Here is a 144,179-nt window from a genome sequence, read left to right on the forward strand (position 1 = left end):
TTTTCAAGAGTTGAAAAATCGGTTAGTAACCGTACCGGTACTTGTATTGCCAGACGAGCTAGGAAATTTCATCATTTTCAGCGACGCTTCGTATCGTGGGCTAGGATGTGTATTGATGCAGCACGGTAACGTCATCGCATATGCCTCGAGACAACTCAAACCTCATGAACAAAAATATCCTACTCATGATCTGGAATTGGCAGCGATCATATTTGCGTTGAAGCTTTGGAGACATTATCTCTATGGTGAAAAATGTGAAATCTACACAGATCATAAAAGTCTGAAGTATATCTTTACGCAAAAGGAGCTGAACATGCGACAACGTCGATGGCTGGAATTGATAAAGGATTACGATGTCACGATCAGTTATCATCCAGGGAAAGCAAATGTTGTAGCAGATGCGCTGAGCAGGAAAGAAAGATTAAATCGATTAACTTCATGTGTAGAATTAACCAAGGAATTTGACAAATTGGAAATTGAGATTCGTATTTCCCATGAATCTGCAGAAGCTATCTACACTATGACTTTCCAACCAGAGTTACTCGAGAAGATTCGTCGCTGTCAGGAAAAAGTGATGAGTCAAGATGACGACCTGACGGGAGAAGAGATCACAACTCAGAGAGATAACGAAGGAATTTTACGTTTTGCGTCGAGAATCTGGATCCCTAATGTGGTAGAATTAAAAGAAGAAATAATGCGAGATGCGCACAGTTTAAAGTATTCCATTCATCCAGGAAGTACAAAAATGTATTGTGATCTGAAAGAAAACTTCTGGTGGCCGAACATGAAGAAGGAAATAGCTGAATGGGTGAGTAAATGCTACACATGCCGGCGAGTTAAAGCCGAACATCAACGTCCGAGCGGATTATTACAACCGTTAGACATTTCAGAATGGAAATGGGAACATCTAGCGATGGATTTTGTAGTAGGACTACCAAGGACAAAGGCAAATCATGATGCGATATGGGTAATCATTGACAGACTCACAAAGTCAGCATATTTTCTACCAATTAATGAAAGATTTTCACTTGACAAGCTAGTGCACTTGTATCTCAAGGAAATTGTAATGCGACATGGAGTTCCAATATTTATCGTGTCGGATCGAGATCCTCGTTTCAACTCAAGATTTTGGAGACAATTTCAAGAATGCCTTGGTACCAAATTGAACATGAGTACCGCTTATCATCCGCAAACTGATGGGCAAAGTGAAAGAACTATTTAAATGATTGAAGACATGCTACGAGTTTGTGTGATCGATTTTGAAGGCAGTTGGGATAAGCATTTACCTCTAGTGGAATTTTCTTATAATAACAGTTATCACGCCAGCATTGGAATGCCACCGTATGAAGCATTATACGGGAGAAAATGCAGATCACCAGTACATTGGGATGAAGTTGGAAAACGCAAAATTTTGGGTCCAGAATTAATTCAACAGACGAAAGAAAAGATTGAACTCATTCAGAAACGACTCCATGCAGCACAAGACAGGCAGCGCAAATATGCAGATCAAGCCAGGAAAGATATGGACTATCAAGAAGGAGAAAATGTACTACTCAAAATATCGCCATGGAAAGGATTGACCAGATTTGGCAATAAGGGTAAATTGAAACCACGATACGTTGGACCATTTGAAATTTTGAAGAAAGTGGGAAAAGTTGCATACGAATTAGCTCTACCGCCTAATATACAGCATATTCACAATGTGTTTCACGTGTCAATGCTTAAGCGATATAATCCTGATTCTAGGCATGTAATAGAGTATGAGCCGATAGAAATCCAACCTGGTTTGTCTTTTGTAGAACGACCGGTAAGAATTGTAGATCGGCGAGAGAAAGTGTTGAGAAATAAGTCTATATATTTAGTGCGAGTGTTGTGGAGAAATCCTATGGTTGAAGAATCAACCTGGGAACTCGAAAGTGAAATGTTAGAGAAATACCCTCATTTGTTTGCATAGAAGATTCTGAGGACAGAATCCTTTTAGGGGAGGAAGGATGTAACGACTGGGAAATTTACATTTATATTATATCATAATTATAATAAAATATGTGTATTACTATGTCATTTATGTGTGATTATCTGATAAACCCTAACTGTTATGTGTTACGTGTATTCCATGTCATTTTTGTATTTTTAAGGTGTTTTTCAGATATTTTATTATGCATTCATAGGTTTCATTTCAAATGTTTTACGACCCAAATAATGATTTTAAAGCCAGTATTTCAAATAAAATAATGGGCCTTATTATTCATCAAATGACTTTTACAATCGCAATATTCTGAACATCTAGATATTTTATAAATTTTCTCGTTTTACGAAAAATGATTTTTCCGGACCCCATTGGGTGTCAAAAACCCCACAAAAATCACATTTTTATTTTTATAAAATTATAGGACTTTCATTTATATTATTTCTTTACATTTTTGCATTATTCACAATTTTTAGGAAATTTTGGCATATATATTATATATAAAATATTTATAAACTAAATTTTAATACTCAAAAATTATAAAATTAGGGGCCTATTAATTTTAAAAAGTGTAGAATTAGGGCCTTAATTTTAATTAGGAGTATTAATTTTACTACTATAAATAGCCTAATTTTTATTTAATTAAATATAATTAATCATTAAAATCTGCAAAAATACACAAAATTCTCTGAAATCGGGTCGGGAAGAACAGGTTCGGGTCGAAGAATCAAGTCGTGATTTCTCACTGATTACAACATCAAATTGTGTGATTCAAGTACTCAAATCGAAGGTTTTGATCCGTTCTTTCCGTTTCTTGCATCAATTTCAGGTTTTATTGCATCGTTTTTTATTTTCGATTTCTAGGGTTTATGTTCGAATTAGGACTTTTTGATTTTAGGGTTATTTTGATGTTTTGATGATTGATAAAGCTTTATTGGATGATTTACAGTCGATTTATGGTATTTAATTAAACAAACGATGTTTGGATAGTGATTCACGATTTCTAGGGTTTATGTCAGATTTTCAAAACACAACTCGATGATTTCTGTGAATATTTCGTTCTTGTAATGTTAGGGCTTTGATTGTATATGTTCTTAACTTGAATTTGCACTATAGAACGTTGAGTTTGGTTTATAGAATCAAAAGATGATATTTTGGCCGGAGTTCATGTCGATTTTGACCGGAGATTGTGATTCTGAGATGTTTTTGGTATGTTTTGGTCGTGGTTAGATTGCTGTGTTGATTTGCAATGAAAAGCACTCAAAAACAGCACCAACCGGTGTTGATTTGAGGCTGATCGGAGTTGGCCGGACTCCGGGAACTCATCGGATTCTGGGAAAAATCCAGTGATGTTCTTGGCAACCCGGAATCCAACCCGGTTGACCCGTTTCCAGAACCCGGGTTTGATCTAATTTTGTCAGGAATTGGGTTCTGACATGTGATTCTGTATTTTTGATTTTTATTTTATTTTAATTAATTTTAAAAATCAGTTTTATTTATTTTATAAATTGATTAATTAATTGTTTAATTAATTGATTTATATTATAAATAATTCTGAATTATTTTCTAAAAATCAGATTGAATTATTTTCTTAATTATTTATTATTTAATTATTATTTATTAATTATTTAAAAGTGATTAATTATTTTGATAATTAATCAAATAATTTTCAATAAATCATAATAAATTCATTTTAATTTAAAAATTATAGAAAATTTATTTTTAATTCTGATTTTTCTTAAATAATGATTTAAAAATTAATTCTGAGTTTTAAAAATTAGTAATAATTATTTATAATGATTAATAAATGGAATTATCAGTATTTTATTGATAATAATTCAACCATTAGTCCGATTTGCGTGAAACGAAAGCCTGTTGACTCAGAAAAATGAATTCTTTTCATTAAAAATAATATCAAAGCTTAATTTCTTTTAAAAATTAGTTGATTCTGTTACTTGTTTGATTATCAGTCGAGTTACGTGTCGAGACGAGTCCGAAAAATTCCGGAAAAATGGGAAACGAGTCAGATAACGATCAGTTGAGCGATCAGCGAGTCGATTTTGGTTTTAAAAATTATTTTAACCATAAAAATGATTATGTGCTTATGTGTATTACGTGGTTAATCGAGTATTACTTGTTTATATGTAATACATGAGTCAGTCATAAGCGCATGGGTAGATGTTAGGAACGGTTTGAAGTAGATTCAAGATGCAAATGAAGTACGACGTGACTTAACCAGTCTGTTTTTCCAACAGAAGTTAAGCCAGCCAGGCAAGTTGAGTCGGTAATAGTCTAAGGTGATAGACAGAAGTGATTGAATTGCAGTGAGTCACGTAGAAGGCAAGTTTTTCCCCTATTCTACTTTCAGAATAGTGATATTGATTCAAATGCTTATCACATTTGCATTCTCTTGATTATTGTTCTTGATCACTGATATACACTTACTATTCCTTTGTTCATATTTCATTTCGATTCTTGATTTCTCCATTTCTTTGGATTCTTGATTCATATTCTATTGGTGACACATGGAGATTGATATATTCTAGTGTTTGGAATATATCAAAGCATACCGATTGTTCCGGTTGCTAAGTGATGGACTGGATAATGATATTTTTGGGATTGAGTGTGTCTTAATCCTGAGGGCCGGGATGACTGGTGCCTCGACGTGGGCCGTAGTGCCTGGGTACCGGACTGGATCTATATATTGAGATATGGATCTGCATTATATTATGATTGATCAGCAGAATATAGATGCGACCTTGTGTCCAGTTTAGATCATTTGTACTCCCTAGTAATGGCCTTCTTTCTATTCTCGTGAGGTTATATCTTGGCAGATATACCTGGGATGACGGATTCATTTAAAATTCTTTAACATTGTTTATATTTTGTGGACTTGTTGAGCAATTTTTGGCTCACCCCTTTTGTTGTTATTCACCTTATTATTTTCAGTTAAGAAGGAATATGAAACCAATCAGGACTCGAGTGGTAAAGAAGCGGGTCAAGCCTCGGGATCCTCTCATACCCAAGGTGTTGATCCCAATACAGGAAAAAGCTTTGAATTGCCCGAGCAGGTGGAGTGTTGATAGATAGTGTGTGTGTTTGAATAAAAAATTGAACTTAGTTTAAAATGAATTAGACAATGGTTTGTAATAAAGAGAGTTGTGAGATTTTGAATGTTGGGTTGTAATAAAAGCAGTTAGTGATTCTTGTTTTCATACTTCAACCTAAAAAGATCCTGGTTAGTGTTAAAGGGGTTTAATTTCATTTCTTTATTAATTGTTAATCAGATTTTACAGGTTTGGTGATTAGCTAGTAACCCCCAGACTTATACCCCGGGTCTGGAGGGCGTTACACCATCCCTCTATCCAGTCTCTGTTGTACCCATCTATCTTTCCCTCTTGATCTCCCTCATGTAAAAACTTTCCCTGAGAAACCCATATTCTTTAATCCACATTCCATTTTAAACTTTGAAAAATCATCTAGCAATACATTTAGATGTCGTTGATTCTCATGCTTTATCTCCATTGATATGAGATCATTAAAATCTTTAATTATATACCAAGGTAAGGACAATAATGCAGATAAATCCCGTATCACATTTCATGCCTCCACTCGTCTCCCCTTTCTAAAAAGTCATAATATCCTGTATATCGCCATATCCCAATGTTAAGAATATGTTGTGTACTTGATGATAAGCTAAACAAAACACCTTAGTAGATTTAACTTAGTGAATTTTGTAGCACCCGACGGATGATCAATTATAGTCCTGACGGAAGATTCATTATAGTCCCGACGGATGACTAATTGATATCCATCGGGTGAGTAGCTTATGTAACAATAAGTATTGTAGCACATTTCTGCAAACAACTTTGTATAGATTCTGTAGTAGTTTATGAATCATGTAGACTGCTAGTAGATGTGCAGAATAGGTTGATTAAATATAAATATAACATGTCTTGTAATTCTGCATAAATGAAATGGAGTCAAGTGATAAATGGCTACCCGACGGATGATCAACAAAGCTACCCGACGGATGATCAACAAGGCTACCCGACGGATAACAAGCATGTACCCGACGGATGATCAATTCAAATATCTGTTGACAGTGACAACACAGTCACATGCATCGAGTGTTTGCAAAAGGAATGTGGCAGCCTGTTTAGCAGGGTTTTGAGAACAAAGAAGCATTATCATTTCCATGTTATTATGAAGATATTCAGAGATGCTGGAATAGAGTAGTAAAGCAGCATGGAGTTAGACTTGATAGGTTCTGTTTTATTATCTTGTCTTATTATCATGTAAACTTGGTGATATATGAACCAAGTGTAGCTAGTAGAATAAACTAACTAAGCAAGCACATTTTTAGCATAAAAACATTTGTAAGTTGTATTCTGTAGAATTTCTCTATAGTTTGTTTGTTCACTTGTAAAGCAGCTGTGAGATATTCAAGCTTCACAGGGTTCTCTTGATATATATATATATATATATATATATATATATATATCTGGTGGATACATTCAAATCCACCAGAAAGTTTTAAAGACCTGAGTTTTTATTACTTTATGTTTGATTAACTTACCTCTGTATTCAGCACTTTGCAAATCAAACAGTTAGATATAAATTGAGTTAGAACCATTTTTCATAAATCTCAAAAAGAAGCCAGAATTACATTCAACCCCCCTTCTGTAATTCTTGTTGTATTGTTAGGGAATAACAATTGGTATCAGAGCAAGCTCTTGAAGCACAAAGAGTTTAAAGATCACAAAAAAACAGCAAGATGAACAAGAAGGATGTTGGAGTCAAAATTCCATTTCTGGATAAAGACAATTATCATCACTGGAAGGTGAAGATGCACCTACATCTTCTTTCTCAAGATGAGGCATATGTTGATTACATAGAGAGAGGTCCTCATGTTCCAATAAGAGCTGCTACTGGCAATGAGCCTTTAGTCCCCAAGCCTAGGCATGAATGGTCAGATCCTGATATTGAGCAAGTCAGGAAGGACAAAAAGACCATGAATATTTTATTAAATGGAGTTGATGGTGACATGTTTGACAACATCATCAATTGCAAGACATCCAAGGAGGTTTGGGACACCATCCAAATTATCTATGATGGTACTGAGCAAATTAGAGAAAATAAGATGCAGCTGCTAATTTAGCAATATGAGCACTTTCATTGTGAAGACAGTGAAACTCTCACTGACATATTTAGTAGGTTTCAAAAGCTACTAAATGCTCTGAAGTTGCATGGAAGAGTCTATCAGACAAAAGACTCCAATCTCAAGTTCCTTAGATCTCTTCCAAGAGAATGGAAACCAATGACAGTCTCACTGAGAAATTCTCAGGATTACAAGGAGTTTACCTTGGAGAGACTGTATGGCATCCTGAAAACTTATGAGCTTGAAATAGAGCAAGATGAGAGGATGGAGAAAGGAAAGAAGAAAGGAGGGTCCATAGCACTGGTTGCTGAGTTGAAAAAAGAGAAAGAGGTGAAGGTAGAAGATATTAAGTCTACTTCAAAGGTATGTGAGAATAAGAGCAAGGGGCTGGTAGCTGAAAATGAAGATTCTTTGAGCCAAGATGATATGGATGATATTGATGAACATATTGCATTCCTTTCCAGAAGATTTGCCAAGCTCAAGTTCAAGAAGAACTTTGGAGCAGCTAAGACAAATAGAAACATGGTGGATAAATCAAAATTTAAATGTTTCAAATGTGGCTTGGCAGGGCATTTTGTCGGTGAGTGTAGAAAGTCAGATTCCAGCAAGAAGAAGTTTAAGCCTGTGGATTATAAACAGAAGTATTTTGAGTTGCTCAAACAAAAGGAAAGGGCTTTTATTATACAAGAAAATGACTGGGCAGCAGATGGAATGGATGAAGATGAAGATGTCAGCTATGTCAATCTAGCCCTAATGGCCAAGTATGATGAAACATAAATAAGTTCTTCAAGTAATCAGGGAAACAGAAAGAATCTGTGGTACTTGGATAGTGGTTGTTCAAGACACATGACTGTAGATTCTACCCTGCTCACGGAGTTCAAGGAGAGAGCTGGCCCAAATATTACTTTTGGAGATGACAACAAGGGTTATACTGTGGGATATGGCTTGATTTCAAAAGATAATGTCATCATTGAGGAGGTTGCTCTAGTGGATGGTCTCAAGCATAATTTGTTGAGTATCAACCAGCTTTGTGATAAGGGCAATTTAGTAACCTTCAATTCAAAATCCTGTGTTGTGACAAACAAAAGGAGCAACAAAGTGGTTCTCACTGGAGTGAGAAAAGGAAATGTGTACCTAGCTGACTTTAACTCATCAAATGCAGAATCTGTCACTTGTCTTCTCAGTAAAGCAAGTCAAGATGAAAGTTGGTTGTGGCACAATAAGCTGTCCCATCTAAACTTCAAGACCATAAATGTGCTTGTCAAGAAAGAACTGGTTAGAGGCATTCACAAGAAGTTGTCCCATCTAAACTTCAAGACCATGAATGAGCTTGTCAAGAAAGAAATGGTTAGAGGCATTCCTCAAGTGGAGTTTTTTAAGGATGGACAGTGTGATGCCTTCCAGAAAGGAAAGCAGATTAAAGCATCATTCAGGAAGAAGCTTGATTCAACAATTGAAGAACCTCTACAATTGATACACATAGATTTATTTGGACCAATCAATGTGTTGTCCATCTCAAGGAAAAGATTTGCCTAGTAATTGTAGATGATTTCTCAAAGTTTTCTTGGACATATTTCCTAAAGTCTAAAGATGAGGCTAGTGAAATCATCATCAACCACATAAGGCAAGTCAACAATCATCTTGATTTCAAAGTTAGAAGAATCAGGAGTGACAATGGAACTGAGTTCAAGAATTCTGTTATGAGAGCATTTTGTGAAGAGAATGGGATTATGCATGAGTTTTCAGCAGCAAGAACTCCACAACAAAATAGAGTAGTGGAAAGAAAGAACAGATCACGTATTAAAGCTGCAAGGACAATGCTTGAAGAATCAAAGTTACCAACATACTTAGGGGCTGAAGCTGTAAACACTGCATGCTACACTCAGAATATTTCTTTGGTTAATCAAGCAAAGTGTATGACAACCTACCAATTGTTCAAGAACAAGAAGCAAACTCTAAATTTTCTTCATGTCTTTGGTTGCAAATGTTATATCTTGAGAAATCAAACTGATCAAAATGGAAAGTTTGATGCTAAAGCAGATGAAGGAATTTTTGTTAGATATGCTGTTGATAAAGCATATAGAGTCAACAATCTAAGAACCAACATTGTTATGGAATCAATACATGTTGTGTTTGATGATAAGAAGATTGAAGGACGACAAGATGGAGATTACCATGAGAGTCTCAAATTTTATAATATGGAGATGATTAGTGATGACAGTGATGATGAAAGTGATCAAGAAACAGTATCAAAGGATAATGAAGAAAAATCTACTACCAGTGAAGCACAAAATTCAACATATGTCGAGTTGCAAAATACTTCATCCGTCGGGAGATAATCTGCTTTATCCGTCGGGAGACAATCAGCTTCATCCGTCGGAACTCAAAATGCACCATCCATCGGGTCATCAAAAGAAACTGAAAGTTAGAATAGATCACTTACAGAAAGTTCCCCTTGCTCAAATCAAAGATCCATAAACTCAGGGGAGTTTCTAATAATCAAAACTCAGTTACATATCAAGACAACAATGAGGCCTCTTCATCTAGAGCTAATCTACCTCAACAAAGAAAATAGACAAAAGATCACCCCTTTGAGATCATCATTGGTGATGTATCTTCTAGAGTTCAAACAAGGAGAGCAACTCAAGAAGAATGTCTATATAGCATCTTCCTATCTAAGGAAGAACCAAAGAAGGTAGAAGAAGCTTTGTTGGATCCTGATTGGATTTTAGCTATGCAGGAGGAGCTAAACCAATTTGAAAGGAATAAAGTATGGAAGCTGGTACCCAAGCCTAAAGGAAAGAATCCAATTGACACTAAATGGGTATTCAGAAACAAGATGGATGAAAATGGCATAGTGGTCAGGAACAAAGCTAGATTGGTTGCTAAGGGCTACTGTCAACAAGAAGGAATAGATTTTGATGAAACTTTTGCTCCTGTTGCAAGACTTGAAGCCATCAGAATTTTCTTAGCCTATGCAGCCCATACCAATTTCAAGGTCTATCAAATGGATATCAAGAGTGCTTTTTTAAATGGAGATTTGGAGGAGGAAGTCTATGTTAGCCAGCCTCCTGGTTTTGAAGATCCAAATTTCCCAAATCATGTCTATTATCTTTTGAAAGCACTCTATGGACTGAAGCAAGCACCTAGAGCCTGGTATGACATTTTATCAAAGTTCCTATTAGAAAATCACTTCATAAGAGGTACTGTGGATAAAACTTTATTCTTTAGAAATGTTAATGGCTCTAGTATACTTGTTCAAATTTATGTAGATGATATTGTATTTGGCTCTACATATGAAAAACTTTGTAAAAAGTGTGCCAAATTGATGCAAAGTAAGTATGAGATGAGCATGATGGGAGAACTAACTTACTTTCTTGGTTTACAAGTTAAGCAAGTTAGTGATGGAATATTCATTAGTCAAACTAAATATATTCATGATCTTTTAAAGAAGTTTGATCTAATGGATTGCACATCTGCAAAAACTCTCATGGCCACTGCAACTAAGTTAGAATTAAACACTACTGAAAAGTCTGTGGATATTTCAAGTTATAGGGGCATGGTTGGCTCACTTCTGTACTTAACAGCTAGTAGGCCAGATATAATATTTGCTACTTTTCTTTGTGCTAGAATTCAGGCTGATCCTAGAGAATCGCACCTAGTGGCTATTAAGAGAATTTTCAGATATCTCAAGGGAACACCAAAACTTGGCATTTGGTACCCTAGAGATTCTGGTTTTGATCTAACTGGTTACTCAGATGCAGACTATGAAGGTTATAAAATAGACAGAAAAAGTACAACTAGAACATGTCAATTTCTAGGAAACAAGCTTGTGTCCTGGTTCAGTAAAAAGCAAAATTCAGTTTCTACTTCTACAGCTGAAGCTGAATACATTGCTGTTGGTAGTTGTTGTGCACAGATTTTATGGATGAAAAACCAATTGTTGGACTATGGTCTACAAGTGGATAGGATTCCTATTTTCTGTGATAACACAAGTGCAATTGCCATCACTGAAAATCCAATACAACATTCAAGAACAAAGCACATAGACATCAAGTACCACTTCATAAGGGAACATGTGATGAATGGTACTGTAGAACTGCATTTTGTTCCAAGTGAAAAGCAACTTGCAGACATATTTACCAAGCCACTGGATGAATCCACCTTCTCAAGGTTGGTAAGTGAGTTAGGTATGCTTAATTATTCCTGAATCATTTCAGATATTTTGCAAGTTGCAATGTAGCCAGAAATTTAATTGATTTTTCTGTTTTGGATGAAATTTTGGCTAAGTCAAAATTTACATCCCGACGGATGATCATTATCCATCGAGTTTGATCATCCGTCGAAATACAATTTGTCAATAAAATTAATTATTTTTCCAGAATATTTTATAACTCGACGGATAACTGATTTATCCTCATTCGTCGAATTGTCACAATCCTAGTCGTTAATTCCCTGAACATTATCCATAGAGTATACTTACAGCTTGTTAGCATGACACGACGGATAAGTGACGGAATTTTTACAGTTTATTTATTTTTAAACTACTATTTTGGGCAATTTTTATTGGTTACTTTATTTTACTTTATTATTTTTGACAATTATTTTCTGAGATAGTATAAAAGCAAATTCACTTTTATTCATTTCTTTTATCATTCTCAAGATTCAAGTGCTCTCATTTCCTTCTTCTCCAAAGCAAACTCTCTCTCTACAAATTCCAAATCTCTAACAATGACACCTGTAGTGAAAATCATGTCTCAAACCGGTTATATCTATGAGAAAAACAACTTCTCAGCTTTGGTGAACAAGGAGATTCAACAATCTAGTGACTATCACAAAATGATGGATTTTGTGAAGAACTGCAAACTCAACTATGCCATGTTGGAGTCACCCACCATTTACTGCGAGGTTTTTGAAGAGATATGGAAACTGCAGTATACAACTCGACAGACAAGACCATCACATTCACTCTGAAAGGTAAGCAGTTTTGCATAAATAGTGATATTGTTAAAGCATACTTCAAGATTCCTGATAATACTATAACTGCTCCACACACAGACACTGACATTGTTAATATGCTTAATTTCATGGGCTATGCACTTACAACTTCTAAATTAAGTGAAATTAGGAGGTTGAGTCTTAGGAAAGAATGGAGTTATCTGTGTGATGTAGTAACGAAGGTGTTTTCTGGTAAAATTAGCAACTTTAACTCTATAAACATTTTTATGCTTTACATGCTAGTTACTGATAAGTACTTTAATTTCAGTGACTTGGTTTTGTTTAAGTTAGGCTTTAAGTTAGGAGAGATCAATAAGAGAGGTAAAAGTGTCTATTATGCTAGATTCTTTATGATGCTTGCTAACCATCTTATTGAAGATATTGTGATTGAGAACCCAACCAACAAGTTAAATTGTTGGGTTCAAGAAAGAAGGATCATTGTAGATTAAAACAGAGCAAACCATCACAAGGAGGTTCCCTTATACTACTTTCCAGTAATCGAGGGACCTCAGGTAAGTGAGGTAATTTCTTCTGTCTCTACTCTTCCAACCTCACAAATTTCTTTGCTTTCTAGTGTAGCTATGGCAACTGTGTCATTGAACCAGCAGTTGCCTACCCAAGCTACCAAACCAACAAATGTTCCTAAATCTAAAGCTAAGAAAGCCCCCTCTGATTTCTTTCAAAAGAAATCAGTTGTAAAATCCACCAAACCTAAAGAGGGGAGTGTGAAGGTGGGCAAGAAAGGTGAGGGACAAGGTGAAAATCAAAGAAGCCCTAAGGATAAGGTTGGAGAGGTGAGTATTTCCCAGCCTAGCCACACTGCAGTTTCTCAACAAACTGCAGTGCTTAATAAGGATATTAGCTCATTACTGATTTCATCCTCCCAAAAGGATGTTACCATTGAAACAAGCTCCCAACCAGGAGCACAGGCCAAGAGGGTAAGGGACACAAGCTCACCCCAAACTTATACCAGAAAGAAGAAACCAAAAACTCTTGGGGATGCACAGGGATCACACAATGTACAAACTGGTGCTAAAGACCCAGTCACTGCACCTTCTCAAAGTCAGGTTGATGTGGCTCCTATATATGTGGAGTCACAGCCAAAATCTCTCATAATTGAAGCACTTGATACACCAAATTCTCCCACACACTCATTGGATGTTAACATGATAAACACATCACTTCCAAATTCTCCATCTTTAACTCTCTTGGAGAAGCCAAAAATCCATGCAAGTGAGCATCATCTTCTAGATGATTTATTGGCTCACTTGCCATTTCTTTCTGAGACTGTTGAGACATCTGTGCCAAAATTTTCATCAATCTACACAGAGTCTGCAATAGTCTCCACTCCAAACTCAATTATTTCTTCTATCCCGATGGATATTTATCATCCGTCGAGTAGTGATTGTATCTCGGCGGATAAGCTTAATAGCAGTCATCCATCGGATAGTCAAATTGCCAACCCGATGGATATTCCTCATCCGTCGGGTGTCTCTGCACAACTTTAAATTTCATCAATTCTTACAAGTGCAGAGGACTTAGTAGTAGTGCAATCACTCTTAGGACTGAGGGAAGGAAGTGATTTGAGTGAGAGTCTGGGTTGCTCCCAGAAAAAAGGAGAGGAAAAGAGTGATCTAATGTAATCCATTTCTTCAGGACTGGCAAAAGTGAGTGAGAGGAGTCCCACCTTAGATGATGAAGGTGAGGGTGTGAGGGTGGGAAGCCAAGGTGAGACCTTGATGCAAGAAAAGAGAGATAATGAGAGAAATGCAGGTACAGGAGAAATAAGGGTGGATGTCTTTGCAAGTGAGTTAATGAATGTCCAGGATGTAGACAGGGAGGGACTATCTCAGCAAAGTCAAGCTGTTATAGATTCTACCTCCTTGGATGCTGAGACATTTACTCACCCTGTTCCAGCATATCAACTTTTAGCTGGACAGGGCAATGACAATGTTGAAAGAATGCTAAATTTGGTGCACACCACACAGTCTATGCAAAGAGCAAAGGATGCAATCACAGCTCTGCCCTCTACAACTGGTGATATTGACTATGAGACTGGTGGTTCAAAAGATTTCTTTGGTGGTGAGGATGAAGAAAGTGAAGAAGAGACATTGGACATAGGGGGAGAAGTAGGCCCTAGTTCCAGATCAGGCATGCCATCATGGGCCTTCTCCAAGAAATGTAATGAACATCATTTTAAGACCACACTCATCCAACTTATCAGTCAAACACAGTCTTCCCTTCAGTCATCCAAAAATGCTAGCACCAAGAAGCTTCTGCAAGCACATCTTGCTTCTGCAAGCACATCTTGCTTCTCTCCAACTACAACAAATCCAAGGTTTCCAACACAATCAGAATATCACTTCTATCAAAATAGAGATCACTCAAGTGAAGAAGGATATAGCTGATAGATTAGATGCAAAACTTCCAGAAGCTATAATGCTTGATATAAAAAGACAATTAAGGAATAACACTGATCTTGCCACCAAGGTGGATTCCTTTGACAAAAGAATAACAATAATGTAAGCCTCTCTAACAGCTATACATCTACATCAGGCACAGCAAATAGACTTGCTTCAAAGGCTTGCCAGCACAAATCCCTTCTTCTACTCAACTTGCTGATAACAAAAAGGGGGAGAAAGAAACCTCTTCTAAGGGGGAGAAAGCAAGCTTAATTGTCTTATTCAGTCAAGGGGAATCAAGAAGTGAGGGGGAGCAAAAAGTGTTAAACATACAAGTCAGCAAAGTGATTGTGCCAACAATTGCTTTCACAAAGCCACCAGTGTTGGATAGCATTGATCTAATCCAAAGAGTAGCTGAAAAGCTTGAGTTGAAATCAAATCCCAAGATGCTTAATGTTACAGCTCTAGAGAAGGAAATAAAAGAAAAACAGAGAAAAATAGATGCAGATATTCAACAAAAGTATGGGCCAATTCAGAAGCCAGACAAAGTCTTCAATCATCATTCTAAAGTCATGAAAATCTCTATGAATGACATAAGTATGAACTATTTGGAAAGAGGTCAAACTTTCTGCATCAAATCTCCAAAGAAAGATCTCATTATGAAGGCCAAAAGGAACTACTCTAAGTTTTTAGAAAAGAATCCTATGGATATAGTGTTCGAAACACCTAGGCTAGATGAGAAGAAGCTGTTGGCTAGGTCTATTGCATTCTACAAGGATCCAACTGATTCAGCATTGAAAAGAAGAATTGCCAAAATTTACAGAAATGGTAAGGAGATTTGTGTGGTGGTTGGACACCCACTATTTGTGGAAGCTAAGAAGGAAGAGAAAGAAAGAATCAGGCTAGAAAAGAAGCAAACTGCTTTGGATGCTAAGAAGAAAAAGTAAAAGAAAGAACAAGCTGCTATCTTGGCCAAGCATCAAGCTGTAAAAACCACAACAAAACTTTCTGTACAAGCAACTGTATTTACTGAACCTAAGGATCTGAAAATGCAAGAAGAATCACAACAGAAAAGAAGATTTAGATACAAACTCCATTCCAAGAGGAAAGTGAACTTTAATGATGAGGAATTGGAAGACCAATTTCCCAAAAAGCCTACAACTTCAACTCAGACATCAAAACCCTCAGTGGTATTTGAAGAATTCAAAGTGGTTGATCCAACAAGAAATATTCATGGTGAACCAATTGTTTTTAAGGATGAGCCAGTAGACTGGGATAGTTTACCCATTCCTGAGCTAAATTTACCCATCTTCAAGACAAAGAAGACAAAGAAGACAAAGACTAGAGCTAGCAAGAAAGTGAAGCCTGTATCTCTCAAATCCAAAGCTCTAACCAAATCCCAACCTACAGTCAATAAGAGAGATATCATGTACATTTGTGATATCAAGAAATTTTCATACTTGAATCTCTATTTGGATGAACTGGAAGAAGTAAGAGGAATTGATGTTTACAGACATCTTCCTGAAAGACTGGTATTTAGATACAAGGGAGGGAAAGAGATGACATGGCCTCTTCACAGGATTCTCCAAGAAAGCCAATTTGTTCTGATTAAAGTCTATTCATCCTTCAAAAAGAACTTTGGATACAATGTGACTGCAAGAAGAATAGTTCTAAAGAGGATTGAGGAACTAAGGAGTATTAGAGCCAAAGATGCACTTTCAAAAATTCTATCTATTCCCTTTATAGGAAAAAAAGTGCATTTAAGGCCCTATTGGCTGATGGAATTCATGGATGACAAAGGTGTTAGAAGATTCTTCAGATTGGAGGACCAATTGAGTATCTCTAGCAATGAGACTCTTTTGGAAATGCAGGAAATGCTAAATCTTTCAGAAGCTGATGAACTTGAATTCCACAGACAATTTCAGAATCAAATTGAAGAAAACATTCAGAGGCTTGGGAAGAAATCCAGACAATCAAGGAAATAGATCTATCTGCTCAGACTAGAGGAGCATCTTGATAACAAGTGTGAGCAATTTCTTTGTGTACTTTGCATTGTTCAAATTTTAACAATAAGTATTGTAGCACTCATCAGTTTTATTTACTATTTTTCAATCTGTATCTTTAGGATGTTTTGTTATCATCAAGTTTCTCTTAATTTATGGCTACAATTCCAGTAGACATAAATTGGGGGAAATTATTAGGAATATGTTGTGTACTTGATGATAAGCTAAACAAAACACCTTAGTAGATTTAACTTAGTGAATTTTGTAGCACCCGACGGATGATCAATTATAGTCCTGACGGATGATTCATTATAGTCCTGAAGGATGATTCATTATAGTCTTGACGGATGACTAATTGATATCCATCGGGTGAGTAGCTTATGTAACAATAAGTACTGTAGCACATTTCTGCAAACAACTTTGTATAGATTCTGTAGTAGCTTATGAATCATGTAGACTGCTAGTAGATGTGCAGATGAGGTTGAATTAAATGTAAATATAAGATGTCTTGTAATTCTGCACAAATAAAATGGAGTCAAATGATAAATGGCTACCCGACAGATGATCAACAAAGCTACCCGACGGATGATCAACAAGGCTACCCGACAGATGATCAACAAGGCTACCCGACAGATAACAAGCATGTACCCGACGGATGATCAATTCAAATATCTGTTGACAGTGACAGCACAGTCACATGCGTCGAGTGTTTGCAAAAGGAATGTGGAAGCCTGTTTAGCAGGATTTTGAGAACGAAGAAGCATTATCATTTCCATGCTATTATGAAGATATTCAAATATGCTGGAGTAGAGTAGTGAAGCAGCATGGAGTTAGACTTGATAGGTTTTGTTTTATTATCTTGTCTTATTATCATATAAACTTGGTGATATATAAACCAAGTGTAGCTAGTAGAACAAACTAACTAAGCAAGCACATTTTTAGCATAGAAACATTTGTAAGCTGTATTCTGTAGAATTTCTCTGTAGTTTGTTTGTTCACTTGTAAAGTAGCTGTGAGATATTCAATCTTCACAGGGTTCTCTTGATATATATATATATATATAGTGGATACATTCAAATCCACCAGAAAGTTTTAAAGACCTGAGTTTTTATTACTTTATGTTTGATTAACTTAACTCTGTATTCACTGTATTCATCACTTTGCAATTCTGCAAACAACTTTGTATAGATTTTGTAGTAACTTATGAATCATGTAGACTGCTAGTAGATGTGCAGAATAGGTTGATTAAATATAAATATAAGATATCTTGTAATTCTGCACAAATGAAATGGAGTCAAGTGACAAATGGCTACCCGACGGATGATCAACAAAGCTACCCGACGGATGATCAACAAGGCTACCCGACGGATAACAAGCATGTACCCGACGGATGATCAATTCAAATATCTGTTGACAGTGACAACACAGTCACATGCGTCGAGTGTTTGCAAAAGGAATGTGGCAGCCTGTTCATAAGGGTGTTGAGAACAAAGAAGTATTACAATTTCCATGCTATTATGAAGATATTCAAAAATGTTGTAATAGAGTAGTGAAGCAGCATGGAGTTAGACTTGATAGGTTTTATTTTATTATCTTGTCTTATTATCATGTAAACTTGGTGATATATAAACCAAGTATAGCTAGTAAAACAAACTAACTAAGCATGCACATTTTTAGCAGAGAAACATTTATAAGCTATATTCTGTAGAATTTCTCTGTAGTTTGTTTGTTCACTTGTAAAGCAGCTGTGAGCTATTCAAGCTTCACAGGGTTCTCTTGATATATATATATATATATATATATATATATATATTCAAATCCACCAGAAAGTTTTAAAGACCTGAGTTTTTATTACTTTATATTTGATTAACTTAATTCTGTATTCAGCACTTTGCAAATCAAACAGTTAGATATAAATTAAGTTAGAACCATTTTTCATAAATCTCAAAAAGAAGCCAGAATTACATTCAACCCCCCTTATGTAATTCTTATTGTATTGTTAGGGAATAACACCCAACATGTTTTGTGTACATTGAAAATTAATAAAGTTACATGCTTGCTAAATGCAGTAAAATTTTGCTTCGTGTAATAATGCGAGATTACAACTTTAACCTCAGCTAGTTTTCTACGCAACCTTTAGCCTGACTTGTTTTTTGTGCAACTGAAGATATTTAATACAAATGTTACTCCTGATTATGATTCACTTTTTTCTATTGAATAATTTTATTTTTATGAACTTTCAATATGGAAACATAAACAGTTTATTAGTCCCTTTATTTTTTTAAATTTTTTAAAATCTTTTAAAAAATTTATCATTCAACTTTTCTAGCCCGTAATTCTAAATATTAGTGAAATTAATTATTTTAAAAAAAAATTATATAGATTTTAGTATAAATTATATACTTTTATTCAGAAAAATAAAATTTTAAAAAATATTACTTTTATTATATGGTAAAATCACTTCGGGATTTGTCCATAAAAATTAAATGTTAAACATAAAAACAGAGGGGTACAAATTTTATTTTAAAATTACATTCTATATATATATATATAAATAGATCGAATTTTAACTTTGAATTTATATATAAATAGAATTTTAATTTTGAAAAAAATTAATCTTTTTTTATATATATCATAGTTCACTCTGATAATTTAATATACTTACAGATTTCTCTTTCCCCTATTAAATTTTTGTTCATATTATTTTATTATATTTTTGTTCAAATTAGTTTAGGCAATGATTTTTATTCGTATTGATTGTATATTTTATTTACATGTTTGTCTACCGTAACTACCACCTAAACCCATCTCCAACCCAACTCTAAATATGGAATTTTACATTATTTTGGTATAAAACCCTCTTTTAGCCCATCTTTAAAAATTATACCATGACATCGTAGTTCATTCTGATAATTTAATATACTTACAAATTTCGCTTTCCTCTATTAAATTTTTGTTCATTTTGTTTTATTAAATTTTTATTCAAATTAGTTTAGGCAATGATTTTTATTAGTATTGATTGTATATTTTATTTACGTGTTTATCTACCTTATGCGGTAAGTACCACCTTATTCCATCCCCAACCTAACTCTAAATATGCAATTTTAAGTGTAAAACATTTCTCAACCCAACTTTAAAAATTACAACATGTCATCAAAATTTACATCAAATTTAGTGTCACACTAAATTTTTTTCAGAACTTTTGTATATTCTCATATTGCCATTAGACACCTTTACAAAAATAAATTTGTTTCATTCTTATCCAATCACTTTATTACTTTTAATTTTACTTTTGTAATTTAGTAATAAAATAATCTATATAGTACAATAATAGTGTAAAATATTATTTTGGTGAGTTGAAGTTGAATTTGAAAAGAGTATAACTTTTACACTGTCTTGATGTAAAAATTAAACCAAATTAGTGTAATGGGTTGGAAATGCTCACTCTTAAATAATATTACTAAATATATTTATCAAAAAAATCTATTTCTCTCATCACTATATTTTGTTTAATATGAATTCGACTAATATTTATAATAAAAAACTTAATTAAGTGTAAATATAAAGGACAACATATATTAAATTATTTTGAGACAATATTATGTATTGTATTTAAAGTTTTTGCTGGTATAAACTTGAACTTGAATATTTTAACATCTTAAATTTAAATTTAGATATATATTATCCACTTAGAAATATATAATTTTGATAAAACACGTTTGTTTTTTAAAGAGATATATTAGTATTGATTTCAAACTTTATAGCCTTAAATTCAAAACTATTTTATTTATATAAGAAAATATTAGTATAAAAGTAAATATAAAATTAAGTCGATAATATATGCCTAGCTTAATGAACATATAATTGCTAGTATTAATACTATAAATAACTAGCACCCACAATAATCAAAACATCATTTAATAAATTGGATAACATTTAATAGGCAGGTGGGTGTAGTTTCTTGTTAGTGCATGAAGTAAAAGTTTACTATATTTAATGTTATCCTAAAGTTATAACTGTTATTGACAATAATAGGGCTGCAAATGAGAGTTGTTCTATTCACAATAATACGGTTGCAAATGAGAGTTGTCTGTGAACAAAATTCGGGATCAGCTCGTTTAAGTGAACTCGGCTCGGTTCATTTTTTAAACGAGCCGGTCTTGAATATAAAAATAAACTCGGATAAATAAATGAGCCGAGCCGAATTTTTTATCTGTTCGGCTCGGACTCAGCTCGTTTAGTTCGGGTTCGGCTCAGACTCGGCTCGAATTCGGTAACACGACTCGGCTCGGATAAAGTTTATATATTATAAATAATAAATTATTACTAGTCACTTAAATATTTTTACTGGTTCATTTTTTCATCATTTATTAATAATAAAATTGGATATATTTTTAAAAATCGTCTTGAAAAATAAAATGATATAGCTAGATCATAAAATAAGTGTAAAGTGTGAGTGTGTATATATAATTTTAAGATAAAACTAGTAGTTGATCTCGATACAACTTGTAAAATTATAAATTATAATTTAAGGTTATTCGATTGAAAAATATATTCAAAATATTAGTGTACAACTCGACTCGGCTTGAGTTCGGCTCAGTTCGATTATTCGTAAACAAACTCGTATTCGGCTCGGTCTCGACTCGTTTATAAATGAGCCGAGCTTGAATATCATTTTCCGCTCGATTATTAAACTCGGCTCGGCTTATTTTAAAAATAAATTAAACTCGACTCGGCTCAGACAGAACTCGGCTCGACTCTGTTGGTTTGCGGATTACGCAACAATCCCTCCCTCGTGTTTTCAGAGTAACGCAACACCCCATGCCCATCCTGCAAATCCTAATTTTTTTCCTTATTTTTTCTACTTTATTTGTGTTGAGCATAGTCTCGCTTAAAAATACTAACATAAATCTCGTGCGATGCACGAGTTTTCATTAATATTTTAAATTTTTATTTATGAAGTTATATTATATTTTTAAAATATTTATATAAATATATAATGATTATAAATTTATAATAAAAATAATAGAATAACATGTGGTCGTAATTTAGTAGAATAAATAGACTATTTCTAATATTTTAACAATTTAGTAGTTTAGCAGATATGTAACACTATTATTTTTATCTTTTAATAATAGGATAAGTTGTATTCATAGTTTAGTAGAATAAGTATACTATATTTAGTAGTAGTTTAATAATTTAGTAGTTTATTAGATATATAACATTATTTATCTATATTTTTATAATAATCAAAATTAGAAAATTATCTTTGCACCAAACCGTTGAACCAAATTATCTTTATTCCGGTTATTATAATATAAAAATATAGATTTGAGTGGGCCTAAATTGGTTTTTGATTTCATTTAGAAATTCTTAACCTTGTAGTAGTAGACGTTAGTAGGAGACAATACAAGTTGAAAAGTCTCCCACGCGTGCCTAGTAAATTTCTCTATCCTATTCCTCTCTTCCACTCTCAACTCTCTCTATCTGACCCTCTCCAATCTCTCTCTCACAAGCAAAACATTACTAAACCATGTCGTGGTCAAATCTCCGACGAACTTCGCCGGTGATCGGCCGATTAACCGCAATACGACACCTTCAGGCTCGTCAATTCACATCCGCAACACAAACGCCTCATATTGCTGACTCTAATCTAGGTCAAAACCTAAGCTCCTCGCTTAGATGGTTCTCGGGACTCGCGATCACTTCTGGCATTACATACACTGCTTATACGTATTATAACACTGATGAAGCTTCAATTGATGATAGTATTGTTCAGTCTACAACTCCTCGCTTCATTTTCGGAGGTTTTTAACCTATTTTATACTCATTAATTCATTATATGTGTGTATGTTGTCATTGTGGAACCGATTAGGATTATAGGCCTTCCGTCCTCATGAAACTGGAGTATTTTGACTTTCCCTAGTTGAATCGAGCTATATCGACTAGCAATGAGGAAGCTATATTTGGTATTTTGTTATATTTGATTATTGAATTAGTAAAAATACTTATACATGATAGTTTTAGTCAAATGTTTAATTTTCAGAATTAGGAAATGTGCATTTGAAGTTGGGATTGTAGGTAGAAACAAGGGCCTGCTAAGCTTATGATTAGTATTGAGTCCTTTGTTTATAAAACGGAGTAATATATGTGCTGAGAGATCTAATTTTGGTTGATTTGCAAGATGGAAATGTACTTTTGGGTTCTTACGACTCTTTGTGAAAGCAACATAAGAATAGGAAGGAACATATCAGAATTTTTTGTGTGGGCTTGCATTATTGTAAAAGCACACCCCCACTTCAATGTATTATTGTTATCAGCTTTTTAGTATTTGATGAAATAGAATCTTAATCTGATTGACCCTTTTTCCATTTCAGATGCCTATCGGAAAAAAATCTTCTTCAACTATGAGAAACGTATAAGGATGCGCAGTCCTCCTGAGAAGGTATAGATGCCTTAATTCATTAGACAACAAAATTCAGTCTTTCACTCTTTATAATTGAGGGAAGGGAACTATATACTTATGATCTGGAAGTCGCTGGAGAAGACTAAGATGTCTTATTATGTGTAGATTTAAAGTGAGAAACAACTGTATTTTTGTTTTGCGACCGACAAAGAGAAATTAATCTTGTGTACCCATCTCAAAATCCTTCTCCTAGACAAAATGGAAGAGCTTAAAAAATGCTTTGTCTTGAAAATATAGCAGTATGTTAAATCTTTTTTGAGATGGAACCTTTTGGTGGTGTCAGTTAATGTCACAATCTAGGTCAACTAACCATTTTATTAATGAGAGATTGTTGAGATAGTCATACTTTTATCAAGCCCGATGAACATGACAATATTTTGTTTGTGATCTTATTGCTTATGCTTATACTTTATCTGGATAACACACCAGTTTCTTAAGAAACTACTTAATATTCCTAAGGAGATGAATCTGACTTGTGGAAGTTGATGGGTAATGGGACAGGGAAGGAGGAGTTCTATGTCATATAATTTTGTTTGTAACCCGTGATAATTGGGCGGACCTTGACATTGTTCATGTAAAGGATGGATCCTCGACCTCAATTAATATCCAATCTGCTAAACATATAACCTAATTAGTTTTTCTAAACTTTGAGTTTATAAAGTAGGAAGAGAAAATGAACTACTGTCTGGTATTGGGCGTGTCAAAGTAGGGGGCTTTGGTTTGTACCTGAGAAATGGAATAGAATTCAGAAAGCAAAAGAAGGAGAAAGGAAATGAATGGTCCTGAGTTGTTTTACCCGTTTGGTTTTGATGCGGAAACGGAATGAAAAAATATATTGTTATTATATCAAAATTATTTTTTATTTTAAAAATCTAAATTATAACTTATTTTAAATATTTAAAAATAATTTACATGTTATTTTTTTTAAAATAATTTAAGACATAAATTATAATTGAAAATGAAAAGAACTTAGAAAAGGGAAATGAAATACCTACTGGGAATTGGGGAATGAGTTTTGAGGAATATTAGGTAAACCAAAAACTATAAGGAGAATGAAATGATAATTTTTTGTGAAACAAACCAAAACAAAGGGAATGAACCCAGAAATTCCCTTTCCCTTTGTTTATTAGCCCCAGCCAAGGCCCCCTTAAGGTTTTCGGGTCCAGGCATAGGCAGTTTGCAATGTGGTGTTCGTAGTTATTGTTCGTAGTTAGATGACTCTGTGTGCTTGACTGAGTTGGAGAATTGTCCCCGAAGATTATTATATATACTTGGGTTAAATTAAATGATATAGAGTTAAAACACTACTGTAATATCAGAACTAGTTGTGCATCATTACCCAGAATTGGTTAGTTGGTAGTTGGTACCTTAGCCCAATCCATGATGCCTCATTCTCTCATTACCACAAGCATCCGCCAATTAGGTACTAATATGGTAAATGTAAATTGAGTGTAGTAATCAACATACAAATCAAATTAGTGTTAGAAATCCTTCATTTCTTGCTTGGTAGTGAAGTCATCTCCGTAAAATGCAGATATATTGGTTATAGAGATGACCAAGAAGCTTAGAACTTATTTCATGTTTCTAAAACATGTAATACCTTTTTACAAAGAGATCGTAAACTCGTGTATTTCGATTTAGTATGTACAGTTGAGCTGGACGTTTATTTAATGTAAGTCTAATATATTTATAGTTCAAATAATTTGTACCGGACTTTAAATTGAAGCGCTAGATCCTTGTGCTGGTCATGAAAGAGTCCTTTTGGTCCTGGGTGGACTTTTTTTTGTATTAAGGTACTACATTTAGGTGAGAAGGTGCATTTAAATTGATTTGGCCAGTACTATATCAATTTACTTGACAGTTTTCAGCATTTACACTCATGTACTCATTTATTTGTTAATTTTCTCTTCTTAAAAATTTCTTTATAGGTGTTCGAGTATTTTGCATCATTCAAAAGCCCCCATGGAGAAGTTCTTATGACACCTGCAGATTTAATGCGTGCAACTGTTCCTGTATTCCCACCTTCAGAATCGCACCTTGTTAGGGACGGATATCTTCGAGGGGAGAGAAGTCCTGGGGATTTACGTTGTGACCATTCAGATTTTTTCATGCTTTTTGATGTTAACAACGATGGGCTCATATCCTTTAAAGAGTGAGCCAAAAAATTTCATTATGTAGTTGGTTTCCTTTAAATACTGCATATTAGTTGTCATGATCTCCTGTTTCCTCATATGAATTATCTTTCTATGTGGAAGCTTACCTATATGCCATACTTTTTCTGTGGTAGGTACATATTCTTTGTCACACTGCTCAGCATACCAGAGTCGAGTTTTTCGGTAGCATTTAAAATGTTTGACATTGACGGGAGTGGGTAAGGATTAAATTCTCAACTTTAATTTTCTGTGATCTTTTGTGATATTTCTAACGTATACATCTACATCTTACGAAGATTAATAATCAAATGCTATACTTTTCCTGTACTGCCTCTCTTTCTTTTTGCTACTTTTAGCTTCGAAATTCTAATTGCACTTTGCTTGCAGTTTGGAAAGATCTTTTAGTACTTAATAATTTATAATATGCAATTTTTAATTCAGGTTATATTCGCTTTGCACTTTCAGGTGATCCTTGAATACTTGAATAAAATATAAACAGTAAAAAAATGTGATTAAAATAAATCGCTATCATGTCAAAAAGTGTTGAAAGTTATGTCTAATGTCTTACATCGCATCGTACTACCGTTAGTCTTTAATGTCTTACATCGCATCGTACTACCGTTAGTCTTTAATAGAGAGGCATCTTAACTGATGGAAGCTGAAGGTTGTTCTGTGTATTAGTTCTGAACAAATGTGTTTATCTGATTGATGATTATTTCCAATACTTAAAATAAGGTCAATAGCTTGTTAGCTTCTTTAATTCTCGCTCTAATCTGCAAAAAATATCCAACTTTGATGTTTGAACAAATTTGTCAACCTGACCCATTATAACCTCCAATTTCAAGAATTGCAATATGTAAGAGAGCAATTTGTAATTTACAATCAAAATTTGGTACATATGCCAGTAAATTGGAAACTCAATGAGTTTTTGTTAGAAAAGAGTGGTAATATTATAGAAATCTCAGCACCAGGTCTCACAAAATCTTATTTCATTTATAGTCATCCTCCAACATTCTCCACTATTTGAGACTGGTGTGCTTCATACCTGCCTCTTTTCAATAGATAATTATGTCTCAGTATCTAGTTTTTTCTCCGTTAGAGATCCTATTGGTCATAAAATGTAAGATGTTTATTTTTGTCAATGAGAATAACTATATCTATTCATGCTTGGGTCTAAACGGTAGACAAATTATATTGAGAAGCTTGGTGATGAATAATGTGGGAGTTCTCATTCAATCTTCATATGCTAACAAGTAGCTCTAAAGGGATCATTTTGTTTTAAGCTTATATGTATCAATCTCTCTCTTGAAATATGCTTTCTGATATTTCTCATGGTTTTGACTTTATTTGATGTTGAAAGAGAGATTGAGAAAGAAGAATTCAAAAAGGTGATGGCCATGATGCGAGCTCATAATAGACAAGGGGCAAACCATAGGGATGGACTTCGAGCTGGACTGAAAGTTGGGGGTTCTGTAGAGGATGGAGGCCTGGTAGAGTACTTTTTTGGAGAAGATGGAAACAAGCGCCTGCAACATGACAATTTTATCCAGTTTTTAGATGATCTTCATCATGAGGTATTTAAAATCTCCAACTTATGACTGCCATATTTGTTGAAAACAATTAGTCTATGTAAACCTTAGTTGTTATAATCATTGCAGCCCTTCTTATTTTGCTTATGTTTGTTAAATATATAGATGGCTTTTTAGATCAGTTGGGCTTTCAAAACTATACTCCAGTTTTAGTGGTTGAGGAGGGGGGGGGGTGCATGTCATCTGTGAAATTATATAGCAGGTTCCGAAAATTGATAATCATGGTCAAGGACTCAAGGGAATATGCTACAGTATAAGAAGAGGAAGTAGAAATAATTTGAGCATGTTGCAAATAAAGAGATGCCAAATAGTAGCATGTGGATAATGTGGTTGTTTAACATTGTCTGAGGTGTCTGGACCATGGGTTTAAGATTTACTTGAGTAGCTGGAAATCTCTTTACAGTTCATGGTTTCATATTGCAGTCATTCCAGGCTTCCAGTGAAGTCGATAGTTGATGATATTATCGAGGTTGGTCTTATTGAGTTCGTTATTACATAGAAATTCCCCTCATCGTCTAGCTTAATAATGGGGGTGTTAGAAATTCTCTTGCTGAAGTTTCTTGACTGTTATTTTGAGGAGTTTCTCATGATGGCAGTACCTCGATTTTGCATGGTTCTTTCTACAAAGGGCGAGAACCATGTTTATTATTATTTTTTTTTAAAAAATCTTTGTATCTAATGGGGAAATATTTGATGTTTTTCTTTCCGACGCTTGTGTGAATCCAGGATCCTTATTATTATTCGGAAATATTTTTCGAGGAAATTTAGTATCTTATTATCCTAGCCGAGTTAGGTTTTAGAGGCTGTTTGAATTGTTGACGGGACTGGGAATGAGGGGTATAGATAGTTATGAGACTCTGATTTGGAATTCTGAGAAGTATGTAGGGATTTAGAATTCTGAAAAGTATGTAGGGAATAATATGCTAAGTAAATGGTAAGGGGGTTCTCATTTCTGTCGATCAAATTGTTCAGCCAAACACAAGTACATGGAACAAGGTTCGAAATTCCAAGTCCCTTTAAGCCGGTTCATTTACCATGAAGCAACCGCCCCTTGCATTCTATATTGGTATTGTAATCCCAATAGCATATAAAATCGGTTACTAGATATATGAAACTTATCTCTTGTGTCGGGTTGTGATTTATTACAAATTCCATGGATTTCTATGGTTATTACTTATTATTATCTATTTCTATTTTAATATTTCTACAAGTCCATAAAATCCTTGTTAAATTCTGTCCTATAACATCAGAAGTCAATTAGGAGTAGCTTCCCTAATGATTTTATTTATGTCAGATGTCGCCTGCCCTGGTGTTAAATGTTATGCAGATGCTAATAAAGCAAGAATTTGTTCACCTCTTAATTTTGTTATCTTTTTTAAGAGAATTTGTTGCTTGGGCTCAACAAGAAGTATGCTGTTGTCAATTTTAGAGCCATCTTTCTGAGTGTTCGTAATCCCCAATTAGTCAGACCTTCATTTCATTAGTCGGGGCTTGATTTTCTTGATGTTTTAATGTGGAAATGAATATTCTAATATCTGGTCAGTTGTGATTGAAATTAATTGACATTTTAGAGGTCAACAGTTATATGTTAAGAGTTGCTTGGTAAAGTGAAATGATTATATGTAATGGTCATATTTATGCAAATGCAAGAATGCTCTAACAGTTTTCTTGATTGGCCGAGAGACATCTATGCACCAACTTGAGAATAGTGTACAACTGTGTACATAAATCGTAAAATATGGTAGATAAGCTACAAGTACATATTTTGTTCATAGTGGATACGAGATATTCACCATTGTTCCCTTCTAAGTTTTACATATTCTGTGATTATCCCGCTTCTTTTTCTAAATATACACAAAAAGTCTTCAGAAAATTTGAATCTAAGAAATTTGAATACTATTTAAGAAGTTGAGATAAATGTATTGGTAATCGACCTAATCTTTGTTTTTTTGTTAAATGGGCTAAGTTCAATATTGCACTTGTGATTCATAAATTAGTAATTTAAAATGTTGTTATAGACAATAATTAACTATGATATAGATGAGTGGATTGGTTGGCAAATTGTTTTTTGAGTCAAAACAGTGTTACTGCTATGTGAACTGATGCTTTTTAACATTGAAAAAGGTTTAATTAAGCTTTTGATGATTTTAGAGATTTTTCAGCTACCTGTATTACGAAAACATATCTCTTGTATGATATTACTTTGTTGCTATAACTTCACCTTTTCTTCTTTCCTATAAGATGACGAGGCTGGAGTTTGCTCATTATGACTACAAGAAAAGAGGAAGCATATCAGCTAAAGATTTTGCTTTGTCAATGGTTGCATCTGCCGATCTTAGCCATTTAAGCAAGTTGCTTGATCGGGTCGACGAAATAGACAATGTGCCATCTCTGAATGGTTTACACATAACTTTCGAGGAATTCAAGAACTTCTGTGAGCTACATAGGAAATTACAGCCTTTTTCACTTGCTCTCTTCAGTTATGGGCAAGTAAATGGGTTGTTGACAAAGAAGGATTTTCAACGAGCTGCTTCCCAAGTAAGGCATCTATTTTGATTGATACATTATACTGTTATTTCCGTTTATCCAAACAAAATAGTATTTTCCTTTTTTTTTGCTAAGTAGTATTTTCCTTCTTTTCTTCTGCTAGTTTGGTTGTGTTTTGTACTTTTGTTGAAATGATTGGTTATTTGTATTATCTTTGACCAATCTTCTCCTAAAAGTATCACTTGCTTCCTAGAGTGTCTGCTGCTGAGTTGAAATGATCATCCTAATCTTGAGAATCTCAAGGGTATTTTGACCTTTATAATTATATTTCGTGTCGTTTTCGTGTCGTGTTATCGTGTCGTGTACGAAATTGCCGGCTCTAAGTATAGTGTGCTCCATTTCAACGAAAGGGATGCAACCAAATTCCATAGTCAATATGCAACCAAATACATAGTGTATCCTACTGAGTTTCGACACATGAACAGTCTAAGTTTTCCTTGTACTTAATGCAGGTATGTGGAATCTCCCTAACTGACAATGCAGTTGCAGTCATATTTCATATATTTGATACAAATCGTGATGGTTCCTTAAGTTTTGATGAATTCATTAGAGTTCTACAGAAGCGGGAAATGGATATTCGTCATCCATCCGAAGCTGGAATGCTGAGCTTTTTGTCCCACTTGTGGAATGGTACAGATAAATTTAATGTTGCACGGTTTCTTTCTTAGGTAACTAGTCAGTTGCGTAGCTCGAAAAACTAACGTTACTCTCAAGATGTATAACCTGTTTTATGATGCTGCAAAAAGAATCTAACACTCATACAGTTGATTCAGCTGAAAAGATGTACATAGTTGAATGAATTAATGAAGATGTAAACATGTCTCATGTTATACATGTTTATTTACTATCAAGATTGCTGAATTTGTACAATATCTTTTCCTGACTATGTAACCTTGCAACACTAAATAACCGACCTTTTGGAGGCAGAGAAGTTATATAGTGGCTCGCGCAGATAGCTTACTGTTGAAACTCAATTATGGAGTCGCAAGCTTTTAACATTGTTTCTTTTTCTTGTCATGATTATTAATTAACTTTTTTGTTAGTTGCCAGTAATTTTCTTCGTAAATTTTCGTGGTGGTACTCTTTTTTCCACAGCCTTTTACAACTTCTTAAATGTACAGTTGTATAAGAGCGACATTGTCTAGTTTGCTAATGATGAAGTGTATAATGTCATGTAAACCACTCTTTTGTTTTTCTTTTGTGTTACACCAACTTCTTTGAGCAAGTTGCAATTTTTTTGCATTTGTGTTGCTATCAAATATATTGACACACCAATTGTTATTTGAGGAAAGGAATAAATAGCATAAAATTAGGGGACTAATGCAAGTAGCTTATTTTAGCATTGCTGAGGAATAGTTTAATCATGCCAATATTTGTCTCAGGTATATAAGGATGTCTCTTTTCAAGGGGATTTCAAGGTAGACTTGAGAATTTTTCATACGACACAAATATTGTTGTGACACAAATTTAGTGTTTATGTTTGAATCTTAAGTACACGATACGGAAATGCATACTACACAATTGAAATGTTGTGTCAATTTTGTATTTATCATTTGGGTATATGATATTTTATAATTAAATATAATATATTTATAATAAATCTGAATATTAATAAAAAAATGTAAATATAAATATGTATATTTACAATAAATACTTTAAAAATAATGCATAGTTTTATAATTTTGTAGAGATAAACAATTTAAATATATACATTTCACATAAATTTGTATATTTCTTACCTAAAATCCAATGTTTACATTTATTATATTAAATTATATTAATATTAATATTTAATTTTACACGACACGAAAATGAGGTGTTGGCCTTAAATGTCACTTCAATACAAATTATGGCCCAAAATGTTATTTTTGAAAATAATGACCCGAAATGTCACTTCGTAATAGCACTTCGTCTACCGTTTTGTATTTTTTTTAAAATGCAAAACGATATATTGTGTAGTGTTTTGACATTTTATTTTTTTTAATTTTTTTTATATAATGTGTAAAACGACACTTAAAGTAGCATTTTGCAGTTTTTTCATTATTTTTTTAGTTCTGTAAAAAACAAAACGCAAGATGATACAAGTGATTCTCATCTCTCTTTTTTTAAAAGCAAAACGTGACATGTGTTGTGTTTTGACACCCAAAATGTAGCGTTTTAATTCCAAAATATTATTTCATCTAACGTTTTACACATCTTTTTTTCAAAAAAAATATTTTTTAAACCTAAATAAAAAATTGTTAACTCCTAAAATATTAAAAAAATATTTAGATTATTTCTAAAACCCAAAAGAAGATTGGTGAACTCTAAAATGTTAAAAATTATTATATTAAGTTACACTTTTAAATTTAAAATTGTTTAATTTAAAATTTACATTTTCGGTTTTTAGGATTTAGGGCCTTTAGTTTAATTAGGGTTTAGGCCCTAAATCGGTATAACATTAATTAATTTCTTTTTTAATATTTCTAAAACCTAAAAGAGGATTGGTGAATCCTAAATGTTAAAAATTGTTAAATTATAGTATAATTTATAAATTCTAAAAATATTAAATAAAAACAAATATTGAAAAACTTAACATTAAATGATGTTTCCGGGTCCTTAAACAATACACCAAAACAAACATAAAATAAGAAATCAAAACAAAAAAACACAAAAAACAAAACTGACTTCAAGTCACGTTGCCACATTATAAATTAAAAAATAAAAATAAAAGATGCAAAACATGTAACGTTTTGCCCCTATTTTCTAAACGTTACACTATAACCAGTTTTGGGCCATAATTTTCAGAAGTGATATTTTAGGCATTTTTTTTATTGAAATTATGACATTTTGATCCATTTTCCCGATGAAGGCACGCTAATATTAAATAGATCAGTTTTGTATTTGATGTTTGAGTACACTACACATAAATATAAGATACGAACAAATTAACATGTCTACCAGAGGATCTGCCTGGAAAAATTCCTCAGCATCTATTCCTCTGGTGCGCCTATAAACAAGGGTGAAGCAAATCAAGCAATACATTTCTTGAAGCTGGGGAGAGCAAGGAAATTAAAATTATTGTCCAAAATAAATCTTAAAAATTTAGTAACTACATAGAGGTATTAATGGACTGAAACAATTTTAACATTCAAATATAAATGGCGTATAATGTCAAATGTGTATATATAGTCGAAAAATATAACAAAACAGATGTGTTATTTGTACTGTGCGAATATGATCCATGATGTGATGAAGTTATATAATTAGAGCAAGTGACACTTTGTCCTAAAAATTTATCAAGAAGTTAAGATTTGAGACATGTTGAATAAAAAAATATCTCAACGACATTTTAGCTGTAATCTTAGGACATATTCCTTATTTTTTAGGCATCATTAAACATGTTCTATTACATTTACTTTAATTAATTTTTTTTCACATCTCTCTTCTCTCATCATTTATTTTTTATTTTCATTCTAATTAAAATATATTATTACTTTTAATAAGGCACAAATATAAGACATATTATTAAAGTTAACGTACAACAAAATTATCTTAAATAGCGTGAACACAATATTTTATTATATTTATAAGTAATTTACTAAGATATTGTTGAATTTACTCTTATATGCAAAAAAAATCACAATTTAAAATGTGCAAATCATTGTAATATTTTGATGGCAGACTTTAATTTAATTATCACTTTTCTCCCTAAAAAATATCGATGAAAAACAAGAGTGCTCGTTCTTAATTTGTCTTTGGCATTTTTTTTAACAAGTGGGTACCCATTCTTGCACCGGGTTTTAAAAATAATAAATTATTTTTTTGTATAAATACATGATTTCAGAGTGGTTATTCGGATAGATATTGAGTACAAAATAACGCATCTCATATATAGAATTGAGAATCTGCATTAAAAAAACTAAAATTAGATCCGATATCCTAAAAAAATAAAAATTAGACTGAATACCCAATTCTCAACAACGTATTTCAAATATCTAGTTTAGAAAAACAACGTATTTCAAATATCTAGTTTAGAAAAATATATCTTACTGTTATTTTTTGTCATATATCTCAAATTTAATATTTAGATCACTAGTTTCAAAAAATGCGATAATTTTAGCCTTGAATAATGCTCAATTGTAAGTCTAATTTTTCTAGGACTTACTAATATTTAACGAAAAATGTGTAATAACCAAAAATACTATTTTTTAAAGTTTATTTGTGTTTAATTTATTTTGAAAATAATTGCAAAGATACAATTCAACAAAAAAGAATCATATATGATTTTTTTTATTTTCTAAAAAATAAATGATTTTTTTTGTTACATTTGAGCTGACATGTGTTGCATTCGAATTTGGTTTCAAAATCATATTTTTTACAAAAAAAATTTGAAATCTTAGTTTTGTAAATAAACTTAAAAAACATATTTTTGCAAAATAACTTAAAATGTTCATATTTATTGAGAAAAAGCCTCAAAGAAAAACTATGTTTAACAATGTTTTTAGTTTTTCCATATAGGCATGAAAATGAAAAAGAAAAAGAAAAATATTGTAGTTCTGAAAATAATATAAAAACTGTTTTTACAGCGCAATGGGAACAAGAACTGTAGGTGGCATTGACCCCACAATCAAGAATAGAAGGTCAACTCAACTCTTTTGCTCAGCCTGCTAAACCCTATTCTGTCTTCTGCACACACACATTTATTCTGCTGTCTTTCTTCAATTCTCTCTCTGCCAACATACTTTCTCTCTCTTCAATCTGAGGAGAGAGAGAGAGAGAGAACCCCATTTCATATAAACCTTCAATTCTTCCTTGTTCATCAATACCAATCAAGAAAGGTAATCTTTTTATATAAAGTTCATATCTTTATACATAAAGTTCATTTCTTTTTGTGTTTTTATATTTAAAGTTCACTTCTTTCTGTGTGTATATGATCCTTTGAGTATTGTTCATATCATATATGTTTGTGTAGTCATATATTTGGGATTTTTGGTTGACTTTGTAAGTGATTGATTGGTTTTTGTATATTGATTGAAGTAAATATTTTGGGTTTTGGGTTTTAAGTATATTGATTTGGGAACAAAATGGGGAAGCCAATTGGGAAGAAAAAGGTTTCAGAAGGGAATGTGAAGCATAACAAAGTTTCGGATCGAAACTCAAAATTATTTGATGAAGACACTGCTGTATTTATTAATTTGTCCCAAGAGTATAAGGAAGAAGGCAATATGTTGTTTCAAAAGCATGATTATGAAGGTGCTATTTTGAAGTATGAAAAGGCTCTTAATTTGCTTCCCAAGAATCATATTGATATTGCATATTTACGGAGTAATGTGGCTGGTTGTTTTATGCAAATGGGGTTGGCTGAGTATCCGAGGGCGATAAATGAATGTAATTTGGCACTTGAAGTTGCTCCGAAGTATAGTAAAGCTTTGTTGAGGAGAGCTAAATGTTACGAGGGCTTGGATAGGCTTGATTTGGCTTTGAGGGATGTTAACTATGTTTTGAGTATGGAACCGAATAATCTTCTGGCGTTGGAAATTATGGATAAGCTGAAAAAGACTCTTGAGCAGAAGGGCTTATCGACTGAAGACAAAGAAATGGTCTCACCCCCTGAATATGCGGAACCTAATGTAAACAGGGTTTGGAAAGACAATAGAAAGAAAAAGGGAAGGCAGCAGAACAGTAAACAGAAGAAGAACAGCATTAAGGAAAAAGAAGCGAAGATTAAGAATAAGGATGCTAAGATTGAGATGAAGAAGAATGAAGACATTGAGAGAAAAATGGCAGAGGTTAAGGTTGTTGTGGATGAAAAAATTAGCACCACGGAGGACAAAGTGGTGACAAAACCTGTGAAATTGGTTTATGGAGAGGATATAAGGTTTACACAGTTGCCGGTTGAATGTGGCATTCGACTGGTGAGGGACATAGTTCAGGATCGATTCCCTTACATGAAGGGTGTACTTATTAAGTATAAGGATACAGAAGGTGATTTGGTCACTATCACAACAACAGATGAATTGAGGTTAGCTGAAGCATCATCTGGTCCTCTTGGCTCGTTGAGGTTATATATTGTCGAAGTGAGTCCAGAGAAAGAACCTGGTTATGAAAGAATGGATGATAAAGCAGAGGTGGAAAATGTCAATAGTAAACCGAGGAATGTTGAAGGGAATGTTGGTGTAGGTAAAGCGAGAGAGATGGAGGATGGGCCAAGTTGTGTGGAAGACTGGATTGTCCAGTTTGCACGGCTCTTTAAGAATCATGTCGGCTTTGATTCGGATTCATATTTGGATCTTCATGAGCTAGGGATGAAACTTTACTCGGAAGCTATAGAGGAGACTGTTACAAATGAAGACGTCCAAGGACTTTTTGAAATGGCCGCAGACAAGTTTCAAGAAATGGCTGCTTTGTCCTTATTCAATTGCGGAAATGTTCACATGAACAAGGCAAGGAAGTGTGTGTTCTTTGGAGAAGATAGTTCCAGTGATACAATAACGACACAGGTAAAAATTGCATATGAATGGGCAAAAAAAGAATACAAGATGGCAGGAATGAAGTACGAAGAAGCTGTACAAATAAAATCTGATTTTTATGAAGGTCTTCTTGCACTTGGATTGCAACAGTTTGAACAGGCAAAACTCTCGTGGTATTTTGCAATAGGCAACAAAATTGATCTTAAAACTTGGCCTTCTATTGAGGTCCTGGACTTGTACAACAAGGCTGAAGACAGCTTGGACCGAGGCATGCAGATGTGGGAGGAGCTGGAGGAACAACGTTTAAATGGTCTTTACAAAGCAGATAAGTACAGAGTTGACTTGAACAAAATGGGGTTGGATGGTCTAGTTAAAGAGGTATCCGCAGATGAAGCAGCAGAGCAGGCCGCAAACATGGGATCCCAAACATACCTATTATGGGGCACTGTACTGTATGAGCGCTCCATTGTGGAATTCAAGTTGGACTTGCCTACTTGGGAGGAATGTCTGGAGGTGGCAGTTGAGAAGTTTGAACTTTCCGGAGCATCCCAAACAGATATAGCTGTAATGATAAAGAATCATATCTCCAATGGAGAGGCCCTGGAAGGTAACACATACATACAGACATATGATTGATATATCTTTAATTTGTCATGAAGTTAAAAGTTTAAGAATACTGGTTACATTGCAGGTTTCGGGTTCAAAATTGATGAGATTATCCAGGCATGGAATGAGATGTATGATGCAAAAAGATGGCAAACTGGAGTCCCTTCCTTTCGTCTGGAACCAATGTTTCGCCGCCGAGTTCCAAAGCTTCATTCTGTATTGGAGCATGTTTCGTTATTTTGCACAACTGATGATTCTACACAATAGTGGGGCAAGCATCAGTATTTTCCTTTGTTGCTGCAAAGTTTTGTTTCAGTTGAAACAGGTATAATCTGCTATTTGTTCTTCTTAAAGTATATTGTTTTGGTAGTTACGGTCCATTTGAATTGGTGTTAAATACTTGTCTTAAAAAGTTTCAGCAGTAGCATGCAGCACTGAACTTCTTTTACTAGCAGACAGTAATCTATAAACTGTTGAAGGATGTAGGGGATTATTAAAAGTCTTATATTTGACTTCCACTACCTTATCTCTAGCCTTTCAGTCAGATGTATATTGGTGGGATAACCAAAATGATTTGGACAAAGCTTGATTGTTTTGCAAAAATGTTTCATTCAACAAATTTCCTATTTCTGCTTGACTTTATCGTATAACAGAGGGACCAATATTTATAAGCATCGTGGTCAACTTACTAGACAGATGGTGCATCTATTTTTCTTTACTAAGCAAACTGCAACTGTACTATGATTTTCTTGTACCTTTCCCAACTTGTAAAACCTAAACAAGGACAATTAACATAATTATTATAATGCTATTCCAACTCAGGTATGAAGTGTTGTACACAACCATTGTTGTCACGGCACTCGACTAGTCGACTAGTCGGTTTGAGAAAATCGACTGGAGAGGTCGACTTGCAAATTGTCGACTAGTCGGTCGACTAATGCTCGACTTATCGACTAGTCGGTCGAAAAGTGCAAAATCCAATCAAAATTTGAAATGAAAATTTCAAAAAACCTACTCAACAAAAGCAATAATCAACATGCTAACCTCAGTCAGTTTATATATCTTTTTGTGTGTGTTTATGTATGTTTAAATTTATTAAAACTGAATATACATGTATTTAGTTTATATACCGATACAATTAGCATATTTATGCGTGGAAAAAAAGATATGTTTGTAATTAACATATTCTATTTTGTGATTGATAAAAATAAGAATATGGGAACGTTAGGATTTTGTTGTAGGAAACCACATATATAAGATATGTATTATTATATATTATTTAATTAATTAATATTAATTTGTCGACTAGTCGTATTTGTCGACTAGTCTATGACTAGTCGTAGACGACTAGTCGACAAGCTAGACCTCCATCAACTCGACTCGACTTGTCCACATGACAACCATGTACACAACACATATCCTAGTGTCAGACTCGGAAAATCTGAAAATTGGGGACTTGGGAATCCTGTCCTATATTTAGACACGGTCACACGGGTATGGAGACACGAAAAACACATGTTAATAAACAAGGATGGTATATAGATACCCCTACAAAAAATAATACTGAAACTAAGATCAAACATGATTTTGTAGTGGACTTTTCTAATCAGGCACCTTCTCTGCTTGTTTTCAATACTGCTTCCTTTTTTCCTTTTCATTTTTCTCTGTATTTCATTGTAAAGTAAACACCTATGTGGTTTTTAAGTTGGACGAAGTAGTTACATTTCAGTTTACACGAAATAAGTGTCGTGTCCAAGTGTACATGGATACGTCGACCTAAACAGAAGGGTCGGAGTAACATAATTCAGCAGAATTAAATTTCTTCTCAGAAACCTTTACTTTATATTTGAATCAAAGAATTTTTTTTACCGGTTATTCCTTTTAATTGGAAATATACAGTAGTTGTTAGGTTGATCAACTAACTACCTTCATGTTTTGCCTGTATATAATATGTTAAATTTTTAAATCTCAAGACGATTATAAATTACCCCCACCCCCTGCGAAATTTCTGGTTCGACCACTGTATACAATTAGAAAGGCAGTCAAAATGTCCAGGGTCTTGGTGGTTTAGTATAATAGTTTACATAGTCACATAGATGATACAGCCAACTGCTTATATATGTTGACTTATGTCAGGAATCAGGATTTTAGCTTAGATCCCTAGTTCATGGACTTCCATAGTGAATATTGAAGAGATTTAGTAGTTATCTTAGACAAGGAGCATAACACGTGTTCAGTGATAATAGGTTTAATGTAGCAGTTGAAATCCTGTAAAGAAGATACTAAAGCACTCGCAACTACATTGAAACTTACACCTTAAAACGAACACTTTTAACTTCTGAAACGTCCAGAAGCGTTCATGTTACTATTTCAGTCAAGTCTTGGCAAACTTAATTTTTCTTTTCAATGTTTTTTCTTGTTTATGTTGCGGTCTGAACTATGTGATTGTTAGATTGTCTAGTGTTTTCTTTTTCTAGTTTATGTGATGGATTGAGTTGTTTGTATTGGTTAAAATTTTAGTTAAATTTTCATAATTTGTGAAAAGGTTCAAGTGCTTATTTAAGCCGACTGTTTAATGTGAACTGGATAGAGGATAATGAATACATTCCCTTTACTAAACCTCAACTGTATCCTTGAGTCTTCATTTCACTATGATTAACTCAATCTTTATCGTGAGTGAACCATATGTTCAATGTTTATTGCAGGTATGTTGATTGTTGTACCTCTACAGCTGTTTGCTTTTGGAAGCAATATACAGGACATTGTTTGTTATGATGATTTTGGATGGAAAACAAGTTATATATCTACAGCCACGTTGTATCTCTTAATTTTAGTAAATTATTTGGGGTTTGATTCTGGCGATGCTACAAAAAGGAGGCAAGATTTGGGCATCAAATTCTTTTGTATACTGTTTCATATATCAAAAACACGATTGGTTCTCATTATCATGTAAAGTTGAATGGTTTGTCATTCACTGGGGGGGGGGGGGGTATCATTATTTGTTAAGATGGATACTTATTTTGTTCTGCTGGGAAACTAGATTAAACTGAGACTTGTTTGTGTCTTGTAACCAAAGTGTTGGCAGTTATTAAACTCAGCATTTGTATTATGACAATTTTGGAGCATTTTGCTCGATATTTAGTATTGTTCCAATGTTGTTGGTCAACTTGTCTGAATAAGCATTTTACCTTGTATAAATAGAATCGATATACAGAAGAAGGATTAGAATGTAGCACTAGCTGTGATTGATTTCCGGGCCTCGTTTGAAAAAGCAACAATGAGTGTATCGAGTTGGACGACGAATATGAGTGTTACGAGGGGAGGGATATATAGCTTTGGGATGGTTGATGACATGACACAAGGGATATATAGTTTTGGTCATTCAACTCACTCAAAATTTGTAATTAGTTCATCAAATTTGAAGAGATTTTGTCACATCTTTATATTCTTAAAAATTTGAAACGCCATTTGAAATTCGAGGAGTGCAGTAGTGCACGCGTTCTTTGTACTTTCTTTTATTGAAACATGGTTCACATTTCTATAAAACTATTCTCTGGATTAGAATTTCATATTTAATAAGTATTCAAACAATAATCTCAATTCTATTAATGTAAACAAACTTTATACACGATTTATGAAACTTACAGCCGGTGTATTGGAACAAAATTATACCTGTTTCATCCTTTTTTTAATTCTCATACTTGCAAAAAAACATACACATTAAGCAATATTTAATTCTTTATTTTATTTTCATGTTTACCCGTATCTATTGTATTTAATTATATAGTGATAAGTGTCTATATTAATTTTATAGTCTACAACTATAAATATAAGACCATGGATGAAAAAAAAACTCTATAAAAATGCAAATGAGAAATGTGACAGTTATAAGGATAATTATTTATTTATTTTTTTTATAAATGTGACAACTAAAAAATGACTGGATAGTAATTTTAGGAAACATTACAGATTTGTTTTGTGTACTTATAAGCTGGTAGACAAAAATTGAACAAAATAAAATTAATACTTATTATTACAGTTAAATACAATCACAACAATAGTCACTTTTCTCAGGGTGCCAATTACATTTACCCCGTAATTGGAATTTGTGTTTGCAGTAGCTATAACAATCAGAATCCTTTTTGCATAATACGATACACATTGGATCTGTCAAAAAACATATAGATGATAATTAGTGTCGCAAAACACAACACAAAACGAAAGTTTACATATATTTCGTCATTTCTTTCGGTACTCGTTCGAATAAAATTCAATTAATGAAATTCAAGAAACATAAGAGAAAATTTACCCGAATAATCAAGATGGACAGAAGCACCCGTATGCTCTCTAGCATTAGAAATGGTAGCCATACAAAGGATTAACAGAAGGAACCCCACAATCTTTGAAGAATACATGCTCTTTACTTTGAGGTTGTGTAATTTCGAGATTAATGTACAATTTATTATTTTGAGCTATCTGGTTTTTTATAGGCATATTATTATGTGATCAATATCACTATCCAAAATAAATATAGATCGTTTTGATACTTTACAAGTTTTTTTTAAGTATATTCATTTTTAAAATAAGAGATATTACTAGATATTAGGGTTGTCAAAAAAATCTGATATTCATTCGAAATATGTGCATTTGTATTAGAGAAAAACGGATAATATCCATTATTAGCTATGGACCCAACAAGGCCCACCGACCGAAAACCCATTAGACGACCATACTACTGGGCCGAATGCCCAACATGCGTAGAAATCGAAGGCTCACAGAGAGCCTCAGGCCGATGCCCATATTTCCTCCGACCGTTGGGATCAGGCAATTATAATGCCCTCTTTCTCCTCCTCTCCATTAATGTGTAATGGATGAACATTAATGAGCAAATCGGGTATAAAACCCCTTAAAAGTAATAAATAAAAAACATATACTCATTCTCTCAAACACTCTCTACTTTTCTTGTATTTTTTTAACCCACTCTACATCCAGAATCCTATCTCACACTGGAGGTGAATCGGGGGGGGGGACAATCCCTCGCATTATCTTTCCTTTCAGGTCGCAACCAAAGGTAGTTTCTGATTGGCCGAAGCCCGTTCATTCGTTCCGAAGGAATCTGGGCGTAACATTTGGCGCCGTCTGTGGGACTACAAGAATCACTAACGAGGTATCGAGACAATGACAAACATAGTTTCTGAGCAAACGCCACCACCTGGTTTCTCTCCACACGATGTGGTGCAGACGTCCACCCTGGATGCCGATGAAGTCATCAAACTGACTCCCAAAGAAGAAGCCTTGCTCCTAATGATCCGAGCAGAAAAGTTAGCTGCGGAGAAGGGCAAGGAAAAAGATGGTCAAGCTGGAAAGCAGAAAAGTCAGATGCATAATTATAGTTATCACCTTGAGACGCAGCTTGTTGGTAAAATTTCAGGTGCTTTGTCAGAGCAAGTCCAATGCAATGCTATAAATTGTGTCATTTCTATAATTTAAAACTATTTACTAAAAATTGTAATTTCAAAGAGGTATTATATATCCTTGGATGTAAATGTGCATAAATAGATCCGTCATTTTAAATTTGAAATCAATGATACATTTATGCATGCATGTCAAATCATCAAGTAATCACAAATGATATGCATAGTGTTGAACTTTATATAAAATTTCGAAGAGAGACAAAAATTGGTTAAAGTAAGAATTATTTGGATGCAAAATGCAATTAGCATTAGAGTTGAAGTTTTGTTTTTTTTAAAAAATATACTTTTTGGTGCCAAATTATGGCATTAACTATAATTATTTTACATAATTGTATTGAATTTGCTCTAAGAACTACTCCAGCAATCTCCATCTATAAACAACAATATTATTTAATAACCTATTAACCATTTAAAATATAAAAATATTCATTTGCTTCACCAATGTTCCTCAAATTCACTCTCTGTTTATTACTTTCAATATATTATGTGCAGATTCAAATGTGTTTCAACATCCAAAGATTACTTTTTTACTAACAAAAATGAAATGAGGAGGATGAAACACACCTCATTCTTGAGAAAAGATTTGAAGCTCTTAAAGTTTTAAAGGATGATTACGAATCTTGAAGGGCTTTTTGGTGATAAGTTCGTTAAAAATTAGCTAAGGAGTGTGTATAAAGAAGTGGCGGGATTCGTTCTAAAATTGTTTTTTGCTTATATATATATTCTCTCTCTCTCTCTCTCTATATATATATATATATATATATATATTTTGAGAGATTGAGAATCATGATTTAATCAGTCACTTATTTGTTTATGTATGTTTAAGGACATTAAAGTATATCCAATTACGTTAGCTATATTTATTAGCTAAAATATAATAAAATACTGGTTAGCTAAATTATAGGTAACCAAAAAGGTGTTTTTCTCCAACCACGTTAACTATAACTGTTAGCTATATTTGAAAAATAATATTTTACTAATTTTTTCAAATTCAAATTTATAACGGCTATATAACAACGTGCATATTCGAACAATTTTATTATAACAGCTATATTCTAATGGCTCTATTACAACAACTCTATTTCATTTTTTAATAAATAGACCATGTAATTGAGAACTGAAGAACACACAAATTATATTTATTTTTCATTATAAAATTCAATAAAATGGAAAACTCTATGCGAATTATTAAAGAGATAATGCAGGCGGAAGAAGAAGCTGAAGCAATGATGACGATGGCCGATTCTGTTCACCTTGACGTCAAAGAGAAAATTCAGTCGCACGTCATGGGGGATCTATAATGAACCACCGTGTGTCATTGATCGCAATAGATAAGAAGGGCAAAATAGATTGTCTCATGATTATTTTTCAGTTAATCCCACATATACAGAAGCGCAATATCGCCGAAGATTCAAGATGAGTCGATCATTGTTACTATGAATGGAAGAAGCAATTACAGTTCTAGATAATTATTTTATCCAAAGAATTGATGTTGTGGGTGCTCGTGGATTATCATCTCTTCTGGAAAATGACAGTTGCATTGAGAATGCTTGCTATGGAACAGCCGCTGATGCTATTGATGATTATGTAAGAACTGGTGAAAGTACAGCAATAGAGAGTCTAAAAAAATTTGCTAAAGCAGTCGTCAATATATTTGGTACTGAATATTTGATACGGCCAAATGGTAGAAACATGGCTAGATTATTGGCAGAAAATGAAGCACGTGGAATGTTGGGCAGTATTAATTGTATGCACTGGAAGTGGAAAAATTATCCAACCGGATGACAAGATATGTATACTGGTCATATTCATGAACCAACCATCATTTTAGAAGCAATAGCTTCTAAAGACCTTTGGATTTGGCATTCTTTCTTTGGATTGTCGGGATCGTTAAATGCTATTAATGTATTAGATCGATCTGATTTATTTAACGACTTGGCAGAAGGTCGTGGACCTAATGTGAGGTATACCGTCAACTGGAATGAGTATAATATGGTATATATCTTGCCGACAGTATATATCCTTCTTCGCCAACTTTTGTCAAAACTATTTCAAAACCTCAAGGTAACAAAACAAATATTTTACAAATGCACAAGAATCTGTTAGAAAAGATGTTGAAAGGGCATTTGGAGTGTCGCAATCTCGATTTTTTACGATTCGTGGACCATCACGATTTCGGGATGTGGGTACAATAAAATATATTATGACATCCTGCATAATTATTACACAACATGATCGTGAAAGATAAAAGAGATTCATCTATTAAAGAGGAACACTATGACACAGATGTTGAAATACCTTTTGTTACTCCGGATCACAGTTGCCCAAATAATTTAAGAGAATTCAACAAGTACATCAATAAATTCTAGATAAACAAGTACATGTTCATTTGTAAAATGATTTTGTAGAGTATTTTTGGCAGATCTATGGTGGTGACATTAATTGAACCTTAGATCTCTGTTTGCTATCAATGTTCTAAATTTGTATTTGCATTTCCATTGTTTTTTATTTGCTTTCGTATTTGATCTATAATTTCATTGCTTATCTACTTTGTAATTTACTTTTTTATTTTCAATTGTAATTCATTTTTGAAAGAGATATGTCCTAAGTCCAATCATGTATGAGGATTTAGGAATAACTTTTATGTAATCTGTTTTGATTTCATTGATATTAATAAAAGGCTTGTTTTGTTTTTATTGCGGGCTCTATCTATTTAAATGTTTAAATAAGATATACCACAGTTTAGAGTAAAGCTTTTTATGGATTGTGATGAGATCATAATAATGAGACCTAAAAGATTTTAACTCTAAACTTAAATAATTCCTGGTCGTAGGATTACTAACTGGTAATTAATAATCCGCAAAGATCGGTACATACTATGTTTGCTTCATTATGAAGGATGTCTGTTCTCATAGACATTTGTGTGGTGACACTATAGCTAATATGTAGGTGCTTATTATAGAATAAGTTCACTGAAGATGACTCACACAGCTGAACAACTGATGGAGTTCACTCATGTGTCAGCAGTTGTTCACATAGTTATAGTTGTACAAGTATCCTTAGACTTGAGGTCTCATAGTCATCTTGTGTACATTGAACTATGCTTTGGTTAAGTTCTTAGTCTCAAGGGACAATTATAAGGGCTCTACTGGGTATAGGAATTTGTACACGAAGATAGTGTATGATCAATAAAGGATCTACCCCTTCCAGTGTAGGAAGAGAATGTTCAATGCTGATCCACTTATGTTAGTTCAGGAATCTCTGGCCAGAGTGAATGAAAGTAGAAAGGAGTTTCTAATTTACATTAAATAGAACTAAACATAGTGAATGGGAAAGCGAGTGATTAAATAAGATAGGCTTGACACAAGTTCCATGCCTTGTATTTAATCGTGACATTGCAGGGTAGAAGGAATTGATTGTACGGTAACTACTCACTGAATAGGTTCTTGGTATTCTAATCAGTGAATTCGTATTATCCGGATAGTCGTGATATGCTGAGAAGTATCCCTCACGAATATTTAATGAATTAGAGAATTTATATAAATAATGATAAAATAGTTTTATTATTATTTATTTCTACTACCGGCTTAATATTGAACCTACAGGGTCACACCATAAAAGAGAATGATTTAATGGTGGAGGAATTAATTAATAATGGCTAATAATTATTTATTTATGAAATATATAATTAATTGGCAAATTTAATAATTGATTAAATGAGATTTAATTGATTATAAATTAATTAAGAAAAGGTTCTTAATATTGTTAATTAAGAATTTAATTTTTGGAAATTAAATTAGTGAGAGAATTATTTCTAAAGAGTTTAGAAAAAGGATTAATAATTAAAAGGTGTTTTAATTATTAGTGAGAATAATAAAGGGTTAATAATAATAATATTTTATGGGAAAATTTTCAGCTGAAAATTTTGCCTATAAATATACTATTATAAACCCTATTTTTGCCTCAACCAAAAAGATTTACAAAACCCTAATTCTCTCCATCTCCTCCTCCTTCATTACATGGTGGATACCGGTGGAGTGCTTCACACTTGAGGAAAAACTGCTAAGGATCTCCGTTCATCATTTTTGGATCGTCATTAAAGACCTCTTTCTTTCCATTAACGTAAAGCTTCTTAAGGTAAATATACTGAACTACGAATTAAATATTATTTTTCGCATGGATCCTCCGGAGGGTTTCGTTTTTTTAAGATTTAAATTTATGTTTTCGCTGCGTTTATGTGCTAAAAACCCTTCAATGGCATCAGAGCTACTTGCAAAAAGTTTTTAATTTGTTTATGTGTTTAACTGTTTTCGATATATGAGCATGTACGTGATTCGCCATGATTTGATGTTGATATAATATGCTTATATATGTATGGTTTTGAATATATGATATTCATGTGAGTTGTATAATCATAAGATGATTATGTAATCTGTATATATACTGATATATACATGATTTATGTTTGTTTTCATTATGAGAATCATATTAGATACGGATTCTGAATTGGCTGCTGCAGATTTGCTGAAATCTGGGTCTGGTGTCCGATTTATGCAAACGAATACCCTATTCCATAGGTAAACGAGCGTCTGAACAAAACTGATAGCTTTAGCTATCAGCGACTCGTCTGTAAGGCGTTTGATATCTTTTACTACCCGTAAACAGTGATTCTTCTTTTTCTGATTTGATCTGATTTTTCTGATTTTTTTTCATATTTTCTTTTTATGATTAGATCATGGATAATATGATAAGTTAAGATCATATTATGTGTTTTAACATGCTTTTATGTGTTGTATGAGCATGGTGGATGGTTATGGCCTTTCGACCTTAGTGTAATGGTTTTGGTTTTGGTTTTAAATACGACTTGCATGTCGTCAATCTTTGTAATCATAAATCTCGAATGTAACTCGAGTTATTGTAAGTTCATTAGATTAGTTTTACTTTCAGTCATGTAATGTAATTGAAGACTCAAGAAGGCTATCCAATGGAGGTGATACAAATAAGAAGATGAGGGATACAAGAAGTCTAAACAAAGAAGAAGACTTATGTAATAAGTAGTTGTATTTATTTCCATCACCATATTAGATTGACCTTGATCTTTATCATGAGCTTGATATAGATCACATAGGATGAGGCCATAACCAAACACATTTACTTTATTGAACTTTACATTTACTTGTTTATTTAATTTTATATATGAGATATATGCCTATGTTTATCATGCGATGATAGATTTAGGTGAACTTAAATCAATATAAGGCGTGCTCTAGAAAATCTAGAATAGGAATCGTTTCTTTCCTTAACAATAAATATTATGAATACGATCATGAGATTCTTGTGTTTATGAAACACGTAATTGAATATGAATTTTCAATATTGAGAGAGAGGATGATTCTGTCAACAACAGATTTCTATCTGTAAGAAAGGGTTATTAAGTGACACCTCTTGACAATGCTCCACCCGATCTGGGAATCATCTGATTATCGATTATTGATTTGAAATATTTAATTTAAAAGGAAGAATCTCTTTATAATATGATTATGATTGTAACGTAATATAATCCCTCTAAAATTAAATAATATCAAGTAGTAATTGGCCAATGACACAACGGGCTTGTGTCGGTCATAGCCTTCCAACATGGTAGAAAGTGGTTCTTATTTTTAAATCATTGTCGTTTCGTGCTACAGCCGAGGGCTTTGATTTTGAAATAAGAAATACTTGTCTATTACATAGAGATGTGTACATTGAATTAGAATCTAAAGGTCGGTACGTGCTACAGCCGTGGGTCGTTGGAGACTGATTCAATTGTACGAAATGTTAGGTTAGACTTGACTTAGAATATCGAGTTTGTCGTGCCACAGCCGTGACTCAATTATTCAAGAGGCTAAACTTATATTAGGGAATAACATAAGATGTAATTGACAAGAGTTGTCTGGCTATTGAACATCACATGACGTTTCGTGCCACAACCGAGGTTGTGTGATGGAACGTAGGATCCCTATTCCCACTAGTATTTTGAATGCTTAATTTTCACTTAGGGGGTTGAAAAAATTAGATAAACTAGTGGGAGATACTCATGAATAAAGACCCGATTCATATAGTGCTTTGAAATGAAATTGAATATTTGCTAAGTGTTGTTATGTGTTTATCATTTACAGATTTACTATATTCGTCATGTCTTCTGCACTATCACTCCGGAGCATACTAGATGCTCACAAGTTGACTGGTCCTAATTTAGTTGTTTGTTTTCACTGTAACAAGTTGGGGCACTGGAAGAGGAACTGCAAGGTTTACCTTGCAGAATTGAAGAAGAAGAAGGGTAGTAAGACTACCGCTTCTGATTCAGGCATGTTCATGATCGAAGTTAATATGTTACTAGGTCAAATTTCTACTTGGGTATTAGATACCGCCTGTGGTTCTCATATTTGCAATTCGTTGCAAGGACTAAAGGGAAGTAGGACTCTTGGAAAAAATGAGGTGATTCTACGTATGGGCAATGGAGCAAGGGTTGCGGCCATATTTGTAGGATCATTTAGTTTACATATGCCTACGGGCAAAACTATTATTTTGAATAATTGTTATTACATTCCCTCTATTGTGAGGAATATTGTTTCTATTCCTATGTTGGATGTGGATGGTTTTTCATTTATTATTAAGAATAATGAATGTTTTATCCTTAGATATAATGTTCTTTTTGGACGTGGCATTTTAAATAATGGTCTGTATGTATGTGACGTAGAGCATGATTTACTTCAGATTGAACAAACTAATAAAAAAAACGAGATGATGAAAATCTGACCTATTTATGGCACTGTAGGCTAGGTCATATTAGTGAAAATAGACTGCGGACATTGCATAAGGAAGGGTTACTTGACCCCTTTGATTTTGAATCATATCCTACATGCGAGTTTTGTCTATTGGGTAAAATGACCAAATCTCCATTTAGTGGACATGGAGAGAGGGCTGCAGATTTGCTAGGATTGGTACACACAGATGTATGTGGACCAATGTCTATGCAAGCCATGGGTGGATTTTCGTACTTCATTACTTTCATAGATGATAGATCTAGATTCAAATATGTGTATTTGATGAAACACAAGTCTGAAGCCTTTGAAAAGTTCAAAGAATATAAACATGAAGTGGAGAACAAACCAAACACAGTATTATAACTCTTCGATCAGATCGAGGTGGTAAATACTTGAATGGAGAGTTTCTAGATTATCTCAAAGAAAATGGTATAGTCTCCTAGTGGACTCCTCCATATACTCCACAGTTAAATGGGGTATCTGAAAGGAGAAATAGAACTTTGTTAGACATGGTTCGGTCCATGATGAGCTATGCGAATCTTCCAGTATTCTTGTGGGGTTATGCATTGGAAACCTCAGCATATTTACTGAATAAGGTGCCTTCCAAATCTATTCCTCAAACTCCATATGAGATATGGAAAGAAAGGAAATTGAGTCTTAAACACGTTAAGATTTGGGGATGTCCAGCTTATGTCAAGAAAGTTGACCCAGATAAGCTGGAATCTCGATCTGTAAAATGTAATTTTGTGGGATATCCTAAAGAGACTTTAGGGTATTACTTTTACACCGATCATCGGGTGTTTGTCTCCAGACATGCTACCTTCTTGGAAAAGCAGTTTATCCTTGAAGGAAACAGTGGGAGCAAAATTGAACTTGATGAAATTCAAGAAGCACAAACTACTACGGATCAAGTGAAAACACCTGTTCAGACTGAACAACCTTCTGTGGAACAGCCCATTCGTAGGACAGGGAGAGCGTCTCGCCAACCTGAGAGGTATTATGGCCTTGTCATTGAGAATGACAATGAGTTGTCAATCATTGATGATGACAACCCTGTGACCTATAATGAGGCTATGAGTAGTGTTGACTTAGAGAAATGGCATAGTGCCATGAAATCCGAAATGGAATCTATGTATACCAACCAAGTATGGACTCTGGTTGAGGCGCCTGAAGGTGTTAAGCCTATTGGGTGCAAGTGGGTATACAAAAGAATGATTGGAGCAGATGGGCAGGTGGAGACCTATAAGGCCAGGCTCGTGGCAAAAGGATTCAGACAAAGGCAAGGGATTGACTTTGATGAAACTTTTTTGCATGTAGCTCTGTTAAAATCAATTCGGATTTTGCTTGCGATTGCTGCTTACTACGACTATGAGATCTGACAAATGGACGTGAAAACGGCCTTCCTCAATGGGGAACTTGAGGAGGAAGTGTATATGACACAACCAAAGGGTTTTCTTTCCAAGGGAAATGAACACCTAGTGTGTAAGCTGCTGCGAACCATATATGGTTTAAGGCAAGCTTCTCGTAGATGGAACATCCGTTTGGATGAGACAATCAAAGAGTTTGGTTTTATAAAAAACATAGATGAACCATGTGTCTACAAGAAGGTTAGTGGGAGCGCGGTAACATTTCTTGTATTGTATGTGGATGACATACTTCTTATAGGAAATGATATACCGATGCTACAATCAGTCAAAGTATGGTTATCTAAGAACTTCACCATGAAGGACTTGGGAGAAGCATCCTACATTCTCGGTATGAAGATCTATAGAGATAGATCTAGAAGAATGATAGGTCTTTCCCAGGGTACATACATCCAGAAAGTGCTTAAAAGGTTTAGCATAGAAAACTCCAAAAGAGGTCTCATACCGATGAGCCATGGAGTGTCCCTTTCCGAAAAAATATCTCCTAAGACACCTGAGGAAAGAGAGCGTATGAGTAAGATTTTTTATGCTTCAGCAATAGGATCTATCATGTACGCGATATTGTGTACAAGGCCTGATGTTACTTATTCAATTAGTGTGACGAGCAGATATCAGTCCAGTCCAGGTGAAGACCACTGGAAATCAGTGAAAACATCCTCCAGTACTTGCGAAGGACTCAGGACATTTTTCTTGTTTTTGGTGGTGAATCTGAGTTGAAAATAGAGGGTTATACTGACTCTAGTTTTCAATCAGAAAGTGATAGCAAATCCATGTCAGGGTACGTGTTTACTCTGAATGGTGGTGCAATTTAGATTGTTGAAAGAGGAGATGTCAACGTCGAGAGAGTTGACACACATAACAACGTAGCAGACCCACTCACAAAGCCACTTTCTCAGAGTCACTTTGATCGTCATAAAGACAAGATGGGTATTAGATACCAGAGTGATTGGCTTTAGTACAGGTGGGAGATTGAAAGATATATGTCCTAAGTCCAATCATGTATGAGGATTTAGGAATAACTTTTATGTAATCTGTTTTGATTTCATTGATATTAATAAAAGGCTTGTTTTGTTTTTATTGCGGGCTCTATCTATTTAAATGTTTAAATAAGATATACCACAGTTTAGAGTAAAGCCTTTTATGGATTGTGATGAGATCATAATAATGAGACCTAAAAGATGATAACTCTAAACTTAAATAGTTCCTGGTCGTAGGATTACTAACTGGTAATTAATAATCCGCAAAGATCGGTACATACTATGCTTGCTTCATTATGAAGGATGTCTGTTCTCATAGACATTTGTGTGGTGACACTATAGCTAGTATGTAGGTGCTTATTATAGAATAAGTTCACTGAACATGACTCACACAGCTGAACAACTGATGGAGTTCACTCACGTGTCAACAGTTGTTCACATAGTTATAGTTGTACAAGTATCCTTAGACTTGAGGTCATTATAGTCATCTTGTGTACACTGAACTATGCTTTGGTTAAGTTCTTAGTCTCAAGGGACAATTATAAGGGCTCTACTGGGTATAGGAATTTGTACACGAAGATAGTGTATGATCAATAAAGGATCTACCCCTTCCAGTGTAGGAAGAGAATGTTTAATGCTGATCCACTTATGTTAGTTCAGCAATCTCTGGCCAGAGTGAATGAAATTAGAAAGGAGTTTCTAATTTACATTAAATAGAACTAAGCATAGTGAATGGGAAAGCGAGTGATTAAATAAGATAGGCTTGACACAAGTTCCATGTCTTGTATTTAATCGTGACATTGCAGGGTAGAAGAAATTGATTGTACGGTACCTACTCACTGAATAGGTTCTTGGTATTCTAAGCAGTGAATTCGTATTATCCGGATAGTCGCGATATGCTGAGAAGTATCCCTCACGAATATTTAATGAATTAGAGAATTTATATAAATAATGATAAAATAGTTTTATTATTATTTATTTCTACTACCGGCTTAATATTGAACCTACAGGGTCACACCATAAAAGAGAATGATTTAATGGTGGAGGAATTAATTAATAATGGCTAATAATTATTTATTTATGAAATATATAATTAATTGGCAAATTTAATAATTGATTAAATGAGATTTAATTGATTATAAATTAATTAAGAAAAGGTTCTTAATATTATTAATTAAGAATTTATTTTTTGGAAATTAAATTAGTGAGAGAATTATTTCTAAAAAGTTTAGAAAAAGGATTAATAATTAAAAGGTGTTTTAATTCTTAGGGAGAATAATAAAGGGTTAATAATAATAATATTTTATGGGAAAATTTTTAGTTGAAAATTTTGCCTATAAATATACTATTATAAACCCTATTTTTGCCTCAACCAAAAAGATTTACAAAACCCTAATTCTTTCCATCTCCTCCTCCTTCATTACATCGTTTTCTTGGTGGGTACCGGTGGAGTGCTTCACACTTGAGGAGCAGCTGCTAAGGATCTCCGTTCATCGTTTTTGGGTCGCCATTAAAGACCTCCATCTTTCCATTAACGTAAAGCTTCTTAAGGTAAACATACTGAACTACGAATTAAATATTATTTTTCGCATGGATCCTGTGGAGGGTTTCGGTTTTTTAAGATTTAAATTTACGTTTTCGTTGTGTTTATGTGCTAAAAACCCTTTAATTTTTTTATTTCCGTTGTAAAATACAAAAAAAATATTACAAGTCATTTTGTGTTTCACATGCTTGTATCATGACTCATTGAAAGCCTGGAATTATTCTTGTATGAATGAACATTTGTAAAGAGCATTTATACTGCAGAAGTCACATGCAACGTTATACTTTACATCAAACCCTATTAGACCCATGCAATGAATCTCTAATTTTTGAAATAATACAGGTGAGAGCAACAATGATAAGTCATTTTTTTGTTTTATGATATACTAATGAAAGCCTGAAATTAGGTCAGAAGTCACATGTAAACTTATCCCCTTATTATATTCAATCTCCTATTACAGCCACAAGTTTGTCTTAAAAATATATCCTTCCATCTAACCTTAAACTCCAACTTTTCTCATATTGAAGTAAAATCTTACAAATGGATAAGAAAAAAAGAATTTTAACCTCTGCAACATTGTTCTCCGGTACGCGCCCAAAGAAACAAAATAAAGTTTCTAGAAAGAAATTGATTGAAGATGAAAATGCTAAAAAGCAAGCCGCTTACGACCATGAGGAGTTTATGAAAAGGATGCAAAGGATAAAGACAAGTGAAGAGAAAAAGGGTAAAGATTGGGTCCCAACTCATGATGAGTTCTATGAATTTGGATTGGTGAACTTTGAAATTTTAGACACAATGTCAGAAGAAGAAGCAAAAATTGAGAAGTCTTATAAAGATCGCTTCATTACGAAGAAGGAATATTTTTGTCTGAATGACGGAATCATGAAAAGTACCATGAAATACAGGATGAGATGATTGAACGAGAGGATGCTGAAATTGCACAGTATGTTGTAGCTACGGAAGAGGCTCAAGAATTAGGAGAAATCGAGGATGCCAAAAAACGTGAGGAAGAGGAGATTGCGGATGGAGAGTATGATGAGTATGTTGTTAACCTTGAGGATGACTGAAAAAGTTATAGAACTGATGGTGGTGATGTTGAAGCTGGATCGCAGGATGTTGCCTTTTATTATTGTGTTTTTATTTTGCATCCTGCATTTTTCCATTTCGTATTTTCTGTTTTTCATTATTTGTACTGTTGTTTACCATTGATGCATTAATTTAGTTTTCTGTTTTTTCCATGTAAAGTTATTTTTAGCATGTGATGTTATCTAGTAAAGATATAATTATTTAAGGGGCGTTGGATACAATTATATAAATAAATCAAAATCAGGATGTGAGATCAATGAAATCAATAACAGATTATTAATTCAGATATAAACTATTACAAAACTCTCTCAAGAAAATATGATGTTCTTGAGAGCTTCTAGGTTACAATGATACTCGTGTAAAGCCTATCAACAATGATAACCTATTATGTGTTTATATAATACACAGATACTCTATCAATTACAAGATATGTCAAAAAACATATATATCTAGTTTCTATACATATCTAAATTTAAAGTTAGGTTCCTACAAATCAGGAACCGACACTAAACTACTCCTCATATACTGGGACTATGTAAATCAGTAGATTCTGATTTATCCTATAATTCTGTCACCTAGTCATATCCTGACTATCTCCATCCTGATGCAAATCCTGAGGCCATGGAAATCCTGACTGACTGACAGATCCTGATTCCCAGCAAATCCTGATTCTGACTTAGAGCATATTCACCTTACAATCTCCCCCAATTTATGTTTTATAGAATATGCATAAATTATATGCTCTGCTTGATTCCAAAAACAGGAAGACAAAATATTGAGTAGAGAGTTGTAGAGCATACTTAGTTATTGATGTTTATGTTAATTTTATGGTTCTTGATAAACCCTTGAGTATCTCTTCACAAATGCCTTGACTATTTCATCAATCTTTTTTGTGAGAAGTTGCTTTAGCCTGATCTTCAAATTTCTTACATAATCAGTTTCTTCAGAGAACTGATATATGGTAGCTCTCAAATTTTTAATTGGAGTCCTCTCCATCATCAACTCATCAAGTAGCTTGTAATAAGGCATTCCAAGTGGATATAAAATCCACTTATCAAGTAGCTCTGATGCCTTTGAAGGGTTTCAAGCACATAAATGCAACTGTAAATTTAAAACGTGAAAAACCAGAATTTTCGAACCCACCGCAGGATCCATGCGAAAAACAGATATTTAATTCATAGATCAGATTGTATACCTTAAGCAGCTTTACAAATTAGTTGAATAATCGAGATCCAAATATTGTTCAATCACCACACATCCCACTCTCACAATCTACGCTCTATCGGTATCCATACGAATGCTTGAACTCAAGGATTGGATGTGTACTAGCACAAACTCGTTTCTTCTTACTCTCTCCATCTTCTCTCTTGGTGGCTAGGGTTTTAGTAAAAGTCTTACTCACAAAATCAGCCACACAAGAGATATTATATAGAGAGTAAAAAAAGAATTATAACTCTTAACTAATTTGGAGTTATTATTAATTCCAAATTCCTATTTGTATAATAATTAAGTCACATTTAATTATTTAACAACTGAATTTCATAATTGATATTAGTAAATTCGAATATCATTATTTATCTAATTAATCAAGTCATACTTAATTAATATTATAAATAATTCAAATTAATTTATCCTTCAAACATTCTTTGTGAGTGACCCTATAGATTATTATTACGTTGGCAACAAATTTTCAATCTAATATAAAATCGTAAACAATGAGCGGTATCTAGTAATACATCATTGTTACCCATATAATAATAATTGAATCGGTGATCGATTAAACATTTCGTGAATAATGTACAATGTAATACAATCCATTTAACCAAATATTATAGATTAAACTAGATGCATGTAATGTGTCATCATCATCATAGTTTTATCCAAGTTTTCTGAAACACGGAAAAAAATCATTGGCTTATCAAATTTTGATCAATGAGTAGACTATCATATCAAATCAACATTTGAGCGCGACCACGCATTTCATAGTTTAGCTCACACAAGAGGCCAATAATATCACTCCTAAAATAGGAGGGTTAAATCTCATCTTGATCATTCATATTTCTCATACGATTCATATATACCCATTGTCCACTTTTATCATTACCTGGTCAAGGATAACTTTTAATGGAATCAATGTATATTAATTCTCGTTTAGAAATATAATGACTTCAGGTCTAAGGACCATTCATCATTATCACTGTAAGAATTACTTATGACACAACAAACATGTAGAATCTCACATCGGGTCTGTCCAGCATCATGTACATTTACATATGCCTGTGTTTTTTACTTTAGTATCACTATACCTATGATCAATGAGATGTGATCATCAGTCAACAAACGCACTAGTCTTAATGTATTATTATTGTCCCTTAATAATAATACTCGACTAGGGGCCTTTAGGAATATTGATATTATTCTCATAATCTAATTTCTAAGTCACGTACTTAGAGATATATAATTGCATATCATATTCCAAGGACATTTATTAATCTAACATTTATATCGCAGTATAATTAAGAAATAATAAATTATGAAGGGAGTAATCGATAGAACATAAATATTAGTAATCCAAATGTCTTAAAAAAAAATATCATAGTGTTGTATTTAGGGCACAGACACAAACAGTAAAATATAGAAAAGTATGAATTTGGGCATGAATTTGTGCATGTAAAGTGCAGGAAAAACCTAGAAATTATGAAGACATTCATCTAAAACCCAGAAATTAAGCAAAAAACTGGGAAAACAAGAGGAAAACGGTGAATATACCTGGAAAAACTTGGAGATATGAAGATCTTCAACCGGAAACTGGAGATTTGATTGCCGTAAAACGCATAGGATCGCTGGAAAAGGCTTGTGATCCTATGCGTGGGAAAGGCTTGTGAAACAAGAGGCCTGAATGTGGACCGTACTTTCGACTGGAGATTTGATTTTGAGAGGAAACTTGTGAAATGAGAAGTGAGAAAGAGAATGATCCCACTCACTCTATTATATAAGTGAATTTAGGGAAGGTAAAACGTCAAAGGCCCACAAACCTGAGGCCCAAAGATGAAAAGCCCAATTCCCAGAATATACTTGAAATTTCCTAAGGAAATTGAAGGCCCAAAGGCCCAATCCAGGTTAGGAATAGGAAATTGAAGACCCGATCCAATTAGGATTAGGAAATTGAAGGCCCATAGGCGCAATCCAATTAGGGTTTGAAAATTAAAGGCCTAAAGATCCCAAATCATTTAGAAACGACCAGGATCGAGGTCAAAATCCAGGTCGTGGATTCTTTTCGAATTACTTCGAATAGAAGCCTAAAAATGAACCTGGGAAATGACCAAGATCGAGGTCGAAATACAGGTCGTGGATTCTAATCAAATTACTTCGAATAAAAGCCTGAAAATGGACCTTGGAAACGACCAGGATCGAGGTCGAAATCCAGGTCGTGGATTAATCGAATTACTTCGAATAGAAGCCTGAAATTGGACCTTGGGAATGACCAGGATCGAGGTCGAAATTCAGGTTGTGGATTATGTTCGAACTACTACGACTAGAGGCCTGAATGTGGACCGTACTTTCGACCAGGATCCTAGTCGAAATTCAGGTTGTGGATCCTGGTCGAAAATTTTCGACTAGAACACATGAGCTGACAAGTATTTCGAGTAGGATCCTGGTCGAAATTCCGACTAGGATCCTGGTTGAAAATAGCAGAAAATTTGAAAAAAAAATCCGAAAATTAAGGAATTGAAAGAGTGTAAGAAAAATGAGTATGTAACCGAATCAAGGCATATCCTAGCGGAGGAAGTATGTAAGGAAAATGAGTATGGAAAATTTCCAGAAAATAGTTTGAAGCCTTGAAAATGGTAAATCATTGTAAACGTGTAGGTCACTCCACACTTTACGATAAAAACGATACCCTGCAAGGGCAAAATGACAACTTAAGTCCTACGAAATCTTATATGTTTTCCTAGAAGTTGGTGGGCAAATGATAGGAGATAAAAATAATCTTAACCTTGTAATAAATAAGCGCATTAATTATGTCTGATTTGATCCAAAGATGAAACCCAATTATTAAGGCCCAACAATTAGTATGTCATTAATTGGGCTCAAAGGGCCCACAAAGTAAGGATTTATGATTAACATTTGTAGGCCTAGTATCAACCCAAGTTGTGATTGAGAAAATAAGTTCAAATCAGAATCGAACTCTCAAAAGAGTAGTCGTCAAGCTACACGATCCTATAAGGAATCAATTTTTTGCATTCTACGACTCCAAATTCTATTCCAAATCTGAGACTTGTCCACCAATTTTTCTAACCCTAATTCAATTCAAGGCATCCTATGCCTATATAAGGGGCTTCACCCAATAATCTAGAACTACGTTTTTTACTTGATTCTTAACACAATACGTAGGCATCGTGTGAAGACAGATTGAATCACGAAATACGAGATCATAAATTTAGCTTTTATGACTAAATAATGGCTAGTTAATTGAGTAATATATTTTTACCAGTAAAATATTTTTGATAAATAGCCACTTGTATTTTATTTAAACATATGTTAATCCTCTAACCGAAAATTTCTACCACTTAATTTTTTTTCAAATAACCGATTCAGTCCTGACAAAAAAATATTAATCGATTCAGTTCAAACCAATATTTCAATAACAAACAAACACCAATATTAAATGATTCATCTATTCAAACCTCTAATTTAGTTCAATCTACTAATTTTTTCTCAAAACTTTAGCTTGGAAACATGAGTCAAAGGAACAGCCTAGAATGTAATTACTGAAGATGATGCACGGCTGGTAAATTAGTGTTGGCAAATTATTATTTTTGATAAATATGTATTAGCAAAATTAGCAATAAAAGGTTTCATAAAAAGTGGCACTACATTCGGATTTGGTGAGATTAGTTTGTAATGGAAAATGAACCTGATTTTTTATTTTGGAGAAAGTTTACCAACATACAAAAAATTTCCCACCCCAAAGTTTCGATGATTTCACGAATATTAAGGATCACAGCCTACTTATATCCTAAAATTGGCAAACAGTAATTTATTTATTTCAAAAGGCAAATTCGAAAAAAAAAAATGTACAAAAATTGTTACCTCTGTACTCTAGCACAATGAAAACCCAAAACTCGGTGGTTATAACAATGCTGGTAATTGCATTAACAAGCACATCATGTGTCTCAGGCTCAGCTGACCCGTTGAACATGTATTTCACTAATGACATGTCTGAAGGCTGCGAGTTGAACCTTTCATGCTACCCTTCAAATGTTGCAGGTACTCTAAAAGTTGCCAAGGGAAAGAAAGCCCGGGTGGGCTTGTCTGAACTTCCGAAAGATTCTGTCAACTGTCGTCTTGCTTGTGCTAACAAATTCAATGATGTTACAGCCAACGTGTTTCTGGACAAAGACAACCACGATGTTTACCGTGTTGCCAGAAGCGCTGGTATCTACTGGTCTAATAGGGATCTTCCTCTTACGGATCCCGGATGGAGTATCGAATATAACTGGCAAACAACATCTTGACCGTTTGCATTGTTATTCCGTGCAGGAAATGTGTTTTAACCTTGTTATCATCAGGGATGGAGATGGATCCGGATTAAGGCTCATATTTGTGGCTGTGTGTTTATAGTTAAATATTATGAGTTTTTCTTCTTCTTCTTTTGCTTTGAATTTGTACTTGCATTCGAATGCTGTGTAATTATGAGTCTTACAAAACTCACATTCGACTCCATGCAACATTAAACTCTGACTTTTTTGTACTTTTGTCATCGAGGTGTTGCAATTTTATGTTCTTTGTTGCGGGTCTTAAAATATTGCAATAACTTTCAAAACAAATATAAGAAAAATGACACAAGGGGTGGGACAAAAGAGACACAAATATTGAACATAACAACAAAACAGCTACCCAAAAAAGAAGCCCAATGGCATGAAACTACATAAAAGTTAAAAAATAAAAATAATAAAAATAAAACTTGGCGGAAGCTGCATAGATATGGTCAATTAAAAGATTTGAGTACTGTAACAAAAAAACATGCATGCAAAAGGTCAAATGTAAGAGTTCACTTTCAACTTTCAAGTTATAATTCGGTAATTCAAGCTGCAAACATGAAAATCTTGAGCAATGTTGGTGGCCTGATTCATTTCAACGAATCTCATACAGCAGATTAGTCTTTTCTTTCACTGCAAGATTTTATTGCGCAGGCGGGTACAATCTGCTATACGCTTCTGCTGCCAAATGAAAAGACAGTAAAAGTGCATCTGGTACTCGAGACCGGTATACAAGAAAGTCAGGTCCCTGCCAATATAAATACAAAATTAGAAACTGCAGAGCTGTGAACCACGAACAATATGCAACAGCAGCCAGGAAAGAAATTTATAAGATATGCTAAAATATGTAGGCCACTTACAGGCACTGCCATTGCCAATCCTGTCGGTGGCAATTGGTTCATCCAGTAATTGGCTTCACCTGAAATGTACACATTAATTAGTCCGCAAGATTTGTGAGTGTTCAAAACCTAGTTGACTAAATCATTCAAGTATAAGTTACTCGTAATTTGCTAATGATTTAAGGAGTTTGCTGAAACATATGATAAAATGAAAATAATCTTCACTTTATTGTTATATACCATAAATATTACAATTAGTACAATATATATGAGGCTATCTAGAGAGCAAAGTTATCTAGCATAGGAAAATCGACCTACTAAGAGCAAATTGACTTCCTAACAAGTTCAAGGACATGATTTACTGTTCAAATTATTTGCTATCTAGGTTGTTGCTTTTCTTCGCCAAAATATATATAGCTTTATAATTGATTAACCATCTTCATATACATTACTTTTCAAATTAAAGTACTACATAGTTAATATAATAAGAGCAAATAAAGTGAGTAATAAATACAAATATGAGAGCAAATAAACAGTGCATGCATTTTAACAAACAAGACTCAGGCCCGATAAAACAAGATTCAACTAACATATGACCACTGTCCTCTACAAAATTGAACTAGAGAAAGATACTTGGCTAGGAATGACTACGGGGTATAACTTTTCAGTTTTTTATTCGGAGAATTACTCTAGATCGGAGGTTATCATCATCCCGCTAGCTAAATCATTTTGAGGTTGGAGGCCTTGAGCGTGAAAACATGCAACACAGCACATTGAGCTCTAATTGTTATTATGGAACAGTGAAGGTTGAGCCCACTTTTTTCAAATGCAAAATGCCAGTCTATATGCAATGCGAGAGGTAGTGTGAAAAAGGGCTAGGCAGCATAAAAGCGTGTACTCACTCTATACTTTTCTCTATATATGTTTTCTACAGTTTTAATGGTTCAAGTTTATTTATGTCTCTCTCGACTTGGCATATATTAGATATATCTAGTAATTAGACCTGTGCAACTTATCTCTACATCCTGCATTCCCTTTTTCTAAGAGTTTATAAATCCTACCGATTGTGAGCTATATTGAGGCTATGGTTTGCATATAAAATTGTGCTCGTTTATTAAAATTAGCTGGAACCCCATTTTGCTTATAAACATCGTTAGATATTTTTGTTACAAATGAAACTAATATCATTAGTTAAACAAACAAAGATTAAAGGCCAGATGTTGCAGCAATTTTCTCTACACATGCAAATGAAAATTGAAAATATGCTTCCAAGAATCCAGACAAACCTGCATGATCTGCTATCATTGAAAATGTCGAATTTGGTCCTACAGGACTAGATAACCCCATATTGGCAAACCTTGCAAGGCCATAATTATAAGGATCCTGCAACATAAGACTTATTTCTTTTCAGTTTATGTGATCTGGATGGTCATTAGGATTAATCATATAGATGCAGCCTTACCTGGGTAACCTCACCAGGAATCTCCATAGTAGCTGGTAGCGCTGGTAGCTGGAGGTGGCTGTGATAGACCAAAAAAACAAACCCAATACGTGTGAATATCAAGTTAAGAAAAGAGATTTTCATAATTCCTTGTGATTTAGATACAGTTTCAGCTTATCAAAACATAAAGCCAGAGCTTCATCTCCGGTAGTTTAAACATATACCATACTTCTAGATCTTTATACTGTATATACTCCATGACTACAAAGTGACATGACCTAAATTTAACAAAAAAACATATATATCTAACAAAAAATTCATGGGAAGGAAGTAATGGTTGGATCCAATCAAATTTTTGTTGATTGTGGTAATCTTATCCTTTTCAAAATGAAAATATCTAAAGCACTGTAATTTTGGTTAAATTAACAACTGATTCTTATTCAGTTAAATTTAGATATTACCAGAAATTCTGCCGCTAATGATTATTTATTTATTTATTGATAATTAAACACACTCACACAACCACCTTGTATTTGACAAGGTTCAAACCCTCGACATCCCATAGAGGTCAACTGTGTGCTGATATTTATTATAGGTGACTACCCTATATTTTTTAGTAGCTATAACAAAAGCAATAGATGTAAGAGAATCACCTTTGACTGCCTGAAGGTGGCATCGGGTAAAAAAGGGTGTTAGCACCAACCAGCGCTTGACCTGGGAGCAACTCATCAGGGGCAAAACCAAGGTGCTTGTTCCCAAATGTTTCTGCTACGAACAAAGGTTTGGCAGACGACTGCCCCAGAAAACCATCAGACACGGTTTTCATTGGAAGGTTACCAGCTCTGTGCTGGTAATTTCCCGGGGCTGAGAACAATTCAGCTGGTGATTGAGCTATCACATTATCGCAATTATATAAACCACGAGTGTCCTGCTGGTACCTTTCCAGCTCTGGCAACATACCGGAAACATGATTTTCCTGCATTACATTACTAAAATTTGGAATGATAGGTGCATTTCCAGTGAACTGATGGCTCATCACAGGATTTCCAGTCACAGGGAGCACGTTCTGTTGTGGTTCCTTAGGTGTTTGTCCGGAGCTGCTAGCTCCTTGATTCTTCAAAGAGGCTAGCATTGCTAGCGCATATCCAGTTGATAACTGGGTATTAACGCAAGTAAATGTCAGAAACATATTATATAAGAATGAAGTATAACTACAAACACTTTAGAATTCATCAAAAAGACCTGTCCGGCAGATTGTACATTTTCTCCCCTTTTGCTTGACAGTCTTAAGCAAAATGTGGGCCAGAATGATTCCCACCACTTTGTCAACATACTTTCTTCACACCGTGCCACTAAAGAAATATTATAAAATATTTAAGAACAATCATCAGACATCTTTGCAGGAGAAGGAAAATGTAAAAGATTTGAAAGAAGAGAGGAGTGAAAATGAACATTCTTTTTTTCCTTTCTATCTCTTTTCTCTTCCAAATTTTTCAGTATCAAAGAGAAAAAAACAAAATTCCCTGAAAATGTATATCTAGGCAGCAGGCAATACAAAATAAATTACAACAGCATGATTGCACCAACAACTAGCTACCTGCTACACGTATTTATAGTCATTTAGTACCATTATCATTAATGTAACAATAACGTTAACAATATTAATAACGATAACTATAATAAATCATAACAATACAATATTTTATGATTTAGACTACAATGATAAATTATTCACATAACATAAATCCACTGAAAGCTAAAGAAAACACACAACCAAATATATATTGACGATAAGGTCTCTTTCTTCCATGGTTTATAGATCGATTAACGACTTACATTTTGATATTTCAAGGTTTGCTTCTTGCGCATATATTTCCGCAACGTCATGTAAGTTTTCCTTCTTCATGCGATTATAAATGTAATATTGAAGCCTAGAAATATCCAAATTAAGTAAAGTTACATCAAGATATTAATACATATATATAACAGCAAATACCCAAGTCAACATATTATAGCAAAATCACACAGACGTATAACTCACATCTTTTCAGCATCCTCATCTTTCTCAATAGCCATTTTCTTTTCTTCCACCCATTCATTTCCAAAATCCATTTTCTTCAAGTGAACAACCTTCAATTTACCAGTACACAGAAAGGCACACAAACAGAACACAAAGGAGAAAAAAATAGCACAATAAGTTTAATTGTATTGTGGTAAGAAACCACAAAGCAAAAGAAAAAATAGATTTTAATATATGTAACTAACCAAAAAGAGAATAAGAATTTGACAATAAGGGGTATCCAGATAGCATCAGATATTATTATCTTCTTAAAAAATCTCATAGATTCTCGCAGGATTTTAACAAGAATAGAAAACACTAGGTAATCAATCAAAATCCACTATTTTATAGAATCCAATAAATTTCAACAGAAATTTAAGTAATCTTAATTGAAAATTATCATGCTTTTAAGGATAATTTCAAATACTAATTGAATTTCTGAAATCCTTGTTGAATATTTTCAAAATACAATGGATAATTTCATAATTCAAAGTGAATATAGCTGGATTTCTACAAGCGAAAATATAATTTAGAACCCTTATTGAATACATACAAGATTTTTGGAATTCTTTCCGAATATCTCCAGGATTTAATAGATATTTCCGAAATAAACCTGGCTTTCTAATATTATTTAGAATCCTGACTGAATACACTCCCGAGATTACCATCTAGCAATTTTATGATCAAAATGACTAGTATCATAATCCCTGAATTCTCACTAGTACTATATTTTTTCCATTAATTATTAGGTACACTTAAATACACTTTGCAAAATAAAACCACTTACATATTAACAATTCAAGCTTCGCTTTTTTCACAAAATTTTCTGCAACATCATGCACATCCTTCTTTTGCATGTAAACATAGATGTACAGGTGAGGCCTGAAAATTCCCAAGTTGAATACACTCCAAACGAAATCAAGAAGCTAAGCAAAATAAAGAAAAATATCAAAGTGAATCATTAACTAGTGCAGGATCAAATATAGATATCAAAATTTCAAAATATAAAAGTTTGACGCAATATATCCCGTCTACTATTAAAAATCTTCGTGGAAAAACTTAAACGGCATAAGTAATATTGCTTCAAACTCATTTATGTTGCTAGTAGAAGTTGTTGCAATGACTGGGGGAATTTTTTGTTTTCACAAGCAACTTTTATAACCAGTAGATAAAACTGATTCCGCAATCTTCACGGTAATCTATCAGTTTACTTCTTATCCTACACTATAGTATAGGAGGAAGATGTAACAGCTAGGGGTGGAAAAAAGAGAAAAACACAGAGCATAAAAGCCAAATGTAGAAAGCCCCTTTGAAAGAAGCTACTCAGGAACAATAATCTTTAGACCAAAAGCAGGCAAGAGGGAAGAGAGGCCAAATGGCATCATAATTTTAGATTAGATAAAACTAACTTGGTGGTTATTGCAGACATGGTCAATTATATAATGTGATTACTGTAACCATAAAACACATTTCCCCAGCCAAGCTAGAGGCGTGATCTACCAAAAGGGGGTATCCAAAAAAATACTAGAAGACTTTTGGTGTTTCACAGAATTATCATAGAAAGTCACGAGTATTGGAAAAGAAATATCAATTTCAAAACTACCTACTGTACTGTAATGCAAACCACAAACCTGAAATTTCTTGAACGATATTCATGGCTGAACCATCTCACCTAACCTCATACAGGCTATAGAAGACCATTCTTCTGTTTCACTGCAAACATACTAGTCCTAATCTTAATTGGTTTTCCACGTGGATAAGCCATATAAGATTTAGCATTACGTCAAATAATTGGTATCATCACAAAAGAAACTTGATTGTATGAAGGGGTTATTTATACCTTAGCCATATACATTTGCTGGTTTGAACATATAATTAAACCCTCAATGTTAGAAAACGTATCTCCATGCCCTTAATGTATATCAAAGAGAGTTCTCGACCCTAATTCTTCGAATGCAATCTAATTATCGGGTACCGGTCATATTGGTTAGGGGGTAATATCGGGAATAAAGTCTGTTTGTAAGTGTACTACATGAAAAAACACGATTTAACACTTGGTTGTACAGAATTATTGATTATAGCCATCAAATATAAATTTATAGGGTCCTAAAACCCTAAAGATCAAAGAGTGGATCTTTCAATCCTAAAAATGCGCAAGGTTCCAACATCTCATGGTAATTATTTACTGTCATATTCAAATATTTGTTCGAGTTCCATGTATTTTGCTTATTGTATTGATCTTAATCTCACATGTTTACTTGTTTATAAAGTGTATTATGTATATAAAAAAAATGTTTACCATGAATGTGTAAAAACCCTTGATTATAATATATATATAGTTGCAACCTTACTCTTAAATTTGAGTGTAGCTATGTGCCAATTTGAGTTAAAAAGAAAATTAAAAGAAAGACTAGGTTCATACCATGTATAGAGACTTAGAGAGCATCCCCGAGAGCTTCCTTCCATGATGCAGGTAATACAGCGCCTTATTCGACAACAACATTGAACCTCCATTCCTTTCAACTAATTAAGTAGCTACTGAAATAAATATATCAAATTCAATATGGAAGCAAGAGATAAATATATGGGGAACAAGAGAAAATATATGTACCATTAAAGAGCGGGAACTCTTAGAAAGGCGGGAAAATGGCTGTTAAGCAGATATTACCCCAGCTTGACATGGCCGATCCCCGCAAGAAAATAGTCAAATAGCATACCGGCTGCACTTGTCATCCATGTTAAAAGGATATTTTAAACATCACTTTTCTAAAAATCGGTCAAAGCGGCGTCTACGCGACAGGCGGTGGTAAAATGGCCCGACTCGGACCCCCGACGTTTTTTCAAAAAATCGGGATTAGGCGGGTTAGGTGGTCAAAAATGGGTCCTAGGCGGTCTAGGCGGAAATAATTAATTTTTTTTTTACGTTTTTATAATTTTAATTCATTAATTTCATAATTTCACACAATATCATGTCAATTTTTAAAATAAAATATTGATAAGAATTAACAAGTAATCTAATATATTTATTTTCTCACTTAAAATATAAAAATAACATATTATAATTAATTTAAAAGTGTGAATTAAAATATAATTAATATTATAAACTCAATAATTAGTACATAACGCATGTCAAATGTGTAAATATTGTTTAATACCATTCTAATTTCTTTTTCCAAACAAATATTTGACATACTGATCATTATGTAATTATAAAAATTAAAAATAAAATTTATATTCTTCTGATTAATGTTCCAATTAATCTGTTCGATTAATCTCCGACTTGCCGATTAATCTCTCGAAGGTACCTTCACCGCCCTGCCCTGGCACGCCTAGCGATTTCTGGAACACCACTTTTTACACAAGCGATGTTAATATAATTTTTAGGCATCAATAATAGTTAAAATCAATGTCTAAATTACTTTTTAAAATATTAAAAAAATGTGTAATTATATCTTTCATACACATTTCCCCTTCCCCTTGTTACTTAAAACATTTAACCTTTAACTTACAAATATTCTCCCCGTGAACAAAATTTTATGTCCCCCGCTTTTCTACACTATCTCTCATCCAATTTTCATTCTTTTCCTCACATCAAAATCTTATCTCTCAAGAACCCTAATTCGAACATAAATCGAAACCCTTAATTTACGATGTACTTCAAATCCTATTTTACAAATCCGTATTTTCAAACCCCCGATATAGAAACCTAATTAGCTACAACCTTAGATTTTTCTTTCAATCAAAACACTCGATTTTTGCAGAGAAAACTTTAGGAAGGTTGATTGTGCTATTATCATTCTCGAATCCGCTCAAATCAATAAGAATTTTTTTTAGTTTTCGTTTCAAAATTTAAATTTTGATTTTTAATTGAACTTGTTTTAAAAGATAGGTTGATTCTTTAGCTTGAGTCATCTACGAAATAAGTCATTGTTCGGTTTTAATGTTAAAATATGTATTTTTGTTTCTTTAATTTCTTATAACTTTTGTTTATATATGTTTGTTTTTTGTTATATATATATATATATATATATGGTAGTAATCCATAGAGAACTCCCTTATATAGAGGTCCGTAGAGAACCCTTGTTAAAATAATATAAATATATAAATTATTTTATTTTTCATCATATAATTACAAAATTTAATTACCAAATTAAAAAATGAAGTAGCACACTTTTTTTTATTTAAAAAATCATTTAAATTTGATGAAATAGTTTAAAGCGATTCTGTAGTAGAATCACAGTAAACTCACACTTATCCAAACTCATTTTATAGTAGAATCAAATTTAAAATTATTTTTTCAAATTAAACGTTTTATTATATTTAAATATAATTATTATTCTACATTAGCAACAAATTTGATAAAATCCTAGTATGGAATCAAGAGTTCTCTACAATTCTCTATATATATAAGAGAGCCCTCTCTTGAAAAAAAGGTCTATATATATACTTGTCTCTTTCTCTTTTTTGTGTCATGTTATTCATCACTTTTAATGATTTGTTGTTATTTTTAGGCCTATGTTTGTGTTTTCTTACTTGTCGTGCGCTTGCTTTTGATCCATCTGGTTATCTTCTTGTTGCTTGGCTTAGTTTTTATTCTTGTAATTATGTAGTTTTATTAGTGATATTGTGAATATCATTGAATTTATATACTTGTTTTGTTTGATAAATGATAACTGATAACACTACGCCATAGATGACTTTTAGCAACACCAAAACTGTGTTGCTATAGACCCCTAAAAATATTGCCATAGGCAAAAAGAGGTCTATTGAAACAATTTTTCGGTGTTGGGTGTAAGGCAGTCACCATAGGTATCTAACCTTACATCAGTGTCAATCTATGGTAACACAGTAAAACATGTTGCTATAGATATCAATTGCAACAGGATTTTTATAGTATAACAACACAGGTTTTGTGTCGCAATAGAGGTAGTAATTGATAAAAGAAAGTGGGCCACACCGGTGTAATAAAATAAAAAAATATTATTTAAATATTATAATTTTCAAAAACAATTAAATTAAATATCAATTAAATCTCTTCCTTTATTCAATAATAACATCCAACATCGTTCAAAATTACATCTCAAACATCCAATAATAAACAACCACCAACTACATCATCCCATTACTATTAACAAAAATTAAAACGACTAATACCATCTTCTATACCTGGCCTAATATACAATACAATATCGAAAGAAACTAAACATGTTTCTAGTGTTCATAATTTGTAGTGAAATTCACAGGTGCAACTTTTCCACACACTCCGCTATTAACTGTTCTGACCACTGTGACCCTCGCTCTAATGCACCACCAGGCACTTTACGTATTTATTTTTCTGTGGTTGATTCAATTTAGGATGACTAGATATAAAAAGACTTCCACAACCTCTAAATCTTCTGCTACTATGCAACGAGCATTACTACTTTCTTTTACCTTTGTTGTGGAGGCTTTGGCTATGCAGCTTTTGGGGATTCGACTCCTGGGAACCTAACAAAATCATGCAATTTTAATATACATCTTGCCATCACAAAAAACAGTAAAGATGCAATTTTTAAAGTGTCTAGCTTGACAGATTCACTCCCAGTACGCCAGCTTACATTAGGTCGTTGAAGATAAAAGCATTTTCTCCTTGTAACAACAAAAATGTGACATAATATGTTTTGGAAAGGAAGGAGGATAGAAATAATTTATACTAATTTCCGATTACCAAAAAGAAGAGTATCTAATAACTGAACAAGTTTCGTATAAAGATAATATCAAACAATATAATATAGCTACTTTGTCATTTAAAGGTGCAAAATTTCTCAGGTACTTTTAAAAACATATCGAGGTGATTAGTGCATATTTAGGCATGACACTATTTTGAAATAAGGAAGTAACATAATAAAATACGGGGTAATAGCTTGTATAAAATTGTTTCATACTTGATACAAATTTAAAACTAGAAACTAAATACCTTACACTAGTAAGACCATTTCTTGGAACATTCGATTCACAGCTATGACACCTAGTATACTTAGGGCACAGGTAAGGCCCATGGCTCACATTCTGGGAAGAAATAAAAATAAATATCAAAAGGTATTACCAGGATACGAAGCTGGACTTTAGGACTTCTACAATACCTTGTAAGCAGGATGCTGAAAGTAACATTGGTAAGCATCGTCATACCTTTTGCAGAATATAAACTTGTTTGGGTCTCCTGTTCTTCACCACACCTACAGAAATGTTTAGTAGTAAGCACCTACATCAGGTGTCCAATTACACAGAGTGTTACATGTACCTTAAGTGAAACAACATGGATATAGAAATATGCCAATTACAGAAGCATCACACATTTAGTATCCTTATCTAAGGTCTGAATGTTGGAGGCTCGTACTCCATGTGAAATAGTTCCATGCAATACATGACGAAATTGTGATAAATCAAAAATTATGGTTGAATAAAATAATCTGAGATACAAAGGGAATGCAATGTATTGGATTGGATACTGGATCAATATAATGTCAAAAACAAGCACCGATAAGTATGATTAATGGCCAAGTGTTCTACAGTTATGTTGGAGTATGAGGCCAAGTTTACAGAATTGGCCCGATTAGTTCCTGAGTATGTAAGTACGGAGACCTAGAAGGCAAGGGGGTTTCAACAAGGGTTGAAGCCTGAAATTCGCAGTGGAGTTGTGACATTACAACTCAAGACATATCTTTCCGTAGTTGCATGTGCGTTTTCCTTCAACTCTGTACCTGTTAACGTTTTATTTGATTTAGGAGCGTCTAAGTCTTTCATATCAAAGAAATGTGTGAACAAAATGAATTTGATGTTGGACGACTTAGCCGAGCCCTTAATCATAGAAGTGGCCAATCAGGACAGAGTTTCAGTGAGTCAACTCTATTTTAAGTCATCTGATACCCTTAGAGCTAGGAGAGTTCAATGTGATTTTAGGAATGGATTGGTGTTCCCAACATAAGGTAAATATTGACTGTAAGAAAAAGAAGATTGTGACGTTTACAAAGGATATTATCAGGGTAAATTATCAAGGACAAAGGCTGGAGAAATAATTCCTCACGATATTAAAGGTAAAGAGACTGTATAGACAAGGATGTGAGGCTTATTTAGCCCACATAGTAGACATTGAGAATAAATCACCTAATTTAGACAAGATTCCAATAGCCAGGGAATTTTCGAACGTCTTTTCAGACGAGCTACTGGAACTGTCAGCAGATCGTGAGATTGAGTTTTTATTGACTTAGTACTCGGAGCCAAATCAGTGTCAAAAGCTCCATATTGGATGATCAACGAGAATGAAAGAATTTGTTAGGCAACTGCAGGAGTTATTGGTTATGAGAGTGATTATACCAAATATGTCCCCATGGGGTGCACCAGTGGAAAAGAAGAATGAAAGTATGAGATTATGTACCGATTAACGGAAGTTTAATAAGTTGACGATTAGGAATAAGCAACCCATACCTAGAATTGATTACAGATGTGACCCAATGAAAGGAGCGTGTTGTTCTTCGAAGGCTGACTTAAGATCAAGCCTGAGCTCGTACCAAAGACTATGTTTAGAATAAGATTTGGACATTACGAGATTCTGGTAAGGTTATGTGGATTAGCAAATGCACCAGCCACCTATAAAGATTCAAGGAACATAGTGTATAAGGAGTACTTGGATAAGTTGTAATTGTATTTATTGATAACATCCTCGTCCATTCAAGGACTAAGGAAGACTAAATCGAACACCTGACGATTTCTCTGTGAATGGTTAGAAGGCAGCAACTGTATTCTGAGTTTTCAATGTATAAATTCGGGTCGAAATTGACTACGCATGTTCTATTAATTACCACCCAGGAAAGGTCCATTTAGTGACAGATGCCTTGGGTAGAAAATAAAGATTGAATACCATTAGGATTGCTGAAGAATCAGCGAGGGAATGGAAGAAGTTATAGATTGAAGTTTGAGTGCCAGGAGGTAAAATGGAGCAAATTGTATGAGATCACTTTTCAGTCAGAATTGATGGAAGGAATCAAGAAGTATCAAGCAGAGGCCATGAATCATGGATTAAAGAGTTTAACTGAAAAAGGAAATTTTTACTCAAAAGGAAAACAAAGATATGATTAGGTTTTCCTCGAGAATATGTATTCCTAATATGATTGAGCTAAAGAATGAAATTTTGCGAGAAGACCATAACTCCAAGTTTTCTATCCACCCGGTAAACACTAAGATGTACCAAAATTGGAGTAGGACTTTTGGTGATCAGGAATATTAGGGAAATAAGTAGAAGATGAATACCTTCTGTCATCATCAGACAGATGGTCAAAGTGATAGAACAACATAAACGATAGCAGATATGTTGAGAATATGTGTTTTAAATTTTAAGGGAAAATGGGATGATCCTTTGCCATTGACGGAGTTTCCTATAATAATGGTTATCATGCTAATATAGGATTGCCACCCTACGAAGCCTTGTATGGACGAAAGTGTAGGCCCCGCTTTATTGAGATGAAGTGGGAGAAAAGAAGTTAGGAGGCCTAAATTAGTTCAGCAAACCTAGGGCATAGTGATATTGGTCCGGATAAGGTTAATAGCAGCTTGTGATAAACAAAAAAAAGCACGGAGTTGTATTGAGAAGTTAGGGATTGAGAAATAAGATTGTTGGAATTGTTGGAAATGTCACCTCGAAAATGATTGACAGGTTCGGATAGGAAGACAAACTGAATCCTAGATATATCGGACCATTTGAAGTATTGAGAAAACAGGTTAAGTCGCCTATGAGTTAGCGATGTTGCCTCAACTGCAATATACTCATACTATGTTTTACGTCTTTATGTCAAAAGAATATATCCTTGATTTGAACCAAGACAATATGTATGAATCAATCTAGATTCTAGATCGTAAAGAGCGAGTCCTTAGAATATAATAAGTCTATTCCTATAGTTAAAGAACTTTGGAGAAATTCTCGAGTGGAAGAGTCCACTTGGGAGTTAGAGTCAAATATGCTTGACAAATATCCTCACTTATTTAGTTAAATCAGATTCTGAGGATAAAATCTTTTTAAAGGGAAGGATATAACGACTCATATATTTTCGTATTATTTAAATGTATAATTATTGAATAATTGAGTAAATAAAATACGTGTATGGGTTGTATTAGCTGTGTATTTCCTTATTATTAATTGTGTGTGTCTTATTTGTGTACGAGAATCATTTGTGCAATTAATTATTGAGCCGTGTTGTTTTGTTTCTATTTTAAAAGTGATTTTATTGAAGATTTATTTTCATAAATATTTGGATTATCTCTAAAATTATCTTTATGGTTTTACAATTATAATAATTATTTTTTGGAATTTTTAAAATTTAGAAATCTATATTTCGTCAATTATTTAGCCCTGAATGATTTTTTGATTGTATTTATGAGTAAATTCAGTATTAAATTCAAGAATACTTCAAAAATTACGAAACTCATATTTTATTAAATTTGGAATATTCCGAGAATTTTAAAATTATTTCGGAAATTTTTGAGATTAAATTCACCTGCACGTTTGTTCGTTATATCGTTAAATGAAGGTATGTTGCACATTTCAGAAATGCTTTAAAATTTACGAATAAATTATTTTTTTAGTTTTAGTTAGTCCGAGAATTTTAGAAATTATTTGGTAATTTTTCGAGATACGTTTACCTGTACGTTTGTTCGTTTAAATGCAAAGAATTCGATTGAAATCGGGCTGGCAGTTCTGTTGAGGACACGTGGCTTGTAATAAAACTATTGTGGTATCAACTGTGTATACATGCAGTGGAATGATTAGTAGAGATAGAAAATAATAAACAACAATTACACCCCTCCCGTCCATCTCATTCGATCCCACCCCCTCTCTCTAATTCATTCACCATCTCTATCAATCCTCTCTATCTCCCTCTGTCCCTGTTCTCTTCCCCTCACTTCCCTTCCCCGCTTCTTCTCTTCCCTTTCTTCCGGTCATTGCCCTGCCGCCGTATTCCCGGTAAGTCGCCGCCGCCGGAATTCTGGTTGGTCTCGGTTGTTTCCGTTTTGGCCTCTATTCATGCTTGTATTCTTGTATATATGTACTTGTATGTATGTATGTATATGTGTGGGTACTGTGTTGTGCGTCCTTGTGCTTCAGTTCCCTGTTCCTTTGCTGTTACGAATTTCAGATTTCTACAGTGATTTGTGATGAAATTATTCGGTTGTTATTATTTTATTTATTCGAATTATTTCCAAAAAAATTTGAATGAATTTTTGGTGATTAATCGAATAGTTATTTTAATTATTCAGGAATTTAATCGGTAGAACCCGTGATCGGAAACCCGTATAGAGCACCTCCGGGTTTTACCGCCATTAGCGATGAATTTCGATGAGCTGACGGTGGGGGACCGTGATGATATAATCTGAGTCCTACAATTATTAAAATAATAAAATAATATTAGTGTGTAAAATTAATTTCTCGGAACGAAAAATTTGTTATGTTATATCGAAGTTGGGTAAATAAACTGGATTGTGAATTGCGTAATTGATTTGGTTTAAATTGTGATTGTTTGTTGTTGAGACGTCGATTTATGTTTCGACAAGTAGAGGAGAGCCTGCCCAATTTTCGAAAAATTAAATTCGAAAATATGGGGATGTACCTTGTGATTATCGGGACTACTAAAAGAACCCTGATTGTTACGAGTATTATTATTACGTGTAAGTACGATTCGGGAATCGTTATCGTTTGGGTAAAGTGTGTAGCGAGGATATGTCAAGCATAACTAGTCGTCTAACATAGGGTATTTCGACACCGTAGGTGCTAGTCGGAAAACCCGAGAGTTATCGTCGGACTAAAAGATAGCCTAGTGATCAGTCGACCAGCTCAGCAAGGTTCCAATCGAAGGGCCTGAGTGTTGAAGTCGGATTCAGAATAGTCTAATAGTTAAACGATAAACCGAGCATCCAAATCGGTTCAAGGTCAATTAGAGATAGTTGTAAAGCTCTGCAAGGCAAATACCCCTGGACTAATCTTTTACAGTTCAGTATATATGAATAATTGTTGATTTAATTTATATAGTGGAACAAAACATTTTAAGTTACGTATTCCCTGTATTTAAAAATATTCGTTTAAATTGTGTCTGGGGAAAAGTAACTTCTGAAAATGCCTATCTCTAGATTATGATTAAAATTGGAAAGGTTTTGGATAGTATGCTGTGATATAATTGTTTTAAAAGAGATAGTTATAAGTGGTTTTGAAAATTGGATAAAACGGATCAGATATTGGATGGTTGCGTAAGAGGCCCGTAACGGCCCAACAGGTTTGCATAAGTGGCTAAGTTGGTTGCGCGCCCTATTTGAACCGCTTAGTCCAACGTGACAGAGACCTAGCTAGTCTCTGAGTTTCGGAACAGGTTTGTGATGGGATAGACTGATCAACTGTCCCTAGGATTCGTCCAAATATATATCTGATTATGGTTTGTGGTTCCAGTAATGGAACAAATGGTTTTGTGGTCCCCGTAATGGGACAAATGGTTTTGTGGTTCCTATAATGGAAGAATGGTTTTGGAAATGAAAATAACATGCTAAAATTTGACTCTGGTATCTATACACAGCACACGACTGATGATATTATTTTATAGAGTCAGGTGTCAGCCGACAAACTCAACTAACACGCCACATGGAAGACTGACACACCCATATGGGACTCCTGAGACACCATCAGCTGTCAACATCGTACAACTGACGGCACCACCGCCGACGTCAGCAGGCATGTTAGCTGCTACACATCCCCCCACGTGCATGTGCCACTTACATGTCCTTGATTCTTATAAATACCAACAAAGTAAGAGGGAAAATGATTCACAAAAAAATCAAAGATAGTAAGCTTTATCTTTTCTTTTTCTCTATAATTTGGCCGGAATACTCATTCTTTTACCAGAGGTGTCCCTGGAGATCGAAACTCCATTGAGCATTCCATTTCAAGTACCCTACATTCGGACCTGGCTCAATTCTAAGGATTAACCCACAAAGATTTAGAGCATTATCAATACCCGTAAATCAAATTAACACATTTGTTAATTTTTTGCATTTAAAAGACTTCAAGAGATGCACATTTAAAAAAGATTTTAGTAGTTTATTAGTCAATTAAAAATATTAAATATATATTATAGTGAATGTGTTATTGAAAGAAAAAAAATGATAAGTTAGTACTTTTTTAGATTACGTTACAAGAATACCGTTTTTGAAATTTTTGCCCAAAATAATCATCCTGATATGTATTTACAAGATAAGTATTAGTAATACACATTTTATAAATGGGTATCGCTACTTACGGTGATACACGTTTCGATAATGCGTGTCTATAATGTGTGTCTCATATTCATTTTTATAATATTTTAATTTTTTTTATTTGTTTACATGATACCCATTTTTCAGATGTGTATTAGGATTATCAAATTTTCAAATGCGTATTAGTCTGATATTTTTGGCCAAATATTGTGAAAATAATATTCTTGTCCCCTTTTTTAAAAAAAGATATTTTTGACCATTACCCTTATTGAAACTAGTTATGAGTAAAAAAATATTTAAATCAAGTTTGACTTTTAACTTCTATTACAAGTAGATAATATGTCGATGAAAAGTTAAAGATAAGCTATTACAAAAATTTCAATTTTATCTTATAAGTGATTATAAATTTCTATCATCAATGGATTAAAATAAATAGATATTTCAATATTATGAATTTTACAGGGTGTACATCAACATTTAAAAGAAATTTTTGGATTATTGAAATCGGTATCAGTTTAGATTGTGAAATATTCTTTAAAATATGGTAATATTAGATTTGGACGTTTTAAAAATTTATAAAAATCTAGCGTTATTAAAAAGTTGGTGGACTTTTTTATTTAAAAAGTTAGTAGATTTTGGAAGATTACTAGCGTATTTTAAATATTTTGAAATCTTTCATGGATTAAAGTCAATCTTATAAAATTTAAATTGAATATGTTCCTTTTTTTCTTAATTAGATATCTATACTCCTGATATAATTCTTAATCCAAAAGTCAACCGATAATAGTGGTTAAAGTTTCTCGAGGCAAGTATTCCTTATTTTTCTTTTAAAATATTGCAAATGTCTCTTCCTTCCTATTCTAAGTTCAGAATAGTTAACTGTTTTATATTTCGCTGTAATTACTCTTATTATGCATTTTCCTTTCATTATTGTTCCTATGTTATCGATTGCTCTATTGAGCGAATACCCATTCTTTCGGGTTATTTGCGAACCCTGAATTGAGATGTTTTGAATTCAAAATGATTTGACATCAAAATACTATACGGGCTGGATGGTTATTGTGAGGGTGAGTGATGAGCTGGATCCTATGGGTCAGGGATGGACCGGACCCTTGGGCGATAGTGCCTGGGTACCCGAATGGATCTATACGGATGGTTATAGATCTACACTATATCCTGACTGATTAGCAGGGTATGAGTGTGAACTAGTGTCCAGTCTAATTTTTGTTGATCGCCATTAACGGCATTCTCTCTCGAAAAGTTTTATGATTCCAAAAATGGACAAAACCTCGATTCTGGAGAAGAATCTGGGAATCGCTTGTCACTTTTGGATTTATAATTAAAGGCTGATAATAGCCAATGTTTATTCGCTCAACTCCTTCAAATAAATAGATTTGTTAAAAATTGCTCAAAGATTTGTCCGGGAATTTTCCTTTGATACTAATGCTTGAAACTCAAATTATATACTTGCTGGGCATTTTTGGCTCACTCTTGCTTTGTAAATTCTTATTTCTTTCAGAAGCAGATAAGGATAAAAGTGAATAGCTTTCGTTAGACAGCAGAAGTTGGAGAAATCGCCTCTGCGAGAGGACGAAGATGTTAGAAAAATAAGACAAGGAAATTAGTACAAAGGTATTTAAACTTGTATTGTAGTTGTTATGAATTGTAGAAAGTTAAATTCTTGTTTCATACCATAACCTGTAAACGATCCGGGTTTAAGGGGTTATTTATTTATTACTTTGTTTTATGTAAAGGTTGTTTAGTGACACCAAATCTTGATCCCGGATTTGGATTGTTACAAGTTGGTATCAGAGCTACAGGTTATTGGTCAGTGAAATAAGAATAGGTGAGGGTAAGATAGGAGTGATAGGACATATGAGATAGGAAAGACCCTAGGCATACTCATTTTAAGTTTGAATTGAGTGCGAGTGAGGATTAGCAGGTCCGATACGGAATTGGTAAGTCAGGATTATTGAGGGAAGTGTAAGGCGAATATCGCAATGCTATAAGTATATTGAGTTCTCGGATCCTACAGTAATGATAAATCGACAGATTGACGGAGACTGGGTATGTTACTCTACTTTTCATGCGGTTTTGAAGAAAATGTGATTGAGTCTTGTGAGAACTTCGTGAGCTTTGGTACGATTTAACTTAGAATTAGGTTGTAGGACGAGCTCCACGCTGGAGGCAACGAGTTGATGGGAGCTGATGAAGAGTCAAAGTTGTAAGCTGCAAAGGCACCACCGTTGCGAGAAGATTCTTATCACATACCGGGGCTGCGCGAGTAATGATATCTGTCTTATTAGATATAAGTAAGACTAGAAAGAAGGTGCGACCTTATCTACAAGTAGAGCGTCGAATTGCATTAGTAGTCTTAAGCATAACGTCCAGGACGACGACGAGAATATCAAAGACGGTGGCAGACGTCGGCCTTGAGTTAGAGTTATGAATAAAATGGTATACAACGGTAACTTGACATTTCGTCGATTAATAAATATGAACAGAATTCAAGGAGAAATAAAAGACATACCAAAGTGGAAAGACCCTTATATGGGCATTCTTTTAAATTAGATATCTCATTAGAAAATCATAAGAATAGCAAGTTACTTATATAGTAAGGATGACCAAATATTTGATTTTCAAAATTTTAAAGTGAGATTTTGGAAAAGATTTTCTTAATCAACTTTCAGAAGATTTTTGCACAAAATGAGTTTTACAATTTGGTTGTCGAATTACTACTTAAGTTCTTGTTATTATAAATAGGAAAATGATCTAAAAGGATAATGGATCTAGACTCAGTGTTGTTAGTTCGAAGGATCAAGTAGACCCACCAGCAGGGAGAAAGTTTAAAGTTTTTCATGAAAGACGAAAGTAAACTTTGTTTAATAATATTAATAATTGAATCAACATGTTAAAAACATTATTTACTCAATTCATGAAATTACTAAAAATTTAACAAGATTCGTGATTCAAAAGACAGAGGATGATTGAAGGAAAGGGAAGACTCTTCCAGATGATTGGAGAATAATCATTTTTCTATCAGCAAAGTTGAGGCGTTACGTGATCAATGATTATTCTACGAGCCATAGATGAATTCAAAAGAAATGACTATAAATTTTATGGGAGCGCAATTATGATCGAATTGTTAAAGCATTTAATGTGAAGGCATTTTCAGATGACATTCCGAAATTATAATGTGATCTAAACTGTGAATCTCGCATTCGAACAATTCCTGAAGGGATACGTAAGTGAAGCGTGGGCAGTGACCAATGATGACCCATAATGTCATTCTTTTCTCTAATACGAAAACATATGTTCATCTCGGTTCATGAATACGTATGAGCTTTTGTTAGTAATAGATCATAGGAGGCAAAAATGAAAGAAAATTTATTGTATTTCTTCTGAATTATTTCTCTTCTCAAACTATTGCTTCCTGATTGAGAGAAATAGTGTTGTGGTGTGACGCTTTGTCGAAATGACGAAGGGTCGGGTGGGACGCCACATAATCATGTGCTGTATGCCATATAGTATGAAAGAATGGCCATCTTAAGTACGAATATGGTTGTCTCATTCTTCATTCATTCTTCTTCCTTCAATTTATTGATTTACAGATTCTTCCAATTGTTTGTTGCATTGTTATTCCTTATCCGGTTCTTTTCAATCAAAATCATATTCACAAACTCTCCTCTTGCGTAGAGTCTGTTCTTTGACGATTATAAAAGAAATGGAATAGTCCCGTGTGACAGGTAGAATTACGTGTCGAAGGATGATATGATTGCTAGCCGATAAATGGTGGACATTTGCGAGCAAGGAAGAATGGATACACCGACAACGCGGTCATGGCAAAGATACCAAATTAGACAATTTTTTGTGTTACGAGGATCTCATCAGTATGGTAGTTTACGTTAACGCGATGCACTTCAAATCAGAGATTTCGACGTGAAATGAATGGTTAGCGAACTATAACAATTTAATTAGTTATAAAATAAGGAAGTAAGGTGGTATGCAACAGACAAAGCGAACGAGTGTCGGGACGAAAATCAAAGATCAGGGGAATTTTGAACAATACCTCAGACAGGCGATTAATACGTGAAGAATCCTTTATTCGCGGGAAGATATTTGTCGTAAAGATTCAAGATAGAAGGAATCTTAATTGCAACCAAATTTCGAACACGTTCTTCAAGAAATTGTGAGGTTCTCTAATTTAAGTAAATAAGTTATGGTAAATTTAATACCCATAACTGGACCAGTGATGAAAGTTTGATACGGGAACATAAGTGGAGATGAAGCAATGGTGACTCGACTGTGAAACCTTTTAAGAAATAATGATCTGGCAATTGAGTTTCCACCAGATTGTGACGATAATAATGAAAACCATGCGTGATTATTAAAAATTAAATAGATTAATTAATGAAACTGAGTGTGTAAAGTTTCTCTTAGAAATTAAGCTGTATCCTTCAACTAATCACACCAGTCCTCTATCTTTAGCGATATTAGTAATGACAAGAAATAAGTTAAAATACTCGCGAAATAAAATTTTTGAGAAACAACAAGATAAATTTTAAAGTTCACTAATAAAATTTTGTAATATTCTGAAAGAACTAAGAAAAGTATGGTTATATTAATTATTGTTGGTTTAAGACCTTAGTCGCATTTCAAAAAGATATATGTTATGCCACTTAATCATACATATGCTGGTCAGAATGATATAGTTTAGATTATGGTGATTGGATGAATTTGGTTGATGGAAGTGGATGGATATGATTGTGGACGATTTGGTTGATTGATGGTGTCGGCTTGAGTCCGACTGGTAGTCGATGGTATAGGGGAGGTGCTGCCCAAATTTTCAGAAATTACCCTACTTTTAAGGATAAAAAGTATACTTTCATATGTTATTGAGATACTCAGTGGTACTCCAAATGATTGCGGTCTCGGTTTTTGGAAAAGGTTGTTATGATCAAACTGACTTTACATAACTGGTCTTTGATTCCAGTTAGCTAGTCAGCACTTGGTTTAATTGATCAGTTAAAAGAGTTAATTGATTAACTTGACCAACTAATGGTTAGTTAAATGGAGGTCGATTCCAATTAGATTAAGTCAAATTCTGACATGATTTTCAGTTCCAAAATCAAAGCAATTAGGAATTTGGAGGAAGTGATGGAATTAGCAGAAATTGAAAGTTTAGTAGAATTAGCGTAATATTACTGCAGACATGTGCGAGGTTTTATCTTGATGAATAGGCCTTTGCGATAAACAAGAAGAGCAATTTCAAGAACTAAAGGTTTAAGACAAAACAAAGAGATTTTATCATATGTAATAACGCTCCAGGAAGGACTTGAATGTATACCCATGTCGAATGGCGATTGAATGGAAGTTGCTGTAAAATAAAGGGAAACTCAAAAATCCAATTATCCGATGTAAGACAGAGACTGGCGAAGTTCGCAGGTGAATTCAGGAAAAAAAGATGTTAATCAATTGGGAAAATCCAAATATGCGATCAGTGATGATTTATGTGACATTAAGAAAATAGCTACCGATGAATTTTGATAATTCTGTTAGTGAGAATTTAAATATTATAAATAAAAACCTTCATTCCAATGTTAACTCTAGATATAACCTATCTAATAATGAACATATTAATATTATCAAGAAAAAGAAATTCCTTATATTTAAAAGAGATAATGAATAATGAGAATGAAGAACTAATGAAGAAAAGAAGTGGAATCAAAAGGATGATAAAGAAATTTTATAGAATAATCCAGGATATATGCAAGTTGTGAACGTCGGTTGTGCCAGAACTGATAGGAGAATGAAGTGAAACGCCAATAATTGGAGATAAGAATTCGTTCCAAGAATGCGTGTAAACAGGGAAGATTAAACAAAGATATTAGTGGCGAACGGTTAGAAAAGAACGTTACAATGAATCTCATATCGAAATTCTTTAAAATTAAAGTGAAGTCCCGAAGGTTCTGACGAATAATTTACCAAGGTTACCTCGGGGAATGAAGTAAGAATTTTCATCGGTTATTGCACTGAGTTGAGTTGGTTTCAAAAGCCCTGTATTGTATGACCCAGTAGGGATGAAGTAATGAGTGAAGGAAACTTCAGGAGTGTGGAATGAAAGAATAATGAAATATAGAGTGTTTCGCGCTATGCACAAAAAGGGGTCATGGAAAAAAAGATAATGGAGGTATGAAGTTACGCATCGATTATCAGAAATTGTAAGTCTGAGGATTAAATGAACATAGTGTATCGGGAGTATTTGGATAGTGTAATTGTATTTATTGATAACATCCTCGCCCATTCAAGGACTAAGTAAGACCAAGTTAAGTGTCTGGAGATATATCTGCAGAGGGTTGAAAAGTAGCAACTGCGTTCTAAGCTTCAAAGGTATGAACTCTGGTCATAATTGATTATGAGCTACAGAAGTATGGTTAATTACCAACCAAGCAGGATCCATTTAGAGACAGATGTCTTGAGTAGAAAAGAAAGAGTGAATATCACTAAGATTGCTGGGGAGTGGTTAAAGGAATTGGAAAAGTTATAAATTAAAGAACAGGTTTTGATCCGGTTTCTAGGTTATGCTGATACTTACTTTGTTGTTAGATATCAAATGTGGTATTAATATAGATGATTGATGTTGACTTTAATATGGAATGTTGTGAGCATCAAAGTTCATATTAATATCTAATTTGATATGACAATAAAATGTATTAGTACCAAGAGATTGGGTTTTGAATAAAATTATGATTCATTATGTTCCAAATTAATATATTTCCTTTCAGATAGTGAAAGATTCTCGCTCGATGAATATACTTGATAATGGTTGAAAAGAAATTGGGATATACTGTTAAGTGGTAAGTTAAATGCCATTGTTGAAATTTTTCCTTTAAGTTTAAGTTTTTGAATAGATGTAGGACATTTTGAAGCATAAGATGCCCTGAGCTCAGTATATCGGACACAAATGAATGAAAAGTACAAGAGATCGATTAAAGATTTTTGAATATGATTAAAAACGATCATAGGTCAGGCTAATCGAATAAAAAGAGACATGAGAAGTAAAGTTGAACAACCAGTAAAAATGGGAGGCATTCATGAGCACGAATTATTAGAATAGAACCAAAATAAGAGTATTACAAACTAAGTTAGTCCTTTGAGACAGTTAGAAAATAGAATGATTGTGAATGAGTTGGTCTTGTTGTCACAGGTATAACAAGTTCGTAAGACGTTCATGTGTGTATGACCAGGAAGAGTAATTTAGCTCCATATGTACGAAGCGGAGATTTAAATTAGGTTGCATGAGTAACTGATAGATGTTGATATTGGCTAAAGACTGTTGAGTAGTGATGAAAATGATGAGTCCTGAGAAATTTAAATAAGACACTCGAAAAATATCATCGTCTGTTCCTTAGCATGATTCTGAGGACAGAATCCTTTTAAGGGGGGAGGATTTAATGTTCGGGAAATATTATGTAATTATTTTTGTCAAGAAGTAATTATTATGTGATTTTTGGTGAATTATTTGATGATTGATATAAATATTTGGGTGTTGATATCTGATAAAATTAGGATATTTTAATTTTTAATTATCCAGAATAAAATATATATAGTTTTGGTATTTTTCTGGTAATTTTTGGATTATTCTATGATTTTGTAAGGATTTATAGAATTAATAATGATTATTTTTACGTAATTATAAAATTACTTTTTAGAATTGGATCGTTCCACTTCGACCATTTTTGCGTTTTTACAACCCGAAACTCTTCCAAAAACTCCTTTCCAACCTAATCTGATAATTCTGAACACTTTTCGTGTTTTGACTTTTTCAATCCGAGATACGGTTTGACCCGTATGAGTCCCGACGTGAAATTTTCGATACGTTAATCCTTTTATAGATCGATAAAAATACGTATTCTTAAAAGACGAGATATTATCATCTTATTTTCGTAAAAAAATATTTCATAGGAAGCTCTGTTTTGATAATTATTCAAGTCTGGTATTAAAATCGTATCATCTTTTAGTTACTTAGCGGCTAAGTAACCCATTTTCGTATCCAATATGTAAATGTAATCATCGAATTTTTAAATAAATAGATATGAGATGGGTCTGTCAGCTGTGTGTTGCTTTATTATTAATTATGGGTAATTTGTTCGATATGAGGATTAATTTTATAATTAATTATTGAGCTATATAAATACATTTTTTTGCTTTTAAAATGATTTTTATTGAATATTTATTCTCATAAATACTAAAATTATCTCTAAAATTATTTTTGTTGCTTTATAATTTATTTATTATTTTTGGGAGTTTATAAAATTTAGAAATTAATATATTATTTATTAATTATCTTTAAATAATTTTCTGATTTCATTTAATTTTAAAATCAATATTTAATTCCAGAATGCTTCAAAAATCATGAAAATTCTATTTTATTAACTCTTGAATATTATGAGAATTTTAAAATTATTTTGGGATTTGTTCTGATCAAATTTACGTGCGTGTTGATTCGTTTAATTGTTAAAATGTGGATACGAGTTGCATTTCAAAAATGGATTAAAAATTATAAAAAATTTATATATTACTAATTTTATGTACTTCAGGATTTTTAAAACTAAATCCATGAGTTTTCGACATATTCTATCCGCTAAATTCTCGTTAAATTCTGAAATTGGCGAAGTGAGAATTGTCCCGAAATAGTAGCAAATTTAGAAAGGGGGCTGGGGTTACTCGGGTTAACCCGTTTCTTCCTCTTTACAATTTCTATCCTTCCTCCTAATCCCTAAATTAATCTCTCTCTCGCTCATCTCTTCCCACTCTCTCTCCCCGTCGATTTTCTTTTTTCTGTCTCTCTCTCTCTATTACCTTCTCCTCTCCTCTTTCCTTCGTTTATTCCCCTTTGTCATTATTTTCTCCGGTTCTCAGTTGCCCCGCTCGCCGCCGCCGCCGCCGCGTTTTCTTGTGAGAGACAGCGCTGTTGCTTATGTTTATTCCATATATATACATACATACATATATATATATATATGCTGTATATATATATATGGTCGTGTACGTATGTTGTGTTGCCTCTGTGTTTGGCCTGATTTCTTTGTTTTCTGGCCGCCCGCGCGTTATTGCGCGTGTTGGTGGCGGGATGTTTTCCGGTTGTTGTCTGGGTTATGTTGGTTGTTGCCTGTTACTTGGTTCCTATTAATTCGAATTAATTTTGTTTATATTAATTTATTAATTGATTTTCTGCAGGGAAATAAATGAATAAATATTCGTGAAATAAAAATAAATTTCCAGCGGGAAATGTTATAATTACACGGTGAAATTTACGTAGGATGCCCGGTATTACGGGAACTCGTGGATTTTACCTCCGTCGGCGATGAGCCTCGGCGAGCCAACGGTGGGCAATGATGATTTTTATCTGAGTCCTACGTTTATAAATTATAAATACATTAAATTAGTTTGTCAAATTAATTTCGAAACAAAAATACGGATAATATTAATTAAAAATGAAATTGTATCGGTGGTTGGGACTTGCGAAATTGCGAATTGTGATTGGATGTTGTTGCTTTGATTGGATTGAAGTCGATTTGATCTCGACGGGTAGGCCGATAAACAAAGGAAACGCTGCCCGATTTTCAGGAAAACAATTTTGAAAATGCGGGAACGTAACCTATAATTATCGGAGACGTCGAAAGAAGAGATATAATTATATTATACAAAAAATAATTATATGTTGTGACACGATATTTTATAAATAATCAATTACCTTACTATTTTAAAACCAACGAGTATACGTACTTTCCGAAAACGAACACCGAACCGAGTTTCGAAGATGTGAACCATAATTGCTATGTGTATTTCAATAATACATATAAATATGAGTTGGGTTATGAAACCGTATGGGTAAAAGTGATAGGGGTGTTATGTTAAGCGAGATGACTATCTAAATTAGGGTATTTTAACCATGTAGGTCCTAGTCGGATGACCCGAGATTTGACGTTGGACTAGGAATGATCTAGTGATTAATCATCAGACTCAACAAGATTCCAATTGAAGGACATGAAGGATAGGATTGTATCCAGAATAGGATAATGGTTCGACGATAAAGCCAAACATTCAAGGCAATCCAAAAGTCAACCGATAATAGTGGTTAAAGCTTCTCGAGGCAAGTATTCCTTATTTTTCTTTTAAAATATTGCAAATGTCTCTTCATTCCTATTCTAAGTTCAGAATATTTAACTGTTTTATATTTCACTGTAATTACTCTTATTATGCATGTTCCTTTCATTATTGTTCCTATGTTATCGATTCCTCTCTTGAGCGAATACCCATTCTTTCGGGTTATTTGCGAACCCTGAATTGGGATGTTTTGAATTCAAAATAATTTGACATCAAAATACTCTACGAGCTGGATGGTTATTGTGAGGGCCAGTGATGAGCTGGATCCTATGGGCCGAGGATGGACCGGACCCTTGGGCGATAGTGCCTAGGTACCCGAATGGATCTATACGGGTGGGTATAGATCTACACTATATCCTAACTGATAAGCAGGGTATGAGTGTGAACTAGTTTCCAGTTTAATTTATTGTTGATCGCCATTAACGACATTCTCTCTCGAAAAGTTTTATGATTCCAAAACTGGACAAAACCATGATTCTGGAGAAGAATCTGGGAATCGCTTATCACTTTTGGATTTATAATTAAAGGCTGATAACATCCAATGTTTATTCGCTCAACTCCTTCAAATAAATAGATTTGTTAAAAATTGCTTAAAGATTTGTCTGGGAATTTTCCTTTGATACTAATGCTTGAAACTCGAATTATATACTTGCTGGGCATTTTTGGCTCACTCTTGCTTTATAAATTCTTATTTCTTTCAGAAGCAAATAAGGATAAAAGTGAATAGCTTTCGTTAGACAACATAAGTTAAAGAAATCGCTGCTGCGAGAGGACGAAGATGTTAGAAAAATAAGACAAGGAAATTAGTACAAAGGTATTTAAACTTGTATTATAGTTGTTGTGAATTGTAGAAAGTTAGATTCTTGTTTCATACCATAACCTGTAAACGATCCGGGTTTAAGGGGTTATTTATATATTACTTTGTTTTATGTAAAGGTTGTTTAGTGACACCAAATCTTGACCCCAGATTTGGATTGTTACAAAAGTCAATTTTTTTAATTTTTTTTCTTAATTAGATATCTATACTCCAGATATAATTATTTTTAAAATGGATATCATTTATATTAAAGCGCCTAATTTAATACAAGGATATTCAAAATCCAAATGCATACAAATCAATGCAATCCATAAATATGATACAACCAGGTTTCTTCTATCAATAAATTAAAACAATAGTCCAGACACAGTTTCTCAGATTGGGCTGCACGTGATACTTGTAGAGGTGAATTTATGGTGGAGATGAAAAATGTTTAATAATATATGCATCCATCATTGCTTAGAGTTGTAATATATAGCTAACCCCTCTTTTTAATTATTTTGTAGTTTTGGCTAGATAAAGGTGTTCTGGCGTAATGGGTGATATGGGTGCCTTGCCAAAAGAATTGATGGAAAAGATTGTCTCACGTACTAGGTCGGTGGATGCTGGCGGGAGCCTATCAATTGTCTTTAAAAGTTTCCAATCAGCTGCGATATCTGACAACGTCTGGAGTACATTTCTACCAGTTGATCTCATCTCTCGTCGTACTCTGCACTCACTCCCAAATCCAGACTTCGATGATCCCTGGAATAATATTCATTCAAGTACTCTCCAGGCTTTTTCAACCAACAAGGATTTGTATCTCTTTCTTTCCGATAATCCTTTAATCATTGATGACGGTGCTATGGTATATTATTTTCTTTCCCTTTTGTTAAACTTTTACGACTCCTATTTAGTTATCATCAATATATACCCCCTTTCACTTGACCATCACAGTGCTTTTTGTTAGACAAAATCAGCGGGATTAGGTGTTTCCATATATTTCCAAGGACGCTCTCCTATGGCGAACTATATCACTTCTTGGAACACTGTTGTTATCAAAAAATGTCCAAAATCTTATATGTGTGAATATAACTAGAAATTAACGCATAAACATACACACACATACATATAGCCCCATTGTAGGGTGCTAATTTATGGTTTCTCATTTTTTTGATTTTTTTTTCATGGTCAAGAAACAGAATTGGCTTCGCCCCTGAGCTTTCCTCTGCTTATAATTTAGAAATTTGTGGGAAGATAAGTACATCTCTGTTTTCCCCAGATACGGCCTACACTGCATATCTTATGTTCGATATCACCAATTTTTACTTTGGAGGATTTTGGGAAGAACAATCGTTAGAAACTTATGTTGGAACTGATGGTGGTTGCCCAAGCGATTGCAGGACTGTCTACATACCTTGGATGCCTTACGATTATGATGGTTCCGATGGCTTGATGAATTCAGATACGATAATATTAACTGATCCCCAGTATCCACAAAAAAGAGAAAAGGGAAAGCGTGCATGCCATGTTTAATTAGGCGATTACTTCAATAAAAAAGGCGGTGACAACAAGGAACTCAAGATGAGCCTTAAATAAATTTTGAGTATTAAATTTTAATTTTTAAATATTATATATATATAATATATGACAAAATTTCCCAAAAATTGTGAACTATTCAAAAATACAAAGAAGTGGTATAAAGAAAGGTCCTATAATTTTATAAAAATAAAAATATGATTTTTGTGGGGTTTTTAACACCCATTGGGGCCCGAAAAAGTTATTTTTCGCGAAACAAGAAAATTTATAAAATATTTAGATGTTCTGAATAATGCGATGGTACTAGCCGTTCTATAAAAAATAAAGCCAATTATTTTATTCAAAATATCATCTATTAAAACCTAATACGGGTCGTATAACTTTTGGTGCGAAGGCTTTGAATACGAAATACACATAACAGGTAATAATTAGGGTTTTATAGCTAATTACACATAAATGGCATATTAAAACATAATTTATCAGTAATATGATATAATACAAGCGTAATTTCCCAGGCGTTATAGTTAACATCTAAAGAATTCATAACAACATAAAGAAAATGCACCCAGATAAAGCATTCATTCCAGATGACTTGAATTCTGCCTTATTATTTCAGCAGTTTTGGTATATTTTAGGACATGAAGAATTTTAGTATTGTAAGGAATGGTTATCTATTTGCTCTTTTCCAGCAAACCTAAATGATACAAATGTGGTGTTTATACCTAAGAAGGAGAATGCCAGTTGTATGAGAGACTTGAGACCAATAGCTTTATGTAATATTCTATACAAGATCTTGGCAAAAGTATTAGCAAACCGTCTAAAGAAAATTCTTCCTTCTCCAATTTCTGAGCATTAGTCTGCATTTTACCTGGTAGGAGTATTATTGATAATGTCTTGGTTGCGTTTGAATTCATTCACCATATGCAAAGGAAAAGTGTTAGAGAAGAAGGTGAAATTGCCCTGAAGTTGGATATTACTAAAGCTTATGATAGGGTCGATGGGGTTTTCTAAAGGAAAGAATGAGAGGAATGCGCTTTAGTCAAAAGTGGATGAAATGGATAATGATATGTGTTACCACTATATCGTACGAGTTTTTTTATGTTGGTCCAGTTTAGCTTATAGGACTTCGACAGAGGGACCGTTTGTCCCCAAACATGTTTCTTCTTTATGTGAAAGATTTGCCTACTAGATTGAGTAGAGAAGAAAGAAAAGGACTTATTCACGGCTCTCAGATCAGTCAAGCAGCTCCAAAAGTTACATCTACTCTTCGCGAAAGTTTTCTATTTTTTTGGGCGAGCCGATTGGTAACATAAATTATCAAGGATCTGCTTAATACTTGCGAGGGACTTTCAGGAAAATCTGTGAACTTCCATAAATATGGGATTCATTTTAGCTCCAATGTTAAACAACATATAAGATCTAAACTCTCTACTATTCTGAGGGTATCTAATAACTTGCATGATTGTAAGTATCTTGGCTTGTCATCGTTGGTGTGGAGGGAAAAGAATAAAGTCTTTGGGTTTATCAAGGATAAAGTATGGAAAGATTCCAATGGTGGAGAAAAAAAACATAACTCAAGCCGGGAAAACTATTTTGATTAAAAATGGTGCTCAATCTATTCCTTCTTACTGTACATACGCTCATACGCTTCATAAGTATGAACTTGGAGATCATACACATTGCCCGCACCCAGAAAGGTCCCAAAGCCATTAAAGCCCATATCATACGAAGGAGCCACCTTCTGGGTCACTAGTTGAGCATAAGACTTAGTCTTTAAAAACCTCTTCATATTCTCCATATAACTCCCTGCCGTCCCCCTCGCCTTTAGCTCCTTATTTTCCTTCCTCGGTTGCTCCAGCTCAACCAGATCCGCCTCTCACTTATCCTTTTCCTTCTTCAGTTTGCAAACAGTGCCTTGGAAATTGTCAATCTCTAGGTTCCTCCTCCCTACATCAATGCTAAACATATTCTCTTTTCCCTCCCATAGCTTGGCCGAGTCCTGGGCGAGTTTTAGTTGACAGGCGGCCATTGTGCCATCCAACTCGGCATTCTCCCGCTTCCTCTTCTCAGCCTCCACCTCATTGCGGTGCATAGTTATCCGATTGGGGCTAGCCATAATCACAACCTCTAGCTATAAAGCAGAAGACAAGCAGTGTCGGTCATAATACCCAAAGAGTCATAGTACTCAGTGTTGGCCGGAATTTGAAAGGCTTTCAAAATGTCATGAGAATAAGGGGGTCCGGCATCGACCAACCCTTATATGTCCAAATATCGAGCATCGACCACCCGAGTTCACCCTTGGGTTCATTAATCTTCTAAATTGGATCCCACTTATTCCCTTCCTGTGTACTCTGAACCTTTTCCTTTCCAACATCCCGCTTCGGGGGGTTGCCCCCCTCATCTGAGCTAGGAATCTCCTCCACCTTTGGGATGACAACTGAACCAGTACGATCCAAAGCCTGCTACAAGTAAGGCTTCAGAGTCCGTTGCTTGTTGTCTGGATTCATGGCTGTTGCCTCACTTGCATGCGACCCAGTATCCGTCTCCCCACTGGCAGCAGTGGCTGGTTTCCTCTTTGTCACACCCTCCTTTGGGCCGTCCACACACCTCTCCTTAAAAACATTAAACATGGCCCGCTTGTTCAATATTTTTGGATAAGTAATAGCATGACGAAGAACTGCAATACAAACATTACAAATGGTCAAAAATCCGAGTAAAAATGCTGCAAACAATTAATACAAGGCCTATGAAGCAAAGGCAATTAGGACAACAATGTACCAAACACAAATATATATAAATGACAAGGCAAGCTATGTATGCATGAACTACATTACCGTTATTCATTACCAGAAAATACCTATCTTGTGTCAACTCTAAAATCCACTTGCCATCTGGCTCTTACCCTACCATTCAAACCCAAAATCAAGCTAACCCAGGCTCTTACCCTACCACAGCCTCCACAATCCTCTTCATTGGCACAATAATCGTCACTGCCGCGCCAGAACTATCACCACCTCTCTCAATAACTATCACCACAGATGGAACCCCCGACCTAAGATTTCTCGATGTACCAACCTTATCGCCGTCAACCCCGGTATCTAGTGGATTTAGCCTCTCGGAAGTAGTATCCTCCGAATCTCGACCACCATGCTCACTAGTACTACCCTCTACAACCCAGCTCTAACCATCTTGAAGAACCTGAAAAAGCGGCACACCCCACTCTGAATCTTAGCATACTCGCGGACGGAATCAGCCGCATTGCTGGGGTAATGCAATTTCACTGACCTCATCATCTCCCAGCACCCCGCACTCGAAAATAACCTCGACAAACAAAAACATTTGCTCAAAATCAACCAAGAAAAATATTCTCTACTAGCTTATAAATACATATACATACATGAAAAGATGAACATCAACCTTGATGTTCATCACGTGGACCCATAAATATGTGCAACCCCGGAAAATAGCCTAAAAACCACAAAAAAGACTAAAAACAAGAAATATATATAATGCTATCAGGACCTGTGATTCTAACATGAAAACAAAATGCTTTTGGAAAAATTCTAACCACAACACACAATGTAAAGAAGCGAAAAATAGTTATGCATGAACAAAAAGACAGAAACAACGAGAGCAATGAGAAAACTAAGGATGAAAGGCTAACCTTTAAAAGAAGAACAAATAACTGTAACCACCACAACATGATTGGAACCCCGAAAAACACTATGATCTCTCTCATCCCATCTTTTTCTCTCTCCCTATATTTTTTATCTCTCAGTGACAATACACTAAAGTGACAAGGAGAAGGTTATTTATGTACAAAACACAAATAAACCACTAGAGACACGTGACAGCTCATCATTGGCTGCCAAGAAATCAACCAATGACGGTTTGGCTTCCCACGTGCCCACGCCCCTAATTTCTAGCATAATCTCTCCAGGTCTCCATCCCACGCATTGATGATGTATCATTGATAGCCATCAATGCATATTCCCCAATTTTTTGGCGCTCAACTCCCAAAAACCCTCCTTTTTCAAACTTCTTTAGAAAAACCACTTTTGTCACCTCAAGATTTCAAAAGGTCACACAACTTCTTACAAAAGGATACAGTCAACATCAACTTCAGATTCAACTTCAAAAACATGCTTCATATGAACGGTCTCAACCGCCTTCCAAAAGGGGCACCATCTCAACTTCGACTCAATTGCGCCCTTCATATAAAAGACGGTCTAAACCACCTTTCAGAGGAGGGCACCGTCTCAACATCGACTCAACCACGCCCTTTATATGAAAGATGGTCTCAATCGCCTTCCAGAGGGGGACACCATTTCAACCTCGTCTCAACTACACCCTTCATATGAAAGACGGTCTCAACCGCCTTCCAGAAGGGGGCACCATTTTAAGTTTGACTCAACCATGCCCTTCATATGAAAAACGGTCTCTACCGCCTTCCAGAAGGGGGCACCATCTCAACTTTGACTTAACTACGTCATTCATATGAAAGGAGGTCTTAACTGCCTATCTTAGGGGGCAGCATCCCAGCTTCAACTCAACTATGCCCTTCTTATTAAAGATGATCCCAACCACCTTCCAAAGGGGGTCACCATCTTAACTCTGCCTCAATTTTGTCAATCATAACAGACGGTTAAACTGACTGCCACCATAACAGCTTTCACGCTTACTCCCCCATTCAACTAAAAGTTATATATAGGAGTGGGGGAAATGATAGGCCCGACCCAGCTAGCCAGGCCCAAGCATGATGTGAGGCCCAATAAACGGGCTCAATTCAAACCCTGGCCGACTTGGGCACCTAACAAAGCCGGGTACCAGCCGACAAACCCAATTAACACCCCACATGGAAGATTGACACACCCATATGGGACTCCTGAGACACCATCAGCCGTCAACATCGTAATAGGGAAATTAAATACCCACTAAGTAAGAGGGAAAAAGGGTTCAAAAAAAATCAAAGATAGTAAGCTCTATCTTCTCTAACTTTCTCTCTATAATTTGGCTGAAATACTCATTCTTATATCGGAGGTGTCCCCGGAGATCGAATCTCCATTGAGCATTCCATTTTAAGTACCCTATATTTGGACCTGGCTCAGTTCTAAAGAAACATTTTGCATAGTAAATGTGGTAACTTTTTGGTAATTTCATAAATTAACACATATTTTAAAAGACTTCAAGAGGTGCATATTCAAAAATAATTTTAAAAGTTTAGTCAATTAAAAATATTAAATATATATTATAGTGAATGTGTTATTGAAAGAAAGAAAATGATAAGTTACCACTTTTTTAGATTACATTACAAGAATACCATTTTTGAAAATTTTGCCCAAAATAATCATCCTAATTTGTATTTACAAGTAAGTATTAGTAATACACATTTCATAAATGTGTATGACTACGTACGTTCCGATAATGCATGTCTATAATGTGCAACTCCTATTCATTTTTTTTATATTTTTATTTATTTATTTATTTATTTATATGATACCCATTTTTCAGATGTGTATTAGGATTATCAAATTTTCAAATGCGTATTAGTCTGATATTTTTGGCCAAAAAATTTGAAAATAGTATTCTTGTCACATTTTTATAAAAAGATATTTTTGATCATTAACCTAATTGAAACTAGTTATGAGTAAAAAAATAATTAAATCAAGTTTGACTTTTAACTTCTATTACAAGTAGATTATATGTCGAGTAAAAGATGAAGATAAGCAATTACAAAAATTTCAGTTTTAGCTTATGAGTGATTATAAATTTCTATCATCAATGGATTAAAATAAATAGATATTTCAATATTATTATTTTTATAGGGTGTACATCCATATTTAAAAGAAAATTTTGGATTATTGAAATGAGTATCAGTTTAGATTGTGAAATATTCTTTAAAATATGGTGATATTGGATTTGGATGTTTTAAAAATCTATAAAAATCTGGTGTTATTAAAAAGTTGGTGGACTTTTTTATTTAAAAAGTTAGTAGATTTGGAAGATTACTAGCGTATTTTCAATATTTTGAAATCTTTCATGGATTAAAGTCAATTTTTTAAAATTTAAATTGAATATGTTCCTTTTTCTTAATTAGATATCTATACTCCTGATATAATTATTTTTAAAATGGATATCATTTATATTAAAGCACCTAATTTAATACATGGATATTCAAAATCCAAATGCAATCAAATCAATGCAATCCATAAATATGATACAACCAGGTTTCTTCTATCTATAAATTAAAACAATAGTCCAGACACAGTTACTCAGATTGGGCTATACGTGATACTTGTAGAGGTGAATTTATGGTGGAGATGAAAAATGTTTAATAATATATGCATCCATCATTGCTTAGAGTTACAATATATAGCTAACCCCTCTTTTTAACTGTTTTATAGTTTTGGCTAGACAAAGGTGTTCTGGCGTAATGGGTGATATGGATGCCTTACCACAAGAATTGATAGAAAAGATTGTCTCACGTACTAGGCCGGTGGATGCTGGCGGGAGCCTATCAATTGTGTCCAAAACTTTCCAATCAGCTGCGATATCTGACAACGTCTGGAGTACATTTCTACCAGTTGATCTCATATCTCGTCGTACTCTGCACTCACTCCCAAATTCATACTTCGATGATCCCTGGAATAACATTGATTCAAATACTCTCCAGGCTTTTCCAACCAACAAGGATTTGTATCTCTTTCTTTCCGATAATCCTTTAATCATTGATGATGGTGCTATGGTATATTATTTTCTTTTCCTTTTGTTAAACTTTTACGACTCCTATTTGGTTCATCAATATATACCCCCTTTCACTTGATCATCGCAGTGCTTTTGGTTAGACAAAATCAGCGGGATTAGGTGTTTCCATATATTTCCAAGGACGCTCTCCTATGGCGAACCATATCACTTCTCGGAACACTGTTGTTATCAAAAAAGGTCCAAAATCTTATATGTGTGGATATTACTATAAAGTAACACATAAACACACACATACATATATCCCCATTGCAGGGTGCTAATTTCTGATTTTTTAAATTTTTTTTCATGGTCAAGAAACAGAATTGGCTTCGCCCCTGAGCTTTCCTCTGCGTATCATTTAGAAATTTGTGGAAAGATAAGTACATCTCTGTTGTCCCCATATACGGTCTACACTGCATATCTTATGTTCGATATCACCAATTTTTACTTTGGAGGATTTGGGGAAGAACAACCGTTAGAAACTTATGTTGGAACTGATAGTGGTTGCCCAAGCGATTGCAAGACTGTCTACATACCTTGGATGTCGTATGATTATGATGGTTCTGATGGCTTGATGAATTCAGATAGGCCCATATTAACTGATCCCCAGTATCCACAAATAAGAGAAAAGGGAAAGCGTACATACCATGTTGAATTAGGCGATTACTTCAATAAAAAAGGTCGTGACAACAAGGAACTCAAGATGATCTTTAGCGAAGTGAAAAGTGGGAAAGAAAAGACTGGTATCACTATTTTAGGAATCGAGATCCGACCTAAAAGTTGTAAAAGAAATAAATCAATTTTTTGATATGAACTCCGACTCACTTTGCGAGGTCGTGGAGGCTGTAATTTCTAATATTATGAATTGGCCATTTGCACAACTAAATACATAAACCTAGCCAATTGATGCTTTACATATTTGTTCAATCCCTAGTTATTAACAACTGGAAGCTGGTAGGTTTTCTCTTTTTATTTTGGATAATATAATTTATGCACCCTGAGGTGAAAAACAATTGAAAAAGTTATAATTAAGTAATTTACTCTATCTCCGGTCGTATAATAACTTATTTTCCTTTATCTTCTGGTTGTGATGCAGTGGCGAATCGTGGGCTGGGTTAGGGTTGGCTCCAGCCCATGTCAAATTTTTACGGCCCATTTAAATTTTAGTATTAATCCCAGTTTTTTATACATCCAGCCCAGGTAAAGTTTATTGAAGCCCAGTTAATATATATTCAGCCCAAAAAGTTTCCATATCTCCAGCTTTGTAGAGTTCGACAGCCCATTATACATTAGATCCAAAACAAAATAAAATAAAAAGAAGCACGGGATATGCACACAGACATAAGTGATGTTGTCAGTTGTCGCTGCTATCAATTGAAAAAACAAATCCCTACACTAAAACTCTCTTCTTTTATAAAATTATAAAGCAATTTGTGTCGCTCTCGTTCCTGACTCCCTGATTTACAATGTTAGTTTTATGTTATTGTTTACTTTTGTAGATTAGTTTATTTATATTATATTTATACCGTATAGGTTCTATTTTAATTTATAATCATATATGGTATAAATTTAATGTAAGTAATTAATTTTATTTTTTTATTTATAATCATATAAAGTATAAATTTAATGTAAGTAATTAGTTATGAGTACTGATTGTCAATATGTTATATATAATTAGATTAAATAGGTCAATCTTTTAATTTTAATGCATTTTTTTAATAATTTAGATTGAGTGTCGGTACTTAGAATGAGTGATAATCTTCGGATTACCACATACTTTTTAATTATTAGTGCCATTTGAAATATAAATTTGTTAGGATGCTAACACCCAAAAATTATATAATAAAAGGAATTATATATTTTAGTCTCTACGTGATCTTTAAAATTAAAGACATTGTGAATTTATTCTATTAAAGAATTTTATTTTTTTTACAGGATTCAAGATCAAAAAAGAAAGACAATGTTTTCTTATTTTCCTACTAATAATGCTACTCATGCAACTACTTCTAGTGTTGCTCATACTATTACTCCCACAACTACTGCTACAGCTACTCCAACTGCTACCATTGATCCCGCAGCTACTGTTAGTGTTACACATATTGCTAGTCATGATTTTCCCTATTGCTACAACCACAACTACAGTTACTCCTAGTACTCCTTCTACAAATGTAACTAGTCCTATTGATCTTGCATCTCTTGAACGCGATCCGGGTGTTCGTCATCCAATTTGGAAGTATCCACCTAATGTACGTGATGACATTAGGCGTGGATATATTAGACGTGGAGCATGTCAACCTAAATTACACAAAGATCAATATCCACCTACTGAGTTTGGAAATCAACGTCGTCGATTTCAAGAATCTTGGTTCAACTCATGGTCTTGGATAGAGTATTTAGTTTCAAAAGATGTTGCATTCTATTTTCCGTGTTTTCTATTTGAAAAGGATTCATCTTCACAACATACATTTAATATTGATGGATTCAAAAATTGGAAAAGAGTTAATGATAATGAGAGATGTCCTTTCTTGGTGCATATTGGTAAAGGTAATTCACCTCATAAAAAAGTAGTAGCATCTCTTGATGGTTGACCAATGTTACAAGATATATTGACAAGGTCATAAATTGTCAATCGTTGGAGGAGGTAAAGAAGAATAGACTGTGCATTAGAGCTACTATAGAGGTTGTTCGATACTTGAGCTTGCATGCATGTGCATTACGGGGTCATGATGAATCATCAACCTCTCGTAACATAGGTAATCTTATTGAGATGATACAAGTTTTTGGTAGACTAAGTGTTAATATTTCGAATGTTGTTTTGGAAAATGCACCAAAAAATGCCATATATACTTCTACAAAGGTATAAAAAGATATTTTGCACATCCTTGATTCTAAAGTAAGCAATAAAATCCGTGATGAAGTAGGAGATTCTAAGTTTTGCATTTTAGTTGATGAATCAATAGATGCATCACATAAAGAATAGATGGCTATTGGGATTTGATTTATTGATGTTCATGGTATTATTCGTGTGCACTTTTTTGATATTGTTAATGTGGCTGATACACCATTTTTAACTCTTAAGAAAGAAATATCTGATATTCTCCCGCGGAATAACATAAGCATTAATAATATGAGAGGTCAGAGATATGATGGTGCTAGTAATATGTGTGGTGCATTTAATGGTTTACAGGCTCTATTTCTTAAAGATTGCCCATATGCTTATTATATACATTGTTTTGCTCACCGTTTACAACTAGCATTGGTTGAGGCTACTTAAAAACAAGATTCTATTTGGGAATTATTTTCTATGTTGTCTAATGTTGTAAATATTGTTACTAGTTCTTTTAAATGCTTGTTGGAGTTACAGACCGCACATAGAATAGAGGTTGACAATTCTGTGGCAAGTGGAGAATGTGAGACTGGTAGGGGACTTAATCATATTGGGAATTTACAGCGATCTGGATCTACAAGGTGGAGTTCTCACTTTAATTGTATTTGCAGCTTGATTGATAAGTTTGGTTTAATAATTACTTTTTTGGAAAACATTAATGACTGTAGTAGTTATTCGAACTCTGTGCGAGAAGTTAGAAGTTCTTTTGTTAGGTCACACAACACTGTAGAAGGGGATTGAATACAGTGTAGAATACAATCAAATCGATTTAGAACACAAGTAACAGAAAACAAATGTATTCGATATAATAAACTCTGTTACAATAGAACTGTCCTCTCTCAGGGATGAACAAATATCACGAGAGCTACTAGGTTACAATGTATGATCTTCCCGATAATGATAACACATATAGTGTAAACCTATGTCTGTGTTTATATAGTACACAGTTACAAGATAACTTCTAATTGATATGGAATATAATTCTGTCTCCTAAAATATATTAATCAAATATCTTATATAATTCTTCTAGTCCTCTAACTCTTTTCTTGCATATCTTCTTCTTGTATTAGTCTCGATCTTCTACTATTAATCAACTTCCTTCCTTAACTGTAAGTCCTCCCGTATTCAAGTTCTGATATGACCTTAAGTCCTGATATGACATTAAGTCCTGACTTCTAGTAAGTACTGATTCCAGTAAGAACTGATATTTCCTGTTTGTTAAGATCTGAAAACTAAACATGAAACATATTAGACATGACATCTCAAATATATCCAACAATCTCCCCCAACTTGTAATTTATGCAAGAATGTACAAGTTAATAGATTTGATGATGTCAAAAACATTTAAGTTTAAATGCAATAAGAGTTTAATAAGACTATCAATTACAACTTACAGAACATCCAGCTTTACCAACATTACTGGATCAAGCTGAATCTATAATGATTCTTAACAAAATATTTCACCAGCTTATCTTCAGCTTTCCTCAAAACTTCAACTAATTGTGCTTTGACCTACATCAGTTCTTCTTTTTTGCTATCACCAATTTGATAAATGGCTGTACTGAGAGCTTAAATGGATGTTCTTTCAAGTCCATCACCAAGTCTGATAACTTTAGAATGTGAAGAGTTTTCATTATAACATAAGCATTTTCCTTTCAGAATTACTTCCACCTTAGCAGAATTCTTCAGCATAGGAATTTCTCTTCCATCATCTTCAGTAATCATTGGACTGTAATGAGAAGTCTTTGTACCAGAGATTCTGAGTAGATCTTTTATAGCCTTCAAAATATATTCTGACCATCTTCTTGTAACATCAGATTTTACTTCCAGAAGATAGTGATTATGTTGAAGTTCTCTGACAGACTTCTTTAGTACATCGGTATTAGCTAGCCTATAAGTCCTTCCATCATTGAGAAATAAGATCAATTTCTCTTTTAGATTCTCCTTATCATGAGCATCTATCACAATTTGAGCAGACAATACCTTGTCAATGTGCTTTTATTTGATTTGTTCATATGGTTTGTCTGTCAACATGAAAGGATCTCTTAGAGTAACTTCTATTCCTGTTTGAATTTTCTCTTCGTCAGAACCTAATCCAGCTCTATCTCTAGGTTGCTTGGCTCTCAACCCAAATATAGCGAGTTGATTAATCATGAGATTGGATTTTGGTTCAACTGGAGTAGCTTTCTTCCATAACAACTTCTTCTTATCAGCAATTGTCATTTTATTCAAATCAACTTCATTAGAATTTGCTGTTTCTTCTGTAGCTTGCTGTCCTTCATTCTGAACAACTTGAGCAATGTCAGAGGTTGTTTTAGATTCTTCAATACTCTTTCTTCTTTTCAGAATTTGAACAGTTTCATCTTCAATAAGATTATCATCAGTTACTTGAACCATTTTGCATACTGGTTTCATCAGAACTTGAGAAATTTTCATCTCCAGTGACTTGATTGGTTCAACAACTTTTCCTTTCCCTTTGTCTTTGGGATTACTCTCAGTCTGTGATCTAGTCTTGAACTTTGAAATTTCAGAATTTGACTTTTCCTTGATCACAATGCCTTTTTCCTTAGGCCTTGGAGGTTTCTTTGCATCAGAAGCTTTAGACTTAAGATTTGTCTTCACAGTTACAAATCTAGCTTCTTCCTCCTTGAGAGCTTATAATCTAGCAACTGGTGCAAATGTTTCATCATAATCAATACCCACATGTTGAGAGTAGCCTTTAGCAACCAACCTTGCTTTATTCCTTGTAATTATGCCATCACTATCAATTTTATTTCTGAACACCCATTTTGTGCCCACAACAGATCTATTCTTTGGTCTTGGCACTAGGGTCCAGACTTTATTTCTTTCAAATTCATTTAACTCTTCCTGTATTGCTTGCACCCAATCAGCATCTTGAAGAGCTTCTTCCACTTTCTTTGGTTCAGTCTAAGATAGAAAGGAATGATAGAGACATTCATTTAAAGTTGCAGTTCTAGTTCTGACACCTGCTTCAGGATCTCCAATGATTAAATCAGGTTTGTGTGATTTAGTCCACTTTTTTGCAGATGGAAGTTGATCTCTAGAACTGGATCCTCCCCCATGATCCATGCTGTCTCCATCAAAATTTTCTGATGCTCCCCCTGTAGTTATGCTCTCTGAGACTTCAGAATTTGAGTTTGATTTTTCAGGAGTTGAAGTATCAGAGCTTCCAGAATTATCAGAATTTAGCTCATCAGAACTAGATGAATCAGCACTTGAAGAGCCAGTGACAGGTTCTGATGCTTCTTTAGAGTCTTGAGATGTGGTAGGATCTTCAGTTTGCTCCCCCTGGACAAGTGCATTTTCCTTTGGTGTTGTTACCACAGATTCAATGACATCAGTACTTACAGGTTCAGAGTTTAAGTCATCAGAATTTACAGAATCAGAATTTAAGTCTTTATTCTCAAATCTCAGCTGATCATGATCATTAGAATCTTCAAGTCCAGTAATCTTCTTATCATCAAAAGATACATTGATAGATTCCATGACAACCCTTGTTCTTAAATTGTAGACTCTGAAGGCTTTTGTGGAAAGTGGATATCCAACAAAAATTCCTTCATCAGCTTTTAGATCAAATTTTGACAGCTGCTCAGGATGAGTCTTAAGAACAAAACACTTGCAACCAAATACATGAAAGTATTTCAGATTTGGCTTCTTTTTCTTTACCATCTCATATGGTGTTTTTCCATGCTTGTTTATGAGTTTAGCATTCTATGTAAAATAAGCAGTCTACACAGCTTTAGCCCAAAAATAGGTTGGCAGCTTTGCTTCATCAAACATAGTTCGTGCAGCTTCAATGAGAGTCCTGTTGTTTCTTTCTACAACTCTATTTTGCTGTGGAGTTCCAGGTGCAGAAAATTCTTGTTTGATTCCATACTCTTTGCAGAACCCTTCTATAATCGAATTCTTGAACTCAGTGCCATTATCACTCCTTATTATTTTAACAAAATCTTTGACCAACTTATCCAGCTGTCTGACATGATCAGTTAGAGTAAATGGAGTTTCATTCTTCTTGTGCAAGAAGTACACCCAAGTGTACCTTGTGAACTCATCTACTATAACCATAGCATATTTTTTCTTTGCAATAGACATGACATTGACTGGACCAAATAGATCAACATGCAGTAGGTGATAAGGCACAAGAATTGATGACTCAGTTTTGCTCTTGAAAGAAGATTTTCTTTGTTTTGCCTTTTGACATGAATCACAAAGGCCATCAGGCGCAAATACTGATTTTGGCAGTCCTCTCACAAGATCTTTCTTTACAAGCTCATTTATGTTGTTGAAGTTTAAATGAGAGAGTCTTTTGTACCAATTACAGCTTTCTTTAATTGATGCTCTACTCAACAAATAGATTGCAGAACCATCAGTACTTGTTGAAAGTCTGGCTTCATAAATATTACCATGCCTGTAACCTTTCAGAACCACTTTGCCTGTAAAATTGCTTATAACTTCACAGTGTTCTTCAAAGAAATCTACATGATAACCTCTATTACAGATTTGACTTATACTCAATAGATTGTGTTTAAGTCCTGAGACCAGAGCTACTATTTCAATGATGACATTCCCAAGATTAATATTGCCATGTCCCAGAGTTTTTCCCATGTTGCCATCTCCATAGGAAACTTCTGGGCAAGCTTTCTCCATAAAGTCTGAGAGCAGGGCTTTATTTCCAGTCATATGTCATGAACATCCACTATCCAGTATTAGGATGTTTCTCCTGTTGCCCTGCAATCACAAAGTCCACTAATGGTTAGTTTTAAGGACCCAGACTTGCTTGGATCCTTTGGCCTTATTAAGTTTGTTAGATTTTCAGTGGATTTAATATCAGAGTTTATGCTAACATGCTGTTTATCAGAACTTATATCAGACTTTGCTTCAGGTTTTACACTAGAAGGAATTAAAGCAACTTTCTTCAAAGAAGGTTTTATTTGATAATAATTATAGTATAAACTATAATATTCCTTACAAGTATAAATGGAATGCCACAAACTACCACAATGAAAACAAGGATTTTGTGGCTTAAACCTAACATATTGACTCTTAACTCCTGACTTAGGAGATAAAGAGTTTATATTCCTATTCATCCTGCAAAAAGAAGCAAGATGGTTAGAGTTTCCACAGTTATAACATTTCTTTCTAGGAGCATTAAGAACAGGCATATAATTATTGCTTTTATTCACACCTTCCTTTCCATTCCTATTTTTCCTAGCTGCCTTAACCTTGTTGACATTCCTTATTTCTTTTAGCTTATGCTTAAGCTGCTTCTTTGTCATTAAGCCTATGTTGACTTCAGCTGGTTTATCCTGTTCTAGTTTGTTAGAAGTTGACTTCACCTTAACTTCTGTCACAGACTCTTTCATCTTTTCAGAATCAGACTTTACAGTTTTAGCTACAAAATTAACAGGATTTACCTTTGGCTTAACAATTTGTTTAACAACAATTGGCTCAATTTGTTCAGTTCCCTTTTCACTTTTGTCATCTCCATAACCTAAGCCCTCTTTCCAGTTTCCACTACTTAATAAATTTTGAGTTGTTCTGCCAGAGTTAGTCCAAGTCCTGATAATCTCTTTTTCTTTTTCTAACTTAGTTTTTAGAGATATTTTCAATTTCAGCAATTCATCTCTAACATAAAAAGTATCATCTCTATCTTTCTGAGTTTGATGGAACATAACTAACTCCTTTTCTAAATAATGATTCATTTTCTTAAAAGCAAGATTTTCATAAGTTAATCTTTCACATGTTAAAGTTTGATCTCTGTAGCTAATAAAAATGGTTTTAAGATATAATCTCAACTCAGTAATATCATCAGTATGAAAGGCATAAGTTGTTTGAGGTACCTTTAACTCAGCGGTTTCAGGGCTGCCATCAGCATTTGCCATCAAGGCATAGTTCACCTCATCTTCAGAATCTGAAGTGTTTGTCTAGCTTTTCTTCTTTGTGACAAGTGCCTTGCCTTTGTCACTCTTTCCTTTCTAGTAGTCAGGAGATATGTGGCCTCTTTCACAATAATTGTAGCATTTGACATTTGAGTAATCTCCTCTATCAGACTTTCCTCCTCTGCCTTCAAATTTTCTGAATCCCTTCTTATCAGAACTTCCACCTTTCTTGAAAAACTTCTTTCCCCTTCTGAATTTCCTGTAGGCTATCTTTATGATACCCTTCCCCATAAGGGCACACAATTTCATCATCTCTTCATCAGCATCTACTTCAGATAAACTTTCAGTTTTTGAATCATCATCATCAGAACTTGATGATTCTGAATCAGACTTTGTGATGTGAGATTTTCCTTTGCCTTTCTTTGAGACAACCACTTTGGGGAATTCCTCCTCGGCATTAAGAGTAACTGTCCTTGACTTTCTCCCTTGTCTCTTGCTTCTTTGATCCATTTCAAGTTCATAAGTCTTGATCATACCATAAATTTCATCAAGAGTAGTTTCATCAAGAACATAGTTGTCTCTTATAATAGTAGCCTTCAAATCTCAACTTGCAGGAAGAGCTAAAAGGAATTTTAGATTTGAATCTTTAAGATCATATTCCTTGTCCACCAGTGATAGATCATTCAAGAGTTTGACAAACCTGTCATATAAATAAGTTAATGATTCATCACTTTTTGAGTCAAAGTGCTCATACTCTTGAGTGAGTATAGTCCTCTTGTTCTTCTTGATTACATCAGTTCCCTGGTATCTTGTCTTCAAAGCATCCCATATCTCCTTTGCAGTCTTGTAGTGAATTACCCTATTTGACATGACATTATCAATGGCACTATGCAGCAAATGCCTTACCTTTGCATACTTGGCAATAGATGAGATATCTTTAGCTGTATACTCACTTTTCTCCTTTGGTACGGTCTTTGCTGGCTGATCTGCAACTACAACAGAGAGCTTAGTTGGCTTATGTGGTCCTTCATTAATTCTGTCAAGGTATTCTGGATCTGTAGCTTCCAGAAATATAGCCATCTTCACTTTCCATATGGGATACTCAGAAGGTCTCAACATGGGAACCCTAATAGTCTCATATCGACTGTGGGTTTGAGTCTTTGGAGTTTCTTCAGTTTTGGTGGGCTTGGTTGGATTTTCTGCTTCTTCAGACATGATTGTTTTGGATCTTTACTGTATGTGTGTTAACAGATAAGCTCTGATACCACTTGTTAGGTCACACAACACTGTAGAAGGGGGTTGAATACAGTGTAGAATACAATCAAATCGATTTAGAACACAAGTAACAGAAAACAGATGTATTCGATATAATAAACTCTGTTATAATGGAACTGTCCTCTCTCAGTGATGAACAAATGTCATGAGAGCTGTTAGGTTTCAATGTCTGATCTTCTCGATAATGATAACACATATAGTGTAAACCTATGTCTGTATTTATATAGTACACAGTTACAAGATAACTTCTAATTGATATGGAATATATTTCTTTCTCCTAAAATATATCAATCAGATATCTTATATAATTCTTCTAGTCCTCTAACTCTTTCCTTGCATATCTTTTTCTTGTATTAGTCTCGATCTTCTACTGTTAATCAGCTTCCTTCCTTAACTGTAAGTCCTCCCGTACTTAAGTTGTGATATGACCTTAAGTCCTGATATGACATTAAGTCCTGACTTCCAGTAAGTACTGATTCCAGTAAGAACTAATATTTCCTGTTTGTTAAGATCTGAAAACTAAACATGAAACATATTAGACATGACATCTCAAATATATCCAACATCTTTAAAGGCACTGAAATCATTTGACTTTTTATTTATGCTATATTTGATGCATAAGATCATGGGCCTTACAGATTTACTTTGTTGAGCCTTACAAATTAAATCAATTGATATCTTAAATGCCATGGATTTAGTTGCATCAATAAAAGAATTGCTACAATCTCTAAGAGATGACGGTTTTGACGTTCTTTTGGATTATATCACATCGGTTTGTGTAAAGCATAAAATTAATATACAAGATATGAATGCTCGTTATATGGATGGTATCCGTTCTGTGCGACAAATAAATGATAAATCAGTTGAGCATCATTATCGTTATGATGTATTTAATTCTGTAATTGATTTTCAGTTAGAAGAGTTACATTATAGGTTCAATGATGAAGCTGTGCAACTTTTGAGATTAAGAACATCTTTGGAACCAAAGAACAATTTCAGCTTTTTTGATATTGAGCATATTTGTGCACTTGCTACAACCTTTTATCATGTTGATTTTGGACAACAAGAGATGTACCATCTTAAACTTCAACTTGATCGTTACAAGATTGATGTGGTTAATCATGCTAAATTTCAGGATTTATCTACTCTTTCTGATTTATGTCTACAACTAGTTGATACGGGAAAAACATCACAATACAATTTGATTTATAGGTTGATTTGTCTTATTTTAACACTTCCTGTTTCTACAACAACTACAGAAAGGGTTTTTTCTACCATGAAATTAGTTAAGACCGATCTTTGAAATAAAATGAGGGAAAAGTATTTGAGAGACACTACTATGCTTATCAACATTAAGAAGGAGTATGCTGAAGAAATTGATCCAGATGAAGTGATAGATGAATTTTATGCTCAAAAAAATCGTTGAGCACAACTCAAATAATGTGAGTAAATCATGTTTTATTTGACATTATGAACTAGTATCTTTATTACTTATTTTTGCATATATTGGATTTCAAATTAGCAATATAGTTGAACTATGTGATTTTAGTTTTACATGTATATGCTAGCTTACTCAAATAAATTTTCATTGAATCACGCGGAAAAAAATCACTACAGCCCCAGTAAGTTTATAATCCTGGGTCCCCCCTGTTGTGATTTTATGTTGTATGAAGTTTTTTTTCCTTGAGTGTGTGCAGATTTTTGGTAAATCATGATGTTGAAATAGCATTTTTATTAGGTAGAAGACCCTACCTTGTATACTTCATGAGCAATCCAGCCTTAGCATTGTCCTCAGAAAGCTTGTCTCTTCAATCCTTCCTGTCGATACCTCTTTCTCTTTCTCCTGATCAAACTCCAGCATGACAAACATCTGTTCCCTCACATGATTTTCTCTAAAGCAATAAGCATGCTTCACTTACTTTGCTTGTCTTCAGCCTGGAGTTCTAAATGTTTTGTTATAGCATTCTCCTTGTATCGACCAACAAATTATATTTTAATTTTTAACTTTAACTTAATTCAATAGTATAATTTTTTCTAATCCAGGCGAATAATATCTATATCTATATATATATAATATTGTTGACTGAGACCTTTATACTCAACAACTAGATAGTATTATGTTTTCTACATACACACACACACATATATATATATATATTATTGTCTGAGACCTTTATACTGAACTGTTAAAAATGTAATAAGTTTATATATTATTTAGGATTAAAATAGAATTAAAATAATGTATCATAAAAATAACTATGTTATTTAGTAAAATTAACAGTACAGATCCAATAAATAACATAATAATATGGATAAATAAATAAAAAAAATGGAAGAGCAAAATCTTAACAACCAATCAAGAAACATAATATTTAATTTAATTGGAAGGAAAAGGACAAAATCAAAAATAATTAAATTAAGGTATATTAGTATATACAACGAGTATCATTAATGGTTATTTAGTAATTATCATTAATAAATGTGACTTCATATATTATTAAATAAAGGTCATAGGTTCTAACTCTACGTCGGATATTGAAATCATTGAGTAAAGATATTTGATATTCTCTATTGTACTATCGTAAAATTGACATTTCTCGTTGATACCATCAATTTATTGGCTTCTATCCGTGGTAACCTTATAAATTTCGTTTTTCACTTTGGATACCCCCGTATTAAGTATACTTAATAGAATTAATTTCGGTTTGGAAAATAAATTATGGATTTGAATTGTTTGTAAAAAAAATACATTAAAAATATTCTTCAATCATATTAAATGGAGTCAACATGAGTGAAATATTTATGTTAAAATTTTGTTATGAAGTTAAATACATCTCACTCATTTTAGCCTTGTTCGACATGAATTAAAGGTCCATTTCATGTATAGAATTTTCAGATTATACTAGTATTATTCTTAGTTTATGTATAGAATGTAATTTTATAGGGCACTCTTTCCCCCCCCCTAAGTTTTTCCCCATAGGGTTTTACTCTTGTGGGGTTTTAACAAGGCCTTTTGTGGGTTATCTTTTCAGACATTTAAAGGTGATGTTATCTAAGTTTCCGGGAGTACTTGCTTACTTTTCGGTTACATGATATACTTTTAATGAATGAAAGAAACTCTGTTTCTCCGGATTGGCAACTCTATCCCTCAGGTTTGTAATCTTGATATTTATATTAATGGAATTTTTCCTGACAAAAAAAAGAAAAAAAAGGTCCAATTCATGAATTGTTTTACAAAGATTTCAATTATACAATTTGTTTTCTGGTGAGAAATTAATTCTATTACATTTTACTTAAATTTGGAATATCCAAATTAAAAAACCAAATCTAAGGGATACCACGGATAGAAGCCAATAAATTGATGATACTAACGGGAGAAGTCAATTCTAAGGCGGTACCATAGATAATATCCTTTTATGTAACTCTACAAAGGACCATACCTACCACATAAATAAATATTAATATCTTAAAATAGAATAAAGTACCAATATTAATGTCATAGAACAAAATATATTAAGATTAGTTCATTATATGTTTGATTTTTTTTATAAATTATAATTTTATTATATAATTGGATATTAATAGTATAAAGTTGAGTTCAATGGAGTTCACTATTTCATTGGAGTCCTTGAAGTCCATGCAAGTAAAATATAGCTTAAATATTGTAAAATATATTATGCATGTTAACTGGTTAGAAGGGTATTGACTACAGTAGGATCGGAGAAATATTATATATGTCTTGCAGGGAATAAAAAAATTATGTACTGATAGATCGAAAGAACAGTGTAGAATTTTCTCTCCCGCCTCTCTCTCACACCAAAACCCTAGTTCGTTTCTGTCATATTATGTCCAAGCAAACGTCCCTTGATTAATTTTGACCATGAACTTAGACTTTTCATGTACTATCGATTCATATCAAGACCTCATCATTGCTATTCCTAAAATTACCAAATCGACAAACCTTACAATCTCCTCGTTCGAAACACAGATCTTTTATTCTAATTCGTTGATTCTAGCACTTAATCATCTTGTTTCATTGATCTCTTTCTCGGTTTCAAGCCTCAAATCCTTGATTTGAAATTCCACTCGATAGTTTACAATATCATAATGGCATCAGCTCATTCAAATGATGGCAACTTAGTGTGTCAATTCGGCGGGTCAAGCGAGACAGACTGAATTTTGAGTTGGGATGACTTTTATTTTCTTTGTGGGTAAGTCTCATGTGAATACAACCATGGGCTCGGGTATTGATTTTCATTCTCACACTCATATATATATATATGTATATATATATATATACGCCACACTATATATTTATTGCACTAAGCCGAGGTCTTCACGAAAACAGCCTCCCTGCTCTTCGGAGTTAGGGCATGGTCTGCATACAACCTACCCTCTCCAGACACTACTCTAAGCGGTATATACTGGAATGATTGATTGATTGATATATTATTTTTCGAATGATGTTCTACAAACATCACTATTTTATTAAAAATCTTTCTGATTACATACATATTACAAGTAAAACATTGCAAAATATGTTATTCTACCAAACATGCTTTGTTTGAATGACATATATGTTCATGTTGCACAACAAATATGTTTAGTTGCAGATGATAGATATTGTACTTGTAAATGTATGAGATTTGTATTATTTTATTGAAGTAATGATATTTGTAAAACAGATTTCGCAAGATAACATGTTGTACAAGATATTTTATTTGTAGAACATAGGAGGACTCTGAGCACTTCAATAAAAAATGGTCTCCATAAGAATCTATATGTATGTTATTGTTTCAATCTAAATATGTGTCGTTCGGTTAGGTTATTTCAGTCATTTTGAATGTACCCGAAATCAAAAATTCGATTTTTAAAATATCAATCTGTAACCGAACTAAAACATTAGTAAACTGTAAAATTAGGTTTGGCTAATTTTTACTCAGCCATGTAATACCTATATTCTTTTGTAAGATTATGTGAATATCAAAAAAGTGTATTGTGTTTCTTCAATTTTATATAATAATGTATATCGATTATAAATTTACAAGCTATATATATCTATATTATTATTTTAAAAGTAAAATATTAAAAGTTCGTTTGTTGGTAAAATTTATTTGTTGGTCCTCTGGTCACTCAATCCAGAGTCGTCAAATCAAATTCATAAGAATCATAAAATATAGTTTAAAAAATTATTATTCAGGGTATAAAGTTCGAATCCAACTAGAAATATATTAAAATTATAATTTATAATATATAATGATAAGGACAACTGTGCATCACACGGGTTATATAGTTGTAAACATATTTTGGCTTTTGCTCAAATAAGAAATATGAGAACTGATGATTTTCGTTTTTACAATTGGTGATTTTATACATTAATTTTTTTGTACAAAATCACCAATTTACCGAATTCAAAATTTAAACATTTTTAAAAATTACCAATTTCAATTACAGAAATTACCAGTTCTCACAATGCCCAGTTTAAGATATTATCCCTGAATCGCGACCCTATTATATGTATAGTTAATATAAGCTAATTTTTTTTATCAAATTCATTACCGGGGAGAGGCGACCTTCGGTTTGTGAGTTTACCGGATATTTTTATTCCAATTTTTTTTATTCATTTCAAATTTGAAATAATTTTTCAAAATTATAGATATTTATCTTGATTTTCAAAACTACTTAATATATCAACATATATCCGAAAATCAATTAATACATTTAGTTAAATTTGTACATTTAAATGACTTTAAGAGGTGCACATTCAAAATATATTTATCATTTTACTTAATAAATATATTTAATATATATTCCAAACATAAAATATATATTAAATACATATTGTCGTAAAAGTGTTTAAAGAAAAAAATATGATAAAATAGTACTATTTTTAGATTATTTGACAAGAATATCATTTTTGAAATTTTTGGCGAAAAATATCATTCTAACACATGTTTCCAAAATATGGATTAGTCGTACACATTTTACTTACTAGTTACGTAGTTGGTTTATAGTGATATGCATTTCTATAATGTGTGTCTCTTATTCTATTTTTATTATTATTTTTATTTCTATAGATATTTTAAAAATAGTATTCTTCTCACATTTTCTAAAAACAAAAAGATATTTTTGACTATCACCCTTATTGAAACTAATTATAAGTAAAAAAGCAATTAAATCAAATTTGCTTTTAACTAATGTTATTAACAGATAACAAAAAAGTCAAAGATAAGTCGTTACAAAATTTTCAGTTTAAAAGTGATTACAAATTTCTATCATTAATCGGTTAAAAAAATTAGATACATCAATGTTATGAATCGTATAGGGTGTATATCCTCATTTGTATGGATATTTTTAGATTCTCGAAATCTGAATTCAATTTAAATTGTGAAAAATTCTTTAGAATATGGTGATATCAGGTTCTTTTATGCTATTGCTTCATAAAGGAAGAAGACGAATCATTTAACATTCTTGGAGAATGAAAATGGTAAGCAGATTTATGAGCACGAGACAATGTGTAAGATGGTCAAGAATTATTTTACAGGAGTGTTTACACTCAATCGTGATAAAAGAGATGTTCTTGACTTGACAGTTGATAGGTGTGTCACAACAAACAAAAACAAGGTTCTGTTAGTTGAGTTGATGTAACGCTCTCCAGACCCGGGGTATAAGTCTGGGGGTTACTAGCTAATCACCAAACATGTACATCCTGAATAATACCTAAGCATATATATATATATATATATATATATATATATATATATATATAAACCCCTTTTAACACTAATCAAGATCTTTTTAGGTTGAAGTACGAAAACAAGAAACCACAATCTACTTTATTACAAACCCAATTTAAATCTTACAAACTCTCTTTATTACAAACCATTGTCTAACCAGTTTTAGAGTTCTTTTCTCATTTATTCAAACACCCACATTAACTATCTACACTACATCTCCTCAGGCAACTCAAAGCTTTATTCCTGGATTGGGATCACTACATTTGGTATGAGAGGGTCCCGCAGCTTGACTCGTTTCTTTACCACTCGAGTCCTGATAGGTTTCATTTTCCTTCTTAACTGAAAATAATAAGGTGAATAACAACAAGAAAGGGGTGAGCCATAAGTTGCTCAACAAGTCCGCAATATATAAGCAGTGCTATAGTAAGTTAAATGAACCGGTAATTTGGTTACATCTGCAAAGATATAACCTCACGAGAAAAGAACAAAGGCCACTTTTAGCGAATACAACTGAACTAAACTGGACATAAGTTCGCACCTATATCCTGCTGATCAGCTAGGATACAGTGTAGATCTACACCTCCATGTATAGATCCATTCGGGTACCCAGGCTCTTCGGCCCAACACAAGGATCCGATTATGTCCCAGTCCTTAGGATCAAGTGTAAACCTGATCCCAATCGTCACTATCCAGTCCATAGAGGAGTAACCGAAACGACCGGTATGCTTTGATGTATTCCAACACCAAAATATATCAATAGGCGTGTATAACTATTGGAATATGAATGGAGGATTCAACGAAAAAGGAGAAATTAGGAATCGAAATGAAATATGAATTAAGAAATAATAATTGTGTGTTAGTGTTCGTGAACAGGAATCATAATTGTGCAATTTCGATAAGACTCTGAAGTAACTTCACTATTCTGAAATTAGAATAGGGGAAAAACTTGCCTTTCACGCGATCTATTCCAAGTACTTCACCGTTGTCTATCACTGGTTTGACTCGCCTTGCTGGATTTGCTTCTATCAAAGAAATAGGATTATTTAGTTATTTCGTATCCTAATCGTGTCTCAAACCGACTTCACATAGTTTTTATTATCTACCCATACGCGTATTAGTAACCCGTATATTACTTATTAACAAATAAGACTTGATCAACTACATAATTTATATAAGCACATAAGCCACATAGTCATTTTAGGTTTAAATTAATTTTTAGAATCAAAATCGACTCGCTATTCGCTTAACTAAACAATATCTGACTCGTTTCCTATTTTTCAGAATTTATTGGACTCGTCTCTACACGCACTAAGGCTTAAAAATAATTAAATATCAAAAATCAACTAGTTTCTAAAAGAAATTAGGATTTAATATTATTTTTAATGAAAACATATCATTTTCCTGAGTCAAAGGGTTTCGTTTCGCTCGAATCAGATAAACGGTTCAATTATTATCAGATAAATACAGATAAATCGGTTTATTATTCAATATAAATAATTATTACTAATAATTGAACCCTAAAAATATTTTTAAATAATTATTTGGGGAAAATCAGAATTAAAAATGAATTTTCCATAACTTTTGGAATAAAAATAAAAATATTATGATTTGTTAAAAATTATTTGATTAATTATCAAAAAAATTGATCACTTTTAAATAATTAATAAATAATAAATAATTCTGATATTTAGAAAATATTTTAGAAATATTTATAATACAAATAAATAAATTAAATAATTAATTAATCAATTTATAAAATAAATAAAAACTGATTTTATAATTTATAAAAATAAAAATAAAATAATTTTCCAGAAACAAGTTTGAGGAAATGGATTTGGATTTAATTGGATCAAAACCGGGTTCTAAATCGGGTTGAATCCGGGTATGCAATCACTGAAAACGGGTCGGGATGAACCCAGAATCCGGTGAAGATTCCGGTCACCGACTTGTTTTCCGGCCAGTTTAATTACCCTCCTTTCGACTCCGTTTTGCTCAGTTTCTGTGTCAATTTCATTTGAAATCAACACAGCAGTCCAACACCGTCTTCATCAACAATCGATGATGAACACATCCTCTTTTCCGGTGAAAAACCACCCAACTCTGATGAACTTTTCCAGATTCCGATGAAGTCACTTCCAGGCCAAATCATGAACCGTTTGTGCTCGTTTTTATATGGAATCGATTGTAAACTTAATTCTAAACATCAATCAAACAAAACACCTTAATAACCCCTATAACAAGATTCCGATCAAAACCGACTTAAAATTCGGCCAAACTTCGATCTGCCTAAATCGTACACCAAAATTCACGTTCTATATGTCAAAATAAAGCTTAGAACACAGACAATTAAACCCCTATGCCTAATCATATCTCAGACATCTCTAAAATCAAAAAATGATCAAACAAAAGAATACATAAACCCTAGATATCGTACTATCAATATCAATTCAAGCAATCGTCTGTAAAATTAATTAGCAAGAATCATTCAGAAATCATCAAATAATGCTATTTACAACATCAATTTCAACATATAACCCCAGAATAAAAAAGTACCAAATCGGGTATAAACCCTAGAAATTAAAATTGACAAACAACGCATCAAAACATGATATTAATACCAGAAATCGAAAGAACAAATTAAGAGGATCAATTTGGGTACTCACATCGATCGATTTGGTGTTCAGAAATGCTCAAAATCAACGATTGATTTTGACCAGAAATCCGACCCGACCCTGTTCTTCAGAGAATTTCCAGAATTTTGCAGAATTTTTATAATTAATTAATAATAATTAAAATAAAAATTAACTATTGATAGTAGGAAAAATAATACTCCAAATTAAAATTAAGGCCCTAATTATTCATCTTTTAAAATTAATTGGCCCCTAATTTTATAAATTTTGAGTATTAAATTTTAATTTTTAATTTTTAAATATTATATATATATAATATATGCCAAAATTTCCCAAAAATTGTGAATAATTCAAAAATACAAAGAAATGGTATAAATAAAAGTCCTATAATTATATTAAAATAAAAATGTGATTTTTGTGAGGTTTTTAACACCAAATGGGGCCCGAAAAAGTCATTTTTTGCGAAATAAGAAAATTTATAAAATATCTAGATGTTCAGAATAATGCGATGGTACTAGCCGTTCTATGAAAAATAAAGCCAATTATTTTATTCAAAATATCAGCTATTAAAACCTAGCTCGGATCGTATAACTTTTGGTACGAAGGCTTTAAATACGAAATAAAATATCCGAAAAATATCCTAAAAATACATGGACAATAAGGAATATACATAACACGTAACAATTAGGGTTTTATAACTAATTACACATAAATGGCATATTAAACACATAATTTATCATTAATATGATATAATACAAACGTAATTTTCCAGGCGTTACATCCTTCCCCCCTTAATAGGATTCTGTCCTCAAGATCTTGCTAAGAAAATAAATGGGGATACTTTTCTAACATTTCACTCTCAAGTTACCGGGTTAACTCTTCAACCATAGGGTTTCTCCATAAGACCTGCACTAAAGATAAAGACTTATTTCTCAATACTCTCTCTTGTCGATCAAAAATTCTTATCGGTTGTTCTACATAAGACAAATCAGGTTGGATTTCTATCGGCTCATAATCTATTACATGTCTAGTATCAGGATTATATCTCTTAAGCATTGACACATGGAACACATTATAGATATGTTGCATGTGAGGTGGTAAATATAGCTCGTACGCAACTTTCCCGACTTTCTTCAAGATTTCAAATGGACCAACATATCGTGGCTTTAATTTACCCTTATTTCCAAATCGGGTCAATCTTTTCCATGGCGATATCTTGAGTAATACATGCTCTCCTTCTTGATAGTCCATATCTTTCCTGGCTTGATCCGCATATATGTGTTGTCGATTTTGCACTGCTTCAAGTCGCTTCTGGATAAGTTCTATCTTCTCCTTGGTTTGTTGAATCAATTCTGGACCTAAAATTTTGCATTCTCCAATTTCATCCCAATACACAGGCGTTCTGCATTTTCTTCCGTATAAAGCTTCGTAAGGTGGCATTCCAATGCTTGCGTGGTAGCTGTTATTGTAAGAAAATTCAACTAACAGTAAACGCTCATCCCAACTGCCTTCGAAATCAATCGCACAGGCTCGTAATATGTCTTCAATGGTTTGGATAGTTCTTTCAGTTTGTCTGTTTGTGGATGATAAGCGGTGCTCATGTTTAGTTTGGTTCCAAGACATTTTTGAATTTGTCTCCAGAATCTTGAATTGAAACATGGATCTCGATCATATACAATAGATACTGGAACTCTATGTCACATTACAATCTCCTTGAGATATAAGTGCACTAACTTGTCGAGTGAAAATCTTTCATTGATTGGTAGAAAATGTGCTAACTTTGTTAGTCTGTCGATAATTACCCAAATTACATCATAATTCGCTCTGGTCTTTGGGAGTCCTACCATAAAATCCATCGCTAAATGTTCCCATTTCCATTCTGAAACATCCAGTGGTTGTAGTAATCCGCTTGGACGTTGATGTTCTTCTTTAACTCGCTGGCATGTGTAGCATTTACTTACCCACTCTGCTATTTCTTTCTTCATATTTGGCCACCAAAAGTTTTCTTTCAAGTCTCGATACATTTCATGCTTCCTGGATGTATGGAATATTTTGAGTTGTGAGAGTCTCATAGTATTTCTTCTTTCAGTTCTGGCACATTAGATATCCAGATTCTTGATGAAAAGCGTAGAATTCCTTCATTATCTTTTCGAGTCGTGATTCCTCTCCAGTTAAATTATCATCTTCTTGACTCATCACTTCTTCTTGGCCTTTTCGAATCTATTCCAACATTTCTGGATGGAATGTCATTGCATGAATAGCCTCAGTGGATTCATTTGGAATACGAACCTTAATTTCCAATTTTTCGAATTCTTTGGCTAATTCTTCTGAAGAAATCAACATGTTCAATCTTTCTTTCCGGCTTAGCGCATCGGCCACGACGTTTGTTTTCCCTAGGTGATAGCTGATTGTAACATCATAGTCTTTAATCAACTCTAGCCATCGACGTTGTCTCATGTTAAGTTCCTTCCGTGTAAAGATATACTTTAAACTCTTATGGTCCGTGTAAATTTCGCATTTTTCACCGTAAAGATAGTGTCTCCACAATTTTAGTGAAAATACAATTGCTGCTAGTTCCAGATCATGCGTAGGATATTTCTGTTCATGAGGTTTTAATTGTCTCGAAGCATATGCAATTATATTACCGTGCTGCATCAATACACATCTCAGTCCTTGATATGAAGCGTCGCTGTAAATAAACACAAGTACCGGTGCAGTTACTAATCGATTTTTCAGTTCTTGCATATCCCAAGAAACTTTTGACTTCTGTTGGTGTCTTGGCCTATCCCAATTCAATACGGCTTCAACCTTTGCTAGATTAACTTTAATTCCTTCCATGCTGATGATATGGCCCAAAAATTGAACTTTTTTCAACCAAAATTCGCATTTCGAGAACTTCGCGTAAAGCTGTTCCTTTTTTAAAATTTCCAAAGCAATCCTCAGATGCTCGACATGTTCTTCTTCAGTCTTTGAGTAAATCAAGATGTCATCAATAAATATAATCAATCCAAATACCTCTTAAATAATCTGTTTATCAAATCCATGAATGATGCTGGTGCGTTGGTCAAATCGAATGCCATTACAAGAAATTCATAATGTTCATATCTGGTACGAAAAGCAGTTTTGGGAATGTCTTCAGCTTTGATCTTCAATTGATGGTATCCCGATCTTAAATCTATTTTGGAAAATCATGCGGCTACTTTCAGTTGATCAAATAAATCATTGATCTGGGGTAAAAGATATTTATTCTTGATAGTCAGCTTATTTAGTTCACGGTAATCGATACACAGTCGCATACTGCCGTCTTTCTTCTTCACAAACAATATTGGTGCACCCCATGGGGATACACTAGGTCTTATAATTCCTCTATCCACAAGATCTTGTAATTGCGTTGACAATTCTTTCATTTCAACCAGAGTCATTCGATATGGAGCTTTCAAAACTGATCCTGTACCTGGCGTTAAATCGATACTGAACTCAATTTCTCGGTCCGATGGCAAACCTGGATGTTTATCTGGAAAGACGTCAGGAAATTCACATACAACTGGAATGTCTTCTATCTTGGGACTTTCCTTTTCAGTATCCAATACATAAGCTAGATAAACTTCACATCCCTGTTGTAACAATCGTTTAGTCTGCATTATTGTCAGAAATTTCTTTCGCTGTTTCTCGCCTCTAAACATTACCGTTGCATTTTCTGTAGTTCGCAATTTCACTTATTCGCACAATCAATCTGGGCATTATGACAAGCTAACCAATCCATTCCTAAAGTAACATCAAACTCTCCTAACTTGAAAGGAATCAAGTCCACAGAAAAGTGATGTCTGGCTATATCGATATCGCACTCAGGACATACTCGGTTTACAGAAACTTGGTCGTCATTCGCCAATTTTATAATTAACGTCTCGCCCAACCATTCAACTTCACAATAAATACTATCAATGAATTCTTCAGAAATAAAAGATCTTGTAGCTCAGGAATCTATCAATACTTTTGCATCTACTGAGTTCACTGAAAGCGTACCTGCAATCACACTAGGACTATGCACAGCTTCCTTCATTGTCATGTTAAAAGTTCTTGCTCTAGGCTGATTATACTGTGGTGGTGGAGGTAATGCCAACACTTTCGGAACACTAGCTTCCATAGCTGGTCCTCTATAATCCCTAGCAACATGTCCTTTCTTTCCACACTGGAAATAAGTAACTTCTGTTCTTCCCGCAGGACATTGGTTTGAGTAGTGCCCTTTCTATTTGCATCTGAAGCATGTCACATTTGCCTTGATACAGACACACGTATGTTTCTGACCACATGTTTTACAATACAGCTGTGGGGGTCTGATGATTCCCTGCTGGTTGGGAGCTTGAAAATGATTACCTGCCCTCTGGCTGCCTTGTCATGTCCTTTTAAAATTCATATTTTCCCGGGCTTGAAATCCCGGCTTCCTATTGGAACGGTTCTGAAAATTTTCTTGTCCCTTTTCCCTTTGGGACCTTTCACTTTCCCCTTAAATAATCGTAGCTTTCTGGACCATGGCGGTGTAAGTCATCAATTCAAAAACTGCAACTCGGCTGCAAATCTATGGCTGTAATCCCTGTTGAAATCTCTGAGCTCGTTTCTCTTCTGTATCCACTTGTTCTGGTACAAACCTAGCCAATTCAATAAACTTGGCTTCATATTCCGATACCGACATATTTCCTTGCTTCAATTCCAAAAATTTGATTTCCATCTGGTTCTTCATATAGCGAGAAAAATACTTCTCCAGAAATAATTCCGTAAGCCTATGACAGGTTACAATATCTTCATCTTCTAAAGCTTTATTGGATTCCCACCAATAATTTGCTTCTCCTTTCAAGAAGTAACTAGCAAAATCAGTTTTCTGGTCCTCACCTACTTTCACAAGTGCAAACGCTTTCTGCATTTCTTTCAACCAAGCCCTAGCCTTAGTAGGATCTGCTGCACCCTCAAACTCTGGAGGCTTAACTGACTGAAACTGCTTAAAGGTAATAACATGCACAACTGGTGGTAACTGAGGTTCAGGACGAGGTGGCTGTTGTAACATCTGTTGCTGAATCTGTTGCTGCTGTTGCTGCATTCGCTGTTGCATCATTACCATCTGTTGTTGCATCAGATGGAATATTTGGTTCATAGTGTCATTAGTTTGTCCCTCAGAGTTGCTGTTGGAGGTTTCAGTTCTGGTTATTTTTTTTGGTGCCATGTTCTGATAATAAAACAAATAATTCTTTTTAATGATTTATTAAACAATTGATAATAGATAAAGGAACAATTTGTTCGGTATTAAAACAGGAAATTTAAACAATGGTTTATGGAAAGAAAACAATTTGACTAATATTGAAATAAGAAATTTAAATGATTTGAAATATAAATAATCAGTTGAAATGATTTTTTTAATAATTTGAAATGAAAATGATAATACACTGTTTTAGATTAAACATAATTTGAAATATGGAACTGTAAAACAATAAAATAAATGTAATTGTCGTAAAGACTGGAATGTAAATAAACAAAAGAAAAATATTGAAAAAGTTTATTTTATATATATGACACCAGCCTCAGGTGTAAGTTCTTGATACAAAAAGTCCCGGTCAGATCTGTCATGGCTACTGCTGCTATAAGTCAAAACTAGATACTACACTCATACATACTAACCACACTACACTAGGCTGCATCTATCTACATATGTCACATATAATACACAATTAGTCTCCCACGTCAGATCTCAAAACCCTGGTAGAATACGCCTCTACTCATCACGAAGTATCTCAATAACTGACTGTGCCAAATGGGTAGCTCTATGAAACTCTGCATACGAATGCGGTTCATCGTGCATCAAAGCATCCAACTCAAAAGTGGCACTCATCACTATCGACTGAAGCCTCTGCCTCATCATGTAGTCTGACCGAAGTGCAACTAACAGTCTCTGATCAAACAAACCCATGATCTCCCTGCACTGAGATCTCCAATACTCAACATCCTCTCTCACAACACTGTACTCATGATATGGAACCATGTGTGGCTCAATAACATGTCCCACAGACTCCTATGATGGAACTCTCGGTATCCCTGCAACACCCTGCTGTGGTAAACCCAAATATAATCCCTATCGTGCTCACCCATTCCCTCAATCGGGACCATCTGAAACACCTTTGGCTCTGGAGCGTGCACCTGTATAGGAGGTAATACTGTTGGTGGAAACTCCGGCTCAATCTCTGGAATGATCTGATACTCTATGGGGAGTGGAGGTGGAAGCATCAGCTCAAAGAACTCTAACGGATCAAATATCTCTACTGGATCTGGTATCTGCTCTAGAGCTGGTGGTTCTGGTTCCCGGGGTAGTGGTGGTGGTGGAAGTGGTGGAAATACCTGTGCTGATACTGGTGGTATAGCTAGTGCAGCTGGTCCAGTAACTGTCCACTCGGAAGATCCTGATGATGCTATTTGATAATATAACAAGGAAAGAAGAAGGGTCACTTAACAATCCTAGAACTTATACCTTCCTAACCTAGACTTATCTAAATCCTAACAATACTCCTCATATCATACTATTCCTATCTTATGTGATCTTCCTATCTTATCTTAATCATAATGTTCTTGTTTTTAGGGACTTAACCTATAGCTCTGATGCCAAACCTGTAACGCCCTCCAGACCTGAGGTATAAGTCTGGGGGTTACTAGCTAATCACCAAACCTGTACAGCCCGAATAATACTTAAACTGATATATATATATATATTATATATATAAACCCCTTTAACACTAACCATGATCTTTTTAGGTTGAAGTATGAAAACAAGAAACCACAATCTACTTTATTACAAACCCAATTTAAATCTTACAAACTCTCTTTGTTACAAACCATTGTCTAACCATTTTAAACTACCTTTCTCATTTATTCAACCACCTACATTAACTATCTACACTACACCTGCTCAGGCAACTCAAAGCTTTCTTCCTAGATTGGGATCAACACCTTTGGTATGAGAAGGTCCCGCGACTTCACTCATTTCTTTACCACTCGAGTCCTGATAGGTTTCATTTTACTTCTTACTGAAAATAATAAGGTGAATAACAACAAGAAAGGGGTTAGCCATAAGTTGCTCAACAAGTCCGCAATATATAAGCAGTGCTATAGTAAGTTAAATGAACTGGTAATTTGGTTACATATACAAAGATATAACCTCACGAGACAAGGCCACTTTTGACGAATACAACTGAACTAAACTGGACACAAGTTCGCACCTATATCCTGCTGATCAGCCAGGATATAGTGCAGATCTACACCTCTATGTATAGATTCATTCGGGTACCCAGGCTCTTCAGCCCAACACAAGGATCCGGTTATGTCCCGGTCCTTAGGATCAAGTGTAAACCTGATCCCAATCGTCACTATCCAGTCCATAGAGGAGCAACCGGAACAATCAGTATGCTTTGATATATTCCAACACCAGAATATATCAATAGGTGTGTATAAATTTTGGAATATGAATAGAGGATTCAACGAAAAAGGAGAAATTAGGAATCGAAATAAAATATGAATTAAGGAATAATAATTGTGTGTCAGTGTTTATGAACATGAATCATACGTGTACAATTGCGATAAGACTCTGAAGTAACTTCACTATTCTGAAATTTGAATTGGGGAAAAACTTATCTTTCAAACGATCTATTCTAAGTACTTTACCGTTATCTATCACCGGTTCGACTCGCCTTGCTGGCTTTGCGTCTATCAAAGAAATAGGCTTATTTAGTTATTCTGTATCTCAATCACGTCTCAAATCGACTTCACATAGCTTTTATCGTCTACCAATACACGTATTACTAACCCGTATATTACTTCTTAACATATAAGACTCGATTAACCACATAATTCACATAAGCACCTAAGCCACATAGTCATTTTAGGTTCATAATAATTTTTAGAATCAAAATCGACTCGCTATTCCCTTAATTGAACAATATCTGACTCGTTTCCTATTTTTTGGAATTTATTGGACACGTCTCTACACGCACTAAGGCTTACAAATAAGTAAATATAAAAAATCAACTAGTTTCTAAAAGAAATTAGGATTTAATATTATTATTAATGAAAACAAATTATTTTTCTGAGTCAAAGGGCTTTCGTTTCGCTCGAATCAGATAAACAGTTCAATTATTATCAGATAAATACAGATAAATTAATTTATTATTGAATATAAATAATTATTACTAATTATTGACCCCTAAAAATATTTTTAAATAATTATTTGGAGAAAATTAGAATTAAAAATGATTTTTCCATAATGTTTGGAATTAAAATAAATTTATTATGATTTATTAAAAAATATTTGATTAATTATCAAAATAATTAATCACTTTTAATAATTAATAAATAATAAATAAATAATAAATAATTAAATAAATAAATAGTTCTATTTTTTAGAAAATATTTCAGAATTATTTATAATATAAATCAATTAATTAAATAATTAAAGGATCAATTTATAAAATAAATAAAAACTGATTTTATAATTAATAAAAATAAAAATAAAATAATTTCCAGAAACAAGTTTCAGGAAATGGATTTGGGTTTAATTGGATCAAAACCGAGTTTTAAACCGGGTTGAATCCGGGTCTGCAATAACTGAAAACAGGTCGGGATGAACCCAGAATCCGGTGAAGATTCCGGTCACCAACCGGTTTTCCGGCCAGTTTAATTACCCCCATTCGACTCCGTTTTACTCTTTTCTGTGTCAATTTCATTTGAAATCAACACAGCAGTCCAACACCGTCTTCATCAACAATCGACGATGAACGCATCTTCTTTTCTAATGAAAAACCACCTAACTCCGATGAACTTTTCCAGATTCCGGTGAAGTCACTTTCAGGCCAAATCACGATCCGTTTGTGCTCGTTTTTATATGAAATCTATTGTAAACTTAATTCTAAACATCAATCTATTAACAAAACACCTTAATAACCCCTAGAACAAGATTTCGATCAAAACCGACTTAAAATCCGGGCAAACTCTGATCTGCCTAAATTGTATTCCAAAATTCACGTTCTATATGTCAAAATAAAGCTTAGAACACAGAAAATTAAACCTTTATGCCTTATCATATCTTAGACATCTCTAAAATAAAAAACAATCAAACAAAAGAATACATGAACCCTAGATATCGTACTATCAATTCAAGCAATCGTTTGTAAAATTAATTAGCAAGAATCAATCATAAATCATCAAATAAAGCTATATACAACATCAATTTCAACAGATAACCCCAGAATAAAAAAGTACCAAATCGGGTAAAAACCCTAGAAATTAAAATTTAAAAATAATGCATCAAAACATGATATTGATACCAGAAATCGAAAGAACAGATTGAGAGGATCTATTTGGGTACTCACATCGATCGATTTGGTGTTCAGATACGCTCAAAATCAACGATTGATTCTTGACCTGAAATCCGAGCCAACCCTGTTCTTCAGAGAATTTCCAGAATTTTGCAGAATTTTTATAATTAATTAATAATAATTTAAATAAATATTAACTATTTATAGTAGGAAAAATAATACTCCTAATTAAAATTAAGGCCCTAATTATATACATCTTTTAAAATTAATTGGCCCCTAATTTTATAAATCTTAAGTATTAAATTCTAATTTTTAAATATTATATATATATAATATATGCCAAAATTTCTCAAAAATTGTGAATAATTCAAAAATACAAAGAAATTGTATAAATAAAAGTCCTATACTTTTATAAAAATAAAAATGTGATTTTTGTGGGGTTTTAAACACCCAATGGGGCCCGAAAAAGTCATTTTTTGCGAAACAAGAAAATTTATAAAATATCTAGATGTTCAGAAAAATGCGATGGTACTAGCCGTTCGATGAAAAATAAAGCCAATTATTTTATTCAAAATATCAGCTATTAAAACCTAGTCAGGTCGTATAAGTTTTGGTACGAAGGCTTTAAATTCGAAATAAAATATCCGAAAAATATCCTAAAAATACCTGGACAATACGGAATACACATAACACGTAACAATTAGGGTTTTATAGATAATTACACATAAATGGCATATTAAACACATAATTTTTCATTAATATGATATAATAGCGTAATTTCCCATGCATTACAGTTAACATTTAAATAATTCACAACCACATAAAGCAAATGCACCGAGATAAAGCATCTATGCCAGATGACTTGAATCCTGCCTTATTTCAGCAGTTTTGGTCTATTTTAGGACATGAAGTATTGCAGTGTTGTAAGGAATGGTTATCTATTTGCTCTTTTCCAGCAAACCTAAATGATACAAATGTGGTGTTTATACCTAAGAAGGAGAATGTCAGTTGTATGAGAGACTTGAGACCAATAGCTTTATGTAATATTCTATACAAGATCTTGGTAAAAGTATTAGCAAACCGTCTAAAGAAAATTCTTCCTTCTCTACTTTCTGAGCATTAGTCTGCATTTTACCTGGTAGGAGTATTATTGATAATGTCTTGGTTGCGTTTGAAGTCATTCACCATATGCAAAGGAAAAATGCAAGAGAAGAAGGTGAAATTGCCCTAAAGTTGGATATTACTAAAGCTTATGATATGGTCGATTGGGGTTTTCTAAAGGAAAGAATGAGAGGAATGCGCTTCAGTCAAAAGTGGATGAAATGGATAATGATGTGCGTTACCACTATATCGTACGAGTTTTTTTATGTTGGTCCAGTTTAGCTTACTAAGGGACTTCAACAGGGGGACCGTTTGTCCCCAAACATGTTTTTTCTATGTGTGGAAGATTTGTCTACTAGATTGAGTAGAGAAGAAAGAAAAGGACTTATTCACAGCTCTCAGATCAGTCAAGCAGCTCCAAAAGTTACATCTACTCTTCGTGAAAGTTTTCTATTTTTTTGAGCGAGCCAATGGGTAACATAAATTATCAAGGATCTGGTTAATACTTGCGAGGGACTTTTCAGAAAAATCTGTGAACTTCCAGAAATATGGGATTCATTTTAGCTCCAATGTTAAACAACACATAAGATCTTAACTCTCTACTATTCTGAGGGTATCTAATAACTTGCATGATTGTATGTACCTTGGCTTGTCGTCGTTGGTGTGAAGGGAAAATAAGGAAGTCTTTGGGTTTATCAAGGATAAGGTGTGGAAGAGATTCCAAGGGTGAAGAACAAAAAACATAACTCAAACTTGGAAATTTATTTTGATTAAAAATGGTGCTCAATCTATTCCTTTTTATTGTACATACGCTTCATAATTATGAACTTGGAGATCAAACACATTGCTCACACCCAGAAAGGTCCCAAAGTCGTTAAAGCCCATATCATACGAAGGAGCAACCTTCTGGGTCACCAGGTGGGCATAAGACTTAGTCTTTAAACCTCTTTACATTCTCCACATAACTCCCTGCCGGCCCCCTCACCTTCAGCTCCACATTTTCCTTCCTCGGTCGCTCCAGCTCAGCCCGATCCGCCTCTCACTTATGATTCTCCTTCTTCAGTTTTCTAACAGCTCCTTGGAAATTGACAATCTCCAGGTTCCTCCTCCCTACATCCATGCTAAAATCATTCACTTTTCCCTCCCAGAGCTTGGCCGAGTTCAGGGAGAGTTTTAGTTGACAGGCGGCCATTGCGCCATCCAACTCGGCATTTTCCCGCTTCCTCTTCTCAGCCTCCACCTCATTGCGGTGCCTAGTTATCCAATTGGAGCTAGCCATAACCACAAACCCTAGCTAAAAAGGATAAGACAAGCAGTGTCGTTCATAGTACCCAAAGAGTCGTAGTACTCAGTATCGGCCGACATTTGAAAGCCTTTCAAAATGTCATGAGGATAAGGGGGCCCGACATCGACAAACCCTTATATGTTCAAATATCGAGCGTCGACCACCCGAGTTCACCCTTGGGTTCATTAATCTTCTAAATTGGATCCCACTTATTCCCTTCCTGAGTACTCTGAACCTTTGCCTTGCCAACATCCCGCTTCGGGGGGTTGCCCCCCCTCATCCGAGCTAGGAATCTCCTCCACCTTTGGGACGACAACTGAACCAGTACGATCGAAAGCCTGCTACAAGTAAGGCTTCAGAGTTTGTTGCTTGTTTCCTGGATTCCTGGCCATTGCCTAGCTTGCATGTGACCCAGTATCCGTGTCCCCACTGGCAGCAGTGGCAGGCTTCCTCTTTGTTATACCCTCCTTTGGGCCATCCACACACCTCTCCTTAAAAACCTTAAACATGGCCCGCTTGTTCAATATTTCTAGATAAGTAATAGCACGATGAAGAACTACAATACAAACATGACAAATGGTCAAAAATCCGAGTAAAAATGCTGCAAACAATTAATACAAGGCATATGAAGCAAAAGCAATTAGGACAACAATATACCAAACGCAAATATATATAAATGACAAGGCAAGCTATGTATGCATGAACTACATTACCATTATACATTACCAGAAAATACCTATCCTGGATCAACTCTAAAATCCACTTGCTATCTGGCTCTCTTGGGTAAATCGATGGATTTTTCGCAGCTCGTCTTCCGAAACAGCAAATGGCTCTAACAGGACATCGATCTTCATATTCCAGCCTGGAATCCAAGCCAAATCCCCCCACGGGCGAAGATCTATGAGGGCATGTGATACCACTTTTTTCCAAACTTCTTGTTACTCCTCTAGTGAAGGTCGTAAATAGGGACATTGCTCATGACTTGGACGCGAAATAACTTGAACAATAATCAGGTAGTTGGTTCCAATCTCTGCACACTGAGAAATGAAATAAGCTATGCTCCTCATGCTATTAGGGGTGAACTTGCCAAAGCCGCACTTAAAAACATTGGTGAACAAGTGGCGGACAAAGCGATGAAGTCCAAGTTGGAACCCAAGCTGGAAAAAACTGACAGGAACTGTGACCCATCCACCTTTGGGCCGATGATAAGGCCTCTAATCCTCGTCATCATTCATTCATTCATACATGTTAGGGATATCAAAACCTCATTTGACAACTGCTCATGCTCCCGAGTATACCGGCTCGGGACATTGGCATACGCCTTGCGTCCAGAAGCATCATCCAACAAATTCCTGTCAAACTGAGGAGGAAGAATGCCGATTTCCATTAATTCCTTCCATACGTCCTGAAGTACAGGTTTCATTAGCAGGAGCCGAATAGCTGAGCCTCCCAGTGTAAAACCACCTTTTAACATCCCAATGAAGCGTCTGATCACGACCGGCATAAACCAGCTTCTCATTAACATTCAAACCCAAAATCAAGCTAATCCAGGCTCTTACCCTGCCACAGCCTCCACAATCCTCTTCATTGGCATAATGGTCGACACTGCCACGCCAGAACAATCACCACCTCTCTAAACAACTATCACGACGGACGGAACCTCCGACCTAGGATTTCTCGCCGTCAACCCCGATATCTAGTGGATTTAGCCTCTCGTAAGTAGTATCCTCCGAATCTCGACCACTATGCTAACTAGTACTACTTGCTACAACTCGGCTCTAACCGTCTTGCGGACCCTGAAAAAGTGGTACACCCCACTCTGAATCTTAGCATACTCGCGGACGGCATCAACCACAGTGCTTGGGTAATGTAATTTCACTGACCTTATTATCTCCCAAAACCCCGCACTCAAAAATAACCTCGACAAACAAAAACATTTGCTCAAAATCAACCAAGAAAAATATACTCTATTAGATTATAAATATATATACACACACGAAAAGATGAACATCAACCTTGATGTTCATCACGTGGACCCATAAATATGTGCAACCCTGGAAAATAACCCAAAAACCGCAAAGAAGACTAAAAATAAGAAATATACATAATGCTATCAGGACCTGTGATTCTAACAAGAAAATAAAATGCTTTTGGAAAAATTCTAACCACAACACACAATGTAAAGAAGCGAAAAATAGTTATACATGAACAAAAAGACAACAGCAGCGAGAGCAATGAGAAAACTAAAGATGAAAGGCTAACCTTTAAAAGAAGAACAAATAACTGCAACCACCACAATATGATTGGAACTCCGACAAACACTCTGATCTCTATGATGATTTCTCTCATCCCGTATGTTTCTCTCTCCCTATGTTTTTTATCACTCAGTGATAATACACTAAAGTGACAAGGAGAAGGGTTATTTATGTACAAAACACAAATAAACCACCAGAGATACGTGATAGCTCGTCATTGGTTGCCAAGAAATCAACCAACGACGGTTTGGCTTCCCACGCGCCCACACCCCTAATTTCTAGCATAACCTCTCCAGGTCTCCAACCCACGCATTTATGATGTATCATTGATAGCCATCAATGCACATTCCCCAATTTTTTGGCGCTCAACTCCCAAAAACCCTCCTTTTTTAAACTTCTTTAAAAAAACCACTTTTGTCACCTTTAGATTTCAAAGGTCACACAACTTCTCACCAAAGGATACAGTCAACCTCAACTTCGGATCCAACTTAAAAAACACCCTTCATATGGACGGTCTCAACCGCCTTCCAAAGGGGCACCATCTCAACTTCGATTCAATTGCGCCCTTCATATAAAAGACGATCTAAACCACCTTCCAGAGGAGGGTATCATCTCAACATCGACTCAACCACACCCTTTATATGTCAGACGGTCTCAACCGTCTTCCAGAGGGGGGCACCATTTCAAGTGTGACTCAACCATGCCCTTCATATGAAAAATAGTCTCAACCACCTTCCAGAAGGGGACACCATCTCAACTTCAACTTAACTACATTATTCATATGAAAGGAGGTTTTAACCGCCTACCTTAGGGGGCAGCATCTCAGCTTCGACTCAACTATGCCCTTCTTATTAAAGATGATCCCAACCACCTTTCAAAGGGGGTCACCATCTTAACTCTGCCTCAACTTTGTCAATCATAACAGATGGTTAAACTGAATGCCACCATAACAGCTTTCACGCTTACTCCCCCATACAACTAAAAGTTATATATATAAGTGGGGGAAATGATAGGCCCGACCCAGCTAGCTAGGCCCAAGCATGATGAGGGGCCAATTCAAACCCTGGCCACCTAAGAGAGTCGGGTACCAGCCAAAAACCCAACTAACACCCCACATGGAAGACTAACACATCCATATGGGACTCCTGAGACACCATCAGCCGTCACCATCGTACAACTGACGGCACCGCCGCCGACGTCAGCAGGCATGACAGCTGCTACACATTCCCCCACATGTATGTGGCACTCACATGTCCTTGATTCTTTTAAATACCCACAAAGTAAGAGGGAAAAAGGGTTCAAAAAAAAATCAAAGATAGTAAGCTCTATCTTCTCTAACTTTCTCTCTATAATTTGGCTAAAATACTCATTCTTATATTGGAGGTGTCCCCGGAGATCGAATCTCCATTGACCATTCCATTTCAAGTACCCTACATTCGGACCTGGCTCAGTTCTAAAGAAAGGATTGGCCCACAAAGATTTAGAGCATTGTCAATACCCGTAAATCAAATTAACATATTTGGTAACTTTTTGCATTTAAAAGACTTCAAGAGGTGCACATTCAAAAAAGATTTTAAAAGTTTAGTCAATTAAAAATATTAAATATATATTATAGTGAATGTGTTATTGAAAGAAAGAAAATGATAAGTTACTACTTTTTTAGATTACATTACAAGAATACCATTTTTAAAAATTTTGCCCAAAATAATCATCCTAATTTGTATTTACAAGTAAGTATTAGTAATACACATTTTATAAATGTGTATTACTACGTACGTTCCGATAATGCATGTCTATAATGTGCATCTCCTATTCGGTTTTTTTTAATATTTTATTTATTTATTTATATGATACCCATTTTTCAGATGTGTATTAGGATTATCAAATTTTCAAATGCGTATTAGTCTGATATTTTGGGCCAAAAATTTTGAAAATAGTATTCTTGTCACATTTTTATAAAAAAAGATATTTTTGATCATTACCCTTATTGAAACTAGTTATGAGTAAAAAAATAATTAAATCAAGTTTGACTTTTAACTTCTATTACAAATAGATAATATGTTGAGTAAAAGTTAAAGATAAGCTATTGCAAAAATTTCAGTTTTAGCTTATGAGTGATTATAAATTTTTATCATAAATGGAGTAAAATAAATAGATATTTCAATATTATTAATTTTATAGGGTGTACATCCACATTTAAAAGAAAATTTTTGATTATTGAAATCAGTATCAGTTTAGATTGTGAAATATTCTTTAAAATATGGTAATATTGGATTTGGATGTTTTAAAAATCTATAAAAATCTGGCGTTATTAAAAAGTTGGTGGACTTTTTTTATTTAAAAAGTTAGTAGATTTTGGAAGATTACTAGCGTATTTTCAATATTTTGAAATCTTTCATGGATTAAAGTCAATTTTTTAAAAATTAAATTGAATATGTTCCTTTTTTCTTAATTAGATATCTATACTCCCGATATAATTATTTTTAAAATGGATATAATTTATATTAAAGCACCTAATTTAATACATGGATATTCAAAATCCAAATGCAATCAAATCAATGCAATCCATAAATATGATACAACCATGTTTCTTCTATCTATAAATTAAAATAATAGTCCAGACACAGTTTCTCAGATTGAGCTGTACGTGATACTTGTAGAGGTGAATTTATGGTGGAGATGAAAAATGTTTAATAATATATGCATCCATCATTGCTTAGAGTTACAATATATAGCTAACCCCTCTTTTTAATTGTTTTGTAGTTTTGGCTAGACAAAGGTGTTATGGCATAATGGGTGATATGGATGCCTTGCCACAAGAATTGATGGAAAAGATTGTCTCACGTACTAGGTCGGTGGATGCTGGAGGGAGCCTATCAATTGTCTCCGAAAGTTTCCAATCAGCTGCGATATCTGACAATGTTTGGAGTACATTTCTACCAGTTGATCTCATCTCTCGTCGTACTCTGCACTCACTCCCAAATCCAGACTTCGATGATCCCTGGAATAACATTGATTCAAGTACTCTCCAGGATTTTCCAACCAACAAGGATTTGTATCTCTTTCTTTCCGATAATCCTTTAATCATTGATGACGGTGCTATGGTATATTATTTTCTTTCCCTTTTGTTAAACTTTTATTACTCCTATTTGGTTATCATCAATATATACCCCCTTTCATTTGATCATCGCAGTGCTTTTGGTTAGACAAAATCAGCGGGATTAGGTGTTTCCATTTATTTCCAAGGACGTTCTCCTATGGCAAACCATATCACTTCTTGGAACACTGTTGTTATCAAAAAAGGTCCAAAATCTTATATGTGTGAATATAACTAGAAATTAACGCATAAACATACACACACATACATATAGCCCCATTGCAGGGTGCTAATTTATGATTTTTTTTGATTTTTTTCATGGTCAAGAAACAGAATTGGCTTCGCCCCTGAGCTTTCCTCTGTGTATATTTTAGAAATTTGTGGAAAGATAAGTACATCTCTGTTATCCCCAGATACGACCTACACTGCATATCTTATGTTCGATATCACCAATTTTTACTTTGGAGGATTTGGGGAAGAACAACCGTTAGAAACTTATGTTGGAACTGATGGTGGTTACCCAAGCGATTGCAAGACTGTCTACATACCTAAAATGCCTTACGATTATGATGGTTCCGATGGCTCGATGAATTCAGATAGGCCCATATTAACTGATCCCCAGTATCCACAAATAAGAGAAAAGGGAACGCGTGCATACCATGTTGAATTAGGCGATTACTTCAATAAAAAAAGTGGTGACAAAAAGGAACTCAAGATGAGCCTTAGCGAAGTGAAAAGCGCGAAAGAAAAACTCGTATCACTATTTTAGGAATCGAGATCCGACCTAAAAGTTGTAAAAGAAATAAATCAATTTTTTGATATGAACTCCGACTCACTTTGCGAGGTTGTGGAGGCTGTAATTTCTAATATTATAAATTAGCCATTTGCACAACTAAATAGCTATTGATGCTTTACTTATTTGTTCAGTCCATAATTATTAATAACTGGAAGCTGGTAGGTTTTCTCTTTTTATGTTGGATCATATAATTTATGCACCCTGAGGTGAAAAACAATAGAAAGAGTTATTATTAAGTAATTTACTCTGGCTCCAGTCATATAATAACTTATTTTCCTTTATCTTCTGGTTATGATGTTATGTTGTATGAAGTTTCTTTTCCTTCAGTATGTGCAGACCCTGCCTTGTATAATTCATGAGTAATCCAGCCTTAGCATTGTCCCCAGAGAGCTTGTCTCTTCAATACCTCCTGTTGATACCTCTCTCTCTTTCTCCTGATCAAACTCCAGCATGACAAGCATCTGTATCCTCACCTGATTTTCTCTAAAGCAATAAGTGTGCTTCACTTACTTATTGCTGGAATAAGCTGGCTGAAATAAGCTGGCTGCACCACAAAACATAGCAAGTCTTTGTGAAACGATCAGTAATGCTGGTTCTAGTGAGAGACCCTTTCTCAGACCTTATTTTACAGGGTTTTAAGAGTGGCATTTCTTTGGTGTCTTTGTTCATTTATTTATTTTACCTACCGCAACTTTTCCTGCTAATTAGTCTAGAATTTTTTATATTATATATTATAATATAATATAATTTTAATTTTATTTTGACTTGATTGAATATTATATTAGTTTAACCAGGATGAATAATTTATTTTTATTATTTTGTTCCAACCCTATGTCAGACACACAATTTATATTTCGAAATTAACTATAAAGACAGATTCAATACTAATCTTTAGCCTACTCAATTATATTAATAAATTTATTATATCCCGAGACCCTTTATGCTTTTCTTACTAAATCTCACTCACTGTATCGTCGAGATAAATCTTGTATATTATTTTATTTTATCGCAATATCATTGTATGAACCAACAAATTATATTTAAAATTTTAATTTGAACCTGATTCAATAATATAATTTTTTTCTAATCCAGAAAATAATATATATATACGTATCTATGTGTGTATATATATACAGGTGGAGGTTCAATACCATTTATTTAAATGACATCCTATGGTCAAGATCCAATGAAAAATAAGGATTAAATGCATATTTTTAACTTAAAGAGCAATATATGAATTAATAAAATACAAATCAAAATATGTATAATTCAATATTTATTACTATTTTGAATTAAACTTAATGATATATATAAATTTGTAACCACCAAACTTTCCATGTTCACTTTTCAATCATATTCATATAACTAATTTGTCTAATTCAAAATACTTTCTATATGTAATGAGTAATTCTATATTAGGTAATTGATTTTGGTGGTCAAGTCAAATTATTCTAAATTTAATGATGTACATAAATTTATAACCACCAAACTTTTCATGTTTACTTTTTAATATTTGTCTAATTCAAAAATACTTTCTGTATGTAATGAGTAATTCTATATTTGGTAATTAATTTTGTTGGTCAAGTTCAATTTTTTGAATAACATTCCCTAACTTAATTTTAAAGCATAGGTATGATATATAACATAATTCTATACAAGGGTTCCTATCAGTTAAGCCCAACAAAACAAAATTTTCCAAATACATCTTCCGGGCGATTGCAGATGGACATCGATCATCTTGGGCATGATTGCCCAAGTGTTCTTTAAGGTGAATTTTTAGTTATCTTGTATTATTACATATTTTATTATTTAAAAATGTGTTAGCTATTTTCAAATGTAATTATTTGAAAATATGTTAGCTCAAGAGAATTCTGTCTAGTTTTGTAAATTATTTGATTACAAATGTAATTAATTAACAAATTATTAGCGGATCTGTTATACCCTAAGGGTTGAACGTAATTCTGGTTCCTTTTCAAAATAATCAAATCTCTTTGCAAAATATATCTATGTTTGAATAAGCAAATATGCGGAATAAAAGATTTAAGTATTCAAGACACAAAGTAAGTAAACACAATAGTTTAAAAAATTTCAGGTGGATTGATCTTTCCACCAGAGATATATATATGAATGAGAACTCTCTGATGTAGAAATGCACACATTTGCTCACAAATGTTTTTACAAAAGAAGAACAGAGAAATTCCTAACAGATGTAGCTTTTTCTATTTTTCAATTCAATCGATAATTAATCTATTTCTATTACCAAGTTACACATGAGAAAGACAAAAAAATAAAACAAATTTCTAAGTCTATTCACATGTTGCTCCATCTCTCTGTCCAGCATTTTTGGATTTCCTCAAGTAAGCATGGAAATGAAAATGCTCCTTTGTTCTCTCAAACCTGCAAATAGGATGCCACATTCCTTTTGTATACAATCAACCCATGTGACTGTCAAGTTACTTTCAAATTCTATTTGAATTATTTATCCGTCGAGACTTCAATGTTATCGTCAATACTCCACATGAGTTATCCGTTGAATCTCTAATGGATCATCCGTTGAAAATATCTTGAGTCATCCGTCGAAACTTTGTAGTTTATCCGTTGAAAGTATTTTCTTAGCAGTTGATACTATTTCATTTATGCAAAATTACAAGGCATCTAATATTTACAATTAGCCAGCCTATTTTGCATATCTTTCTAGTGGTCAACATGACTTGAAATTTTTCTACAACTTCTAAACTTCTAAGTTATTACAGTATACAAATATATGCTACAAAAACTTATTGAAACATAAGGTACTCTATCAACGGATGAACAAGTATGGTCATCCATTGATAGTTACAAATCCACTTAATTAAATTTACCAAGGTGTTTTGGTGAATTATCATCAAGCTTACAACATATTCCTAAAAATCTCCCTCAATTTATATCTACTAGATCTATAGGCATAAATTTAGGAGGACTTGATAATAACAAAACACATTACACGAAATAAACAATCAATAGTAGATAAAAATGATAAGTGCTGCATTGTATTGAAAATTGCACAAATGAAAGTTCTAAGAAATTTTGGAACCTATTTTCAAGGTACTCCTCTAGACTGAGCAAATTAATCCTTTTTCCTTGATTGTCTAGTCTTCTTTCCCAATTTGTCATTATTTTCTTCTATTTGGTGTTGGAGTCGTCTGTAGAACTCAGATTCATCTTCATTATTGAGATCCAACATCTCCTGCATTTCCTTGAGAGTATCATTGCTTGATATTTTCATCTGATCTTCAAGTCTAAAGAATCTTCTGATATTTATTTCATCCTTGAACTCCATCATCCAGTATGGTCTCAAATGCACTCTACTTCCAATGTAAGGAATATATAAGATTCCTAGTAGTGTATTTGGATCTCTTCTGCTTTGACTTATTTGTTGAATTTTGTTGAGTACCTCTGTTTTGGCCACCTTGGTGAATCCAAAATCTTTCTTCATTGTAGAGAATACTTTCACCAAGACATTGTAGCCTTCATTGAGAATCATATGCAGAGGCCATGTGATTTCCTTTCCACCCCTGTACCTGAACACCAATCTTTCTGAGAGTCTACTGTGGGCATTAATTGCTCTTACTTCATCATGTTCATCCAGGTAAAGGTTAATATCTGATAATTCTTTTATGTCACTAATAAAGAGTTGATCTCCTTTGTTGACTATTGGTTTGGGTTTGGATAAGGCTTTTGATTGGCATAAGACATACTTGACTTGCTTTCTTGCTGATTTCTTCTTCCTTTTTGATGTTATTGGAATTGGAATATTTAGCTCAGGAATCGGTAAGTTGTCCCAGTTTATCGGTTCATCCTTGGGAATGATTGGCTCACCATGAAAGTTCGCACCAGGATGGGCATTGAATTCAACTTGCTCCACTGTGGGCATAGTTGTTTGACTTATAGTGGTAGACTGGATTATTTTAGCTTCCTTTTCTTCATCATCTTCAAATAACTTCCTTTTGGCCTTTCTCTTGATTCTTTTCCCTTTTTTCCAAATTTGTTTTCTCCAATTACTGGCTCCTTCATCTCAGTTGAGGTTGTAATTGCAGATGCAGTCTCAGTCTTTTGAGTTTTCTGCTTGACTCTTTTTGCAGCTTGCTTCATCCTTATTTTCTGAGCTCCAAGTATTCTATCTTCTTTATCCTTAGTTTCTCCAAATTGATGGTGCCCAGACATTCACAAATCATCTTGCCATATCTATAGATTTTTGCAATTTTTGAACTAAGAAAAGAGTCTTTGGTGTGCTTGAATCTTACAATTGAGGAACCCATCAGTTTGTCTTCATCAGGCCTGTGAGGAGATTAGTCAACCAACATTGGGTGCCTTAATGATATAGTCACACTTGCTTGCTTAGGCTTCAACACCATAAAGTTGTTGAACTCATTATTTGTTGAGGTTTCACCCTTAGCTCCTTTTCTTTGAACTCATTCTTCTAGGTTAATTGGCTTCAACTATGTGAAGTGTTTTACAGATTTGACTTGAGTTGTAGTTGAGCCAAAAACCTCTGAAATTCTTTGATCTATCTTTTGTCTTTGTTCTTTCAGCTTTAGTTCAGCCGCTGCTAACTTATTCAAATCAATGTTGTCTAACATTGGTTGCTTTGTGAAGGTAATAGATGGAACTATTACCTTACTGACTTGTACACGCACATTCTTCTCGCCCTTTTGTTATCATCAAGTAAGGTAGGGTTGGATGTTTGAGCAGTCACCAGTTGTTGAAGAAGATATTTCTAAGTTACTTGATTGACAAGTATCTTGGTAATTAAATTCTCCACTTTTGTCAGTCATGAATCCAATGCCTCGACCATTCTATTTAAGTCGGTTTCCTTCCTGAGTTTCTAGTGAATGTCTCCCATTGTTGACTCAGGAAGTTTGTACTCCATTATTTTATTGAGGTCCTTTTTGACTTTCTCAGTGGTGTTCTTTATTTCATCCACATCTTAATTTTGTTTGAGAGTCTGAGTTTTGTGTAGTTGCAGAGATTCAAGATGGGCTTGTACAAGACTTTTGGTACTGGCATTGGTGGTGGCTTGAATGGCTGTCTGAGTCTCAGGAATTAGTTTGAACAGTGTGGAGTTGAAGTGTTGATAACTAAAATCTTTTATGAACACCCAGGCTGGAGTGTTTGTAGATGAGCTATATTCTGCATCTCCCCTATGTTCATGCCAGTTCCGTCCACATATTCTCCATGAGAATTATCCCCAAACGAATCACCAGAATCACACTCAAAATTATCACCAGCTATAGGTGGAAGAGAGTTGATTGCATCCTTTGCCCTTAACATAGAGGCTGTAGTGTGTACCAAATTAAGAGTCCTCTCTGCATCCTCATTTCCCTTTTCAACTAAGATTTGATATGCTGGAATAGGGTGAGTAAATGCATCAGCTTCAAAAGAGACAGAATCTATAATAGCTTGATATTCTTACTGAAATAGCCTCTCTTTATATGCCTCATTGACATCCCTTAACTCACTTACAATGGGTTCCTCCCAATGTTCTTCTGTACGTGCTTTTCTCTCATGTTCTCTCTCTTTTTGCATCAAGAGCTCCCCTTGGCTTCCCACCCTCACACCCTCACCTTCACCATCTAAGGCGGGACTCCTCTCACTCAGTTTAACCATGCTGGAAGAAATAACATGTGAAGGTTCACTCTTTTCCTCTCCTTTTGCCTGATAGCAACTCAGCCTCTCATTCAAATCACTCTCCCCCCTCAGTCCTAAAAGTGATTGTACAACTACTAAGTCGTCTACACTTGTCACAATTTTGGAAATATCAAGTTGTGTAGAGACTTTCAACGGATAAGAGATATTCGTCGAAATAGCAGTTGTGAGTGTCACTCACAACGGATAATTGTTGTTAAGCTTAATCTGTAGAGAGACAATCACATGTTAACGGATGAGGAATATCCGTCTAAGAGGTAGAAATGAAAGACTTAGGAGTTGAAACTACAGTCGATTCTGTGGTGATTGATTTGAGATTTGTATGCACAGACTTATCAGTAGTCTCAGAAAAAAGGGCAAGTGATCCAATAAATCATCAATAAGATCATGCTTACTTGCTTTAGATTTTGTCTCCTCTATGAATGTTATAGATGGATAATCAGGATTTGATGTGATTATCATATCCACATCTAGTGAGTTTTTGGGAGAATTGTGTGTGTGAGGTGTTTCAATTGTGAGAGAATTTGGCTGTGACTCCACATTTATTGGAGCCACATCAATCTGACTTTGAGATGGTGCATAAATTGAGTATTTGACTATATTTGGCACAATGTGTGCACCTTGTGACTCCCTCAATGGTTTCAACTTCTTCTTTCTGATATAAGTTTGAGTTTGGTCTGTGGTGTCCCTACCCCTTTTGTTCTGTGCTCTTGGAGAAGAGTTATTTTCAATAGTTGTATCCTTTTAGGAGGATGCAACTAGCAATGTGCTAATATCCTTGTTAAGCACCACAACGGGTTGGGAGACTATGGTGTGGCTAGGATGGGATACACTAACCTCTCTCACCTTATCCTTAGGGCTTCTTTGATTTTCACCCTGTCCCTCACCTTTCTCACTACCCTTCACACTCCCCTCATGTGTTGTGGTAGTTTTTAAAACCAGGTTCTTTTGAGATAAACTAGAGTGTGGTTTCTTTGATTTAGATTTTGAAGTTTTATATTTTGTGGCTTGGGTAGCCATCTGTTTGGTCACAGTCAGAGATTCCATAACCAGAGTAGGAGTCAAGGAAATTTGAGGTTGGGAATGGGTTGAGTTAGAAACATTTACCTCACTTACGTGAGGTGCCTCCATGATTGACAAGTAGTTGAGAGGCACATCATTGTGGAGGTTGTACTTGGTCAAGTCAGCAAGTACCCTCTTTTTTTGGACCCAACAAACAAGCTTGTTGTTTGGGTTCTCAATCAATAGGTCTTTAGAAACATGATTTTCTAGCATTATGAGAAACCTAGCATAATATATATTATTGGACCTTTTCTTGATATCTTTTAACTTATACCCTCACTCTACCATGACATAATTACTGAAATTAAAAGATTTGTCATTAAGAAGCATATAAAGCATGTTAATCATTATTGAAGTGACTGCATCAAAATTACTAATTTTACCAGAAATCACTTTTATGAATGAGTCACAGAGAAAGCTCCATTTTTTTCTGAGGCCCATTCTTCTAATTCCACCTAAATCGGTAGAATCAAGAGAGTAGCACATAGACTTATGCATGGTGCTCACAAATGTGTCTATGTGTGAAATAGAAGTGTTATTTTTAGGAAAATGAAGGCAAGCTTGAATTTTATCACAGTTGATACAGAAGTCATTACCTTTAAGAGAGAAGGTAATAGTCTTGTCAGTGGAATTAAATACGGATGTGGTCCAGATTTTCTCCACAACTTCACAGTAAATCACTGGAGACTCGAGCATGGCATGCAGTTGCGAATGAAGTCCATCATCTTGTGAAAGTCCTTAGTAGCAACGCTCTTGTCTAATAGAGCTACAAAGTTGTTATTTTTGTAGACAAATCTAGATTGAGACATTATCTTGACTACTGGTGTCATTTGTGATTGATAAGCAGTTACAGAGAAAGAGGGTTTGGAGATGAAGAGAGTAAAATTGCTTTGAAAATGAAGAGAAAGATAAAAAGTGAAATGAAAAGTCAAAAGGGGCTTTTATACTTTCTCAGAAATAGATAAATAAAAATTATATATTACAATAAAGTACCTAGTGAAAATTGTCAAAAATAGCCGTTTAAAAATGAAATAAACTGTAGAAATTCTAAAGATTATCCATCGACATATACATACACACTATAAGTAAATTCGACGGATAAGGTGTATAATTAACGGCTATGATTAAATCAAATCAACGGATATAGAATGTACCATTATCCGTCAAGGGATAAAGTACCCAGAAATATATTTGACTTTCAACGGATCCTGAAATTCAACGGATATTCATTCTCAACGGATAATGAACATTCGTCGAGAGATTAATTTTGACTTAGCCAAAATTTCATCTTTTTAGGAAAAATCAAATTTATTTCTGGCTGTATTACAAATTGCTTAGACATCAAAATAACTTAAGAATAATCAAGCATACCTAACTCACTTACCAACCTAGAGAAAATTGACGCATCAAGTGGCTTGGTAAAGATGTCTACAAGTTGCTGCTTACTTGGAACAAAGTGAAGTTCCCCAGTACCATTCATGACATGTTCCCAAATGAAATGGTACTTGATGTCAATGTGCTTTGTCCTTGAATGTTGCACAAGATTTTCAATAATGGCAATGGCACTTGTGTTATCACAGAAAATTAGAATATTGTCCACATATAGACCATAATCCAATAGCTGATTTTTTATCCATAAAATCTGTGTACAATAGCTACCAGCAGCAATATATTCAGTCTCAGCTGTGGAGGTAGAGACTCGGTTTTATTTCTTACCAAAGTAGGACACTAGCTTGTTTTCTAGAAACTGATAGGTTCCTGTTGTACTTTTTCTATCTATTTTACAACCTGCATAATCTGTATATGAATAATCAATTAGATCAAACCTAGAATCTCTAGGATACCAAATGCCAAGTTTTGGTGTTCCTTTGAGACATCTGAAAATTCTCTTAATAACTACTAAATGAGATTCTCTAAGATCAGCCTGAAATCTGGCACAGAGACAAGTAGAAAACATTATATCTAGCGTACTTGCTGTTAAATATAAAAGTGAGCCTACCATGCCTCTATAATTTGAAATTTCCACAGACTTTCAGTTGTGTTTATTTAAAGTTTAGTGGAAGTGGCCATATGAGTTTTTGTAGATGTGCAATCCATTAAGTCAAACTTCTTTAAAAGATCATGAATGTATTTGGTTTGACTAATGAATATTCCATCACTAACTTGCTTAATTTGGAGACCAAGAAAGTAAGTTAGTTCTCCCATCATACTCATTTCATATTTACTTTGCATTAGTTTGGTAAACTTTTTGTAAAGTTTTTCATCAGTATAGCCAAATATAATATCATCTACATAAATTTGAACAAATATACTAGAGCCATTAACATTTCTAAAGAAAAGAGTTTTGTCAACAGTACCTCTTGTGCAATGATTTTATAGAAGGAATTTTGACATAGTGTCATACCAGGCTCTAGGTGCTTGCTTCAATCCATAGAGTGCTTTCAAAAGATAGTAAACATATTCTGGAAAGTTGGGATCTTTAAAAGCAGGAGGCTGACTATCATAGACTTCATCCTCCAAATCTCCATTTCAAAAGGCACTCTTTACATCCATTTAATAGACTTTGAAATTGGCATAGGTTGCATAGGCTAGAAAAATTTTGAGAGCTTCAAGTCTTGCAACAGGAGCAAATGTTTCATCAAAATATATCCCTTCTTGTTGACAATAGCCTTTAGCAACCAATCTTGCTTTATTCTTTATGACTATTCCATTCTCATCCATCTTGTTCCTGAATACCCATTTGGTGTTAATAGAATTTACCCTTTTGGTTTGGGTACCAACTTCCATACTTTATTCCTTTTAAATTGGTTTAGCTCTTCTTGCATAGCTAAAACCCAATCAGGATCCAACAAAACTTCTTCTACCTTCTTTGGCTCTTCCTGTAACAAGAAGCTGCTATATAGACATTCATCTTGAGTGGCTTTCCTTGTTTGCACTCTTGAAGATGCATCACCAATAATTATTTCAAATGGGTTTATTTTAGTCCATTTCCTTTGTTGTGGTAGTTTAGCTCTAGATAAAGAGCCCTCATAGTTGTCTTGATGTGTGACTGAGTTTTAATTTAAAGAAACTCCCCTTGGGTTTATGGATATTTGATTTAAGGTTGGGGTTCTTTCAGTGTGTGATCTAAAATGGCCTTAAACTCCTATTGATGGTTCAAGGGATGTTGAGTTTTGCCTTTCGACGGATGATGCAGTTTGTCTGTCAAGATGCACTATGTCTTTCAACGGATGTTGTACTCTGTCTTTCGACGGATGTAGAATTTTGTGCTTCATTTGTTGCTGATTTTTCTGCATATTCCTTAGAAATTATTTCTTGATCATTTTCAACATCACTTTCATCATAGTTCATCTCAATATTTCAAATTTGAGGCTTTCATGGAAACCTTCATCTTGCAGTCCTTTAATCTTCTTATCATCAAATGCAACATGTACAGATTCCATAACAATGTTGGTTCTTAGATTGTAGACTCTATATGTTTTTCCAACAGCATATCAAACAAAGATACCTTCATCAGTTTTGGCATCAAACTTTCCATGTTGCTTAGTTTGATTCCTTAGAATGTAGCATTTGCATCCAAAAATATGAAGAATATTCAGTGTTGGTTTCCTGTTCTTGAACAATTGATAAGGAATCATGCATTTTTCTTGATTAACCAAATGAGTGTAGCATGCAGTATTTGCAGCTTCAGCCCAAAAAATAAGTTGGTAACTTTGATTATTCTAGCATGGTTCTTGCAGCTTCAATTATAGATCTATTCTTTCTACCACTCCATTTTGTTGTGGAGTCCTTACTGCTAAAAACTCATGCATGATCCCATTTTCTTCACAAAATAACCTCATTACAGAATTTTTGAACTCAGTCCCATTATCACTCCTAATTCTTCTTACTTTGAGATTAGGATGATTGTGGACTTGCCTTGTATGATTGATAATAATTTCACTAGCTTCATCTTTAGATTTGAGAAAATATGTCCAAGAGAACTTTGAGAAATCATCCACAATCACTAGACAATATCTTTTCTTTGAGATTGACAACACATTGACTGGTCCAAACAAATCAATGTACAATAGTTACAGTGGTTCTTCAATTGTAGAAACAAGCTTCCTTTTGAATGATGCCGTGATTTGTTTTCTCTTTTGGCAGGCATCACACAATCCATCTTTTGAGAACTCAACTTGAAGATTGCCTCTTACTAGGTCTTTTCTGACTAATTCATTCATAGTCTTGAAGTTCAAATGAGACAGCTTCTTATTTCATAGACAACTTGCATCTTGACTTGCTTTGCTGAAAAGACAAGTGATAGAATATGCATTTGATGAGTTGAAGTCAGCTAAATACACATTTACTTTTCTCACTCCAGTGAGAACCACTTTATTGTTCTTCTTATTTATAATAACACATGCTTCAGAATTGAAGATTACATAGTTGCCTTTGTCACATAACTGGCTGACACTCATAAGATTGTGTTTGAGTCCATCCACTAGAGCAACTTTGTCAATGATGACATTATTTTTAGAAATCAAGCCTTATCCCACAATATACTATTTGCTGTCATCTCCAAAAGTGATACTTGGGAGAACTCTCTCCTTGAACTTAGTGAGCAGGGTAGAGTATCCAGTCATGTGCCTTGAGCATCCACTGTCTAGATACCATAGACTCTTTTTGTTTCCCTGATTACTTGAAGAACTAACCTCTGCATCCTCTGATTTGGTCATTAGGGCTAGATTGAAATAGCTTGTTTCTTCATCTTCATCTACCCTATCTGCTGCCCAGTCATTTTCTTGAGTCAGGAAAAGCATTTCCTTTTGTTTGAGTAGTTCAAAGTACTTCTTTTTATAGTCCACAGGCTCAAACTTCTTTTTCTCAGAATCAGGCTTTCTGTATTCATTGGAAAAATGACCACCCAAGCCATATTTGAAACATTTGAATTTATATTTATCCACCATGTTTCTATTTGTCTTGGTAGCTCCAAAATTCCTTTTGAATTTGAGTTTGGAAAATCTTCTTGATAGGAAGGCCAGATGCTCATCTATACCATCCATTTCATCCTGCCAGAATATTGTTCATT

At 34.0% G+C, this 144,179-nt stretch overlaps 7 protein-coding genes across 10 annotated transcripts; 6 read left to right on the top strand and 1 right to left on the bottom strand.

The window, feature by feature from the left end:
* Positions 1 to 21,938: 21,938 nt before the first annotated feature.
* LOC141671437 (calcium uptake protein, mitochondrial-like) lies at positions 21,939 to 30,146 on the top strand. Its single transcript, XM_074477686.1, has 7 exons — positions 21,939 to 22,337; positions 22,908 to 22,975; positions 24,925 to 25,148; positions 25,284 to 25,367; positions 26,510 to 26,723; positions 28,980 to 29,276; positions 29,738 to 30,146. Exons 1-7 carry the CDS (start codon positions 22,064 to 22,066, stop codon positions 29,951 to 29,953), a joined length of 1,377 nt encoding a protein of 458 aa, XP_074333787.1. The 5' UTR covers positions 21,939 to 22,063; the 3' UTR covers positions 29,954 to 30,146.
* A 3,774-nt stretch (positions 30,147 to 33,920) lies between these two features.
* On the top strand, positions 33,921 to 39,509 carry LOC141670554 (protein PHOX1). 3 transcript variants are annotated; one of them, XM_074476457.1, is made up of 4 exons: positions 33,921 to 34,105; positions 34,305 to 36,344; positions 36,429 to 36,668; positions 39,049 to 39,509. In XM_074476457.1, the coding sequence occupies exons 2-3, from the start codon at positions 34,352 to 34,354 to the stop codon at positions 36,608 to 36,610; spliced, it is 2,175 nt and encodes a 724-aa protein (XP_074332558.1). In that variant the 5' UTR covers positions 33,921 to 34,105; positions 34,305 to 34,351; the 3' UTR covers positions 36,611 to 36,668; positions 39,049 to 39,509. The 3 variants fall into 3 exon arrangements, with proteins under 3 accessions (XP_074332558.1, XP_074332560.1, XP_074332557.1); XM_074476459.1 differs by having other exon boundaries at positions 34,332 to 36,344; XM_074476456.1 differs by having other exon boundaries at positions 33,921 to 36,344.
* Positions 39,510 to 43,257: 3,748 nt separating this feature from the next.
* Positions 43,258 to 44,263, top strand: LOC141674519 (uncharacterized). The gene is made up of 3 exons (XM_074481225.1): positions 43,258 to 43,564; positions 43,730 to 43,812; positions 44,240 to 44,263. Exons 1-3 carry the CDS (start codon positions 43,258 to 43,260, stop codon positions 44,261 to 44,263), a joined length of 414 nt encoding a protein of 137 aa, XP_074337326.1.
* Positions 44,264 to 59,628: 15,365 nt separating this feature from the next.
* LOC141672712 (uncharacterized) lies at positions 59,629 to 65,541 on the bottom strand. 2 transcript variants are annotated; one of them, XM_074479360.1, is made up of 10 exons: positions 65,167 to 65,541; positions 64,323 to 64,461; positions 63,518 to 63,606; positions 63,313 to 63,407; positions 62,719 to 62,828; positions 62,130 to 62,632; positions 61,498 to 61,555; positions 61,322 to 61,418; positions 60,057 to 60,115; positions 59,629 to 59,944 (listed from the first exon to the last, which is right to left on the bottom strand). In XM_074479360.1, exons 3-10 carry the CDS (start codon positions 63,586 to 63,588, stop codon positions 59,840 to 59,842), a joined length of 1,098 nt encoding a protein of 365 aa, XP_074335461.1. In that variant the 5' UTR covers positions 63,589 to 63,606; positions 64,323 to 64,461; positions 65,167 to 65,541; the 3' UTR covers positions 59,629 to 59,839. The 2 variants fall into 2 exon arrangements, with proteins under 2 accessions (XP_074335461.1, XP_074335462.1); XM_074479361.1 differs by lacking the exon at positions 65,167 to 65,541 and having other exon boundaries at positions 64,323 to 64,548.
* A 21,783-nt stretch (positions 65,542 to 87,324) lies between these two features.
* LOC141674520 (putative F-box protein PP2-B2) lies at positions 87,325 to 88,304 on the top strand. Its single transcript, XM_074481226.1, has 3 exons — positions 87,325 to 87,636; positions 87,739 to 87,851; positions 87,965 to 88,304. Exons 1-3 carry the CDS (start codon positions 87,325 to 87,327, stop codon positions 88,302 to 88,304), a joined length of 765 nt encoding a protein of 254 aa, XP_074337327.1.
* A 17,497-nt stretch (positions 88,305 to 105,801) lies between these two features.
* LOC141674522 (uncharacterized) lies at positions 105,802 to 106,416 on the top strand. The gene has a single exon (XM_074481227.1). It carries the CDS (start codon positions 105,802 to 105,804, stop codon positions 106,414 to 106,416), a length of 615 nt encoding a protein of 204 aa, XP_074337328.1.
* A 24,616-nt stretch (positions 106,417 to 131,032) lies between these two features.
* Positions 131,033 to 132,477, top strand: LOC141672963 (F-box protein PP2-B11-like). Its single transcript, XM_074479664.1, has 4 exons — positions 131,033 to 131,130; positions 131,232 to 131,572; positions 131,662 to 131,771; positions 131,899 to 132,477. The coding sequence occupies exons 2-4, from the start codon at positions 131,261 to 131,263 to the stop codon at positions 132,332 to 132,334; spliced, it is 858 nt and encodes a 285-aa protein (XP_074335765.1). The 5' UTR covers positions 131,033 to 131,130; positions 131,232 to 131,260; the 3' UTR covers positions 132,335 to 132,477.
* The last annotated feature ends 11,702 nt before the right edge of the window (positions 132,478 to 144,179 follow it).

Source organism: Apium graveolens, chromosome 7, assembly GCF_009905375.1.
Source record: "Apium graveolens cultivar Ventura chromosome 7, ASM990537v1, whole genome shotgun sequence".
NCBI lineage: Eukaryota > Viridiplantae > Streptophyta > Magnoliopsida > Apiales > Apiaceae > Apium > Apium graveolens.

Bases quoted from the DNA above. Each gene is read 5' to 3' on its own strand.
- LOC141671437 (XM_074477686.1), top strand. From the start codon at position 22,064: ATGTCGTGGTCAAATCTCCGACGAACTTCGCCGGTGATCGGCCGATTA. The intron at 25,368-26,509 runs GTAAGGATTAAA...TGATGTTGAAAG, and splicing joins TTTGACATTGACGGGAGTGG to AGAGATTGAGAAAGAAGAAT. The intron at 29,277-29,737 runs GTAAGGCATCTA...TACTTAATGCAG, and splicing joins TTCAACGAGCTGCTTCCCAA to GTATGTGGAATCTCCCTAAC.
- LOC141670554 (XM_074476456.1), top strand. From the start codon at position 34,352: ATGGGGAAGCCAATTGGGAAGAAAAAGGTTTCAGAAGGGAATGTGAAG. The intron at 36,345-36,428 runs GTAACACATACA...GTTACATTGCAG, and splicing joins CAATGGAGAGGCCCTGGAAG to GTTTCGGGTTCAAAATTGAT.
- LOC141674519 (XM_074481225.1), top strand. From the start codon at position 43,258: ATGGAAGAAGCAATTACAGTTCTAGATAATTATTTTATCCAAAGAATT. The intron at 43,565-43,729 runs GTATGCACTGGA...TTAATGTATTAG, and splicing joins AATGTTGGGCAGTATTAATT to ATCGATCTGATTTATTTAAC. The intron at 43,813-44,239 runs GTATATATCTTG...TATTTTTGGCAG, and splicing joins ACTGGAATGAGTATAATATG to ATCTATGGTGGTGACATTAA.
- LOC141672712 (XM_074479360.1), bottom strand. From the start codon at position 63,588: ATGGATTTTGGAAATGAATGGGTGGAAGAAAAGAAAATGGCTATTGAG. The intron at 61,419-61,497 runs GTAAGGCTGCAT...CTTATGTTGCAG, and splicing joins TTCCTGGTGAGGTTACCCAG to GATCCTTATAATTATGGCCT. The intron at 59,945-60,056 runs GTAAGTGGCCTA...TTATATTGGCAG, and splicing joins GATTGGCAATGGCAGTGCCT to GGACCTGACTTTCTTGTATA.
- LOC141674520 (XM_074481226.1), top strand. From the start codon at position 87,325: ATGGGTGATATGGGTGCCTTGCCAAAAGAATTGATGGAAAAGATTGTC. The intron at 87,637-87,738 runs GTATATTATTTT...GCTTTTTGTTAG, and splicing joins TCATTGATGACGGTGCTATG to ACAAAATCAGCGGGATTAGG. The intron at 87,852-87,964 runs GTGTGAATATAA...TTCATGGTCAAG, and splicing joins AAATGTCCAAAATCTTATAT to AAACAGAATTGGCTTCGCCC.
- LOC141674522 (XM_074481227.1), top strand. From the start codon at position 105,802: ATGGATTTAGTTGCATCAATAAAAGAATTGCTACAATCTCTAAGAGAT.
- LOC141672963 (XM_074479664.1), top strand. From the start codon at position 131,261: ATGGGTGATATGGATGCCTTGCCACAAGAATTGATGGAAAAGATTGTC. The intron at 131,573-131,661 runs GTATATTATTTT...TGATCATCGCAG, and splicing joins TCATTGATGACGGTGCTATG to TGCTTTTGGTTAGACAAAAT. The intron at 131,772-131,898 runs GTCCAAAATCTT...GTCAAGAAACAG, and splicing joins CACTGTTGTTATCAAAAAAG to AATTGGCTTCGCCCCTGAGC.